The sequence below is a fragment of the Phocoena phocoena genome, chromosome 20 (genome assembly GCF_963924675.1).
Source record: "Phocoena phocoena chromosome 20, mPhoPho1.1, whole genome shotgun sequence".
Lineage (NCBI taxonomy): Eukaryota > Metazoa > Chordata > Mammalia > Artiodactyla > Phocoenidae > Phocoena > Phocoena phocoena.
Window position 1 is genome coordinate 46,970,672 of NC_089238.1, and position 130,054 is coordinate 47,100,725.

The following is a 130,054-nucleotide window of genomic DNA, read 5'->3' on the forward strand; positions in this document are numbered from 1 at the left end:
ATTTACCACACTGTACTGTCACTGCCTCCTTTGATACTTCATATATATATATATATATATATATATATATATATATATGTTACTGCACTGTAATTCATACACCATCAAATTCACCCTTTTAAGTGTATAATTCAGTGGGTTGTTTTTTCTTTTTTGGTATATTTACAAGGTTGTACAACCATCACCATTATCTAATGCCAGAACATTTTCACCACTCCAAAAAGAAACCCAGTAGCAGTCATTCTCCATTCTCACCTCCCTCCAGGCTTTCTTTCTATCTCAATGGATTTGCCTATTCTAGACATTTCATATAAGTGGAATCAGACAATATAAGATCTTCTGTGATTGGCTCCTTTTACTTAGTGTTTTCAAGGTTCATTCATGTTGTAGCATGTATCAGCACTTTATTCTTTTTATGGCTGAATAACAGTCCATCGTATGGATATACCACATTCGGTTTATCCATTCATCAGTTGATGGACATTTAGGTTAGTGTTTCTTCTGAAGCCCTATGAGAACAAGGCTCTATATGTCTTTCTCACTATCGTATCCTAGAACTTAGTGCAGTGCCTGGCACTTACTAGAAATCCATATGTTTGGAATTCCCTGGTGGTCCAGTGGTTAGGACACCGCGCTTTCACTGCCGGAGCCCAGGTTTGATCCCTGGTTGGGGAACTAGATCCCACAAGCTGTGCCACGCAGCAAAAAAAAAAAAAAAAGAAATTCATATTTTGTTCAACATTAAAAGAAAAGTGTTTAATGAATAGGAAAATCAAACGCTAGTTAGATGGTTACAATACTTATTGATTATATATTTATCTCCCCAATAGACATCTGTCAAGGGATCTAGTATCCTCTTTTCTGCATGGTACTGAAATACCCCACTTCTTTCTTCAGGGAGGAAATTGGGTTAAATTTAAACTTTCTTGTTTTTCTTCAGATCATGTATTTGGACCCTAGGTGTATACAAATTCCCCATTTATGCACTTACAGATAACTTCTTGGGTATTAAAACATTCTGTTTTTGCTACATCATTTCTCATACAGAAATCTCAACTTCCTTCGGCAGGGCTTTTTGCTCACTGCCTCCCCTGCCCTCAAAAGCACTCCATGCTTGCACATAGCCTTCCTCCTGTTTCTTTCCAAGCTGGTCACACTGGGACAATCAATACCTGTGACAGATCAACCTTTCTTTTTTTGGTTTTAATATTTCTTTACACCCTGTTTTGGCTCCTTGATTTGGAAGTATCTGGAGGACATTTAGGGCAAGGAAGTCAGGCCAGGGACTGGGTGATGCTCATAGCCAGCACTCAGCACTTGAAAAATAGTTGTTGAACCAATGAATGGAGGAACGAACGATGAATCAGTGAGTGTGAATATGTGAGAGATACATATTGCAGAGTGCAGACTTGGTCAGCAAATATTTATTGAGTACCTACTGTGTCGCAGGCCCTGTGGTGCATGCCAGGATGGTAAACAAAACAGGGGTCTCGCCTTGGACTAGGGAGTTTCTAAAATCACTAGTTCTAGCTGTATTATTCCATTTCTATGTCTATATCTTTTCACTTTTTATCGTACATCTAATGATTTTCAGGATCACATTTTAGCTAAGAAATCTACCCATTTGCTTAAGCCCAAAATAGGAAGTTCTGATCTACTGTCAGAAAAATCTGGAGTCACAAGTGCCCCAGTGAAAAGTACCCCCGAAAAACTAAAAATCCCCCAAATGCTAAGCTTCCTGACTTTAGGGGTTCTAGGATGGGGAACCTCCGATAGAACGGACAGCACGTCCACCAGAGGGCGCTGTGGGGGCAAATTTGTGCCGGGAGGGGAGCTTGACCAGTGACCCTCAAAGCCAGGTAGGCGCCTACAGTAATTTTTATTCTTCCCTGCGTTTCCTTCCCACCCCTCGAACCATGGTCGCCCCTCCCCCCTATAGGTGGTTCCCCTCTGAATCATCAGCTACTTTCAGGGGCTGAAAGAGGGCTTTTTTGGAAAGACGCCTTGCTTCTGTTCCTGACGCCCCATGTCTCAGGCCACTCAGTTTCCAGGCGGGCTGGGTGGGTGGGTGGGACCTCTCGGGCGTCAGAGCCCGGCGCTGCAGGGGCCGCGAAGGGGTTAACCCGGCGGGGGGGGGGGGGGGGGGGGGAGGGGAGGGGGAGGGGGCGCGGGCGGCGCCTGCGCTCTGCTTCTCTCCATTGTCTCCACGGCGGCGAGGAGCGCCGGCGAGCGCAGCCCGGGACCGAGCAGGGCGGTGCGGCTGGCGGGGCAGGCGGCGGCGGCGGCGGCTGCGGCTGGAGCGAGAGCGCTACGCCACGCGACCGCGGCTTCCCGAGCTCCGCCTGGCTGCCCAGCGCCGCAGCCCGCCCGAGGCCTGGAGGGGTCCGGGTCGCCGTCCATGGTCGCAGCGTCCTGAGGCGGGGGACGCACCCGGCGCCCCCAGCCCTCCTCCGCCTCCTGCTGTCGGGCGGGCCGCCTCCTCGGGCTCCTCCCTGCGCCCGCCCGCCCGCTCGCTCGCCCGCCGCCTCCCTCCCTCCTTCCTTGCAGCTCCCCCGGCTTTCGGGGGCCCGGGGGCGGCCTGTGGCGCGCCGAGCCCGCGCCGGACTGCGCCTCTTTGGACCTTGAGGGGAAACATGCGTTTGGCTTGGATCGTTTTAAATTCTTAGTTTGGGATCCCCGCTCGCCTGCCTCTTCCGCCCGCGGGTTTTCTTTTTTTCTTTTTTTCCCTTTTTTCTTTCCCGGTCTCCTTTTTTGACTCCCTCCCCCTTTATGCTCGCCCAACCCTCCCCCCGCTGCTGAGAAGTGGGGGAGGGTCTCGGCCTCCAGGTTCCCGCCCCACCGGGGCCCGGGCGAGCATGGGGGGCAAGCAGAGCACGGCGGCCCGCTCCCGGGGCCCTTTCCCGGGGGTCTCCACCGATGACAGCGCCGTGCCCCCGCCGGGAGGGGCGCCCCACTTCGGGCACTACCGGGCGGGCGGCGGGGCCATGGGGCTGCGCAGCCGCTCGGTCAGTTCGGTGGCGGGCATGGGCATGGACCCCAGCACGGCCGGGGGGGTGCCCTTTGGCCTCTACACCCCCGCCTCCCGGGGGACCGGCGACTCCGAGAGGGCGCCCGGCGGCGGAGGGTCGGCGTCCGACTCCACCTATGCCCACGGCAATGGTTACCAGGAGACGGGCGGCGGTCACCATAGAGACGGGATGCTGTACCTGGGCTCCCGAGCCTCGCTGGCGGATGCTCTACCTCTGCACATCGCACCCAGGTGGTTCAGCTCGCACAGTGGTGAGTCCGCGGTTGGTGGAGGCCTCAGAGGGTGGAGTGCAAGCGAGGGCGCGCCGGGGCGCCCCACACCTTCGCGCGTGTGCGAAGATTTGGAGGTGGAGTGCGCAACCTGGATCTGTCTGCCTTCCCCTTGGTTTCCGAAGCCAAGGGATGAATGGGATACCCACCCTCTAGAAAAGAGGCTTTCTGAGAGGCTGCGGAGCCGGGCGTATTACGGCTTCAGGTGTTGGTTCACTTATGGATGCCTATTGAAGTCTCATTCACTGGCATCCCCATCCTCAGGTCTTGTCTGGCTTATCGCAAGTCGGCCTCGAAGCTTTCTTTCTGCAACTGCTGCATTGTGCTTGCCTCACCGGTAACAGAGAGAGAAGGATCCAATTTGACCAAGAGGTGTCTCCTAAACAAAGGGTGTGAAAAAATTGGGGCCAAGTGGTGTTTGGATTAGGGCTCTTGCTCTTGCTGGGAGAGACGGGTGCCCAGTTTTGCCACCCTGCTGGAAATCTGTTTGAATTGTTTAAAGTGGAGCGGCTGCTGTCATAGACAGGTGTGGCCTGCTGGATGGAGGGCCCAGCTGGGAGCCTCCCTGGGAGGCTTTGCAGGACCAGGGCTCTGGTTACCCGTGCTGCATGCAGTAGCCTTGGCTCAATGACTCTTGCATCCCTCCATCTTTTTTCTCCCCCTCCATGCTAAGTGCTTGGTCTTCTGGGTATTCTGCATCTTTTTTTAACCAAGAGGTGGCATTTTATTGCCTGACTGTTGGCACATGTCAGGGGGAAAGGAGGATTCAAAGAACCTGGATGAATTCATTTTGTGAACTTCTGGTGACAGGTCAGCGAAAAGCTGGAGGAGGATTTCCTAGGCTGTAACAGGCAGGGCAGAAAAGGCACTGCTCGGTGCTTCTGGAGGAAAACAGGTCTGTCTGCTTAGCTAACCTGAGAAGCCAGGTTAGGCTTCTAGAAAATTGGTCAGAAGGGGTGTGGGGCCGCTATTTGCTAATTGACAAGTTGCAGTGAAGAAGTTAACATATTCATACTCCTTTGGGAGACTTCAGAAAATTTAGATATTGTGTAGAAAAAAGATTGCTTTATGGAGGATTTATTTGTTGGATCACTGTTCTAGCTATTGTGAAATAGGGTAGACTTTTTGTATCTCTATTTCTGTAAACAGTCTTAATCTTTTTTTCAGTTCTTTAAAATAATTGTGAAATCATTTTTAGGGAGAATTAGTGACTAATTTAGGGTAACATTTGGAAGTGGCTTTCAATTGCTAGGATGGAATTTTTTTTTTTTTTTTTTTTTGCTAGGATGGAATTTTAATCCCTGAACAGACCTCTAGATATCATTGGAGCTTCTCTGACCTGCATGCATTCAACTCTGCCCTGAATGAGATGCAAGGCATGACTACCTTTGGTACTTTTAGACATTTGATCAGCTTTAGACATCTTTTTTTTTAAACATCTTTATTAGAGTATAATTGCTTTACAATGGTGTGTCAGTTTCTGCTCTATAACAAAGTGAATCAGTTATACATATACATATGTCCCCATATCTCTTCTCTCTTGCATCTCCCTCCCTTAGACATCTTGAACTTAATAATATTTCTTATAAAATTTGATCCAGAAGGAGTCAGGTGTATTTTTGAGATGATTGTAGTTAAGTTTTTGAAAGAACTGTCATTAGTGTCTGATTTTAAGCTGAAGAGTACTGTAAGGAGGTTCTCAAAAAGCACAAGTAGAAATTTTGTGTTGCAAAAATGTAATCTTATAGAGGTTTCTCTGGAGAAGGAGTTCCCTTGCTGAAATTTCTTGTCTGTCTCTTACTAGAAATGTCTTTTTCCTTATTCCACTACCAAGTTCCATGCTGGAGCTATGAGCTTAAAATTGGATTCCAAAACAGACTCCTCAGCTATAAAACCTCAAGTTTTTAAAATCTAGTTGTAGTGAGGTTAGGAAGAGCCACTGAACCAGGGACTACAGGAAAAGTTGGAGCATATTAATCCCTTGAGGGATTAATATTAAAATGGGGGGGCGCTGTTAATATTTTGGGTAATATAGTTGTTATAGGACCATCCTGTCCTATTGCAGGACATTGAACATACCTGGCCCTGCCCACTCAATACTCCCACAAATTTCAAAGTGCTCTTGGTGGGGGCGGGGTATCGCCTGATTGAGAACCACCTCCTTAGGGATTTGTTGTTTTATTCAAATAAAGTAATTAGTTTTTCCTGTGCAGCTCATTTGAGAGGAACTTTGATATTTCCGCTCTTCTGCAATGGTGGTTCTATCTCACCTTCTGCAACAGGCCACAGGCTCTTCCTTCCAGGACATCCCCTTCCTCTCTTGTTTGTTGCTGTAAGAAGAGAAATTTTGGAGCCTTGGGGAAGGTCCCAGCAGTTTTCACTCTTGTGTCTTACGAGTAGAAGAGGATTTCAGTGCACAGTTGACTAGATGCCTGGAAGTCGATGTGATGTCGTTGCTTGTGTTTTCAAGGTGCTTTTGGAACTCTTCATAGGCGCAGAAAACAGCTGTCAGTGAAATAAGTGGGGAAGTTCAGTGAGCTAGAGGCTTCCTCAAAAGGCACGAGCTGATGTTATGTCAAGAGGTAGAATACTGGGGCCTCAGCTTCTCCTTGGAGAAGCTGTGACCTTGGACGAGACACCTCACCTCTCTTGAGCCTTGTCTTTGTTATTTTTTAAATACAAATACAGCCAGCCTGTAAAATTTAAAATACAAATACAGCCAGCCTGTAAAAGTTGCTGCCCAAATGCTGCGAGGATACACATGGTCACATTTGCCTTCTCTGGGCTGTGACCCTTGCACGCCCTATTTCCTTTGCCTGGAATGCTTTTCCTTCCATTCCGCCCAGGGATAGCCTTTTATGATCCCTTAGGGCTCAACTTAAATTTCTCCTTAGAGACCACTCTTAAAAATTGGTTCCCTCCTGTCAGTCTCTCCAGTCACTCGCCTGTTACCTTAATAGCACTTAACACATTGTATTTATCCATTTACTCTTTCTGTTTTAAGTTGACTAAATTTTAAGCTCCATGAGAGGAAGACTGTGCCTCTTGACCACTGTTGTAACTCCTGCACTCCATGTGCCAGGCACATATATTTGTTGAGTGAATGAATTAGAGTGCCGTATGTTCATCGGCTCATTTAATCATCACTATAACTCTAGGAGGTAAAATGTTTTAATTCCCATTTTACAGGTGAAGAAACTGAGGTGTAAAGGGAGGTTAAGGAACCTACACAAGGCCAGATAGCTAATAGGTGGCAGAGTTGGGATTGAAATGCAGCTCTGCCAGCATCAGAATCCACCTGGTCTCTTAGCCATTACCCTCTACTGCCTCTCAACCTAAAACATGAGGAAGCTGGATAGCGTCATGGAAATTGCACTGCTTGCGTGTCAGAGGGCTAGGCTCCTCCCCCGGTTGGGCTGCTAGTTAACTGCCTGTCTTGTGACCTTATGCAAGTGAGTCATTTAGCCTCAGAGTCACCATTTCTCCACCTGTAAGATGGAGATAATACCTGTTCTGCTTACCTTGCCGGGTCGCTGTTGTGGTCTCATGAGATGGTGTTTACAAAAGCCAAATAACATAGAAATGGGAAGTGGTGTTCTTACAGGGACACTTCTAGAGTTCTCTGCCTTCTTTCATCTCTTCAGAAGTTGCTGGACAGAGAGATTTAGGATCGTGTGAACTCTTTCCCCGAAATGGAAGCTAGTGTTCTCTACTGAAATCTGACCTGTATTGTGGGGGCCGTCCATAATAAGAATGCCACTTGAGAAGAGCTGCTTTATAGAATCCGAGTAGAGTCCCTTCTTTTCCACATAAAATGCGTTTTGCTATAAGGTGTTTAACTCCTAATGGTTGGGTGGTATTCTGGAGGTCTGGTCATCCATTTGTAGTCCTGGTTATCTCAGAATACAGATTTCTAGATGTGGGGGAAAAAATATAGAGGCTCCACCGTGTTGGAAGGAAGAGGTTGCCTGTTTCCTGGGCCCTAATATAAAATGGCTGGTCATTGAGGTCTCCCTCCAACTTCTCAGCCAGATGCGTGTGTACACGTGCATGTGCAGAAAACGAAACTGTTCTCTGTTGTTACCAAGCCATCAACAGGGGCTGATAGATGGTGACTTTTTGGTAAGTCTTTGAACGTGCCAGCAGGATATCTCATGGGTTCTACTTTGCTGCCACTCTAGGGTTCTCAAGTGATTTAATTTTCTCTGTTCTTAAATAATTAGGGAGAGTTGCCAATTCCATCGGAGTGGATCAGAAAGCCTCTTTGTGCCTCACTATCGGTGTGCTAGATGTAATGGTTCTTTCCATCGTTTCTGGAAAAGGAAAAGCATTCTGTGGCCTCCAAAGAGCATGATGGGTCCCTGCCCTGCAGAAGTCTTATTCTTAATGAAGACTGGGTTTTCTTGGAAGACTTTTTAAAAAGCAGAGTTTTTTAGCTATTACCATGAGGGCTTATTTTCTATAAAAGAAAAAAACAGTTCCCTTGAGGAGAAGATTGTTTCTTGAAGGTCACAGTTAATTCTCCCTCACTGGGGTTTGAAAGGTGTTGCAAGAAACAGTGGTTTCACTCTTAAAGTGTGTGTTTTATGGGATGTGTACATTTTGCCATTCAACAAAGACACACCCCAACTAGGTCACGAGGAATACTCTCTGAGCCAAGCCACTCTTTACCAGAAATGCAACTCCAGTTCCTTTTGGGGAAAGGAACATGCTTTGTATTTGACAGATGTGAGATTCAATCCAAGCTTATTGGGCACCTACATTTTAGCAAACCCAATTTTAAAACTAAACTTCAATTTTGACAGTTTCAAAATTGGAAAAAAGTCATAGGGAAGTGGGGGTAACTTAAGCTCTTGGTTTTGCTCTTACTAACCCTTAAGTAGGGGGTGTTTTTAATGACTGGGTCACTGAGGCTGAGGTACCAAAATCTTGAAGTTAGTCCAAAACCTAAATGCTATTCCCCATCTTTTAGAATGGTGGATGTGTACACATTTCCATTTGTTTCTTTTCCAAGCTTTGCCACGGCCTTGTCTCAGTCAGATGGTTCCTAGTGATTACGGTGGGTGTAGGCTTGAGTATGAGAATGGACTTCTTACAGGCCTGGCAGTTTTCACCTCTGAATCTTATTTCCTCATAAGAATACAGGTTTATCCTTGAAACCAACAGTCGGGTTCCTGATTTTGATAGGCTAAATGGATGAGGGGTGCATAACCTGAAGACCAACCCTCAAGTGCAAAGCAAATAAAGAACCAGGTTTAATCTGAAAGCTGCAGCTGGGGTACTCTGTAGGCTGATGAGACTGTTTACCTTGAGATCTCCCTCGAGTTGTTGGAATTGAGAGTACAGCCTTCCTCTGTTGGGAGTAAAGAGGAAGGAGGAATTCGCTGTGCCCCGTAAAGTAAGAGGAGGCATGGCAAGAATTTATGGTGCACTCCCGGATCTGTAAGGAGAAGGAGGCAGATGGAGACAAGAGCTGTCCTGATCTCTGTGAATGGTTCAAAGGGTTTTCAAGTTTGACTCTGTCCAGTCTTCTCTAGGGTCTCATTAACAATGCGGAGGACAGGACCCCACTCCCAGAGTTCAGTAGAATCTGAATTTGTAACAAATGATTCTACAAATGTAGTCAGAGTACCGTCTATATCTGAAGTGCACCCCTACCACGGATTTAACTTTTCTCTCCATAAACAGAGAGAAAGAACTCTGGATTCTTTTCTCATGCATTCATTAGCATCACTTTCAGTATCACTAAACTAGTCAGATATTTCCCAGGCAGAATACATACAAATCTTCTTTTCTATTGCTCCCAGAGGGTAGATCCACCCAGCAAGACCATTGTTCATTCTTTGGCTGTTTTCTTTTACATGGTACTAAGCATTTTTCTCCTACAGATAGGCCTGAGCCAATCTGCCTTGGTCCTGAGTTGCTCTGAACAGAAGGTAGTTGTGGCAGTGACCCCGATCCTTGTGCTACAGAAGGGCTTCCTGAGTTACATCCTCTTTCTTATATCCCCAGCTAGACAAGTACAAGATCTCAGGATGAATCCAGACTTTAATGTGGACAAAATACCCTTTTTTTTTTTTTTTTTTAGCTGACTGAAAGTATGAGACTTTGTGTGTGTAGATCTGTTGAGCTAAGATATTCATTTATTCAACTGAGATTGAGTGCTTCCAGTATACCCGGACCTGTGCTAGGTGCTGGGAATGTATATTTATTATGAAGGTGATTGGCATTACTTTGTTCTTTCTAAGAATTTTTGCTTCCCTCCTCCTTTAAGAGAAAGTCTGAATATTGCAGCTTGTGGAAGATTTTACCTTCTTCATCAGTTCCTCTGTTGAATAAACAAATTCAGGCGCTTGTCCACGAGGCTGCTACACGGATGATCTCCTCTACTCTTCACTCACGTTATTCCTTGTTAACTAAATCCTCTATCTGGGCTGGGGCAGGTGATCTTTTCTTTGTGGTTCCAGTCAAGTGCCTGGTAAGAAGAAATTCCTCATATGTGCCAATATTATCTTCTCAATGAAAATATCAAAAGAAAAACTGTTTTTTCATTATCTTTGACTTCAGTATCTTTGTCATCCCTAGAGCCACTTTTCTTTCTGGTCACTGAACACTGTTTTCTAGAAGCCTGATCCACCGCCTTTTAAACCCATCTCTCTAAAATTTATCCCAGGCCAAAATGTACATAAGGAAATGTAAGAGTTTTCCTCCTTGGTCTTGTGTTTGTCTCTGAGCTCCACGACATTGACACTTTAGTGCTGTTTTAAGTAATTTTTAAAGCCTTGTTTATGATAGGCAGCAGTAGTGACTGAAATGTCATTTCCCCCCTGGAATAATTATTAAATCTGCGTTATAGTTGAGTATTTTTTTTTCATTTTAACATCTTTATTGAAGTATAATTGCTTTACAATGGTATGTTAGTTTCAGCTTCACAACAAAATGAATCAGTTATATATATACATATGTTCCCATATCTCTTCCCGCTTGCGTCTCCCTCCCTCCCACCCTCCGTATCCCACCCCTCCAGGCGGTCACAAAGCACCGAGCTGATCTCCCTGTGCTATGCGGCTGCTTCCCACTAGCTATCTACCTTACGTTTGGTAGTGTATATATGTCCATGCCTCTCTCTCGCTTTGTCACAGTTTACCCTTCCCCCTCCCCATAGCCTCAAGTCCATTCTCTAGTAAGTCTGTGTCTTTATTCCTGTTTCACCCCTAGGTTTTTCATGACATTTTTTTTCTTAAATTCCATATATATGTGTTAGCATACGGTATTTGTCTCTCTCTTTCTGACTTACTTCACTCTGTATGACAGACTCTAGGTCTATCCACCTCATTACAAATAGCTCAATTTCGTTTCTTTTTATGGCTGAGTAATATTCCATTGTATATATGTGCCACATCTTCTTTATCCATTCATCCGATGATGGACACTTAGGTTGTTTCCATCTCCGGGCTATTGTAAATAGAGCTGCAATGAACATTTTGGTACATGACTCTTTTTGAATTATGGTTTTCTCAGGGTATATGCCCAGTAGTGGGATTGCTGGGTCATATGGTAGTTCTATTTGTAGTTTTTTAAGGAACCTCCATACTGTTCTCCACAGTGGCTGTATCACTTTACATTCCCACCAACAGTGTAAGAGGGTTCCCTTTTCTCCACACCCTCTCCAGCATTTATTGTTTCTAGATTTTTTGATGATGGCCATTTCTTACTGGTGTGAGATGATATCTCATTGTAGTTTTGATTTGCATTTCTCTAATGATTAGTGATGTTGAGCATTCTTTCATGTGTTTGTTGGCAGTCTGTATATCTTCTTTGGAGAAATGTCTATTTAGGTCTTCTGCCCATTTTTGGATTGGGTTGTTTGTTTTTTTGTTATTAAGCTGCATGAGCTGCTTATAAATTTTGGAGATTAATCCTTTGTCAGTTGCTTCATTTGCAAATATTTTCTGAGGGTTGTCTTTTGGTCTTGTTTATGGTTTCCTTTGTTGCGCAAAAGCTTTTAAGTTTCATTAGGTCCCATTTGTTTATTTTTGTATTTATTTCCATTTCTCTAGGAGGTGGGTCAAAAAGGACCTTGCTGTGATTTATGTCATAGAGTATCCTACCTATGTTTTCTTCTAAGAGTTTGATAGTTTCTGGCCTTACATTTAGGTCTTTAATCCATTTTGAGCTTATTTTTGTGTATGGTGTTAGGGAGTGATCTAATCTCATACTTTTACATGTAGCTGTCCAGTTTTCCCAGCACCACTTATTGAAGAGGCTGTCCTTTCTCCACTGTACATTCCTGCCTCCTTTATCAAAGATAAGGTGACCGTATGTGCGTGGGTTTATCTCTGAGCTTTCTATCGTGTTCCATTGATCTATATTTCTGTTTTTGTGCCAGTACCATACTGTCTTGATTACTGTAGCTTTGTAGTATAGTCTGAAGTCAGGGAGCCTGATTCTTCCAGCTCCATTTTTCTTTCTCAAGATTGCTTTGGCTATTCGGGGTCTTTTGTGTTTCCATACAAATTGTGAAATTTTTTGTTCTAGTTCTGTGAAAAATACCAGTGGTAGTTTGATAGGGATTGCATTGAATCTGTAGATGGCTCTGGGCAGTATAGTCATTGTCACAATGTTGATTCTTCCAATCCAAGAACATGGTATATCTCTCCATCTATTTGTATCATCTTTAATTTCTTTCATCAGTGTCTTATAATTTTCTGCATACAGGTCTTTTGTCTCCTTAGGTAGGTTTATTCCTAGATATTTTATTCTTTTTGTTGCAATGGTAAATGGGAGTGTTTTTTTGATTTCACGTTCAGATTTTTCATCCCTAGTGTATAGGAATGCCAGAGATTTCTGTGCATTAATTTTGTATCCTGCTACTTTACCAAATTCATTGATTAGCTCTAGTAGTTTTCTGGTATCATCTTTAGGATTCTCTATGTATAGTATCATGTCATCTGCAAAGAGTGACAGCTTTACTTCTTCTTTTCCAATTTGGATTCCTTTTATTTCCTTTTCTTCTCTGATTGCTGTGGCTAAAACTTCCAAAGCTATGTTGAATAAGAGTGGTGAGAGTGGGCAACCCTGTCTTGTTCCTGATCTTAGTGGAAATGCTTTCAGTTTTTCACCATTGAGGATGATGTTGGCTGTGGGTTTGTCATATATGGCCTTTATTATGTTGAGGAAAGTTCCCTCTATGCCTACTTTCTGCAGGGTTTTTATCATAAATGGGTGTTGAATTTTGTCAAAAGCTTTCTCTGCATCTATTGAGATGATCATATGGTTTTTCTCCTTCAATTTGTTAATATGGTGTATCATGTTGATTGATTTGCGTATATTGAAGAATAGTTGAGTATTTTTTTGCCCAAAGTACAGAATGTAGGGAAATGTTCCATGCTGAAAGACTTTATGCAGACTTTGGCTGTAAGGTGATACCTTACTCTCTGAAGGATAATCTTGGAGAAACCCCTCGTTACATTTCGGCATATGTGGTCCTTTTGGTCTTGGTGAATTAGACTCGGCATAGCATGGCTCCAGCTTGCTGGTTGGTAGTACTTTCAGCCCTCTACAAAGTGTAATTGAATAAGCCATGCTTCAAAAGGAGTTGTTCTGAAATGAGCCACCTCTGTATTGTACAGTATCTTTTAAGGTCAAAGTTGATTTATTATGTGTGGGAGAAACTTAAATCTAGAGTCAATCCAGATGATCTGAGACAGAGGTAGGAGGAGAATGCAGGACTGAGACTCCAAGACTCCGGCCAGCTTGGTCATTTTGCCCATATTTCTCCAGTCTCTGGAGATCTTTTCATTTGTTTCCCTCTCAAATACCACGCCCCCCGCCCCCCCGCACTGAGAAGGTGCTTTTCCTTAGAGAAAAACTAAGAAATATTAAGACTCTTTTATCTTGATGCCTGCTTAAGTACTCCAGGAATCCTACAGGGATTTGAGGGAGCCCTTGGGATTCCAGCCTAAACCAATGAAGTACTTGGTCTACCATAAGTACAAGTGAGCTTTCTGTAATATTGGTCTTTTCTCTTTAGATCATACACACTTTTTTTTTTTTTTTTTTTTTTTTTTTGCGGTACGCGGGCCTCTCACTGTTGTGGCCTCTCCCGTTGCGGAGCACAAGCTCCGGACGCGCAGGCCCAGTGGCCATGGCTCACGGGCCCAGCCGCTCCGCGGCATGTGGGATCTTCCCGGACCGGGGCACGAACCCATGTCCCCTACACCGGCAGGCAGACTCCCAACCACTGAAGCCCCCATACACACTTTTAATGCCCCCAGAGGCACAGCACCATCTGAGTCAGCTTTTCAAAGAAACTTTGTGGTAACACTGCCCACTACTGTGATAAGCATTATGAAGTACGACACGTATTATTAGATTTCCTCAATCCTGGTCAGAAATGGCTAAAACATTCAAAACCATTGCAGCCAGCCCTGGCGAACTCTGGTAAGTCCAAGGCCTATGCCCAGGGCTGGCTTGCAAGTTAGCTGCCTTCCATCTTAATATCTGATGAGCCCAGTCTTGTTGGCTGAGTTTAATGCATCCATTTCCTACCTCCTCTGAGCCCAGAGGCCAAATGCAATGTAAAAGGATAGTGAATCTAAGCATCTCCAGCATCTTGAGGTATAGGAATCTCCTATGAAGTGACAGACCTTTGAGAAATAGTATTATGAGCTGTTCTGTTTTTGCTGTGACTTTGGAAAACCTTTGGATTCTTCTACTGAACATTTGTTTGAAAAAAAAAATCTTTTTAATGAAACAGTGGAGTCAGAAAGCAGCCGCTCCTTCTCATAATAGCATTTCTCACCAGGGGAATTTTTGGTAGCTTTTGGAGGAGGGTTTTGAGTAGGTTGTGGAAGATAAATCCCTCGGTTGAACATAACCAAAGGCTGCCATATCAGAACTCTGGTGCTTTCCGTGCTGACAGCAAGCCCTGAATTCAAAGTGCAGGACAGCAGAATAGAATAGGGAGGGCTGTGCTCAGTGAACTGTTGCAGTAGCATGACCAACGAGACTGGAGTTTCAGCATTCAAAGTCAGTTCATTAAAACACTATTGTAGTGTAAAAGGATCATGAAATGGAGGCCCTGGGTCAGAGGGCCCAAGGCCATTTACAAGAACAACATCATATTTCTGGATTAAGGGATGGCTGCAGGCCTAAAGATGAGAATATAAGAGCCACGAGTGTGCTTCCTTTTTCCATATTGTGAAATGGTGGCATGGTGCTTGGCACTGACTGTGGGACTACCTCACATAGAGAGGATTCTACAGAGTCTGTGCTCTGAAGAATTTAGGTCTAATAAAGCACTTAGAATGACACCCAAAGTGAACAGTTCACCCAGTGTCTTTATAGGATGGTGAAAAGGGCATGCTGGAGATACTTAGAGTTTAGAACAAGCCAGGATTATAATACCAACATCCAAAATGCCTGTCCCCTGGGTTTCCCTGGTGGCTCAGTGGTTAAGAATCTATCTGCCTGCCAATGCAGGGGAACACGGGTTCGAGCCCTGGCCTGGGAAGATCCCACATGCTGCAGAGCAACTAACCCCGTGAGCCACAGCTCCTGAGCCTGAGTGCCACAACTACTGAAGCCCGCCCGCCTGGAGCCAGTGCTCTGCAACAAGAGAATCCACTGCAGTGAGAAGGCTGCACACTGCAACGAAAAGTAGCCCCCGCTCACCGCAACTAGAGAGAGCCCGCATGCAGCAATGAAGACCCAATGCAGCCAAAAAAAAAGCCTGTCCTCAGCCTCTCTGCCCGCCGGAAACTGAGTTTTCACTGTTTCCAACTTCAGTGACTTAAGTACTTCTTAGGTCCTCATGTCTGAGCCACGTCTTACGTAAGCTACAGACAGAGGAAAGTCTAAAAGGTTATTACAACTGTTGAGATTTGCTTTCCTTTGGAAAGTCATAGTTGTGTCCATTCCGTGTTTTCCTGGCTTTGTACTTTTCTTCAAAGCCTCTTACCAGTTCCAAGTCTCCAGAGCTCAATAAAGGGGAACAGGAAGCCAGCGTTTGATGCCTAAGAGCCAGCAATAACTAAGAGAAAGGGGCAGAAGCATGGAACTGGGAGGGGGAGTTCTGGGCCTTGAAGGTATCCAGGTCTCTAGGATTATAGATACATCCTGCAGAGATGACTTTAACCAACTTCTTCAAACAAGAAAAAAACAGTAGGAACCTCTGTTCTGAGAGGACAAATTTCTCTTAGGTTATATAGTGGAGGCTCAACATTTTTAATTGATGGCATAATTACAAAGTATCTTTTACATAAGGAGCTCAAAACAATTAAGAAAAAAGTGATAAAAAATTATCACTTTTATAAAAGAGCAGGAATAACTTTCCTCTCTTTTCCCTGAGGGTCCCCAGGGTACATCTTGTCATGGGATCCAAGCTGGATCCTGACCTTCCTTTTCCTGTCGATTCACATTTATTAGATGAACTCTATAAAGTTTCAGTCCTGTGACTGTAAGATGGGAGGGTCACAGGGGTTTGTGCTATTTCAATTTTGGTTTCATTTGCACATTTTAGGAAATCACATAATGGTGTGACTCTGAATAGGAGTTCTTGTCTCTTGGAATCTTTTCAAAAAATGAACTATTTCAGGCATGCAAAAGAGATAATGTACTTACCTGCCAAGCAGATTAATAGTGGGTTGGCCAAAAAGTTCATTCGGGTTTTCCCATAACATCTTATAACTAGAACATTGCAGATGTAATTGTATGGAGCTCTCTCAATTCCTACTTTTCTCCTTCCCTTCCCAAAAGTAACCACTGCCCTGACTCTCCTGTTGATCACCCTGTATGTGTTCATACTTTTCACTGCCTGTTTCTATCCAAAACAGTATTTAACTTATGTAAACTTTATAATGTCTCTATCCTTTCATATCTCTGTTTATAGATATAACTCAAAATGGATTTGAGATCTGTAAATCCATTGTACTATATGCTGCTATAACACATTCATTTTTGCTGCTCTACTCTATTGTAAGAATATACCACAGATATCACCATTTATCAATCCATTCTCATCAGTGGATATTAAAGTTATTTTCAGTTACTTTGAGAATGTTTTGCTGTTTCCTTGTATACTTGAATGAGAGTTTTTCTAGAGTACATCCTTAGTCTTGAGATAGCTGGGTCACAGGCTCATATATATACCTTCAACTCTTGATTAAATATTGCCCAGTAGGTTGCCAATGTGCTTGTACCAATTTATACTCCCCAAATAGCATATTTTCACTTGTTACATGTTCTTGCCAAAACATGATATTGTCATACTTGAATTTTTGGCAAGTTCTGGTGAGTGTGAAATGGTATATCGTTGTGATTTTTGTTATTTATATACTTGATATAATATATATTTACATATAATTAATATACTGATGTATATTTAATCATCATTCTTGTTCATGTCTTTTATCCATGTTTATATTGGATGGTTCATCCTTTTCTTACTAGTTTGTATGAATTTGTGTTTTTATTTCATTTTGTTTCCAGATATACATCTGTATATCCCAGTTTGTGGGTTATCTCTTTATTCTCCTTGCGATTTCTTACGGTTAACTTACCTTTAATATAATTGAATATTCCAGTGTTTTCCCTAATGGCTTGTGCATTTTGTGTCCTAAGAAAGATTTTTCTTTCCCTGAGGTCGTAAAGATTATTGTCTTATATTTTCTTCTAAAAGTTTTAAAATTTTGCCTTTCATATTTGAGTCCTTAATCTATGGAGAATTAAATTGTTTGAATGGAGTAAGATAAGGATATATTTTCCTTCTTCCATATGAATAACCAGCTCTCCCAGCAACAAGTGAGGAATGGTAAAGTCTTTTCCTACTGATTTGCAAAGCTGTCTCTATCAAGTTTCAAGATACCTCTATCGGGCTTCCCTGGTGGCGCAGTGGTTGAGAGTCCGCCTGCCTGCCGGTGCAGGGGACGTGGGTTGGTGCTCCGGCCCTGGAGGATCCCACATGACGCGGACCGGCTAGGCCCGTGAGCCATGGCCGCTGGGCCTGCGCATCCGGAACCTGTGCTCCGCAACGGGAGAGGCCATGGCAGTGGGAGGCCCGCATACCGGAAAAAAAAAAAAAAGATACCTCTATCAAAATATTAAGTTTCCTTCCAGGCATAGATTTGTTCCTGGGCTTTTTGTTCTGTCCCATTGGTCAAGTTGTCTATCCTTGTGCTAATACTTTCTTAATTACCATAGTTTTGTCTTGCCGTGTAGAAGGGCAAATCCTTTCATATTGTTATTTATTCTCTTTCAAAGCTGTGTTGTCTAAATAAAGCTTTCTAGGGAAAAATAAGGGAATCCAGATAGAATCAACAAAATGAAGTACAGAGTACCGGGAACTGCTCTGTTTATAGCTGGTTTGTTTGTTTTTTTTTGCGGGCACGCAGGCCTCTCACTGCTGTGGCCTCTTCCATTGCGGAGCACAGGCTCCGGACGCGCAGGCTCAGCAGCCATGGCTCATAGGCCCAGCCGCTCTGCGGCACGAGGGATCCTCCCAGACCGGGGCACGAACCCGTGTCCCCTGCATCGGCAGGCGGACTATCAACCACTGCGCCACCAGGGAAGCCCTATAGCTGTTTTTCTTAATGAGGACATCTGGCAAACCGACCCTAATGGACAGTTTCACATTTTTTCCCCTACTATGTTGCACAAACAGTAACATTTCCCCATGTCTTTGTATTGCAAACAGCAGAATAAACAGTTCCGTATGTTACAGATAACAACAATAAAACAACAGAAACTGCTTAGCTATTTTTGGCGCTTTTTGCTTCCAGATAAATTTAAAAATCAGCTTTGTCAACTTCTATGGGGGAAGAACTGTTAGGATATTTACTGGAGTTTTATGTTGAGTTTAGCAATTACCATCTTATAAAATTGGGTCTACCCGTGAACCTGATGGGAACAGACTTACAGATGTAAGAATAAAATTTTTTTACATTTTTAAAAACTTTGAAATAATTTCAGACTTACAGAAAAGTTGCAAAAAATGCAAAATAAAAACTGCATTTCTGTTAGCCAGAATCTTCAAATGTTACTAAAAAGACAAATAGTTGAATGTCCATTAAGTTCTTAACTCTGCAAAGCAGCTTAAAGTCTTAATAAATAAAACATCTCAAGTCTGAGGAATCTACATTGACCTGTTCTTAGGAATGGGAAAGCCACAAGAACTTAAAGTGACATGGTGTCTGAAGGGTGGCTAGGCCTAATATGGAGATCTACTTTCTTCAGAGTTGGTCTGTATCCTTATGTGATTTGAAGTAGATCAAGTCCCAAGCTCTGCTCCCACCATGTGTGCTGTGATCTCATATGATGGAAGAAGGGCTTCTTGCCCTTCAATTGAGAGTCTCAGACAGCTGGAGCCTGGGTAGTTCAGGTCAAGTCTGCCTCAGTATCACCTGAGAATGTCTTCTGGAGGCTTGGCTTGGCTGAGCCAGAGGTGCCTGCATAGAAGGTGCCAGCAATGAGACACCCCTTCTTGGAAGGCACCTGTGCTCACCAGTATACCACTTACGCACACGAGAAACCGCTTCTTAGGAGGCAGTGTGGGGTAGCGGTTAAGGTTAAGTGAGGCTTATAATAATTATATCTATCATGCAGTACTATTGTATCAATTAAATGAGCTTATAGGCATATCCACATCACTCAAAACATTGCCCAGCAGATAGTAAGTGATCAGTGAAAGCAACCTCTTATTATTTAATGTCTCTGGGTAAAGCTTAGTAATTATCTAAAGATCTTGAATCTTTTTTGTTAGATTTACCCCTGGGTACCTTATAGTTTTTTGGTTTATGCCGTAAATACTATTTTAAAAATTTTTTATAATTATTTCAGGTTTCTGGTATATTCAGCAGACTTGTTGAACTCTTATAGGTCTAATAGTTTTAATGGAAAGCATCTACAGAGAAAACCCAAGAGAATCACGTTGGTAAATAATAACTGTTTTGTTTCTCCTTTTCTAATTCTCTTGTGTGTCACTCCTCTTTCTTACCTTAGGATTGCTGGCAATTTCCTCTGAAAAAAGTTTATTTGACTCTATAACCATGGGCATCCTTGTTTTCCTCCTATTAAAGGAAGTGCTTCTTGCATTGGAAGCATTGTGTATGTTTTCGGTGGCTAGCCTTTATTTCCTTCTATTCTTAATTTGTTAAATTAAATATCACAAATGGTTATTTTATCAAAATTTCCTTTACATTTATTCACATCGTCCTTCTCCTTTAATTCATTACCGAGGTGAATTGTATCAATAGATTTTGTAGTGTTAAACTATCATTATATTCTTTAAATAAACCCTACTTGGTTGTGATGTGTTCTATTTTTATACATTGCTAGATTTAATATGTTAATATTCTACTTGGGATTTCTGCATATGTTATAAAATTTCACTCATAATTTTTATACTATCTTTTTCTTGTTATTAAGATTAATGTAACATTTTATAAGGCAGTTAGGAGTGTATGTTCATTTTTTTCTCAAAAGAGTTTGTATAAAGGTGTAGTAGAGTTCTGGCTGCAAACAGATGGCACACTCAAATTTAATTGAACAGACAGTTTACAAAGGTGTGGGCAGGATTAAAGGAACTAACAGTGGATGGTGAAGCATCTGGAGACTGGCCACAGTGGGAAGTTCTTATAACACCTAGATCTGAAGTGCATGGGGAGGGAGCCATTACCAAACATGATGAGAACTGTAACCCTGGGAGAGGTGTCCCACAGAACTGTGGACTTACATAGGAGAAAGGAACCACTGCCATACCACGGCAAAGCGCAGAGAGCACCAGGTAATAAGTACCCCCAGTCTCTCTATCATTTTGTCCTCAGGTTTCTTGATTCCCATTGGCCAAATGCAACAGAAGTTTGGGAGGCAAGGAAACCATGTCCAGACTTGTTATTCTTCTGGAGAGAAGGCTAACAGAGAGGAAAGTGGATCTGGAAGAAACAGATAAAGGCAAAGGAAATACCTGTATTTTGAATGCTTGGTGGACCTTACATGTAGAATTCTCCTGTAAAACTATCTGGACCTAGGACTTTTTTTGTTGAGTAGGCTTTTATCTAATGATTCAAGTTCTTCAGTGTTACTTGTGTCATATATTTCAAGACAGCCTCTGTGTCTATCTCTATCTCTATCTCTATATTATGTCCCCCTTTTCATTCCTAATATTATTTGTATGTTTTCTTTTTATTCTTGATAAGTCTTGCCAGACCTATTTTTTATTATTTTATTTTCAAAGGAGCATTTTTTGGTTTTGTCCATTGCCTCCCCTCTGCCTGCCACATTTCATTGCTTTATACTCTTAACTGTATTTTATCTTTTCTTCTACTTTCATTGGGCTTACTGTTTATGCTTTTCTAACTTCTTAAGTGTACCCTATGCTCATTTACTTTTTAATCTCCTTTTCTAATATAGTCATTTAAGGCTCTAGATTTTTCCTTTAAGCACTTCTTTAACTGGGTCCCATGATATTTTAAAATATTTATTTATTTATTTTTTGGCTGCATTGGGGATTAGTCGCGGCACACAGGATCTTTCATTGCGGTGTGCAGGCTCTTTGTTGTGGCACATGGGCTCCTTTCTAGTTGTGGCACGTGGGCTTAGTTGCCCTGTGGCATATTGGATCTTAGTTCCCTGGCCAGGGATCGAACTGGTGTCCCTTGCATTGCAGGATGGATTCTTAACCACTGGACCACTAGGGAAGTCCCTGGGTCCCATGATTTTTGATCTGTAGTGTTTCCTTTATCATTCATTTCTAGGTATTTTCTACTTTTTAGTATTTCTTTGATTCGTGAGTTATTTATAAGTATATTTTAAAATTTCCAAAAAATTTTAAGTTGGCCTCTTAACATGATTGCATTATAGTCAGCAGCCTCTATAATCCTGATTGGTTTTTATTGATGCTTGATTTGTGGCACACCGCATGGTCAGTTTTCATAAGTATTTCATTCATGCTTGAGAAGATTGTGTTCTGATTGTTGGGTGAAATTTGATTCTGATATCCTTAGACCAAGCTTATCAGTTGTGTTGTTCAAATCTTCCTTATCTTACTAAATTTTGGTGTTCTTGATTTACCAGTTCCTGAGAGAACTATGTTAAACTCTCTCTGACTATGGCTTCGCCAACTTCACTTTATAATTTTGTCAAATTTTACTGTGTGTAATTTGAACTTTTCTCAAGTATATAGTTGTTTAGAATTGTTTATGTCCTTCTGGAGAATTGCTTTTGTAGAGAACATCTTTATCTCTAGTAATACTTTTTTCTTTGGTCTATTTTCTTTGGTATTAATGCCAGCTTTCCTTTTGTAACTATTTGCTGGTATCTTTTCCTGTCCTTTTATTTTCAGTCCCTGTTTCCTAATGTCTTAGATGTGTCTCCTGTAAATGACAGATAGCTGGGTTTTTTTTCAACCTAATCTGAGACTTTTTTTTTTTTGGTGCGGTACGCGGGCCTCTCACTGTTGTGGCCTCTCCCGTTGCGGAGCACAGGCTCCAGACGCGCAGGCTCAGCGGCCATGGCTCACGAGCCTATCCGCTCCACGGCATGTGGGATCTTCCCAGACCGGGACACGAACCCGTGTCCGCTGAATCGGCAGGCGGACTCTCAACCACTGCGCCACCAGGGAAGCCCCCTTCAACCTAATCTGAGACTTTTAATTTGCAAGTGTAATCCATTTTTTAAAAAAAATATTTATTTATTTAGGCTGTGCTGGGTCTTAGTTGCAGCATGTGGGATCTTTAGTCGTGGCATGCGGGCTCTTAGTTGTGATATGCAAACTCTTAGCCGCGGCATGCGGGATCTAGTCCCCAACCAGGGATCGAACCCAGGCCCCCTGCATTGGGAGAGTGGAGTCTTACCCACTAGACCACCAGAGAAGTCCCAAATCCATTTAAAAAGTATTCTGAATACCACTATATGTTAACTTAATATCTAATTAGTATAAAATATATTATTATTTAATATCTTATTAAATATATTGTTATTTAATATGTTGTTTTGTGTTATGTACCATATGTTTTGTTTGCATTTTTCTCCTTTCCTGCCTTCTGTTAGGTAACTTGGGTTTTCTTTATCACCATCTGGAAGCTTTCAATTCTTTTAGAGGCTGCTCTTAAATTTTTGGCTTGCATACTTAAAAAAAAATCTAATGTTAAATCAGTATCTCTACTCTCTTCCCAAATAAAAAAGAACCCACAGTTTGTCTTACACACTGTTGAGATTCACTATTCATTTTTTTTTTTTTTTTTGTCTGCTTTGGGTTTTCGTTGCTGTGCGCGGGCTTTCTCTAGTTGTGGTGAGCGGGGGCTACTCTTCCTTGCAGTGCGTGGGCTTCTCATTGCAGTGGCTTCTCTTCTTGTGGGCTCTAGATGCATGGACTTCAGTAGTTGCAGCATGCAGGCTCAGTAGTTGCAGCATGTGGGCCCTAGAACGTGCAGGCTTCAATAGTTGTAGCGCATGGGCTCATTAATTGCGGTGTGCAGGCTCTAGGGCATGCAGGCTCAGTAGTTGTGGCTCATGGGCTCAGTAGTTGTGGCTCACGGGCTCTGGAGCACAAGCTCAGTAGTTGTGGCACATGTGCTTCGTTGCTCCGTGGCATGTGGGATCTTCCTGGACCAGGGTTCAAACCCATGTCCCCTGCAGTGGCAGGTGGATTCTTAACCACTGCACCACTAGGGAAGTCCAAGATTCAGTATTCTAATTCCACTTCATTTTTGTACTCTAGAATTAGTTGTTGCTGTTCTTATTTGATAAAGTCTGCTTGTTTGGAGTCACCCACCTGCTTAGCAAATTCTTTGCCTACTGTTCCTTCTTTCATCATACTTCATCCTTCTGAGTTAAATTTCCTTCTTCCAGAGGTAGGTGTTAAGTTTTTTTTCAGTGAGAATTTATTAAGCATAAACACTTTTTTTTGCTTGCAAATTAAAAAAGTGTTTTTATTTGCTGTAACTATTGAATGGTAATTTAGCTGGGTATAAAAATCTGGGTTGGCGGTTATTTTTTTCTCAGCAGTTGGACAGAGTTATTCTATTTCATTATCTTTTGGCATCTGATATTGTAATTAAGAAGTCTGATTCTCAGATCTTACAGTTAATTTGTTTTTTTCTGTTAGCTGCTTTATAATCTTTTGTTCTTCTTTTTTTTAAAAATTATTTATTTTTTATTTGGCTGCGCCAGGTCTTAGTTGCAGCATGTGGGATCTTCATTGCTGAGTGCGGGATCTTTGTTGTGGCTTGTGGGATCTTTAGTTGTGGCATGTGGGATCTTTAGTTGAGGCATGCAGAATCTTTAGTTGCGACATGCAGGCTCTTTATTGTGGCATGAAGGATCTAGTTCCCTGACCAGGGATCTAACGCGGCCCCCTGCATTGGGAGTGTGGAGTCTTAACTGCTGGACCACCAGGGAAGTCCCTATAATCTTTGCTTTGTTCATGGTATTATGCAAATTTACTGTTGTGTTGTGTGTTCAGGGTTTGATTTATTTTTATTTTTCTTGCTTACTATTTGTCCCTGAATCTGAGAGTTCATGTCTTTCAAAGAATCTGAGAAATTCTCAACCATGTATCCCTTCAAATTTTGCCTTTGTTTTATTCTCTCCCATCTTTCCTTTTGGGAATCTTAGAAGTCATGTATGGGACCTTTTTTTTCTATCCTTCATGTTTCTTAAACAGTTCCATATTTTCTAATTCTTTATTTCTGTATGCTGCACTCTTGGTAATTTCCTATCTCTACCTTTCAGTACAGTAATTCTTTCTTCACCTGTTTTTTAACCTGTTCATTGAGTTTTATGTTTCATTGAACTACATTTTAAATTCCTTGTGGGTTGTTTACTTTTTACCTTCAATTGTGTAAAAAGAATTTTAAATGAGTAAGTCACCTTACCTTCATGGTTTGTTTTTCTCTTTGGGACAGTAAGTGCGGTTGGCTAGCTGCTTTCTGTTCTCTTTCTGCTCAGAAATCCCGTAAAGCCCTATCACTGGCATTACACTGTGGAGCAAAGAAGCACTATGAACAGGGAAGCAGGATGCTGTAAGCCCATCGTCATTTTGTTCTCTATTCCCAGAGGAAGAGCAGCTCCTGAGTCATATAGGGAAATCTTTGAGCACTGTACCTCTTGGGGGCTCACAGCTGTGGCAAGGATCTGTTTCTATGGCAACAGAAGACTTAACTCTTCCTCTGTACTCAGGATATGCAGAGGGAAGTTCCAGGATAAACTTTCAGAGCTTTCCATTTTCCAGGGAGCCTGGGTTTATTCTCTTTCTTCTGTCTTGTATAGTAGCACTATGCAGTATAGTAGCCACTGGCCACCTGTGGTTATTTAACTTACAATTAATTAAAATGTAAAACTTCCTTTGAGTCACACTAGCCATATTTCAAGTGCTCAGTAGCCACAAATTGCTAGTGACTTCTGTAATTGGACAGCACAGATACAGAACATTTCCATCATTGCAGAAAGTTCTATCGGACTGTGCTGTTCTGAAGTCTTCCATAGTATTCTCACAGTAGACAGAGAATTGGTAAATGTGTAGTTTCAGAAAATAGATCAAGTGAACCTATTGATAACCAGAAACTAGAAGGCTTTCTTTAGAGTTATCACCATTCTGTACTGTCTATATGTGGGAAGAATTCGGAGAGGGTATTGCATTCTGAGAATGATTTCCGGGATGAAATGGTAAACCCAAGCCTACTTGTCTTACCTGTAGTTTGATACCACGGAAAGAGGGTAAGTAGAGAGGTGAATGAACCTGATGTTGAATAAACTTTGGGGAACATGGAGAAAAATTACTGCATGGGTCTATTGATTTTATGCAATTGTGACTAAACTGAGAATAGGGACGATGGGTTCATGAGTGACTGGAGATAACCAGCCCAAGGTCTTATTACTTGAAATTTGACTCAGGTTGGAAATTCCTTGTAGTGAAATCATCTTTCTCCACCCCCTTAAATTGCCATCTCATTCTCCTTTGAGTTGCAGTAGAACAGTTAAAGATTCTCAAGAGAAGAAAAGAGGTACCTTTTTCCTCCAACCCCCCCTCCCCCAACATATACACACCCACACCTTCTTCAAATTTAGCAACATTTCACAGCGACTGAACTCAAGATAGACCAAAAATAAGAACAATGTGGGTCATACCATCCTGGCCCCAACAGGTTGTGAAGAGAAGGAAGAGCCAGTGACCCCAACCTTGTTCTTTGCCTGTGAGAAACAACTGCTAAAAAAAACGTACTTCACTCTTTATTATGGAGCTCTACACGGACTCAGAATCCTTCTCAACACAGTACTTGGGTCCCCAAGTCAGACTAACTAGCTGAAGTTGGCATGCGAGACTAAACCTGTTTACTGTTCTTTGTTAGGGATTTGAGGTTTGGAGTTTGCTATTCTGAGAAGGGACATTGTTCTCGTTGATTGCAGAGTACCACCATTATGAACCAAATATGGTAGTTGAGGAAGTTTTTTTTTTTTTTTTTCTAATTCTACCTGGAGTATTCATGGCTCATGGTATAGTGTAGGTACCCAAATAAAAGTTGTTCATTGAAGATACACATGAAAAAGGAAGTTAATTCTAGAGGTGAAGATAAAGGTAATTTTTATGAGAAAGTATCCATTACTTATTAGTTCATCCTGGTGGAATTTGTAGGGTTGGCAAAGCTAGGTTGGAGTTGACTTTCTGGAAGAAATTAATCCAAAAGAAAAAGATGGCTTATAAGACAACTGGGAAGGATTTAGAAGGAATTCAGAGGCAACATTTGTAGAAGAAAAAAGAAGAAACTGTGAAAGAGAAAAATGTCCTATAGCAGGTGAAAAGTTGGAAAGGACGAACTAATAGATGCTCTGCAGAAATAGAGAAGTTAACAGACCTTTGTGGTTTCCAGATTAGCAGTTTTTTGTTTTTCAAGCAAATCTGGAAGCATGGATTCTTCCTGGTTTTTTTTTCCTGATCACAGAAATAATCAGAATATTCATTGTAAAGATTCCAAACATTGATATATTGATAGAAAGCAAAAATTCCCCATAATTCCTTTGGTATGTATTTCTCCAGATTTTTGCCCCCGCGGACTAGTAGATATGTTTAAAACAGTAGAAATCACATTCTGCGTATCTCGTTTCACAACCTCTGTCTTTTATTTAATGTTTTCTTCATTGTTCCATGTCATTCCATGTGCATATTTTATTTTGTTTTTGTTTCTGTTGTTATCTCCAGAAATTTGTACCTGTGAGGAGGGACCTATTCAGAGCAAATCCCCCCCGCCCACCTCCCAGCCATTGTGCCTGTTTGGGTGAACTCATGATGTAATAGGTTGATGCCCAAGAAGTTTGCCCCCAAAATGCTTTCACCCTTTTACCTCTTTGGTAGAGAGACCATATCTTTCATTTGGTCACACTTCTCTGTAAGTTGTTATAAGAATGCCGCAGGGAAAGATCACATAGCCCCTTCTGTTAATTTAGTTTGTTCTCAGTAGAGCAATTAAATTATAGAATAGAAAGAGCCCAGAGCTCAGCCCCAAATGCAGAGAATATTTGGTAAATATATAACACCAGGCAATAGGATTCATAGGGCCCCTGTTCTTCTCTCCTTCAGCCTCAATCCTGAGACGATCTGAGTATGTCCAACTCGTTCCAGAGTTCACTGCTTCTTCCCATTTTTACTTCTGATGGGATGATTGCTTCTGCCAACAGCTAGACTTAGAGCATAAGAAAATTTTACCTTGGATCCACAATCTGAGCCGCCCTAAAAGAAAACAACAGGTGGGAGGCAGGGGTGGAGACATTTCAAGCCAGGCCTGTACAAGGCAGCTAATCTTAGGGCTCTGCACTCAATGGGTGCTTTTGCTTCCTCGGGGTGCTTCAAACAGGCAGCATGCTGGTTGGACCTGTAACAATCCACTGGGACCCGGACAATGTCTGGGATTACATCCCACAGAGGAGTCTCTGTCAGGTGACCGGCAGGCGAATGTCTGACTCTCCTCCCTCCTCCAGTGACCTATGGAGTAAGAAAATGACAAGTAACCAAGCAGGCATCTCATTTGAACTGTAAAAGAAGTCTGGTCTGTTTCTAAATGGACATGTGAAATGTTCCTAAATAAGAAAAAGCACCCTTTCCTAAGGTGGTTTTTTCGTGTGTGTGTGTTTTTTTTGTTTTGTTTTAAGATGTTGCTATTCCATGTGGCTATCAAGGCCACCCATGTGGGCAGGAAGTAAAGGAGCTGGCACAGAACCTAGAAATTGAGTTTCGGATGAAGTTGAACCCATTATCCAACAGCAAAGTTAATGTTTGTAGAGTTCCTGTGAGCTCACAGCCCTTTTGAATGGCACGTGTTGTTTCTCCCATGTCCCCAGAAAGTGGAGAAACTTGGAGCAGAGTGGGAAAAGTACTTGGAAGAATTCTGTAATGACTTGAGCCTGAGCCGGGCTTAATACTTGAGTCTTTGAACTCTTCCCTACTGAGACTGTTGCTTTTATAACAGTCTGTTTTTGTTGGTTATTGCAGCTTTTAAAAATAAGAAACATGCACAGTCTTCAACGGTAGTATGTTATAGCAGTATTAGCAATAGCAGACGTTTATTTATTGCTTGCTAAGTGCTGGGCAGAGTTGTAAAAACTTCTCATATATTAACTCTTTCAATCCTCAACCTGTGGAAGTGGTTATGGTTATCATCCCCATTTAACAGATGAGAAAACTGAGCCCCAGCAGTTAGGGAACAAGCCTAATTAGGTAGAAAGTGATGTGACTCTAATACATGGTATCTCATATTGTCATTAGATTGCAGTCAGTTTGGCTATCAGAAATTAAATTATGGGAGGCTTTTTCCACCCTGTGTGCTTCCTACCAAGTACTACCAATGCCTATAGCATTCTTTGTGTTTTCATAAAATGATGGAGAAATAAAACACATTTCTTTACCATGTCAACTGTGAGAGTTGCCACCCGTGACTGCATTTTTCTGCTTTTTGTCATAACATCAGTCCTCTCAACAGGTCCTATAGTCCATTGATCCTATTTCCTTCTCCATCCCTCACCCCCTCATGCCCTTACTCTTCTCCTTAAATAATATTAAGTCCCAAGTCAGTCATTATAATCACTGCCTCTTCTAGTACACTATCAGTCCCCTTGCCCTCTTTTGCTTTGTCACACTTGCTTGGCCAAACCACAACTCCGGTCGAATCCAAATCTCTGCGTGCTCTGTGGGTGTTCTCCTTGGCTGGAGGGAACTCTGAACATGTTCTCTGGCCTCGCTGGTTGTTTTTTTTTTTTGGCTGTGCCGCACAGCTTGTGGGATCCTAGTCCACAACTCGTGATCGAACCTGGGCCCTCAGCAGTGAGAGCGGGGAGTCCCAACCAGTGGACCGCTAGGGAATTCCCTGGCCTCACTGTTGATTCACGATCACTAACCTCAAGGAGACCCTTAGTGCTGCCTGGGAATCCTGCTGTATTTCTACAGTTTATTAATTCTCCTGCCCTCCTAGAGGACTGTTCCAGACCTTCTCCTCTCTTCTCAAAAGTCCCTTCTCAGCCTTTGCTGATGACCTTACTTCCTGTTTAATCGAGAAAACATTATTGGCGCTCACCGCCGTATCTATGCACCTAATTGCCTCTGTGCTATTTCCCCTTTCCTGTATTTAGTAGGTCTTTGCTGTCCATGCTCCCAGCAAAGCCCAAGGCCTCCACTTGCGCACTAGGTTTCGTTCCTCTTTGCTGAGTCAAGAGTGTTGCTCCAGCCTTCCTGCCCTCTCTCTTAAAAGTTACTTCTCTAGTGGCACATTCCTATCAGCATAAAACTGTTGGTGTTTCTTTCATCTTGAAAACAGCAACCATAGATTCTCTTGATTCTACTTTTCCTCCAGATACCAACCTATTTCTCTACTTCCTTCTTGAGCAGACTCCTTAAGAATTCTCTTTTCTTGATTCTCTGATTTTTCTCCTTCCAATCTCCTTGATCCCACTGTAATCAAGTATTTGCCCTCACTTTTCTATCAGAACTGCTCTTCTCGAGGTCACCGAGAACCTTCATGTTGCTAAATCAGTAGTCCCTTCCCAGTTCTCAGTTTGGGGAAGCCAGAATCATTTGACAAGTTGGTCTCCTTGAAACACTTTGTTCACTTGCTTCCGGGATACCACGCTTACCTGGTTTTCTTCCTGCCTCTCTCACTGATGTTATCTCCTTTGCTGATTTCTCCTTATCGTTCTACCTCTAATGCTGAAGGACATAGAGGCTTAGTCCTTGGACCACTTCTCATTCTTTTGTATAGCGCAACCCTGGAGAAGTTTTTGAGGCTAATGTTATAAGTACTGTACATACGCTGATAACTCCAAAATTCATCTCTCCAGCTCGATTTCTCCCTTGACTTTTTTTTTATTTAACTGCTGTATTGAGATGTAATTCATATGCCATACCAATCACCCATTTAAAATGTACAATCCAGTGGTTTTTAGTGTATTAAGAGAGTTGTGCAGTTATCACCACAGTAAATTTTAGAACTTTTTCATTACCCCAGAAAGAAACCCCATAACCATTAGCAGTAACTGTTTCTCTCAATCTTACCCCAGGCCTGGACAACTACTAATCTACTTTCTACCTGTATATATTTGCCTATCCTGCACATTTTATAAAAATGGAACCATGTAATATGTGGTTTTCTTGTTTTTTTGTTTGGTTTTTTATTTGCGATACGCGGGCCTCTCACCGCTGTGGCCTCTCCCGTTGCGGAGCACAGGCTCTGGATGCGCAGGCTCAGCGGCCATGGCTCACGGGCCCAGCCACTCCGCGGCACGTGGGATCTTCCCGGACCGGGGCACGAACCCGTGTCCCTTGCATCGGCAAGCGGACTCTCAACCACTGCGCCACCAGGGAAGCCCAATATGTGGTTTTTTTGTGTCTGATTTCTTTCACTTAGCATAATGTTTTCAAGGTTCATTCATATTGTAGCATATATTAGTAGTTCATTCCTTTTTATGGCTGAATGATATTCCATTGTATATTCCAATGGATTTTATCTATCCATTCATCTGTTGATTTACATTTGCATTGTTTCCACTTTGGGGGCATTAAAAACAATGTTGCTAAGGACATTCAAGTACAAGTTTTTGTGTGGACATATGTTTTCATTTCACCTGTGCATATACCTTGGATTGAAATTGCTGGGTCATATGGTTACTATGTTTGATCTTTTCTGAGAAACTCCAGATTATTTTCCAAAGAAACTCCACCATATTATATTCCTACCCACAGTGCATGAGGATTCTGATTTCTCTGCATCCTTTCCAGTACTTGTTATTATGTGTTTCTTTGATAATTGCCATCCTTGTGGTTGTGAAGTGGTATCGCATTGTGGTTTTGATTTGCATTTCCCTAAGAACGTCAGGCATGTTTTCTCATTTGTTGCCCCTTTTTATATCTTCTTTGGAGAAATGTCTATTCAAGTCCTTGGACAATTTTTTATTTGGATTGTTTGTTTTTTTGTTGTTGAATTGTAAGCTTTCTGTATATATTTTGGATCCTAGTCCCTTATCAGATACATGATTTGCCAAAATTTACCCATTCTGTTGGCTTTTCATTTTCTTGATAGTGTCCTTTGAGGCACAAAAGTTTTAAATTTTGGTGAAGCTTAATTTGTTTTTTTCATTTGTTTCTTGTACTTTTAAGAAATTGTTGTCTAATTTAAGGTCAGAGAGATTCACCTGGGTTTACTTCTAAGAGTTTTATGTGTTTGATCCCTTTTGAGTTAATTTTTGTCTGTAGTGTGCGGTAGGGGTCCATCTTCATTTTTTTGCATGGGGATATCCAGTTGTTCCAGCATCATTTATTGGAAACACTGTTCTTTCTCAGTTGAGTGGTCTTGGTACCCTTGTCAATCAACCATAGATATTTGGGTTTACTTCTATACTCTCAACTCTATTCCTTTGGTCTATGTGTTTATCCTTATGCCAATACTGTTATGATTACTATAGCTTTGTAGTTAATTTTGAAGTCAGGAAGTATGAGTCCTTCAACTTTGTTCTTCTTTTTCAAGATTGTTTTGGCTTTTTGAGGTTGCTTTCAATTTCCTTTGAATTTTAGGATCAGTTTATCCATTTCTGTGAAAAAGGCACTTGGGATTTTGATAGGGATTGCATTGAATCTCTAGATCAATTTGGGGAGTATTGACATCTTAACAACATTAAAGTCTTCTAGTGTATGAACATGGGATGTCTTTCCATTTTTTTAGATTTAGAAATCCTTGATTTCTTTCAGCTGTTTTGTAGTTTTTGTTGTACAAGCCTTGTCTTTGCTTTCATAGTTCATTTTTCCCCCTAGTTGTTTCAGCACCAAATGTTGAAAAGACTATGCTTTCCCCTATTGAATTATGGAACCTTTGTAAAAACTCTATTTACAGATAAAGAAGATGTGGTATATACACAATGGAATACTACTCAACCATAAAACAAGATGAAATCTTGCCATTTGCTACAATATAGATGGACCTTGAGAGTATTATGCTAAGTGAAATGTCAGACAGAGAAAGACAAATACTGTATGATTTCACTCATATGTAGAATATGAAGAATAAACAAACAAAATGAACAAACCAGGGGCTTCCCTGGTGGCGCAGTGGTTGAGAGTCCACCTGCCGATGCAGGGGACACGGGTTCGTGCCCTGGTCTGGGAAGATCCCACGTGCCGCGGAGCAGCTGGGCCCGTGAGCCATGGCCGCTGAGCCTGCGCGTCCGGAGCCTGTGCTTTGCAGCGAGAGAGACCACAACAGTGAGAGGCCTGCGTACCGCAAAAAATAAAAAAAATTAAAAAAAAAAGAACAAACCAAAGGAAGACCAGCACATAGATACAGAGAACAGATTAGTGGTTACCAGAGAAGAAGAGGCAGAGGAGAGGGGAAGGGCAAAATTGGTAAAAGTGATCAACTATATGGTGACAGAGGGCAACTAAATTTTTGGTGGTGAGCATGCTATAGTGTATACAGATGTAGAAATATAAAGTTGTACACATGAAACTTATATATGTTATAAACCAGTGTTACTGAAATAAGAAAGAAAGGAATAAGGAAAAGAAGAGAAACTATTCACCATATATCTGTGGGTCTACTTCTGGACTCTATTCTGTTCTGCTCTATATGTCTGTCCTTATGCCAATTCCACACTCTTTTGATTATTGTGGTGTTATAGTAAGTCTTGAAATCAAATATTGATATTGTAAATCCTCTACCTTATTCTTTGAAATTATTGTTTAGAGTATTCTCAATCCTTTGAATTTCCATATACATTTCAGAATCAGCTTATATGTTTCTAGGAAAAAAGCCTACAGGAATTTTGATTGGGATTGAGTGAAATTTATGAATGAATTTTAATATCGCAACCTCCAATCCATGAAAGTGATTTTCTCTACATTTATTTAAGTGATCTTTAATCTCTCTCAGCAATCTTTTACAGTTTTAGAATAAAGGTCTTGCACACATTTTTAAACATTTATCTCTAAGAATTTCACATTAAAATTATTTTTAAAAATTAATTGTGGTGAACATACACATAAGAAAATTTACCATCTTAACCACTTTTAAGGGTTCAGTTCAGTAGTGGTAAGTATATTCCTATTGTTGTGTGACCAATTTCCAGAACTTTTTCATCTTGAAAAACAGAAACTCTGTGCGCATTAAACAACAACTCCCCATTTCTCCCTCCCCCAGCCCTTGGAAACCACCACTGTACTTCTGTTTCTATACGTTTGACTACTCTTGCTACCTCATGTAAGTGTTTGTCTTTGCTACATCATATGGTGTTTGTCTTTCTGTAACCTGGCTTTTTTCACTTAGCTTGATATCCTCAGAGTTTATCCATTTATAGCAAGTGCCAGAGTTTCTTTCCATTTTAAGGCTGATTAATATTGTTGCACACATATCACATTTTGTTTAACCATTCATTCATCGATGGACACTTGCGTTGCTCCCATCTTTTGACTATTGTGAATAATGCTGCTGTGAACACGGATATGCAAATATCTCTTTGAGACCTTGTTTTCAGTTCTTTTATATGTATACAAGGAAGTGGTATTGCTGGACCATATGGTAATTTTATTTTTAATTTTTTGAGAAACTGCCATACTGTTTTCCACAGTGGCTGTACCAGTTTACATTCCCTCTGACAATGTACGAGGCTTCTCTTTAATCCACATCCTTACTAGCATTTGTTATGTCTTGTCTTTTGGATAATAGACATCCTAACAGGTGTAGGGTGATAGGTCATTGTGGTTTTAATTTGTATTTCCCTAATGATTAGTGATGTTAAGCATATTTTCATGTGCTTGTTGACTATCCGTATATCTTCTCTGGAGAAATTCTGTTCAAGTCTTCTGTCTATTTTTAAATTGGGCTATTTGTTTTTTGTTGAGTTGTAGAAGTTCTTGATATATTCTGGATATTAACCCCTATTAGATATATGATTTGCAAATATTTTCTCCCATTCCGTAGGTTGCTATTTCACTCTGTTGTGTCCTTTGATGCACAGAGGTTTTAAATCTTGATGTGTCTAATTTATCTGTTTTTATTTTTGTTGCCTGTGCTTTTGGTGTCATATCTGTTGAGGGTACTTTTAAAAACTTCATTTTCCGGGACTTCCCTGGTGGCGCAGTGATCAAGAATCTGCCAGCCAGTGCAGGGGACACGGGTTTGAGCCCTGGTTCAGGAAGATCCCACATGCTGCGGAGCAAGTAAGCCTGTGCGCTGAGCCTGTGCTCTAGAGCCTGTGAGCCACAACTACTGAGCCCACATGCCACAACTACTGAAGCCCACGTGCCTGGAGCCCGTGCTCCACAAGAGAAGCCACCGCAAGAGAAGCCCACGCACTGCAACGAAGAGCAGCCCTCTCCCGTTGCAACTAGAGAAAGCCCACGCACAACAACGAAGACCCAACACAGCCATAAATATATAAGGAAAATATTTTTTAAAAAAACTTCATTTTCCTATAGTTTATTGCCATATAAATATGATTGATTTTTGTGTGTTGATTTTGTATCTTATGGCCTTGCTAAGTTAACTTGCTGGTTCTAGTAGCTTTTGTGTAGTCCATAGAACTTTCTACACACATAACTACATAATCTGCGAATCAAGACAGCTTTACTACTTCTTTTCAAATCTGTATGCTTTATTACTTCATTGCAGTGGCTAGGATCTACAGTACAATGTTGAATAGAAGTAGTGAGACAGGCATCTTTGGCTTGTTCCCAGCCTTAGGAGGAAGCATTCAGTCTCCCATCATTAAGTATGATGCTCACTGTTTCATAAAGTTTCCTTCTATTTCTGGTTTGCTGAGAGTTGTTATTTTCAGCGGCTGTTGAGTTTTGTCAAATGCTTGTTCTGCATCTGTTGTGATGATCATAAGATTTTTCTCCTTTATTCTGTTAATATGATGGATAACATTGTTTTCTAAGAGTAAAAGAATCCAATTGGTCATGATATATTATGCTTTTTATATGTTATTCATTTCAATTTGTTAAAATTTTGCTAAGGATTTTTACTTTTATGCTTATAAGGAGTATTTGTAATTTTCTTTTCAAGTAATGTTTTTGTCTTGTTTTGGTACCAGTAATATTGGCCTCATACAGTGATTTGGGAAGTGTTTCTTTTCTATTTCCTGGACGATGTTGTGTAGTATTTTTTTTTTCTTAAATGTTTGATAGAATTCACCAGTAAAGTCTTCTGGGCCTGGAATTTTCTTTTTAGAAAAGTTTAACTAAAAATTTAATTTCTTTAACAGGTATAGGGCTATTCAGTTTATTTGTTTCTTATCAAATAAGCTTTAGTAGTTTGTCTTTTTCATGTAATTTGTCCATTTCATCTAAGTTGTTGAATTTATCAGCAAAAAGTTGTTTGTCATATTTCTTTATACTTTTAGTGGCTGTAAGAATGTTGACCCGTCTTTCATTCCTGACTTTGGAAATTTGTGTCTTCTCTTTTTTCTGATTAGTCTGCCTTGAGATTTATCAATTTTATTAATTGTTTCAGTGAACCAGCTTTTGGTTTCATTGATTCAATCTATTGTTTTTCTCTCTTCTATTTTGTTGATTTCTGCTTTTTATTTCTTCCTTCTTTCAGTTTAATTTGCTCTTCTTTTCCTAGCTTCTAAAGCTTGAAGTTTAAATCACTGATTTTAGACCTTTCTTCTTTTCTAAAATAAGCATTTAAAGCCATGAATTCCCCTATAAACACTATTTTAGGCCCTTGGGCTGCGCCCGGCGGGGCATGGCATCCGAGCAAGGCGGTCGTTGGCTGGCGGCCAGTGCTGGGTACCGGGCGGGGGCCGGGGGATCGGCTGCATACTGGGGCCGAGGGCCGGGGCAGGCGGGGCCGCTTTCTGCCTCTCGCTGGCCGCGGCAGCGACAGTGGCAGGCGCCAGCGAGGCCCCTGGGAAGTGGCGGCGCAGCCTGACGGGTGGGACCATCGGCCGCGCTCAACCGGCGCGATGCTTTTCTTGCTCCGTGAGCTGGTGCAGTGGCTGGGCTTCGCTACCTTCGAGATCTTCGTGCACTGTTGGCCCTGCTGGTGTTCTCCGTGCTGCTGGCCCTGCGTGTGGACGGCCTGGCTCCCGGCCTCTCCTGGTGGAACGTGTTCATGCCCTTCTTAGCCGCTGACGGGCTCAGCACCTACATCACCACTATCATCTCCGTGCGCCTCTTTCAGGATGGAGAGAAGCGGCTGGCTGTGCTCCGCCTTTTCTGGTTCCTCACGGTTCATAGACTGAAGTTCGTCTTCGAGATGTTGTGCCAGAAGCTGGTGGAGGCGACTCGGGAGCTCTGGTTCGGCCTGATCACGTCTCCGGTCTTCATTCTTCTGCAGCTGCTCATGATCCATGCCTGCCGGGTCAACTAGCCTCGCAGAAGATAAGCTAGAATGCGGGACCCCAGGCTGAGGTCCTGCTGCACCAGAGGAGAATTCTGGGTCTGAAAGCCAGCTTGTGCCCTGCTGGGTGCCCAGCTTTCTCTCTATCAGTCATCTCTGAAATTGTTCCCTCAGCAGGGCTAAAAAGAGCAGCCTTGATTCTTAACATGTATCCCCTCTTATTTCATGCTTTGAATAGCTAATCTTGAGTTGAGATCCTGAGAAGGATCCGGAGAAGGCCAGACAGTCCTGAACTCCTCTGACAGTTGGAAACTGCATATAAGTAAAATGTCCTGATGGGCTCTGAGTATCTTCATGGATCCTGGGAAAGTACCCACTGTGCAAAGGCTGCAAAGCTGGACTCGGGATCTCCCCTGGCCAGCAGTGCTCACCTGAGAGCTTACTGCCCCATCCACCCAGAGAAGACTTCCTTAGATGCTTGAGCTCTAAAAAGTGTAAGCCCACTTGTGTCTCCTCCCCAGTGCAACTGGGGAGGATGGCTCTTTCTTCATTCCAGCCCAGGCAGACCGGAGTATGTTGAATAAGCATGATCGGGACTCTATCTGGATATCTGTCGCCTGAGAAAAGAACTTGCTTTCAACGCGCTGCTTGTCTTCCTATGCCATCAGATTGCAGTGTCACGACTTTTCCACTACCTCGTGGCCGGCATAGTGCACCTGAGACCTTTAGGCCGCCCTAAGGGACCAGAGAGTGGAACAGGTTCTCTGACGCGCATAGCCATTGAGACCTACACATGGGAAGTTTGCAGATGGTCTCAGGCCACGCCTTTTGGCCTAAGGGCTTTGGTTTGATGCCGGTCAGGTGCCAAATGAGAATATTTGCTGAGATAAAAATAAAATAAGAGAATGTTTTGCTGAAAACAAACAAAAAAACCCACTATTTTATTTAGCTGTTTAAAAATATTATGAATCCTATAAATTTTGATATATTGTGCTTTTATTTTCATTCATTTCAATATATTTTCTAATTTTTTGTGATTTTTTTCCCCTATAACTTATAGGTTATTAGAAGTATCATATTTAATTGCCAGATATTTAGGGATTTTCCAGATAACTTTCTGGTATTGGTTATTAGTTTAATTCTGTTGTGATCAGAGAACATACTTTGTATGACTTGAATCCTCTTAAATTTTTTTGAGATTTGTTTTGTGGCTCAATATGTTTTAGTTTGCTGAACGTTCAACATGCATTTGAAAAGAATGTGTTTTCTGCTGTTCTTGAGTAGATCTTCTATCAATGTCAGTTAGGTCAATTTGGTTGATGGTGTTTTTCAGGTCTTCTGGAACTATACTGATTTTCTGTCTGCTTGTTTTATCAATGATAGAGGGCCGAGTGTTAAAATCTCCAGCAATAATTGTAGCCACTCCAGCTTTCTTTTGATTAGTGTTCACATGGTTATCTTTTTCTATCCTTTTACTTTTAATCTATCTGTATCTTCTTGTTTAAAATGGGTTTCTTAGAGAAAACATACAATTTTGTGTTGCTTTTATCCAGACTCTCTTTGCCTTTTAACTGGAATGTTTGCATTTAATGCAGTTATCAGTATGATTGGGTTTAAGTTGACCGTCTTGCTTGTTTTCTGTCTCTGTTCTTTGTTTCTTTTTATCCTCTTTGCTTGACTTCATTTGGACTAAGAGGATTTATTCCATTTTATCTCCACTATGAGCTTGTTAGCTTTTTACCTCTTTGGCTTATTTTTTTTTTAGGGGTTGCTATAGGTTTTACATTATACATTTTTAACTTACCATAGTGTATCTTCAGTTAGTCTTATACTACTTCATGGCTAGGCTAAGAACCTTGCAACAGTATTCTTCCATTTATTTGCCTTCAGTAGAAGATTTCTAAGTCCTTCACTGCTGCCTCAAGTTCAACTACTATACCTGAGAGGAGGGTGAGTGAGTAGTCCCTAAATAATAAAATTGAGATTTCACAGTTCATAGAACAGACATTATAAGATTTGAGCAAATCTTATTAAGTTGAGACCTGAAAGCACATATAGTCTTATTTTTCTGGTTCTGTGGTTCAGGTGACTATAAGGGTGAGGAAATTTCAGTATAACAGAGACAGGTGAAGACTGGGCTATAATTAGTAGGAGGCTGCCAGTATCAATTTGATGCCAGTTAGAGAAGATTCAACTTACTACCTCATATAAGAATCAGGGATCATATTGGGAATCTTTGGTCTCCTAAACCCTAGCAGAACTAAGCTCCTCTACCTGTTAGCATCCTTCTGAATATGAAGACTATTTGTCCTGTTTCAACCAAAGCCTTCCTCTCTCTCAAGCCATAAACTCAAGGACTTGTTACTTCCCAGCACTGAAGTGTTCACTAGCCAGCTCTCAGTTTTGAGTTGGGATCATTAAGACTTGCATAGCTGCTTTAGGCTCAGAGCTCATCTCTGCACTTCTCCTTTTAAGGATCTATCTCTAGACAAGGATGGCCTGTTCTCTGGCAGCTAAGTTATCTGCTCTGTCATTTAAAAATTTTTGGACAACCTGTCCACAAATATGGAAGTAACTTCATTAATTTTCTTTCTCAGATGTTGAAATTATAAACCCTTGAAAGGATAGTAATACCTGTATGGTACTTGGATCAGTAAGATTTATTCAGTGTACCTGGATACTTACGTTTAATTCCCCTGAGCACTATGAACTGAGCCATATGTGATTCAGTTTCTTTATCGTGTTTGCTTAGATGTTCAAGAAAATCCTTGGGCTATGCAATACTTTATAGGTTCAGTTGCATTGATTTGGGAGGGAAGAGAGAAGGTAAACATGAACTTGACATTTCTTGAGTGCTCATTCAGTGCCAAACTTCCCATCTTATAGACGGGAAACAACAAAGCCAGAATTTGAATCTGCCTGACTCAGCATCTGCTCGTGCAGCCTTTGTGATGGGTCGCATCTTAGATGTGATTGGGTTTAAATTCTCTTCCCTATTGTAAAATTGACAGGGGTGCTGGTATACAGAGGGAAGAGCAGACTGGATGATACTGTAGAAAGCTATGTCTTTAGGGTCTTTTGTTCCTTCTGTTTCAGTAAACTCTTAATATGAGTGGAATCACATTGATAGGTTGGTGTGCAGTGGCAGTCCTGTGTCTGATTTGGCCTTTAGAAAAACATAAAACATTCATGTAACTTGATTTTTTAATATACAATTTGGGAAGCAACAAAATCTTTTGCCGACAGATGTGAAAAAGTCTATGAAGCAGATTGGGTCTGGCTTATGAACACTTATTTTCTTTCCCCGGTAGCTAGATTTCAGACTCCTCCCACCCCTGAGGTGTATAGAGACCAAGTCCATTCATGTTAACTACAGTCTGCACACCATTTACCTAGAAAAATGTTTGAGAGCAGACTTGAAACCTATTTTTATACTCTATTATTAGGTAACAAAACCTACCCCAAAACTTAATGGCTTTAGAACACAGCCATTTTATATTTGCTCATAATTCTGTGTCTCAGGGATTGAGGCAGGGCTCAGCTGGCTGGTTCGTCTCTGTGTGGCCACAGGGGGGGCATTTCATGAGATTGTAGCTGATGGTGACTGGGGGTGGAACATCTAAGATGGCTTCACTCACACGACAGGGACCTTGGTGGGCGTGGCTAGGAGGCAAGGATCTCTCCCTCTCCAAGTAGCTTTCTCGCCACTTGTTTAGCTTGGGTTTCGTAAAGTGGGAGCTGGATTCCAAGAGCAAGCATTCCAAGCAGTGAAAGCAGAGCTGATGTTCTCTTAGGGTCCAGCCTCAGAAGTTACTTGCTGTCATTTCCTCCACATTCTGTGGGTCTAAACAGGAATCTGGGCTAGGAGAGGGGCCATTGCAGAGAAGCCTGTGGGATGGACATTATTGTTGTGACTGTCTTTAGAAATATAATTTATCATTGAATCCTTCCTCTGGAGAGCTTGAGCCCCACCCCAGGCCATTTCAGTCAGAATCTGAAGAAACGGCGAGGTGAGGTGCTCTTAGGGAAGTCCCGTGTGTGCTCTTCTAAGCACTCAGCCTGGCTCTTTCTGGCTCCTGCAACATGGCATACGATGTGCGAGACCACTCCCTCTCCTTTGAACCAAAGTGATCAGAGAAATTGAAAATAATTTAAGCGCGGTTTCATTTTTTTCTAGAACACAGTCCTACCTCTGTAAAAATTTCCCCCGTCTGTTCCCGCACACGCTGATGTTTAGTACTGTTGTTTTTTACGATACTAAAAAGTATGGTGAATTCCCGGTACGAACTTGGTCTTCTGTGTCTGTCTTCTGTGATAGCAGAGCATTAGACTCCAGTAGTTACTGAGTTGAACCATTAAAAATGGCACCACTGCTGCTGAGGGTTTTCTGTGGTAGTCAGAATTGTGATCCTATGGATCAGACAATTGCACATCCCTGTTAAGAATTCAGAAAGACACGTGATCTTGCATCTGAACAGATTTAAAATTAGATTCAGCCTGAAAAGTGGCCTAAACATTTTTAAAGGAGAAATTTTTTTTTTAAATGTGGAGGCATATTTAGAATGCCTTGAATAAATACAATTTACTTCTCTGCACATTACTTTATTTAGAAAGGCCTAAGGCAGAACCCCTTCTGATTTTGAACCATTTAAAATAGAGGACATTTACTTTATCATTTTCAAAATAGGAACACACAAGTTTTACTCTTGAAACTACTGGAATTAATTGTATATGAGAGTGTTGTAGTTCATGAAGTGCTGAACCGTGAGATTCAGCATGGGATTCTCCCTATACAGTTGGCCCTCTCTGTCCGCAGGCCCCCCAATGCATGGATTCAGCCATGGAAAAAATTCCAGAAAGTTCCAAAAAGCAAAACTGGAGTTTGCCACTCACTGGTAACTATTGAATATTTACATAGTGTTTACATTGTATTAGGTATTGTAAGTAATCTAGAGATGATTTAAAGCGTATGGGAGGATGTATGTAGGTTTTATGCATCTTATGTAAGGGTCTTGAGCATCCATGGATTTTGGTTTCCGTTGCAGGGGTGGGGGGTGAGGGTGTCCTGGAACCAATCCCCTGTGGATGGATACTGGGGGTGACTCTCCCTGTAAGAGGTGTGGATTCCCAGGCCCTCCTCTCCTGAAGAGGCTGTGTAATAGATCTCTGGTGGGACTTTGGAATCTATTTTTACTGAGTATTCTGGGAACTTCTTAGAAATGCAAAGTCATGGACCCCATCCCAGACCTTCTGAATCCATATCTGGGATGGGAGGATATCTGGTGTGTCTGGGTTTTAACAGGTTTTCCAGGTGATTCTTACACTTGCTAAAGTTGGAAGAGCACTGTTATAGAGAAATCCCTTTCTTAGTTCTCTGCCTGAAAACTCCATTTCTACTAGAAAGTATCCCAAAAGATTTTCACTTACAGAGTTGTACAACTATCACTAAAATCCAATTTTGTAACACTTCCATCCCCCCAGAAGTTACATTATATCTGTTTGTAGTCAGTCCCTGCTCAGTCCCACTGATCTGCTGTCCTGGATTTGTGTTTTCTGGGAATTTCTTATAAATGAAATCATACAATATGAAGTCTTTTGCATTTGGCTTCCTTCTTTTAGGTTCCTCCATGTTTTTTAATGCTAAATAGTTTTCCATTGTATGAACTTACTGCATTTTGTCTGTCCATTCACCAGGTGGTAGACAATTAGACTGTTTTTAGTTTAAGGCAAATATGAATTATGCTGCTGTGAACATTCATGTGTAAGTTTTTATGTGGATATGTGTTTCCACATGGCAGGTCTTTGTTTAACCTTTTAAGAAACAGACTTTTCCAAAGTGGTTGTACATTTCAGCAGTGGATAGGGGTTCCAATTTTCTCACATCCTCAAAACACCTGGTATTGTCAGTCTTATGAATTTATAGCTATTCTAGTAGGTGGGTAGTGGTATCTTATTGTGGTTTTTTATTTGCATTTCCCCAATGACTAATGATGTTGAGCCTCTTCTCGTGTGCCTAATAGCAATTCATATATCTTTTTTGGTGAAATGTCTACTCATACCTTTGCCCATTTGTTTTTTACCAGGTTGGCTGTTGTCTTACTGAGTTTTAAAAGTTCCCTATGTATTCTGGATATGTGATTTGAGAATATTTTCTCCCAATATATGGCTTGTCTTTTCATTTTCTTATATGGTGTTTTTTAAAGAGCAAATATTTTAAATTTTGATTGAGTCCAGTTTATCAATGGTTCTCTTTTTTTTTTTAAGATGTTGGGGGTAGGAGTTTATTTATTTATTTTTGCTATGTTGCGTCTTCATTTCTGTGTGAGGGCTTTCTCTAGTTGTGGCAAGCAGGGGCCACTCTTCATCGCGGTGCGTGGGCCTCTCATTGTCGTGGCCTCTCTTGTTTGGAGCACAGGCTCCAGACGCGCAGGCTCAGTAGTTGTGGCTCACGGGCCTAGCCGCTCCGCGGCATGTGGGATCCTCCCAGACCAGGGCTCGAACCCATGTCCCCTGCATTAGCAGGCAGATTCTCAACCACTGCACCACCAGGGAAGCCCCCAATAGTTTTCTTTTATTGATCATGCTTTTGTTGTCATGTGTAAAAAGATCTTTGTCTAATCCAAAGATCACGGAGATTTTCTCCTGTGATTTCATCTAGAAGTTTTATAGTTTTAGTTCTTACATATGTTTCTATTCCATTTTAAGTTAATATTGGGGTACGGTATGAGGTAAGGGTCTCAGCTCCTTTTTTAGCCCCATTTGTTGAAAAGACCATTCTTTCTCCCCACTGAATTCACTTGGCAAAGTCAACTGGCCATAAATGTAAAGGATTATTTCTGGACTCAATTCTGTTCCACTGATTTATATGACTATCATTATCTTGGTTACTTACAGCTTTATAGTTAAGTTTTGAAATCTGGTAGTGTATGTTCTTCGAATTTGTTCTTTTTCAAAATCTTTTTAGCTATACTAGGTCCTTATATTTCCATCTAAATTTTTACAGTCAGCTTGTCAATTTCTACAAAATGGTTATCTGTTTTTGAATCCTGATGTTTTTCATTCAGGAGTCTTTGTGACTTCTCAGAGAGCAACTGAAACTGACTCTGCTCTTTGAGAGGTTATAATAAACGGTTCCTGAGAGACACTTGATGTACCGGCCTCTCTCCAGGTTAGGCATATAGCGGGTTGAACAGCTAATGAGAACACAAGGCAAGGCCAACTCCTGAGTAGCGATGACTGGGGTGTTTCTCTTAACCTCGATGGCTCACCAGTAGTTGGCACTCCATAAATACATAATAGGAGTAAGAGACCATGTACAATAAAGAACGAGTTGAGGATAATGCCTTTATCTTCCCTGTTCTTTTTGAGCCTTCCATATTTTAAAGCCACCTTTGTAGCCATGAGTTGTGAAGCAGCCTGGCCAAGGCTGGTTCCCTCTTCGTTGAGTTACCAGCAGCTTCATGGTTTTATCAGATTTTTTTCACCTGTTCTTGCTTAAGCCTGTAACACATTATCTCTCAAACCAGACATTCTTTTATCTTTTCAGAAGCTTACCAGAGGAAACTCTGGTACTTCCCTTCCTCAGTTTTACTTAGAGGAACATTTTATCTCTGGCCTGCAAAGGATGGCTGTTCATCTTTTAACATTTTAAATGTGTATTTCTTTTGAACAGGCCGCCTTCCAGACTGTAGTTCTTATCTTCCTTCTCTTTCACTAGGCCTCTTTGGGCTGGATTTGCTTAAACCCAGCTACTGTTTATTGAGCATTTGACTATATGCAGGGTATCATTTTAGGCCCTACTAGATGTGCAGAAATGGACAAAACACGGTTCTTGCCCTCATGGAGCTTACGCTTTCAGAATTTAATCCTTGGAAGTCTTTTGCAGTGGTTTAGCTATTAACCTTGCTGGGTAAAGGACAGGCGTCCTCGTCCTGTTGACTCACTTTGCTGCCATTGATTTTACAAGGATCAAATTGTTTAATGGACATTCTGCTTTCCCTTGGAAAAAAAGGTCTGTATATATAACAAATGAACCAATAGTGACACACTTATAAATGGAGTAACATAATATTTTAAGCACCTCATCTGTTATTTAATATTTTATTCTTCCAGGGGAGCTTAACATGGTTCTCTTTCATCCATGGGTCTCTTGAAAGTGGGGTTTTTTTTTTTCTCTCCAACATCGCTTAATACTTCCATCTGAAGGAGGCAGTGGCAGAGGATTTGAGACGGTGATTCTGTTAGCTGCCTCCCCTGTCCCTTTCTGTGTTGTGGGAAACCCTCGTCTTTACCAGGACCTCCTGGCAGGTGTCCTGGTTGGATCAGTGGTCAGTGCTTGTCTGGTGACCTCATGGATTCAGTTAGGGACATGTTCTTTGAGTGCCTGTTGTGAGAGTTTTATTTCTTTGTTTTTAATCTAACCCACACCCATGCAAAATAGATTCCCCATGCCAGAACCAGAATAACTCTGGCCAGGGCTCAAGAAAAACCTGGTAACTGACTAAAATTAAACACATGAACTCTCCCTGCCCTTTGCACTACAGTTTTTTATTAGGTATTCTTGACTGTTTTTTCCCCTTAGGAAAAGGCTGGGAAGTGGAAGCTTGAGTCATTATCCTAGGCATAGAGAGGGGATGGATGAGTGGGGAAGGTTACTGCTAATAAGCATAGGTGGGGCCAGTGCAGGTTTTTACTGGATCTAAGATTTCTTTTTTAACCTAGCAATAAAGATTCCATGACATTATCAATCACTGGCTTTATCCAAGGGATCCCTATCGTGGTCCTAACTTGACTTTGAATGTGAACCGTATTGCACCTGGTGCCTATAATCCTGCGTTGCTCTTTTGACTAGGCTGAATCTTCTCTTTAATGATCTCCCTGATTACTCCCAGGTGGAGGATGTGGTATATTTATCCCTGACACCTTTCAGATTATAGTGGATCACAGCCCTGAGAAAAGGGCACTACCTAAAGTTGGTTTTTATTCTGACTTGAAAATAAATGTCTTGGAAATTAAATCGCTTTCTTTGCTGGTTTTACCTTCCTGCTGGGGTAGTAGTAGTATGGGAGTGAGGTTAAAGTCCCCTGAAAAAGCATGTGTGTACAGATAGTAGAGAACCGTGTTGTGGGACTTTTTAAAACATCATGAGCCCCTTAGAATTTAATGTTTGCATTTTTCTGGACCTCAAGAGGTTTTTATTTTTATCCAAAAAAAAATGAAGCCTTTCAAAAATACAGGATAGTACAGAAAATAATATGGCAAACATCTATGTTCCTATCACCAAGATGAAATGTTTAACATAAACACCCTTGCTGTGGATTTATCTGTTCTGTACTTATATGCATCTCCATGATTTTGTGTGTGTATTAAAAATGAATAGAAAGTATCTGTTTCTTTGTAACTTGGCTTTTTTGGTTTTTAATTCAGACTTGTGTTTTTGAGATGTATTTGTGCAGATCCAGCCCATTTATTTTAATTACTTTGTAGTGTTCCCTTGATATGTGAACAAATATATCTCAACTTTTTCATCTGTCTGCACAGTGAGGGACAGTTAATGAACATACCTGTTTGTTTTCTAATTGTTGTTGGCATATTAAGAGGGGTCCTGTTGACTTTCTTGTGTGTAGATCTCACGTCTGGCAATTTTACTGAGCTTGTATTAGTTCTAGCAGTTTCTAGATTCTCCTGCCTTTCCTAATGCAGATAATCATATCACACTTGCGTTTCTTCCTTTCTGGTCCTTATATCTTTTGCGTCTTTTTCTTGTTGTGTTCGTTTGCTAGGACTGCCATAACAAGATACCACAAACTGAGCGGCTTACACAGCAGAAATTTATTTTCTCACAGTTCTAGAGGCTGGAAATTCAAAATCAAGGTGTCGTCAGGGTCGATTTCTTCTGAACCTCTCTCCTTGGCTTGTAGATGGCTGTCTTCCCTCTGTGTGTGTATCCTAATCTCCACCTCTTATAAGGACACTAGTCATATAGGATTAGGGCCCACCCTAATGACCTAATTTAACCTTAATTACCTCCTTAACTGCCCTATCTCCAAATAGTCACATTCTGGGTTACTGGGTGTCAAGACTTCAACATAGGAATTAGGAGGGACACAGTTCAGCCTGCAATACTACACTGGCTCAGCTGTCTCATACACCCCTAAATGGAAGCAGTTATGGTGGGCATCCTTGATTTGTTCCTGACCGCAGAGGGATTTTAAAGAGAACATTCTTAAAGTTTCACCACCGAAAGTGATTGTTGCTGTGGCTTTGTAGGTGCTTTTCACTGGGTTAGAGAAGGTCCTTTCTGACCCTTCTTTGCCCTCAGGGATGGATGTTGGAGTTCCAACCGCATGAGAGCCTGCTTTCATCCGTTAGAGCTCAGAAAACTTAAATGCCTGGCTTTCCTCACCGCAGGGTCCAGAGAGATGACCTGGGCCCCATCCCAAGGCTAATTTGGAAAGAGCAGTTAACTTGAGGCCATGGAGGCGGCATGCTGACAGGGTCAAATTCTAGCATGTAAATGGCATCGGGGATGGGGGGTGTGATGGTAGCATTTTTCTCAACTGTCCCCGAGATGGGAGGCTCCTCATTGGTCCATTTATGGTACGGTGTTTGGCCTTGTCCTCAGAAGCTTAGCTTCCGTGTTTCTCTGCCACCGTTAACCTTTTCGATGCCTAAACACCATGGTCATTTTCTGCTGGGTGCTGTGTTTTGGGCCAGTTTGTCCTCCCTTTCCCTCTATTTGGGTTTGCTCTGTAGTTCTTTCCTAGGTTTTTGAGTTGGACCCTCTCAATAATGATTTTACGTTATTATCATTTTCTCGTATATTCATTTCCCACAACATTTTAATATAAATTTTTAAATTTTTGGCTGTGTTGGGTCTTCGTTGCTGCGCGTGGGCTTTCTCTAGTTGCGGCGAGCGGGGGCTACTCTTTGTTGCGTGCGCAGGCTTCTCATTGCAGTGGTTTCTCTTGTTGCAGAGCATGGGCTCTAGCCACGCGGGCTTCAGTAGTTGTGAAGTAGTAGTTCTTTTCAGGCTCTAGACCACAGGCTCGGTAGTTGTGGTGCATGGGCTTAGTTGCTCCGCGGCATGTGGGATCTTCCCGGACCAGGACTCAAACCTGTGTCCCCTGCATTGGCAGGCGGATTCTTAACCACTGTGCTACCAGGGAAGTCCAGCATTTTCCACAACTTTATTGAGACACAATTCACATATAATTCATGCATTTAAAGTATACAATTCTTTTTAGTGTATTCAGGGTGTGCAACCATCATCACCATCAATTTATCCCAGAAACAAGCTCTGCACCCTCCACATCTTCTCTCCGCCCCCCCTCCCCCAACCCAAGTCTCCCAGAATTAGGCAGTCTATCAATACTTCCTGTATAGGTTTGCCTGTTCTAGTATATGCATTTTAAATTTCCCATAGGTTCTGCTTTGCTGTCCCACAAGCTCTTTTAATCCACAGATGAATTATTTTTTTATCCCCTTGTATTGTTTTCTTTCTAAAAATCACTTTGACATTAACACAAGAAGTCTTTTGCTAATTTAGTATTCAGGATTCATGGCTGTAGAATATCTAGTGAAAATATTATTCTTAGATCTTTTGGTGTGGTTGGCAATTACATTTCCTTAGATGATCCAATACAAATGCATACTATTATCTGCTCTAAGTAGTATGGAAATTAAATCCCCTGAAATAAATGAACTAACTCTCCCTCAAATGATCTCCTGGGGACTTACTTCTTTCTATAAGTTACTTGGCTTGGAACCATATTAAATCATTCATTAAGTGCCTCCAGTTCTTTCATTCTTTTTTAACCCCCACATTCATTGCCATATTTAATTGTCTTGATAGAGACCTTGGTTTTATGTTTATAAATGTATAAGATATATTTTTTCCTTTCCCCAATTTGTTATTTTGAAAGATTTAAATCCTACAGAAATCTTAAAGAATAGGACAACGAATACCTATATTCCCCTCACCTAGATTTAGCCAACTAACATTTTGTCGTATTTGAACTCTTTTCCCTCTCACTCCCTTATCTCTTTCATGTATAATTTTTTCTGAACAATTTAAAAGTTAAGATGTAGGGACTTTCCTAGTGGCGCAGTGGTTAAGAATCCGCCTGCCAATGCAGGGGACACGGGTTCAGTCCCTGGTCCGGGAAGATCCCACATGCTGTGGAGCAACTAAGCCCGTGGGCCACAACTACTGAGCCTGCGCTCTAGAGCCCACGTGCCACAACTACTGAAGCCCGCGTGCCTAGAGCTCGTGCTCCACAACAAGAGAAGCCACCGCAACGAGAAGCCTGTGCACCACAATGAAGAGTAGCCCCCGCTCACCGCAACTAGAGAAAGCCCGCATGCGGCAACAAAGACCCAACGTAGCCGAAGGAAAAAAAAAAGTTAAGGTGTAGACGTTACTGTATACGTATTTGTAGGATCTGTCAGACTGTACTGTTTTTGGAGTCTTGCCCTTGGTGGATTGTTTCCCTCTGTGTTTTGTAATTTTTGACTGCAACCTCATCATCAGAGTAGGCGGTGCAGGCCTGCAGCTGCAGAGCTCAGGAGAGGCTTTTCTCCCTCTGTAGCACAAGCAGACCAACCTCCCCCTAACCCTCACTTTCTCTTTTCAGTTCTCTTGGTTTCTGGCACTTGGGGATTTCCAGTTCTTTCTTTTGTTTTCCAATAGTATTAGGTAGTTGTAGCAGTAGGGTTTTCTGGTTTTCTAGGCTATCATATTACTGTAACTGGAAGTTCCCCTGGTTTTAATTTTGGGAATTGAGACTTGGCGCTTCAAATAATTTTTAAGTCTTTGGTTTACTCTCCTGTGAACTTTCAGCAAGTGACTCAAGTTGGTATCGTTCTCACGATTTAACAAGTCCCGGATTCTTAGCTCCCAAATCATTATTAATCCTGATTACAAAGATCTTACAGGTTATTTTTTTCTTAATGATTGGGGGTTGGAGAAGGGATGGGGTGGTGAAAAGCAGCAGGGAGGATGGTGAAGTTGTTAAGTTGTAGAAGCCCCAAGGGCCCTGTTTTGCTTATTCTTCCGGTTCTTAAGGGCATCAGCACATCAGCATTTAAATGTGTCAGAATGGTTTCCTTTTCTATATGATCAAGCTAGAGAAAAGTTATTGCATTTTAAAAGATGAAAAGAATCACGGTTCACTCCTCTGCTGAGGTTGTAGTTTGAAGGATTTATGACTTTTTAACATTTTCTTTTTTTAGACAGGATCTTATTTTCAACAACAGATGGAAACAGCTGTGTCTAGAGCATGTCCCCTTCTGCGTCTCATGAAATTTACTAGCAAATAATGGTTTAGAAGCTCTGAAAACTGAGAGAACCTTGTTTTGACAAACCTAGGCTTCGATATGATGGGTGTGAAACACTCAGTTTTTTAAAAACTCTATAATTTTTAGTTTGCAAATTTGCACCTGCTCCAATGTCACTTAGAAAGCATCTCTCTGTCTCTCTGTCTCTCTCTCTCTCTCTTTTTTTTTTCCCTCTCCTCTCCTTTTGGTCCACTTGACCTACCTCTTTTTCCCCCACATTACCCATTTGGATTATCTCAATCCTAATACTTCATGTAATGCCAAGATTACTATCCCAAGGAAGGAAGGGATGATGTCTTTAGGCACAAATGGCTCAGAAATATCAATAAACATTTTTGGTAATTGATTAAGTTTACTTTAGTTTTAGAATTAGAAGATGAAGTTTTTGTGATTAAGAGACCTCTATAGACTTTTGATTTTTCTTCTCTACAGTAAGTGGTTAGACTAAATGAGTAGTTCTTTTTTTTTTTTTTTTTTTTTTTTTTTTTTTATGTGTTACGCGGGCCTCTCACTGTCGTGGCCCCTCCCGCCGCGGAGGACAGGCTCCGGACGCGCAGGCTCAGCGGCCATGGCTCACGGGCCCAGCCGCTCCGCGGCATGCGGGACCCCCCCAGACCGGGGCACGAACCCGCGTCCCCTGCATCGGCAGGCGGACCCCCAACCACTGCGCCACCAGGGAAGCCCCAAATGAGTAGTTCTTAACTAGGGAAGTTTGGAATCGTCTGAGGAACTTTTGTTTAACTTTTTATTTTGAAATAATTATAGATTCACAGGAAGGTGTAAGCATGATGGAGTGGTCCCTTGTACCTTCATGCAGTTCCCTAGCAGTGGTATATCTTATGTAACTGTGGCACAATATCAAAACGAGGACATTGGCATTGGTACCTTTGGGACGATCCACAGACCTTCAGATTTCACCACTTGACATCCACCCGTGTGTGTGTGTGTGTGTGTGTGTGTGTGTGTGTGTGTAGTTTGTGTAGTTTTATCACATGTGTAAGTTGGAGTACCAGCCACCACAATTAAGCTATAGAATGTTCCATCACCACCAAGATCCCCAGTCCTTCCCTTTATTCCCCTGGCAACCACTGATCTATTCTCCATCTCTATAATTTTGTCATTTTGTTAATGCTCTATAAATTGAATCATACAGGTGTATAACCTTCAGGATTGGCTTTTTTCTTTTCTTAAAAAAAATATTTATTTGGCTGCACCGGGTCTTTGTTGCGGCACGCGGGGTCTTTAGTTGTGGCATGCGGGCTCTTAGTTGTGGCATGTGGGATCTAGTTCCCTAACCAGGGATCGAACCTGGGCCCCCTGCATTGGGAGCCCAGAGTCTCAACCACTGGACCACCCTTTCCAAGTTGTTGTGTATATCAAGATTTCATTCCTTTTTTGTTTTGCTTTTTTTTGTTAAGCAGTATTCCACAGTTCGGATGGACCACAGTTTGTTTAACCAACCTGAGGAACTTCTAAAAAATACTTGTTTGCTGGCACAGCCATAACACCACCACTATCACTACCCACCCCAAATACATCTTTTTTACTATACTTATTTTGTCATCATATTTCTTTTCATCTCGCCACTCTTCTATCTATCCATCAATCTTATTTTTTGATGCATTTCAAAGTAAATGCAGACATCTGTGTACTTTCCTCTTAATATTTCAACATGCATACAATTAACTGGTGTTCAGTATTTGTTTATAGTTTCTCTTGATATAAAATTTGCATACAGTAAAATGCACACATTTGAAGTATACATTCACTGAGTTTTGACAGTGTATACGCAAGAACGTTGCAAATCCCCATCGAGATAGAAAAATTACATTACCCTGCCAGCCTCAGCTTGTGGGTCAGGAGAGTTAGAGTGGGGCCCAAGCATGAGTCGTTTGTAAAGGACCCTAATTTTGAGGAAGCTGATTCTGATGTATGCCTTTGTAAAGTACCCTTGCTGACCTGACAAGCCACCTTCAGGCCAGCAAGCATGTATAAGGTGAGGCCAGGTCTTCTGATCTCACAAGTGTGAGTGCCCCCGCTCCTGCAAGGCCACCTCCATCCTCAGGCAGATGGATCCGCCAGAGACAGCGAAATTAAGAGAGTTATACAGTGAACATCCACATAACCACCACCCAGACTCTACAATCAATATTTTCCTGTATTTGCTTTATCACAGACTCTTCGTCTGTGCAGTCCTCCATCGGCCCATCTTATCGTTTCGATGCATTTCACCAAATGCAGTTTTAATCTCTCCATGATCTCCTCTGTGATTCTGCTCCATTATGGCACCAACTTTTAAAATTAAAATAGAGCTGGTGACCCATGTGAAAATGAGGAGAATCTGAGCCCGCAGATGGGAAAAGCATTTTCGTTTGCTGCCATCAGGGATATGACACGTGTGTTCCAGAGGCTAGACATCCTGTGACTTGGCTCCACGAGGCGTCTGTGCTGGAAGTGAGGGAGGAACCTCCTGAGGAAACGGACTTTTCTTTTCCTTAAAGTCCTGCCCCAGGTAGGCCAACTGCCTTCCTGAAGCTCTATTCATAGATCCCAGAGGAAATGTCGGGGATTTTTATCTCACTACCCACCTCACCTTATAAAATTCAGTTAGTTTGGGTGGGTGGCTAGAACCTTAAAGTTAAACACCAAATATCTAAATATATGCGTAAGGTGGGAACAGAGGGTCAGAAAAGAATTATATTCTCCAACTTGAGGACTCCAGCTGGAGAGATGAAAACTGCAGCCATCAAGGGCTACTTGTGGGCGCAGAGGTCTTCCTCTCTTTGCATCTGTAATCCCCATCACAGGTGTGCCTCGTGCTGCAAAACACAGCCCAAGTATTGAATAAGCAGACTTGACTCACAGAAATAGAGTTTTCCTCATGCGCTCAGATGATGTCTTTTCATTTCGTGCATTGGGATGACATGTCACATTTTCAAGAAAATCTAGACTTTAGAAACAATCCTTTAGGGGTTTCCTGATTGCTCTGGGTTCCTGGGCTCCCTGTGTAGGCTGCCTCTGCTGTAGCATCATCCACTGGCTTGTTTGGCTTGTCATGGTAGCTCACTCACGTTCTTCTGTTACATTCCCTTCGGTGGCCAGATCAAAACTTCTCTTTTCATTGAATTAACTTCCTTCAACCCATAGGTTTGCTTCCATTTAAAATCATTTCTTCCCTCCTTGTTGACAGTTCACTTCTTACCCCCTCTCCTCCCAGCAGGACTACTTAGTTCCCTCTGGATTTGGGGTTCCTGTGGAAATGGCAGAGCCCTGTGGAAAATAATCGGCCTGCTGTGTGTTTCAACAGCATAGCGTTTTCATGTACAATTTGTCTTCCAGAGTGTGAAGCGCCTTGTTAACTGTATTGATCCAGAAGTGTGGTTCCTGGTTTGGAGAGGGAAAATAAAACCCAGCAACTGTTGTTGTGAGGGGCAGTGTACTTTCAGGGGTCTGGTTCTGGAAGTCCAGTCATGGCCTGCCAGGGAGAAGCTGATGCCCCTTTGGCTTCCTGATTCCCTGGGTGTTCTGCCGCCGCCTCGCTGGCCTCCGTGGGTTCAGGGATAAGCTAGGCACTAGCTCTTGGTCTCTGGTCTAAGATCCTGGGCAGAGAGAAAGCGTGGGGAGGGCACAGCAGGTAGAGCAGGCACAGAGGAGATCACTGTGGGCTTCTCAGGTCTTGTGCTGGATTTTCAGCCCCTATACTGATCTCTGAATCAGGCACGTCTACTTCAGGGTCTAGAATCATTGCTTTTTACTTTAAGAAGTGATTTAATAATTTACCAGTCAATAATAGCAGCGTTCTGTGCCTCCCTGACCATCTCCTCCATGCCCATCCTGGGATGGCATTGCTGCATTGTGCCGTGGTTCCTCTCCTGCTATTAATTCCACTGGGGGATTGGCCTCACCTATTCACGTGGAGCGTTGCCTCTTCTGGAGTGTGAGACCAGTTCTGTGGCGATGGTGCCTTGGCTTTCACTGCCCCCATCAGCTGGACAGTCTTAGCCCCTCCTTGTCTCTCACACCTGGCCTTTCATACTGGTCAAGTCCAAACAAGAGGGCCTGACTCTCTTCCTGGTCGGTTCTCCTGTGTAGCTCTCTTGTTTTAGAACAGTAATTAAAGGAGCAGGGTGTCTGGATGAACCTATTATTGTGATCTTATCAGCTTCCCAGAGCAAATGCAGAAAGAAGGCTTTCTAAGTGGCAGAGCAGGTGGGCCGATGTCCTTGTTCATTTGTAGAGCTGGCTTCCCTCTCCCAGCAGGCAGGGCCAGGTGTTGTCCTGTGCAGCATTGATGGGAGAAGAGAGCTGAGAAGTGTGGGAACGTCATTTGGGTTTTGCCCCTTGCTTCCATTGTAGTGATTTCTAAAGGAACTATTTCTCTGGTTTGAATAACGTGGTAGTGCTGGCCAACTAGAACTAAGTACCACCCCTCCCTTTGTGCATATTCACTCCACTTTCCCAGTCCCCGACATGGGATTTAGAATCTCTCCCTTCTTGTGCGGAACCAGGGTCCTGATTTAAGGTCCTGGGTGTCTCTTGTTGGGAAGAACTTGGTCCCCAGCACTTGCCATGCTGCAGGTCCTGTTCTGTCCTCAGACAGTGAGGTCTTCTTGGAAAGGCTGCAGGCTTGATGATGGCACAGCTGCCCCCTCTGGGAGAGAGCCTTTTCCTCTGCCCACAAAGCCAGAGGCATCGTGGACACACCAGCTCCGTCTGGAGCAAGAAACCCCTTCCTCCAGGTCTGTGGAGAGTCACTTCTGCTAGACAGGCACGGGAATGTTGCTCATGACCGCTTCAGGTGAGCTTGGAGACAAAGGATCTTGATTTTACAGAAGAGAAACAGCATAAACACATAGTCTGTAGGGGGTGATTATTGCCTTTCCTACTGAACTGAGCTTGCCCTGGGCAAGTCAGCCTCGCCTCTCACTGGACATACCCTCAAAGGACCGAGACCGTGTCATTCGCATCGCAAGCTTTGGGGAAAACAAGTAGTGATTCTGCTCCGGTATTTCCTCAATGAAGACATTTGCTAGCCAGTGACCCAAAGCCATCCCGGAGCTGCTTAGAATCTGGATCCATTCCTTTGCTGAGCTGGCAGGTTATATTTATACGTAATGAGGACTATTTGCTGCTTCAGAAAATTTTGAGGGCTGCAGCCATTTTAGCTATTAGTAGCTGCTGGTTATTTCTATAGGTCCCCCTCCCCATTTCACTTCAGAAGTCTTTTTTTTTTTTTTTTTTTTTTAACATTTGAAATAGAAGGATCCGTAAAGATGAATTAGAATCTTCCTCTTCAGAGGTCAGGGCTTGAGGAAGTTGACTGTGAAAGGATTTGTCTCCTTCCATAGGTCCCAGTGGCTGTAATGTTAGTTCATGTGTCTATCTGGTGGCTCTGGTCAGAGACCCTGGAAATAAGGTGCTGGGCTGAGGGTTCCACCATTTTCGATGACAATACTGCTCGTAAGTTCTAGTGGTCGTGGCCGGAACAGGTTTGAAAGTCAGGTATATAGTTCTGTCTGATGTCAGTGTTTACCTTTCTTGGTTAAAGAATGAACGTGGCATTAGCACTCTTTAAAAAGAGTGGGAGCTGTATCCTTGTACAGACTTAAAGGGACTGAAGTTCACAAGTAGTGCGTGGGAGGAGAAATTGCCACATACGTGTCTCATGGAAGAGACTTTTAATACCAGTAAGTTCAACTGTCCCGCTTTGGTAAGTCCCTTGAGAAGCAACTAGAAAACCCAGTGTTCTCCGGCTCTGGCCATTTTATTGTCAGAAAAAGAAAGCCAACGGGATTGCAGCGCACAGACGTCCTTCATTCGGTAGCTAGACAAAGTGAGAGTGCGTCAGGGTGTCTCCTGGTTTACTGCTTTGAGAATCAGTTTGTGTCCTCCCGTTCATTCAGAGGTAAAACTTCCCGGCAGGCGTGCCTCTGGTTCTTGGAGTGACACCCCAGTAAGTGTGTGAAGTGTTCAGCCTTTGAAGGGCAGGTGAGACTCCCCTCATGAACCCGTGGACTAAGCTTGCTGGAGGACGGTCGTGGCTCCACCTGTTAGACCCCTGGCTTTCGTTTAAACTTTTCCCTTGTCTCAGGAAAACTTTTCTCCCCCAGCACATTTATTCAGTCCCGTGGCATCTTCCCGTTCAGTTACTTGGCTTGTTGGAACTCAAGACTTAGGGTCCTTGTCATGATGGCATTTCTCCGTACAGAGTCCTGATCTGTGTTTTCTTTCCGATTTGGTTAGAATCTCCTGGGGTTTTCCTTCCTTCAGAATCCGATGGCTCCAGGGCCTCTTTGCAAAACCTCCTCCCTGTCAGCCACCTCCACTGCCCTGCTCCTCTGACTCCTGTGTAACTCGAAGGCTTGTTTTGTGCTTATTCATGCCAAGCAGATTTTTGATCTAAAGAGAAATTTAGTGGGTTATTCCAGTACAAATATAGATGGCGACAGAGTTTTGTTTTATTGTTTGCTCAGCAAGAATCACCAGGTTTGATCAATACCTGGAGATTTTTTTTGGGTGGGGGCAGGTTTTATTTTTGTTTTTTGGCTGTACCACGCAGTTTGTGGGATCTTAGTTCCCCGAGCAGGGACTGAACCCGGGTCCTCAGCAGTGAAAACACGGAGTCCTAACCACTGGACCACCAGGGAAGTCCGTTTTTAATGATTTTAAATGATTTAATTTGGTCCTTGATTGAGAGGGGCTTGAGGAAGACAAGCCCCTTCAGCCCCAAGACTAAAGAGCCTTCCCTTAGCCGGGAGGTTGGCCGGTTCAGGGCAGCAGGATGGCCCAGTTTCTTCTGTTCTTTCCTCTGCTTCCTCTGGGTCTCTGTCAGTTTTGAACCTTCTTCTAGTTCAAGTTCCATAGTCAAAAGCGTTAGGAAGTAGGATTGAAAATAACTTTACAGGAGAAAATGAAAACTTCATAGACAGGATTCATCACCACAGGCCTCGGGATGGTCATCCACAGCTGCTTTGCGAGGAAGTTGGTGGAGTTGGTGCTGTCTGTCTGTCTTGGGAAGCGCTGTTGTAGCCCTGAGCTGAGTATGGAGGGGGTGGAGGCCACTGTAAACCCCTCAGCCAATGTGGGGTCTGAGGGAGAAGAACCTCTTGTTCTGCCTCTCTCGGCCTATAGGTACTCTGATACTTGACCTGCCCCCTTCCCTCTCCTTTCCCTGCAGGAGTGTATAGATCTGATGATAGCCTGGGGCTGTCCTGTTAGGTGGGCTGTTCTCATCAGAGGTATGCAGCTTTTTCCTTTTTTGGCTTTCAGTAGCAGTGTAGCAAGGGGCACTGTGAGAATAACGCCACAGTGGCAGTTAAGTCCAAGGATTATTTCCCCATAGCAGAGGCTGAGGAAGAAAAGCTGCCAAAGGCCTCGCAGAAGAGTGAGAGAAATGGTTAAAGTTGCGGGCAACCTGAAGGGGAATTGGAGCCCTCCTGGACAGTGGGGGTCCCAGCCCTTCGTGTTGCACTTGGGCACAAAACAAGCAGCAGCTCTCATCACGCCGCTTCGGACAGAAGTGTTTGGATTGAGTTTGATAACCGGTAAGACGTTAGATAGCAGTAACTAGTAGGACTTACGCTTGCTTTGGGTGCAGCTTTGGCTGGTTGGAGCCAGGAGAATTGTCCCCTTTCCTTTTCTCCTTTAAATAAATCAAGTCTCTTCACCCAGAAGCTGCACCAGGCTTTCTGCACACCTCTGTTGAGGTTTTCGACCATACTGGTTTTCCCTTGTTCTGGTTCTGAGCTGCTGCATCCCAGGGGCTGCTGCCTGCTAGGCTTTTCACGTTTAAATGTAAATGATTAGATACTGGCCTTGATCTCCAGCCTGCGTAGCATGTAGGAGCTGTGAAGGAAGCCCTCAAAATGTCCCAGACCTGCTGCTGCAGGAAGAGCCCGCTCTCAGCTGTCTTCAGGTTAAACACTGGGACTCATTACAGACCCTTGGCGGTTACCTTCCCCGTTGCAGACTTGGCATCAAATATCCGTGGGATTTGAAAAGGAACAGCGTAATAAATCAAGACGAATTATAATATATAAATCTCTGGTACTGTGAGGGTATCAGAAAAAACTAGAGTCTTTTTATTTTGTTTGTGGTGAAATGGCTTCGATCACCTAGGAACCAGTTTTTGTGCCATCAAAAGACTCTGGTTCAGGGCTTCCCTGGTGAGGCAGTGGTTGAGAATCCGCCTGCCGATGCAGGGGACACGGGTTCATGCCCCGGTCCAGGAAGATCCCACATGCCGCGGAGCGGCTGGGCCCGTGAGCCATGGCCGCTGAGCCTGCGCGTCCGGAGCCTGTGCTCCGCAACGGAAGAGGCCACAGCAGTGAGAGGCCCGCATACCGCAAAAAAAAAAAAAAAAAAAAAAAAAAAGACTCTGGTTCTTGAAGTTTGTTCTTAGATCTCATTTGATCCTCTCAGTTCTCCATGTGAGTAGAGAAGTATTTGGAGCTCAAAGCTTGAGTTTTTTACTTTCCCTGTAATGACTGGAAGTTGCATAAATCAGCTTCTTTGTTTTGTTTTCGCAGCTTGAAGGATCTTAGTTTTCCCACCAGGGATCAAACCCGTGCCCCCTTGCAATGGAAGCGTGGAGTCCTAACCACTGGACCGCCAGGGAATTCCCATAAATCATTTTTTAAATTTTATTTATTTATTTATTTTTTTTTTTTTTTCTAGTGATTTCTTTATCTCTTTATTTTTTTTATTTTTTTTTTTTTTAACATCTTTATTGGGGTATTTTTATTTATTTATTTATTTATTTATGGCTGTGTTGGGTCTTCGTTGCTGCAAGTGGGTTTTTCTCTAGTTGCAGCGAGCGGGGGGCTACTCTTCATTGCGGTGCATGTGCTTCTCATTGCAGTGGCTTCTCTTGTTGTGGAGCACGGGCTCTAGGCACGTGGGCTTCAGTAGTTGTGGTTTGCAGGCTCTAGAGCACAGGCTCAGTAGTTGTGGTGCACGGGCTTAATTGCTCCGCGGCATGTGGAATCTTCCCAGATGAGGGCTTGAACCTGTATCCCCTGCATTGGCAGGCGGATTCTTAACCACTGCGCCACCAGGGAAGTTCCTGTAAATCAGTTTTAAAATGGACTAAAGATCTTAGGCTGATAGATTTGACTGCTCTCCCCTCTCCTTCAGGCTGGCTTTGGTTCATCTGACCCTTGGAAGTCATATTGTTTACGTTCCTTCGTCTCTCCTGTCATTTCTCCTATCTCTCCTTTGCACTTACAAAATCTAGTGACGTAGAGTTGGATCAGGGTTATATGACTAGATAGCCTGGGTAAGTTAGGCTGATCCAACCTTACCTGGGCCAGGAATAGGGGGATAAATTCTGTCTACACATTTGAGCACCAGGACCATGAAATCCACACTTAGCACACCAGCCTCAAAGGAGGTTTAGGAGTCCAGACACTGGGATATTAGTCTCAGCTGTACCCTTGATTTGGGGGAAGACTTCTGAGATTATCTCTTAATTTCTCCTCTGTACTATGAGGGGGCTGGAGTTTCTTAACTACACAAGGAGGAGGCTGAGAAAATGAGGCAAGAAGATCTCAGGAAGGCTGCCCAAGGGTGACCTCCTTTCAGGGGACACAGTGAATTCAGACGTGCAGTGACACTCTGGTGTTCCCGCTGCAGGTTTTGTGATGCCTTAGTCAGAAGTGACCGAAGGAGGAGGACATGAAAAGTATGGGAACTTTGCAATTGATCCCTGTACCCAAGTATAACTTCCACTTCACCAGCTTTCTTAACAGAATTAATCATCTTGCCATCATCTTGGTTTAAAGTGTTAATTCAAAGAATCAGCTTTGTCATGGCTTCTGACCTGACCTTTTAATGAAAATTGGCCTAAGTTCAGTATTACGGTGAGAAGCTCCCCTTCTGAAGAGCCTACCTGCTGAGACAGTGGAAGACACTGGTTTGTATTGTATTTCCCTCAAATTAACCTGTGAAACATAAAATTAGGTTATACTTTTGACTTGACAAAGTATCAGTGTTCTCGCTATTACACTGCTTAGAAGGATCTAAGCAAATGTCTGTTCAGTGACTTCAAAAGAATTGAGACAGTTTAAAGAAACTGCTTTGACAGACCTGCTATATCTCATTTACAATAACATGCTTAGAACCTTATTTGTTTAAGAGCATCTCAGAAGAAGGTAATGCCTTGTAGTTGTTCCATTAGAAAGCAGTTGGGAGTTTAGGGTATCAGAGGCAGACACCCCATGTCTCTTCGGAATATGCGTTTCTTAGTCTTGTGGGAAATACTGCTCCCTCCATAGAACCTCTCTAGGCCTCTCTGAAGGCCTCTGGAGAAGTTCCCTCCTACAGCAGCTCAAGGTTAATGCTTTGACCTTTTACTAAAATTGACAGTTGCTGAAGTGAGACGAATTATTTATCAGAAAGGGTTGATTAAAAGAGCTAAGTAAAAAGGAGTGCAAATATGGACTATGTCTTTACCTTTTCATAGCAGCTTTGGCTGCATGCACCTGAGTTCTTTGTGAGACCATCTCTCCTTCAGGTGACTGTAGGTGATGGAGTCTTCGTGAGGGGGGCTTGGGGGAAGGATGATGCATGTTGGTCCATGGAGAGGTTTAACAGTCAGCGTGTGAATAGCAAATACCTCCTTGCCTTTTCTAATAGGGACAATTTTTCCATTTTTTTTTTTTTAAGCAGAGGTATCAATTCTGAAAATATTTTAGAATATTTACCATGTGTGAGGCCTGGGGCTACCCAACTCCTTTAGTTTACCTGGGAGTAGCCTTCAGGGGCAGAAGAAACCAAGGGCCTTCCTGAACTGAAGGGGACCCACAGTCATCGCTAACTTTAAATCCATAAGCCTTAGAATTAGAAGGAATCTTGATGCATAAGCCAGTCTCCTCACTTTACAGGTGAAAAAGTAGAGACTCAGAAATGTCAAGATTTAGGGCTTCCCTGGTGGCGCAGTGGTTGAGAGTCCGCCTGCAGGTGCAGGGGACATGGGTTCGTGCCCCGGTCCGAGAAGATCCCACGTGCCGTGGAGCGGCTGGGCCCGTGAGCCGCGGCCGCTGAGCCTGCGCGTCCAGAGCCTGTGCTCCGCAACGGGAGAGGCCACAACAGTGAGAGGCCCGCTTACCGCAAAAAAAAAAAAAAAAAGAAATGTCAAGATTTACCCCTTGATGAGAATGCTCATATTTTAGCTTCCTGCTCAGTCCCTTTCCCACCACACAGGCTGCAAGCTGGGCACTTGGAGCCAGGAGATACACAAGGAGTGCCTGCAGGGAGGTCGGGAAGGAGTCTCCAGCCTGGCGGTGGTGAGGGTATTCACATTTCTGGAGGCCAGGGGTACGTTCCAGCCTAGATTGGGGTGGGTGTTGACAGCCAGGCTCTACTTGGTTTTACTTTTACCTTATCCCCCTTCATCTCCGACTCCCCTCCCACCCCCACCCTGCTGGGTTCATCTTTTCCTTGGATCGGTGTTCATGTTATGTTACTTTAAAAAATATATGGTGGCATTTCATGTGTATGTTTTAAATTTCAGCCCAAAGATCTTGATCTATACTTGTAAATGTTTGAATTAATAAATGAATGGAGACAGTGCACTGGTGGCTTTGAGAGTGGATGATGAAGTCTGGGAGGTCACTTTGTGAGCCCTGAAGTTCTGCAGCTGTCAGAGAGGTGGGGTTGTCCCCCTGCCACTCGGCTCATCTGGTTAGGGAGGGACCCTTTCCTATCAGAATGAGGGGAGGAAACTTTGGGCCCAAAGATTCACCTGAGGCTTTTGTCCTCAGGGTAAAGGTGGGAACAAGGTGGCTGTGACCTGCCTGTGTGTGTCTGCCTCCTGCCAGGTGGACTAGAGGAGGAGTGGAGGTTGTCTCCCAGCTCAGGATTTTTGTTAAAACGTTATCCTTATAGCAGCGGCCATGGCTCACGGGCCTGGCCGCTCCGCAGCATGTGGGATCCTCCCGGACCGGGGCACGAACCTGTGTCACCTGCCTCGGCAGGCAGACTCTCAACCACTGCGCCACCAGGGAAGCCCACTTAAGGGCCTGATTTTCAACCAAAACTCAGTTGCTCTGTCCTTAATTGGAAAGGAGGAACCAGTCAGAGCTTTGGTCGACTTGTTTTATTCCTTCCTCCCTCCCCATCCTACTTCTCCATCTGGTTCTCCATGTTGTTCTGAGGTCAGTCTGCCTGGGCTGCGATTCGGCTCCAGTCACTTGAAACTGTCTGACCTTCATCTCCCTGAGCCTCGATTTCCTCACCTGTAAAGTAGGAATAATCATGGTGCCCCGCACAGAGGTTCAAGGGCTTACATGCAGTAGTGCAAATAAAGCGCCCTGTACCCGTGCCAGGCATGGCTCCGGAAATGCGGGCCACTGCTCTCATTTTCCTTTCCTCCTCCTCCCCCAACGACCTCCTGGGTGGATGGAAGCCCTGCATGAGGAGCAGGTTCAGAGCTGCTGTGGTAAGAGCCCTGAGCCCTTTCCTCGCTGCTCTTGGCCATTCTTGCAGCGCTTGGCACTGGCGTGTCTTGCATCAGTGAGAGCCAGAGTGGCTCTTTGGAAGGACCGACTGCGCCTCCCTGCCCTGGGCTCACCGTGCGTCCTCCCTCGCACCACATGTGCCTTTCCCGTGCCCCGCGGAGGGCCCTGGGAAAGGCGCTGGGAAAACCAGCTGGTGTGCGGGGCTCGGAGCTGGTCACTCGGGAATGTGGTGTTCAGTGAATTCAGATGATGCAGCTGCTCTTCCTGGAGGCACGGGGTGTTTCTCACCTTATCTTAGCGAGGGATGGGCCTTGCTGCCATGGCCCTTGCCCAGTAGCTCTTGTGCCTTCAAATAAGGGAGAAGGGAATGCACTTTCATGGAGCGAGAAGCTATACCAATCCCATTGCTTTGGTAATTATAGTATAACACATGCTAAAGGCAGGCAACCAGGGCTGAAAATGGGCAAGAGGGAAGCAGAAATGATACGAAAGCCTGGAGAAGCTCTGCGCTGCTCCTGCCCGTGCTTGTTGCAGAGCTGGTTGTGCCAAGCAGCAACCTTGTGCCCACGCCCCCAGGTTTTTGCAGCTGGAGTCGTTCGTCTGGGCCCAGACCGCTGGTTTTGCCTTCTTAGTAAGTAGCAGTTTCAACCACTATGATTTTCACTGAGATCCAGGGATAATTGGGGTGGGGGTTAGGGAGCGGGAGGACGTAACAAAAAAATCTTCTTTGGTTCTTGTAATTATGAAAGTAATCTGAGTTCATTATCACAAAATCAAATAATACAGTGTTGAAAGTAAAAGCTTGTGTCTCTTCTCCCGTCACAGTCTCTTGGTCTTTGGGTGACCAGGTAGCCGCTGTGAAACGTGGGTGTGTCTGCAGACATGTGTCCGTGCTTATGCTTCTGCAAGCATGTGTGAGTTGCTTGTGGGTTTCTTTCTTTTTTAAGGGCGTCACACTCTACATATTGTTCTGCAACTTGCTTTTTTTTTTTTTAAATTCAATTTGTGGACAAATTAGTATACAGAAGTTTTACCTTTTTATTTTGGCTGTCTAATAGTCCATCATATGGACATTATACAAATTATCAACCAGACCTCCATTAACCTGAAAATAAGGAGATAGTGTGAAAGTCTGAATAAGGAGAGTGTGAAAGTCTGAAGTCTGATCTCCTCCGTCAGGTGACGCTACTTTCCCAGCTCTGCAACAGTTGGGAGGTGTCGTCTCTAGAGAAACTGAGCGGGGGTTTATGGACTTGGCCAGACACCAAGGAAGGGAAGATGGGAGTGAGGTACCAAACCAGAGGCAGGAAGATTGGATGAGGATCCAAACCGTACCAAGAGGCTCCAAACTTCCCGTCCTGTTCAATTCCAGAACTCCTAGAGCAGAGGCAAGAGTTCGAAGGATCTGTGTTTGAAGAAACTGAACTTACTACAGAGGAAAGATCTGTAGATACTAATGTCTGGTCACAAATGAAAAAGCTGCCTGGCACTTCTGTTAACAAAATCCCCAAATAAATTATCAGCTAACCAATTCAATAGTGTATTGGGAACATGTACAAACAAGTACTGTTTTCCCCCAAATTACTAGGATAGTTCAGCATCAGAAAACCTGTCATATCAATAGACAAAAGGAGGGAAAACATGATCTCAGTTGATACAGAAAAATAAATTGATAAATTCAGTAGCATTTTATGTTTTAAATACTCAATAAAATAATGATAAAAGGAACTTCCTTAGTTTTACAGAAGTTATATAACAGAAATCTATAGCAAACATTATATTTAATTGAAGAAACTTTGTTTCATTTACTGGAGGTCCTGATCAACAGATTAAGGAAGGAAAAAGAAATTAAATGTAGGAGTTGGAAGGGAAGAGGTAACACTTTATTTTCACATGATATAATCAGATACAAGATGAAGCTATCAAATTAAATTGTATTTCCCTGTGCTACAATAATCAACTCAAAATTTAAGAAATAATAACAGAAGAAACCATAAAGTTTCTGGTACTTAACAGAAACACGAATATATAGAACCTCTATGGGAAAGTCAAATAAATAGAAAGATATTCTGTATTCCTGCATGAGATCTAATATTATACAGATCATAATCTTCCTTTCACATTGATTTATAAACTCAGTGCTATCCCAGTAACTATGGAGTAACAAATGACTCCAAAACATAATAGCTTAAAACAAGAATAATCATTCTCTCTCACAACTTTTGGTAGTCAGCTCTCCCAGGCATTTTTGTCTTTTGGGCCTCCCATGAGGTTGCAATCAGATGATGGCTGTGGATGGGACCATTGCAAAGGCTTTTCACTCACATGCCAGTGCCTGGTCTGGGAAGACTCAAGCAGTTGGGGCTTGAACAGCTGGGGATCCGTGGGCATCTCTGTTTATGTGCAAGCTTTCTGCTTGATCTCCCCAGCATGGTGCCTTCAGGGTAGCTGGACTTCTTACACGTTGGCTCAGGGCCCCCACATCCCTTGTCCTAAGAGAGAACCAGGGGGAAGCCTTTTTGGATGCAGCCTTGGAAGTCACGTAGCATCACCTCTGCACATTATTGATTCAGGCAGGTTGTGAAGGTCACTCTAGGTAGAAGGGAAGGGAACATAGACTCCATATATCAATAGAAGAATGTTAATATCATTGTAAAAAGAGCATGTGGGATGAAACATGTACTGGTGCAAACGTCTTTGGAAAACAGTCTGCCCCAATTGCAGTTCCATTCAGAATTATAACTGGATTTTTGGGGGAAGAACTTTTATTCTTAAATGCATTTGAAATAACAAAGCCAACTTTTGTAAGGAAAAAGGGGACTTTTGCACCAGATACTGTAAGCTACCAAGCCATCGTACTAAAAGCAGTATGGTATCTATGCAAGAACAGGTAATAGACAAAAACGGAATAGGATAAAGATCTCAGAAATAGACCCATATATAAGAACTTAATATACTATAAAAAAAGGTACCACAAATCAATGAGGAAAGGATGGATTGCTCAGTAGATAGTGTTGGGAAAATTGACTTACTAGATGGAAAAACATAAACCAGATCACCACGTAATATCCCATACAATGGTAGATTCTGGAAGAATTAAAGGCCTAAATGAAAGTGGTAACACCACAAAATTAATAGCGGCCCAGTATCCCTTATCCACAAATGTGAAATGCAGAAAGCTCTGAAAACCAAAAGCTCTTTGATAACCCACATGGCAGCAAAAGTTGAGTTGAGGTGAGGCTCTTTAGAATCATTTATTTATCCTGCCTAATGTGAATGTCACATATTTCACTGCAGTGTTTTTTCAAACTGTTGTTATGAAAACTTTCAAACATTCAGAAAAGTTAAAAGGATAGTCCAGTGGGCACCTGTATGTCTACTACCTGAACTCAATGCTTATCAATTTTCTGTATTTGCTTTATCTATATATGTGTATATGTATATATTTTTTCTTTTTTTGCTGAACCATTTGAAACATTGCAAACATTGTGATACTTTATCTGTATATACTGCTAAGAATAGGTATTTCCTAAGGAAAAGGACATTTTCCTACAGAATCATAATAGTCACATTTTAAAAAGTTAACAATAATTCCATAGTATCATCTAATACCCATATTCAGACTTCCCCAATTATCCCCAAAATGTTTTTCCCCACTCAACACGTTTCTTGAGCATTTGAACATTATTTGTTTACTGTTCATTGACTAATGTTTAGTGAACATTATTGAACACCTACTGTTGTAAGTCACTATGAAAAATACAAAAATAGATGTGTTCGCTGTCCTTGGGAACAATCTAGTGTGGGAGAAACAAACATACACAAAAAAATATGACGCAGGACAGGCTGCAGTAAGTGCCATAATACGGGCAGAAACAATACTATACGGACATGAAGCAAGGAATCATCGATTCCTTCTGAAGGGAGCCTTCTTCCTGCTATAGCATGTTGGGAAAACAACTGAATCCTCTTCCTGGTCCTAACTCATTCTCTCTCTTTTCGGACCTTAGAGTGATTCTAATTTGAGGGATATTTGGCCTTAAAGAGACCCAAAATATACATTTTTATATAGTTTTATTGAACTAAGATCCAGCCAAGGTTCATACATTGTATTTGGTTGGTATGTCTCTTTCATTTCTCTTGATCCAGAACTGTGTGTGTGTGTGTGTGTGTGTGTGTGTGTGTGTGTGTGAGAGAGAGAGACATTGACTTCTTGTGACGACCAGAACCAACCGACTTATAGAATGTCCCTCATTCTGGATTTGTCTGATTGTTTTCTCATGGTGTCATTTAACCTGTTTCTCTAGATACTATCCTTTGTATTTCTTTGTCAGCTGGAGGCGAGGTCTGGATTAGTTTCAGTTTAAACATTTTTGACAAGAATATAGGTGTTGTTGCTATGTACTTCATATTGTATGACATAAGGAAGCACGTAATGAATGTCAGGTTTTTCCACCATAGTTCTGTTAAGTTTGGTAATTTGGTTAAGATGGTGACTGCCAGATCTTTGCCTTGTAAAAGTACTTTTTTTTTCTCTTTGCAGTTAGCAGGTTACTTACAGGGAGATTCATTGGTGACTTGCAAATATCCTGTTCTCCAACAACCAAATTATTTTAGTGTTCTGATGATAATATCTAATGGTTTTATTATCCATTGGTGATCCTTACCTTAATCAATTATTTCCTTGGTGGGTCACTTCAAAACTATTAATGTGTATAATATGTGCTGTCCTAGACGTTACTTAGGAGTATTACATGACATCACCTTTCTTAAGTCTGGAACCATCTGAATTCCAAAACTCCTCTAGCCCTGAGGTTTGCGGATAAGGGATTATAAAAAAGTAGGGAAAAGTGCAGAGTATCTTTGTGTCACAGGAGCAAGGAGGAACTTTGTAAAGCACAAATAAGGCAAAAAAACACAGATGGTGTTTAAAGCTTTGAGACTCAGAAGGGAGAGGATGTAGAAAGAGAATAATGGGGTGTCAGGACTGAGCCTTGAAGCATAGACCAATATTATTGGTTGGGAGGAAGAGGAAGAAACAGAAAAGGAGACAGAGCAACCAGTGGGGTGAGAGGACAACCAAAGGAGCACAGTTTAGAAGCCAAGTGAAGACAATGAGTCACCGAGAAGGGAGAGATGACCTGGCCCTGCTCCTGTGAGAGCTCAGGTAGACGAGGACCGAAAGGTGACTGTTAGGTGTGGCAGCGTGGGTGCCAGTGGTGCCCTTGACAAAGCAGTTTTGATGGAGTGGTAAAGGGAAAAACATCTGATTGGAGTGGGTTTAGGGTGAGATGGAAGAAAGGCGTTATCGAGTATAGACAACCTTTTGGAGAAGTTTTTGATACAAAGCCATGCAGAGAAACGGCGAGATAGCTGTCAGGTGAAGCGGAGTTAAGAGAAGTCATTTTTCCAAAATTAGAGAAATATTAGCGTATTTGTTTGCTGATGGGAAGGATAAAGAGGAAAAAAAAAATAAGAAAGTCACATAGGCCAGAATAACCACCCACATTTTGCAAGCACACCTATAAACCAGAGGATGCACGTAAAGTAGATTTAAATGGTCGCTCCCAGGGGAGAAGGTCTGCAGGGAGGAGGATGGAGTGACCCCTGGGGATGAAAGGACGCAAGAGAAAGGCCTCGCTCAGACCAGTGTGCCGTAAACTGTGCAGCGTGATCCAATCAGCCGGCGCACCGGAAGATTGAAACAGAGGTCTCGGAGGAGCAGCCTGATGTCTTGCAGTGAAACCAGTCAGCCAGCCTCCGCTCACAGACACGTGAGGGTAGAATAAAGCCATCTGCAAGGTGTCAAAATGTAAGATAATTATCAATAATTACCTCTGGGGAGTTGAAGTGGGGACCTGTCCTTTTCCCCTTTTGTACTGGTGGTGGTTGTAAAGTATCTGTGCCTTAACTAAGCAGTTTTACTTTGTGAAATTCACCCAAGGATGAAACTGGACAAGTGCCCAAGATGCTCAGGTGCTGCCAAGACGCAGCGTGGTTTCTGTTACTGAAAAACTGAGGACACTGCTAAATGTCTAGCTGTAGGAAATTAGCTAAATAAATTCTGGCTCCATACAGTAGGGTCCTACATAACCGTTTCTTAAAAGAAATGAGGGAGATTATATCATTTCCATGGAAGAAAATGTATTTTAAAATGAAAAAGTAGATCTCAAAATAGTGTAGATGTAAAGAAAAAAAAGCCTTAAGATATAAATATTTTAATCCAGAAATATATTTTAAAAATAAAACCCTTTTCTGTCACATAAAACTGGCCTCAGAGTTTAGAGTTCAGTGCCAGCTTTCCCCGAGAGGGCAGCACACTGGGAAAGCCTTCAGCTGGAGGAAGGTGGCAGTTAGAATTGGCGAACATTTTGTAATATGCTTAAGTGATTGGGGAAGAAAATCCACAAGCATTACGCCATCCCCAGCAGTGGAAAGAAAGAAGGTGGCTTGCCAGGCCAGGGCGGGGGTCTCAGTCTGTGTGGAGAGCAGGCAGTGGGGCAGCCGCACTCCTGTGACGAATTCCTTTCTCAGGAGGCCAAGTTGGGTTCTAATCCATACCCTCTGTTCCTTTTTTATGGTTGATCTGGTTGATTGATTTTGCCTATTAAAGCCAAACTCAAACATTTGTCAGCCCAAAAAGCTAAAGACCCAGTGATCTAGTTCTGGAGTGTGACCTCTGGAGGAAGAGAGCCCCAGGTGTGTGCGAGGGTCTCCAATACCAGCCGAGGCCGTGAATGGAGGCCCAGGATTGTTCTAGGGTCTGGAGTCTGTACAGCAAGGTCCACATCTCCAGCCCTGTATCCTGCCTCCCTCCAGGGCTTGAAATGTAATCTCCCTCATCCAAGTTTAGGAGTTGGCCCTGGTAGCTAAGGCTGTAAGAACACACTTCCCTTTTCACCTTGTATCTATTTCCTTACTTGTCTGACCCTTTTTCCTCTTCTGTGAAACGGACCTGAAGCTCCCTTACCAAGTTATTTTGAGTGCACTCAAGAAACGTGGGGGTCCACTCCCTCCTCCCTGGTTTCATTCAGCAAGTGTATGGAATCAAGCTGATGCCTGAGGAGGACCAATGGGGCCAGAGAAAGGGGGGGAAATAAAAAAGAAAGAAGGCAAGAAGAGTTGCTTTACAGATAGATGTCTACAGTCGGAGAACTTAATTTGTGTTTTTATTTTTTGTTCTGGACCCCAGGGATATGTACTCTAAATATTCTTAGCTGCTCCCTTTTACTTCTCGTATCCACCATATCTGCACACGTGTTTAGGTGCAGTCCCTTAAGTGTTATTTTCCCTCAAGGCTCAGGCTTGGATCCTCATACATTCTCCTGGACTGGGCTTATCTGTTCCCATGGCTTTTTTTGCCTTTTTTTAAAAAAACTGTTTCTAGGCTAATCCATATCTCCAGTCCAAATCTTCTCTCTGGGCCTCAGTTCCTTACAGCAGATACACCAGATAGCTCTATTTCCATTTCCCTCACATTCCCCAAACGTGATATGTCCCAAACTGAACCATCATCTTTATCCCTGCGCTCCCTTTCTATGAGCCATCCTCCTTCAAGGATTCGTATGTCCATGAGAACCACTATCTACTCAATTTCTGAAGCCAGAAACTTGATCATCATTGTTAAGTACTTTTGCACTCATTCCTCTCACTTCTAGGATAAAAAAATCCAAGAGAATTAATCCATTAGCAATCTTTCTCTTTCTTTTTTGGGCCACACCACACGGCATGTGGGATCTTAGTTCCCAACCAGGGATCAGACCTGTGCCCTCTGCCCTGGAAGTGCGGAGTCTTAACCACTGGACCACCAGGGAGGTCCCCGAGATGTTTTGTTTTGTTTTTTATTTATTTATTGTTTGTTTGTTTGTTTCTGGTTGCATTGGGTCTTTGTTGCTGTGCGCAGGCTTTCTCTAGTTGCAGCGAGCTGGGGCTACTCTTCATTGCGGTGCGCGGGCTTCTCACTGCAGTGGCTTCTCTTGTGGAGCACGGGCTCTAGGTGCACAGGCTTCAGTAGTTGTGGCACATGGGCTCAGTAGTTGTGGCACACAGGCTCAGTAGTTGTGGCTTGTGGGCTCTAGAGCTCAGGCTCAGTAGTTGTGGTGCACGGGCTTAGTTGCTCCGCGGCACGTGGGATCTTCCCTGACCAGGGCTCGAACCTGTGTCCCCTGCATTGGCAGGCGGATTCTTAACCACTACGCCACCAGGGAAGTCCCCCGAGATGTTTTTAATCCATATACTTTTCCACCAGGATTGGGCACAACGTGTAAGGAGACACCAATAAAATAGGTAATCAAGATAAATAATTGTTCAGAGTTGAGTCGACCAGAGGTCCTTTCTGGATTCTGAATCCACCAGATGGCCCATTGGGCAGCCAGCCCAGAGGTCCCAGTAGCACAGGGGACCTTAATGTTTACCAGGGGTTGGCAGCATAGCCTGGCCCAGGCCTGCTTCTCTCCATTCACATCACTTCTGGCCTGAATGACTGAGCAGCCCCCTAACTGTAGAAAATAGATTCATCCTCCAATGTCCACCCACTAGAGACAGTGGCCTATTGAGCATCAACAGTTTAACACATAGGATTAGCTATGTTGTCACACATGCACTCACACAAAAGCACCAAGTAGAGCAGAGAGCAGTTTTAGCTTTAGATTGTCCTATCAACTCCCCATCCTTTTGCAGGTAAAAAATGTAAACAGAGCTCTGGCATGAGTCATCCAACTGGAAGCTGATGCCTTTGGGACCAGCAGTCCCAGGCCCACACTGAGAGGAGGCATTGCAGTGGATGGAACTTCTGCCTTCACCTCTGAGATGCAGGGACCTTGTTGGCCCAGTGATGAAGCCCAGGTGCTGCCATACTTCATACCCTTCCCGTGTGCCAGCAGCGAGGAGTGAGGCCTCCTTTTACAGTCCCTCTGCTCTCTCCCTCCCCAATCCTGGACCATTTGTCAACCAGTTATCTAGTGGGTGAAAGATGGCATTTTAAAAATTGAGACCAGAGGACTTCCCTGGTGGCGCAGTGGTTGAGAATCCGCCTGCCAGTGCAGGGAACACGGGTTCGAGCCCTGGTCTGGGAAGATCCCACATGCCACAGAGCAACTAAGCCCGTGAGCCACAACTACTGAGTCCATGTGCCACAACTACTGAAGCCCATGTGCCTAGAGCCCGTGCTCCGCAACAAGAGCAGCCACTGCAACGAGAAGCCTGTGCACCACAATGAAGAGTAGACCCTGCTCGCCGCAACTAGAGAAAGCCCACACGCAGCAACAAAGACCCAACACAGCCAAAAATTAATTAATTAATTTTTAAAAAATTGGGACCAGGCTTCCTTTCACAAGTTGATCATTTGCTGGCTTTTGCAATAATGAGCTTTCTTTTCCCTTTCCTTTCCTTTTTTTTCTTTATTTTTAAACCTCCCTCTGGTGCAGAGGGTTGAGTTAACGCTGTTGCTCAATTTGTGGCATATTGTCCTTGGTCTGGGTAAGGCTGTTCTCTTGGTTTTAGTCACCTCTACATTGATTTCCTCGCATTTCTTCGTCTTCTCCATTCCCCTCCCCTCTGTAGCCAACCATGCAAATGTGCTCGATATATATTCTCTTATTGGTGTATTAGGAATTGTTGCTTTGTGTGCATATGTGGAGTTTTTGGATTTGAATTTTTGTTGATCACGTACACACATCTTTAACTTACCTGGCTTGGTGCTCCAGATCCTTTGTGTATCTTTACTTGGCACTGTGTTCATATCTCTCCTGTGTGCGTGTTTAGTCCATTGCTGGTGTCTGCTGCGCACCACTTCACAGTGTACAGGCTCCACGTGGCACTTACCCATTCCCGTTCCTCATCCGGGCTGCCTGCAGCTCACTGCTACCCCGCTCTGTGCTGCAGTGAACTTCCTCTGCTGCTTTCTGATTGGCCTGTGGGAGGATTTCTCAGGGAAGCATACCAGAAGTGGGCTTGCGGGATCATAGACCAGTGAACTTTCTACGATCATTTCTTCTGGGGATTCAAAAGAGGTGATTGTATCCCATTTCTCTCCATTTTCTCCTAAGTGCTGGGAAGGTATGTTGCTTAGGCTGCTGTAGCTTTTAGCCTAGCTCTGGAGTCTTGCAGTGATACCGTCCAGAGAAGAGACAAAGGTTGGGGCTTAGTCTCTTGTGGGTCAGTTTGAAGTTTGAGTTTCTTCACTCTGAATAGTTCAGACTCACTCTGCTCCTTTCGTGTCCACATACAAAATGATCTGCGACTGCTGACGGTTGTTCTGGCGTCCTGTTGTCCATGGCTGTTTCTAGACCTCTTGTATGGAGGCAGCATGGCGTAGTGGAAGGAGGCCGTACAACGGAGTTGGGCCGGCATAAGCACACGTTTGACTTTTCCATGTGCTTGGCAGCCCAGTCCATGAGCTGCAGTCATGCCGTCAGGCCACAAAGTGGGTGTGGAGGGCCCAAGTACAAGGGCATACAGCACAGAGCCTTTCGGGGGGCCCATACCTCTTCCCCCTTCTCGGCTCGCCGCTTGTGAGACACGAAAGCCTCCAGCAAGAGTGTTGAGAGGAGAGAGCACAGTGGTCCGTGAGTTGGTGTCTAAAGAGTACTGAGCTGTATTAAAACCTTTCACATGGTGAAATATTTATGGATAAACTTATTGTCTGTAATTGGCTTCAGAATGATCCAGGTGTTGGGGGTAGTGGGTGAGGTAAAGATCAGGTGACCATATGATTTGTTGTCCAATCCCAGGCATGTTTGAGACTGAAAGAGGGGGCTTTTTTTGAATTTTATTTTATTTTTTTTTATACAGACATTCTTATTAGTTATCCATTTTATACATATTAGTGTCTACATGTCAGTCCCAATCTCCCGATTCATCCCACCCCACCCCCGCAGCTTTCCCCCCTTGGTGTCCATATGTTTGTTCTCCACATCTGTGTCTCAATTTCTGCCCAGCAAACCGGTTCATCCTGAAAGAGGGGGCTTTTAATTACACCAGGGCAAGTTTAAACCATGATTGTCCCCGCAAACCAAGACAAGGACATCTCAGGGGAAAATGAGACAGAATTGACCCTGAGTTGATCACTGTTAAACCTGGGTGATGAGTACCTGGGAGCTCATTATATCCTATTTTTTGTATGTCTGAAATTTTCCATAATAAAAAGACTTTATAAAAGGCAGTGTAGGGCTTCCCTGGTGGCACACTGGTTGAGAGTCCGCCTGCCGATGCAGGGGACGCGGGTTCGTGCCCTGGTCCGGGAGGATCCCACGTGCCGCGGAGCGGCTGGGCCCGTGAGCCATGGCCACTGAGCCTGCGCATCCGGAGCCTGTGCTCCGCAACGGGAGAGGCCGCAGCGGTGAGAGGCCCACGTACCGCAAAAAAGGCAGTGTATCTGTCAGACTGCTGAAGCATTCAGAAGCCCTCCTATACAGGAAATGGCTATTGGGTTCCTAGGCAGCCCCTACCTGGGGTAGAAAGCCCAGGTCACCCCGTGCTGCTCTTCCACCACCTCTGGGCACTGCCCTTCGGGGGCAGGATGGGGAGGTGGGGCCCTGCCTGCTGTTGTTGGTAGGAGGAATGAGAAACTTGAGGGTATTCTAGCTCAACATGACTTGGTTTGGGGCCAGGAAAAAAGGTCAGCCCTTTTTCCTGTCCCCAGAACTTTCAAGGCCTGCCCAGGTGGCAACCGAAGCACCACATCCGCTCCACACCCCAGTGCTGGTGGCAGGGGTGCCTGCAGTCTGTGCACATGCACGTGTGATTATTTTCCACGCTCTCATCAGGACCACGGGGTTGGGCAGGAAGCAGCATGACTGCAGTGGTGTTTTAACCGACATGATCCCACTTAACCCTCACTGTGGTATAGCAGTTGCTGGAGCCTTGAGTGGTAGAGGGTAACCTCTGCTGGGAATGGACTCAAACAAACAGTCTGACATCCCCTTAATTTGTTCTCTCTTTCCGGTTATACAGCTAGACCTTTTTCACACAGTTCCACAAAGTGCGGTATTTATTCATCCAACAGATGTTTTCGAGAGCCAGCCTATCATCTGCCACACTCTAGGGACACAGCAGTGAAAGAAAAAGACTGCCTTCAGGGGGCTTATATTGTAGTGGGAGTGCCAGCAGGTGCAGCGGTGGTGAGTGCTAAGAAGAAAAAGTGAACTGAAGGGGGAGTGGGTTAAGAGTGGTGGCTGTTTTAGGTGGTTGTCTAGGAAGGTGAGCAGGAATGGGCAGATGTCAGAGAGTCTTTATGGGGGGCCAAAAAGCAAGCGCAGCAACATGGGGGGAGCCAGGAGAGGAGGAGGGTCACCCTTCTCAGATGCTGCTGATTACTGGAGAATTGACTTTCAGATACCAGCATGTGGAAGTCATTGGTAACCTTGGTAAGAACAATTTGGGGGATTGGCGTAGTTCAAGAGGGAATGGAAGGAGAGGGAGTGAAGAAGGCCATTGCAGACAGCTCTTCGAAGGTGCTTTTCATTGTAAATGGGACAGTTGTTAAAAGTGGGGGTGGGATTGAGAGTATTGTGTAAGACGGGGACCACTGCATGTATGCTGACTCAGTAGAGAGGGAAAATGCATCTAATGGAACTTGTTGTAAATGGTCCTCTGGTATGCTTTAGCAAATATTAAGTGACCCTGATCATGAGGGAGAGGAGGCCCTGGTTCAGTTTCCTGTTTCCCTTGGAGTTCCCTCTTCTCCAGGCTAAAAGTAAGTCACAAATGTTCGGACTGTCCTCAAATATCTGTTTTAACATGCTTTCATCTTCTATTTACAATCTTTCTCGTTTTCCAAATGGTTCTGAACTTTTGGGTTTTAAATCTGAATCTACAGATTTATTCCTGAGAAAAACACAGCTATCAGCAGAACCTGGCATGTTATTTCAGGAGGCTGATGGATCCTCTGACGTCTGTTCCAGGAGCGTCCAGTCATGAGGCTGCGTGTCGGATACATTCCCTACACCGTCAGTCACTTAAGGCTCTGAAAATGGCGGAAAAAATGAGAGCCCTGAGGCCTTATCTTCTCTCTTCTTCTCTAGATCATCAGTTCCTTGAGGGGAGAAATTATATTTAATGTCTTGGCTTGTTTCCTTACCACTTAATAATAACTGGAATAAAAATGAGTGAACAGGCAGACTGACTCACTTAGTTGCTCATCCAACTTGAGTGTGGCACATACCTAGCTGTACACTTGTCAGTGATGCACCAAGAGAGGATGCCATGCTTTGGTAATTTTCGGTAGAGCCAGGAACCCCAGTAACTTCCGCCTTTAAAAAGTTGATCCTTGGGGCTTCCCTGGAGGTGCAGTGGTTAAGGATCCGCCTGCCTTATGCAGGGGACATGGGTTCGAGCCCTGGTCCAGGAAGATCCCACATGCCACGGAACAGCTATGCCCGTGCACCACAACTACTGAGCCTGTGCTCTTAAACCTGCGAGCCACAACTATTGAGCCCACGTGCCACAACTACTGAAGCCTGCACACCTAGAGCCCGTTCCCCGCAACAAGAGAAGCCACCGCAATGAGAAGCCCGTGCACCGCAACGAAGAGTAGCCCCCACTCGCAGCAACGAAGACCCAGTACAGCCAACAACAACAAAAAAAGTCTATCCTTTAGGAAAATAACCACATCTCCTATTATATTTTGCATTGGTTTCCTGTTACTGGTGTAACAAATTATCACAACACAAATTTATTCTCTTAAGTTTCTGGAGGTGAAATTCTGAAATGGTCAAGGTGTTGCCAGGATTGCATTTCTTGTGGAGGTTCCAGAGGAGGACCCACTCCCTTGCCTTTTCCAGCTCCTAGAGGCCGCCGGCTTTCCTTGGTTCATGGCCCCTTCATCCGTCTTCAAAGCCGGCAGCCAGCATTTTCAAATCTCTCTCTGGCATCTGCTTCCCTGGCTCTGTCTCCTTTCCCTTATAAAGAGCCTTGTGATTCCACTGGGCCCACCTCAGTGATCCAGGATAGTCTCCCATTTTAAAATCCGTAATTTATCACATCTGCAAAGCCCTTTTCACCATACAAGATAGCATTTGCAGCTTCCAGGGATACGGATGTGGGCACCTTTGGGGGACCATTATTCTGCTAACCAGACATTTCTATACCTCTTTACACATATGTTCTCATTTAGTGGCTAGGTTGGTAAAATGATTCCTGTTTTACAGGGAAAAGTGCAAGGTCAGAGAGGTTAGGCCAATTCCCCTTGGCCCCAGAATTCATGGCTTGAATACTGGACTTCTGACTACTGTCCACCTCGTTCCATTCTGTTTGGCTGCTTGTGTTTTAGTTCTCCTGTCTTCCATAGATTTCAGTTAGTGATACTTGTCAATATTTAGGTTCTTAATGCCAATATTTGGGGAAGTCGATGTGCTGACTTGACGAAATAAGGGAATGTCAAAACCTATGTAAACATAGTCATCGAGGCAAAATAGCAAAGTAAAGAAAGAATTTAATTCCCAGTTGGCATGGCCTTCCCATTCCCCATAAACATACATGTGTAAGGTCCAGGACAGAGACTGCTTAGTGGCTTACTATTTTGTCCACTAACATGTACTTGGTTTTCATGTTAACAGCATATTACTAATATTTTGCTTGCCAGCCAGCCAGACTATGTACCATTAGGAGATCCCAGACTTTTTTTAACCTTGGAACTATTAGGAGTAAAGATTTAGGAGGTAGTGCCGCGTTCTTGCTACCACGTTGGAATCTCTTCCTCTGCCCTCCTTGCTCCCCCGCTCCCATTTTTGTCTCCCAGGCTCCCAAGTAGTCTGAACCAGTCTAGTATAATAGCGCACTTTCCATGTCTTGATAGAAGTCATTACTGTTTCAGGGAGCTTAGAATCGATGACCCTTCTTGCCCATGCTTTGTGTCTGGAGGGTCCACGGGAAATACTTTTTAAACTCACTGGTCAGTACCTCATAGCTCTCTAGGGTCTCCCCGTCTCTTTCTCTGTGGTACTCAAAGCTGTGGTTGACAGAAAAGCAAACACTGAAGCGTGAAGGTCTTCTCTTACCCTGACAGTTCTCTTTCATAGGATTGATCACTCCACTGCTCTTGAGCCCTCAGAACAAGCCCATTCTGTTCTCTTGGCTTCTGCCTCTTCAGGTGTCTTTTTTTTTTTTTTTTTTTTTGCGGTACGCGGGCCTCTCACTGTTGCGGCCTCTCCCGTTGCAGAGCGCTCTGGACACGCAGGCTCAGCGGCCATGGCTCACGGGCCCAGCCGCTCCGTGTCACGTGGGATCTTCCCGGACCGGGGCACGAACCCGTGTCCCCTGCATCGGCAGGCGGACTCTCAACCACTGTGCCACCAGGGAAGCCCTAGGTGCCATTTCAAAGCACAGTTGTGGCCGACAGGACCGTATCCTCTGAGTTTCTTCCTCCAGAGGATGCCCTGCTGAGAAGGGACCAGGTCTAGGTCCAGGCAAGAAGCCAGCCAGTGTTCATTTTGCTAAATAACATAACCAAGCTCAGCCTGCAGTGTTGCTGCATGCCAGGGCCCAAGCCAGAGCTGATAGTTTTTATGGAGTGAATACAGCAGCACGTGTTCTGCATCCTGAGATTATATTGGGAGCTGTGGTGGAGCCTTCTAGCAGACCTCCGGTGACACGAAGGCCAGGGCTGTCGGCATGAACAGGTGCAAGTTCTGCAGTGCTAGGAAAATGGCATTTTTTAGTATGAGCAGTCACTTAGATGTGTGTCATGTCCATGCACCTGGTGAGTTAGATACTGGCTGAACATGATCTAATAGTGTGTTCAAGTGTCTTCCTTCTTGTCAGTGAAGAATCTCTATCAGGCGTATATATGGGCATGGGGATGGACAATGCCTTCAGGAACCCAGAAATAAACTCTTGGTCCTGTATGGATTATGTGTGAAACTTTCCTTTTTTGTCCTTTTCCCTTTCCTAAATCTCCTTTTCTCCTCCACCTCCACCTCCAAACAAACACACCATAAAAAAAAAAAAGTTACTTGAAGGTTGGAAAATTTAAGTATATCAACAAAGACCCCACGACTTATAGCACAGGGAACTCTACCTGGTATTCTGTGATAACCTATATGAGAAAAGAATCTTCTTTTTTTTTTAATTCTTAATGTAGCCTTTTTTTTTTTTTTGGGCTATGTTTGGTCTTCGTTGCTGTGCATGGCTTTCTCTAGTTGCGGCGAGCGGGGGTGCTCTTTGTTGCAGTGTGTGGGCTTCTCATTGCAGTGGCTTCTCTTGTTGTGGAGCACGGGCTCTAGGCACGTGGGCTTCAGTAGTTGTGGCGCGCGGGCTCAGTAGCTTTGGCGCGTGGGCTTAGTTGCTCTGTGGCATGTGGGATCATCCCGGACCAGGGGTCGAACCCATGTCCCCTGCAGTGGCAGACAGATTCTTAACCACTGCGCCACCAGGGAAATCCTGAGAAAAGAATCTGAAAAAGAATGAATATATGTATATGTATAACAATCATTTTGCTGTACACCTGAAACTAACCCAACATTGTAAATCAACTATATTTCAATAAAATTAAAATGTTAAAAAAAAAAAGGCCCCAGGACTTGGAAAAGATATAGGCCAGCAATAGGGCAATTCCCAGCATAGGCCTGTTTCTCTGGGAAAGTCTGCTGAGGGCAACTATTGTGAGTGAGGCTAGACCTGCATGACTGGTGTCTTGCGCAGACCGCATGCCCCTCTAGAATTGGGAGAAGTGAGACTCCTTTTCTGTGGTTAACGTGGAGGCAGTCCACCTCCGCTGGGGGAGATAACTGCCTTCTTTGCCTAAAACCCAGGTGTTTACATTCCCTTTGTCTTTTTTGAGGGAAGGTGGTCCTTGGCCCCACTCAGTGCTGTTGAGTTTGTGAAGAAAAGGCTAGGGAATTCTGCCTACTCCTAAGATGTGCTCTGGCATTGCCCAAACACCAGAAAGCCCCCTCCAGCAGCGGCTGTGGGTGTTGGATCCAGGGGGCATGGGTGTGTTGGGGATTGGAATGAAGGAGGGTTGGCCATTGAGAGGAAGGCATGGTATCCAGCTAAGTAACTAGACATTTCCTGGCCAGACTTGTCTATCCTATTGCCTGGCTTTAGGTAATCCCTAATATTTAAGCATTTGAAGAAATTCTTGCTTGCCCTTTGGATACTAGACCATCTTCCTCTTTTAACATACAGTCTATCCTTTAATTAAGACATCTCTAAAATAAAAGCCAGATGTTCATCTGGAAACCACATCCAGACTTTTTGAGTCATGATTGGATGCCCCTAAACTTGCCCAAGCATGGTAGGCCATGTGACAAGGGATTATCGTTTGACATTCATGTTTCCTGTTCAGTAGCTGGGAACTTGATCACTCTCACACTGAGACTTTCCATCTTTTTTGTGTTTGTACCTGCTCAGGCTCAGATCATCAGACTATCAAGTCCCTACTTGCCCCCCTCCCCATAATCCCCATCCTAAACAGTCCTTCCTGGGCCTCTCTCTGGAAGAAATGGGTTAGAGGGTCAAAGGGAACAAGACCAATTAGTAGCTGTAGTTCCTGCTCCTGGCAAACGCTTTGCCCATTCTTCTCTTGGCTGGAATGCTGGTGTCGGGCTCCACCTGGCAGGAGTGCAGCCCAGACTTGCCGTGGCAGCAGGTGGGTTTGAAGTCACCAGGCACACGTCCATGTGCACAGCCTGCAGCTCTTCCCTTTGTTCCCACTGTAGATACGTCATTGAGCCTGTTCTCCTTTGTAGTAAATGAACAGGATAGACGTATTGAGTATGTGACTGGGATTCAGTCTGTATATTTTTAAAATATTTACATATGTGTTTTTCATATATTCATTGATTCTAAGGCATGTCCATGTCACAGTTTAACAACTAAACACAATTTAACTTTAAAATCAGGATGTGTCATATAATCACATGTTCAAATTATAATTGACAGCTTTTTTCTCTCTCTCGGAGTGTCATACTGGTGCCTGTTAAAATTGATGGCATCTTAGAGTCCACAAAATACATTGTGTAGTGTCAGCTCATTTTGTAGTTCTTTGCCTGAAGAATTTGTGAATTTCCTCAAATAGCCAGATTTACCAGCAAGCCTCAGTATATTCAAGTTGCACTGGATGCAGCCAAGTAAAATGGCCACATCACATTTCACATGGCTTTGCTCTGCACAGAGCACTCACACATCCACCTTTGGTTGGGTTTTAGAACTATATTGGACAGTAGGCAGGACACTATGCAAATATTGCTGAGGAGCTTGTACAAGGCCACCTGACTTAGTGACTGGGAGAGCCTGTTTCTTCTGACTCCTAATATAATTTTCTTTCTTCCAAACCAGTCAGCCTACAATTCAGAAACAGCAAAAATATGTTGGGAGTGGAATCTACCATGCTTAGAGTAGAGAATAGAGATCACTACTGAGAGAATCTTGTTGGGAGTGGAATCTACCATGCTTAGAGTAGAGAATAGAGATCACTACTGAGAGAATCTTTATAGTAGGCAAAAATTGGGAATCTAAACACCCACAGAATAGCTAAGCACAATGTATTATCACTATAGAATGCATAGACATTGAAAATGACAGGTATGTGGATTGTTGCTGATACAAAGAGAATGTGTATTTAAAAGGGGGAAGTATGGATATCCAGGCAGAGAGGATTCTGGGAAGGTGTGACCAGAATGCATGTCTCATCTCTTTGATTCTGATGCCAACCATTGACCTCTTTCAGCAAGCAGAGGCAGGTGGGGCTCAGAGGAGTCAGAAAGGCTGAGTTTCTGAGCAAATGCTAAGACAGAGAAGTTATGGAAGAGGAGGCAAGAGACCCAGAAGATGGAACCAAGACACTTGACATACCAGTAATAGGAGTGCTAAAAGGAGAAAAAGGTAAAGGAAGGGCATATCAGTCAGGACAGGCTAGGACTAGGTTAAAATGTAATAGCAAACAGTCCATAACCTCAGTAGTTTAACTCAACAAGTTTATTTTTCCCCCATAATGCAGTAGCCAGTATAGGTCTGGGAGAAGGGGGCTCTGCTCATTGTTGTTATTCATGAACAAAAGGTGATAGAGGCTTCGTCTCAACATGGTAAATCATGAACTAGTACTTAAAAGTTGGCTTGGAAGTGCACAGATCACTTCTGCTCCTATTTCATTGGCCAACGCAAATCACAACTCCACTTTTAACTTCAAAAGGAAGCAAGTATGGTCCTCCCCTATAGATGGAAGGAGGAAAGCTAGAAATATTTGGTGAACGGCACTCCTGACTTACCACTAGGGGAAATAAGTAAAATACATCTAAGTGTGTCCTCTTAAAATTTCTTAACTCTTAGGATGCAAAGAAAAGTCTTCCAAGCTTTCAGGCCAAAGAAACACATTATTTACAAAGGAAAAAGAACCACACTGGCATCAGATTTTCTATTTGCAACACCAAGAAGCTGAAGGGTGGTAGAATTTTATCTACAGACCTGAGGAAAAAAGGAAGGCAACTCAAGAATCCTATACCCAGACAAACTTTTATCTAACATAGTACTGGAAGTCCTAGCCATAGCAATTAGGCAAGAAAAGAAATAAAACACATCCAAAATGAGAAAGGAAAAAGTAAATTATCAAATGACACCTTTTCTAGTGTTTTATTATGAAAATTTCAAACATACAGAAAAGTGGAAAGAAGTTTAACTTATGCATCTTACTTTTTGATGCATTTTGTTCTAATGCAGACATTAGTACACCTCCCTCTAAATGCTTCATTCAGCCTGTCATTAACTATAGTTCAGTATTTGTTTACACTTTTTTTCTCCTTGAGGTAAAATTTACAAGCAATGAAATCTCAAATCTTAAGTGTACATTCACTGAATTTTGACAAATGCATGCATGTGTGTAACCCAAACCCTCCTCATGACACAGAACGTTTTCATCCCACCAAAAGGTTCTCTGAATGCTTTTTCAATCCATCTCTGCCCCAACTGCTACCCCGTAGAGACAGCCACTGGTCTGATTTGTTCCACCAGAGGTTAGCTTTCCCTGTTCTAGAACTTTGTACAATTCCAGTTGTATGTGCTCTTTCATGCCCTTCACTCAGCATGTTTTTAGTATTCATCCGTGTTCCGTGTATCAGTAGTTCATGCTTTTCATTGCTGAGTAGTGTTCTATTGCATTCCATGATTATACCACAGTTTATTTATCCATTCCGTTGATGATCAATTGGGTTGTTCCTGGGTTTTCTTGTTAAGAATAAGGCTGTGATGAACATTCTGATAAATATCCATTTGCGGACATATGTTTTCATATCTTTTAGGTAATATTTAGATGGGAATTCTTGGGTTAGGCTAGGTGTGTGTTTCGTCTTACAAGGAAGTACCAGGCCTTTTCCCAAAGTGCTTGTGTCTTTTTACACTCCCTCCAACAATATGAGAGTTCCAGTTGGTCCACACCCTCACCAACATTGTTGTTGTCAATCTTTTAAATTTTAATGTTTGGCATTTTAATAAACAAATGTATTAAAGTTCTCCAGAGAAACAGAACCAATAGGAGATATAGATAAAGAGATTTATTGGTATTATAAGGAATTGACTCAGGCAGTTACGGTAGCAAGAAGTCCTGTGATCTGCTGTCTGCAAGCAGAAGACCCAGGAAAGCCCACCAGCTTTAGTTCCAGCCCGAGTCTGAAGGCCTGAGAACCAGGAGAAAACCTATGGTGTACCGCCCAGTCCAAGGGCAGGAGAATACCAGTGTCCCCAAACAAACAGGCAGAGAGCTCAAAATCTCCCTTCCTCTGCCTTTTTATTCTCTTCAGGTCTTCCACAGATTGGATGATGCCATTACTAGGGAGGGCAATCTGCTTTACACAGTCTACTGATTCAAATGTTAATCTCATCCAGAAACACCCTGACAGACACACCCAGATATAATGTTTAACCAAGTATCTGCACACACCATGACCCAGTCAAGTTGACACATAAAGTTGACCAACACAACAGATAAGTTAAATACACACACAGACACACACACACTAATGTATTAAATTGATTTTAAGTATCAGTGTGGCTCTCTCTTCATACCTGCTTATGAGAATTTTATTGGCTTCTGGGGCAACAGGTGAGCCCCAGACCCTAGAATGGAATCTAGAGGCTGAGTCCAGAAGAGAGGTGTTGAAAGAAGCAACAGTCAGAACTGGTGGGCCTGTCCCTAGTCCAGAATGTTTTCCAGGAGAGACTGAACCAGACATCAGCAACTGATAAATTGTGCATTGGTTTCCAGTTATTTCTTTGATAGAGGGAGAGAGAGAGAGAGAGTGTGTGTGTGTGTGTGTGTGTGTGTGTGTGTGTGTGTGTAGAATGTGATACAGCCTCTGCTCTTGGGGACACATTCGGTACAGAATTGTAAAAGAAAGCCATCCGGTATTACCCCTTGACCTTTTATTTGTAATAAATCCCATTTAATAAAATTCATTTAGTCAAGTCTCAAAGCACAACAAGGATGTGAGAGGGAAAAATCTACACTGGAAACTAGGAACTGGATGGTAGGGATGGAGTATGGGGGTGGGACTCCCTGCGCCCCTAGGTGAGAGAAGTTACATCAGCCCCTCACCCAGACATAGGGCCTGCCTGCATAGCGTGGCTTCCTTTACCCTGGTTGCTTCTTTTGATTCTTCTCCCTTTAGGTGATCCCAGAGACAGGCAGAACTGGGGCAGGGCTAAAATAGCGCATCAGCATAGGAGGGAGGGTCTGAGAGGGAACTGGGGCAACGTGTAGAGCACATGTCCTGCCTGCCCAAGAATCAGGTCTTAAAGGAGAAGGTTGCCGTTTTGGAAAATGAGAAAAACTTTGTATTGCATGATAAATTCTGTAGAGGCTTGAGAGAATTGTTGTAACTTGAGCTGCTTGCCCCCGGCCTTTCCTCAGTTGCTCTCTCAGTCAAATGGAAGCACCTGGGTGAAGTCCAAGGTGCCCAATTAACCTGACCCAGGAAGACGCTTGATGCACATGGCCATGTGTGCATTCCTGGGTCACTCTTGGTTCACTTGCCTGACACCACCTCCCTTTGGCCCGGTGGTAACAGGGTTAAGGCCCTGCACCAGGTGCAGGCTTGTCTTTTCTCGGGAGATTCGGTTTCTGGTCCAGCCGGTCGAATGGCAAGGATTCCCTCACTTAAGCCAGACGCTTGTTGAAAGACAGGAAGCAACTGGGCTCTGGCTGATCACCTCTCTACATAACCTTGGGCTGATCTGATGACGAGAGGAAGAAAGAAGATGAGGTCTACATTAGGATCTCTCTCTCTCATTGATTGGGGGTGGGGGGATCCTGCAGTAGCATTTGCTTGGTAGAGCCCACCCAGCACAGAATTGGGAGATTGTAGACAAATTCCCCCTCGGTGCTCTGTCATTCATTCCTCCCTCATTTTGAGAGGCTGGCAGAAAAGGACTAGGAACCGGGTGAGTTCCCTGTCTCTGCCACAGCCTGGTGGGAGCAAAGGCTTAGGGGAACCAGTGTCAGACTTGGCTGGCAAGCCTGAGCTAGCCGACACCTCCCTTCACGCTGTCAGATGTTAAAGACAGAATGCGGGCAGGGCTGCCTCTGAAAAAGTGATTAGGCGGGAGAGAGGAAGGCAGCTGGGCGCACGTGCTGTCTGCTCGCCTGGCTTCCAGGGCATGATGGGTAGAGTCTAGTCTCAGCGCAGTTGGGGAGTGTCCTGAGAACTCCACCTGTAGCTTGCTTTCTCACGAAGCATCTCTTACCCGTGTTTTCTGAGCGCTGATGAGGTCTCATGAAAATTGACAGAAATGATGTTGATTGGATGACTCTGTGGACCATTGTTTGATCTTTGTTTGCGGGGCTGATTTTAATTCAGTTGGGACTTTTTTCCAAAATGGTATCAAAGTTTCCTAGAATTTTTTTAACCTTCAGATGGCTCGTAAACATCATAGTATTTATTATTACATAGGGCTATTGATGCTGAATCGTGACTGGACAGTTATGAGAAAAGATTGGGGTGGGAGAGTGGTAACATCCATTTTGATCATTGGATGACCTCTTGGGAAAGAAGGTGGGGACACTAGTTTCCCCACCCCCCCGCCCCGAGGCTCTCCATATTTTTCCATCCCTCTTACCTTTTGCCCTTTATTTTCCATTTAAAAGGTAATTTGCAAACTCACTGTCTTAGAACCAATGCTATAGGCTCAGTGCCCGAGTGGAAAGCAGAGCTCTGTCCTTCCATATTAACAGAATTCCTGGGAAAAAATTATCAGTTTTGTTACAGGTTATGAGTTTATCCAGGACCATGGGTGCTTCAGGAGAAATTGCTGGGATGATGTGGAAGGTTTGAGGTGAATATTTGGTGCTACTTTGTGTCTTTGCAGCATTTCGCATTCTTTTTTTTTTTTTTGTAATTTATTTATAAAAATAAATTTTTATAAATTTATAAAAATTTGTGTTGTGGCTTCGTTGCTGTGCAGGGGCTTTCTCTAGTTGCGGCGAGCGGGGGCTACTCTTCGTTGCGGTGTGCAGGCTTCTCATTGCGGTGACCTCTCTTGTTGCGGAGCACAAGCTCTAGGCTCGTGGGCTTCAGTAGTTGTGGCTCATGGGCTCAGTAGTTGTGGCTCGTGGGCTCTAGAGCGCAGGCTCAGTCGCTATGGCGCACGGGCTTAGTTGCTCCACGGCATGTGGGATCTTCCTGGACCAGGGATTGAACCCGTGTCCCCTGCATTGTCAGGCGGATCCTTGACCACTGAGCCACCAGAGAAGCCCTCCCATCCTTTTTGCCATGTGTCTCCTCCTTCTGTACCAGTCAGCCTGTCCCACAGCCCAGAGAACATGGTGCACACTGGGTGGTCAGACTTCCTGGTTGTGTGCCAGCTCTGGCGCTCTGGCTGCGTTACCTTGGGCAAGTGACCTACCTTGGTGTCCTCTTCTGCAAAATAGAGTTAACGTTAGTACCTACCTCATATTCAGGCGAACGAGAAGACACGTAAAGCCCAGTGGCTGCCCATAGCAACATAAAGGCAAGCTGTTATTTATCATCGTGTGCACAAGTGGGTGCCATCGAGGTTAGACAGGGACCTCAGTGTGTACAGTGCCACGTCGGCTATACAGAAAGTGCCACAACAGTGCTCCAAAGTTCTGTGCTCTGAAGAGATGCGACCAGCAGTGATGGCCGCTGGCCACCCCCAGCACACTTTTGCATGACCTGTGGCCAATGTGCCCTGCTGGTCCGTCACCCCCATCTCTCAGCCCACCCCCCAGATCCCTGCTCCAGCCTGTTCCTCCCTCCTTGTCAAGCACTGCCGGGCTTGATGATGATGACACCACGGTTCATTTGTTTAGCTTCTTTATAGTGTGCTTTCAGGTTTCTTATCTCATTTCATCCTCAAAAGGGAGGTAAACGTCTCTATTTTTCAGATGAAAAACTGAGGTCCAGGGAGAGTAGATAACTTGCCAAGGTCTTGAGGCTGGAAAAGCCAGGTTATCTTGGTCTTTCCCACTCACGACAGACCCTGAGTTATTTTTTTGAGCCTTACACACACACACACACACACACACACACACACACACACACACACACACATATGCAGAGTTAGGTGATGCAAGTGGTAATGACCCTGCTTTCATTAGAATATAGGTCTCTCCCTACTATAGTGGTGCTTCCTGCAAGACATAATATTTCCCAGCCCACCTCTTTTTTAAAACCCTGTTCCGAGATGTGTTTCTCAACACCACCAAGCAATTAGCTTAATTCTGATAGCATCTACCTGGAGATAGCATCAGATCCCACAGGTCAAGGGCTCAGTTCCACAAGACTGCCCCCACTTCAGATGCCAATCACAAGTCCGGGTTGTTACCTCTGCTTCTGCCCAGCTGTCTATTGATTGGAGGTTCCCATGCCCCGCCCCACATTCGTTTAATATGCTAGAGTGGCTCCCAGAACTCAGAGAAACATTTTACTTACCAGATCAATGGTTTATTATAAAAGGATGTAACTGAGAAACAGCCCAAGGGGAGAGAAGCACAGGGCAAGGTGTGGGGAAAGGGCACAGGGCCAACACTGTCTCCAGGCACACCACTCTCCTCAAATCTCCATGTGTGCACCGGCCCGGGAGCTCTCCAGACCCTGTCCTTTTGGAGTTTTATGGGGGCTCCGTTACATAGGCATGATTGATTCAATCATTGGCCATTGGTGATTGATCCAACCTCCAGGTCGAGGGTGGGGCTGAAAGTTCCAGTCCTCTAATCACATGGTTGTTTCCCTTGGCAACCAGCCCCCATCCTTAGGTTAACTAGGGCTTTCCAGAAGTCACCTCATTAACATAAACTCTGGTGTGGTTGAAAGGGGCTGGTTATGAATAACAAGACACTCCTTTTCATCCTTTCACCTTTGACTCTGGAGCTATTTCAGGAAGTGATGACAGAAAACCAAATATAATTGGTCTTAGGGAATTCCAAGGGTTTTAGGAGCTCTATGCCAGAAACCGGACAAAGACCAAATATATACTTCTGACTATAAATCACAATATCACACCTGCGGTCAGCTTTTCCCTAATGGCAAGGACTTTAGATAGGGAGCTAAGAAATCTGATTGTGGTCTCAGCTCCGCCCCTAAATTGTTTGACTGATGGCCTCACTGGGGTCTCTTTATTTATCTGTACAGTGAGAGGACTGGTCTAAACCTGTGAGTCTCAACTTGTTTTTTCCTAGGACATAAACATCGGGTGACATTCCTTCCTAGACCTTCTTGTGGGGTGGCCTTCTTCCCAGCACCGTAGCCGTAACTCGACCCCTCTCCTGTACTCAAGGAATCACGTTGGGATGTGAGGGTTTGAATGATGCTATTGTAGCAACAACAATGACTCTGTTCTGAGTTATCAGAAAAGTGACTAATGTACGAGGTGAAGGGCTTTTCTTTAGTAAGAAATCACTTTACCACCTCCCAGTGGCTGCATCAGGACATCGTGTTAGAGGACCTGTCAGGAGCACGTCCATCCTGGCCTGCCTGCAGCCCTGAGCCCTCAGCCCGCAGACAGCGTGCTAACTTAGCAAGTTTAAAGTGGAAGCATCCTGTAGTCAAAGCATTGCAAAACCTTGGTCTTTTTAAAACATTTTTTTAACAAATTTTTTATTTTTATTTTTTTGGCCACACCACGCAGCATGTTGGGATCTCAGTTCCCCGACCAGGGATCGAACCCGTGCCCCTTGCATTGGAAGCGTGGAGTCTTAACCACTGGACCGCCAGGGAAGACCCAACCTTGGTCTTTTGAGTCAGAAAAAAGGGTGAACAAATCTCCCAATGGCCGGTCATTCTATGGAATGTTATTTAAGTATTGGTTTATTTGCAGGGCACAGCCATGAGGGTAGATTCAAGGGTACAGAGGGACTTAGGTTAGATGTGAAGAGCAGCCTCATTCTACCAGACTCGAGTTCATTACTCACCTGTGCCAGGAAACTGGGGATGGACCCTCCCCCATCACGTTTCTTTTCTGTCTTCTGGTTTCGTCATTAATGGATTCAAAAGCATCCAGAGATCAGAAAATACAGCCCTTTCTCAAAGCTTGGCCAGAGTCCTTGGGATGGTAGCACTTCCAAGAATTTTTAGCCAAGACACTTAGATGCTAAAGCTCTTTGAGGAAAGGGGTTGGAGGAATGGGAACGGTGCCACAGAGTCTGAGGTCCACATTGCCTGGAGTGAACCAGACTGTGGATTTTCTGTCTGGTCCTGTAGCTCAGACAGAGCATTGTCACTGAAGAGAGGAGGGTTTGGAGAAGACTTCAAGCAAAGTGCTTGTGCCCTACACGGGAACGTGGGAGCCAGCTTGCTTCCTGTCTGAGCACCACCAGCTGCCAGAGTGGAGGGCTTTCCATACAGAATGAGCGACTCCCCTCGGGAAGGACACTGGTGAAGGCGTGAACTCCTCTTCTCCTGGAGCAGCTAACAGTCAACATGAACCCTCGCCTCATAGTAAATATTGCTGATAGATATTACCAGCATCCAGTGAAACTGTGCGTGGGACATTTTGACTGCAAATTAATACAAGAGTCTGATCTCCACAACAATATTTTAGTGTGCTGTATTTGACCTAGGAATTCCAGACTGAGAAAGTAGGGATTATGGTCACAAAAGGGAGCAGCTGTGATGTTTAAAATTCAATGTGGACAAGTAAATAGATAACTTTTCAATCTTTTTGGTAGAATGGAAAAGAAGTAATCCATTTTAAAGTAATTTTTATTTTATTTTTTATTTCTTGGCTGCAACGTGCGGCTTGTGGGATCTTAGTTCCCCGAGCAGGGGTCAAACCCAGGCCCTCGGCATTGAAAGCACACAGTCCTAACCACTGGACCGCCAGGGAATTCCCCATTTGAAAGCAATTTTTTTTTTTTTTTTTTTTTTTTTTTGGCGGTACGCAGGCCTCTCACTGCTGTGGCCTCTCCCGTTGCAGAGCACAGGCTCCGGATGTGCAGGCTCAGCGGCCATGGCTCATGGGCCCAGCCGCTCCGCGGCATGTGGGATCGTCCCGGACCGGGGCACAAACCCGTGTCCCCTGCATCGGCAGGCGGACTCCCAACCACTGCGGCACCAGGGAAGCCCTGAAAGCAATTTTAATAAAAGTAAAATGGGGGGAATTGAAAATAGTGGATCTGTATTTATCTATAAAAATAGATCAAAAAATAATTTATTAAAAAATAGATCAAAGGACTAGGTTTACTTAATGGAGTTCAGCTCAGAAGATTCTCAACCAAAGTCTCCAATACTGATACAATTCCGATGAAACTCCCTGGGTGTATAAGCAAACTTCCTCGGGAATAAAACAGCAGGGTCTGTCGCCTATCGTTGTGAAACAGCTGTTACTCCTGGTGGCATATGGCCAAGGCATGTGTGGCATCTGGGAGCGCTCTGGAGGGCCGCCTGGGGCTCGCACACTCTCGGAGGACAGCTGCCTGAGCCACGGGAGGAAAGGTGCTCTGGATGAGGGATGGAGGCGCCCAGGACTATAGGGATTCCTTCCACAGGTGACCCAGCCAAGTGGTTTGAGGGCTGGGAGGCACAAGGGTGTTAAATTAAACTCTTATTATTCAAAGACAGATTATTTGGTTGCCTTGATTCGATCGATGCCTCCCTGTCCCCGTTGCCCACTGGACCCCCTTGGGAAAGGGGAAAGGGTCTGAAAGAAAATAAAACTCAAATCAGCTGTCAGTGACTTCTGATAAACTTCAGCAAGGGGCATGACAAGGGTGAGCCCCAGTGAAAAAATGGGAATTGGAGGCTGTAATCAGAAAACAACATGTTGCCTGCCTTTAATGAAGAAGTAGGCGGTAGGATGTATCTAGACTGACCCCACAATGGCCAGAGTCACCTAAGAGTTTCCACATTTATGATGGATATGTTTGGTTTGGAAAGAACCATTTCATTCTATTTCCTCTTTTTCAGGTTTCAAGTGCCCCATTTGCTCTAAGTCTGTGGCTTCCGACGAGATGGAAATGCACTTTATAATGTGTCTGAGCAAACCTCGCCTCTCCTACAACGGTAAGAGCTTAGCTGGGGCGGGAGGTGTGGGGGGAACTCTGAGCAAGGGTCTTTGCAGCCTCCGTGGCTCTGGGCAGCATGTCCACCCCGCCTTCCGGCAAGAGGAGTGGAGCAGGGAGGAAGGCATAGGGACGGGGTCTGGAAGTCCCTTGGGTGGCCAGTTAGCCCTGGCCTTTCTTCCACCCACTTAGTTCCTTGCCCCTCCGGTCGGGAGACAGGCCTTGGTCACACAGCTGACAGCAGAGGGCCCAGCAGGAGCGCCAGCCCGCTGTGGGGAAGGGAGTCTGGGCTGTGCCTTGCACACAGTGCTTCAGCCTGACTCTCCACAGTAGAGTAGGTGTGATTTGTGGACCCCTTTGGGGATTGAGAATGCTGACCTGCCACCTCATCGCTGCCCCGAGGCTGTGCTGCTTCCTGCCTTGGAGGCGGCCACGGGGCTGAGCAGTGAGTACAACGGGGGACTCAGTGAAACCCCCCTGCCACGGCACCTCTGTGGACAGAACGAGGGTCAGCACCTGCCTGGTTTACTTTGGGGGAGGCTTGGAGCCCAACTGTTCTGGGTTCAGAGCCTGCCTTGGCCACTTACTGGCTGTGCGGTCTTGAACAAGTGCTCAGTTTACAGAGCCTTGGTTTTCTGGTCCCTAAAATGGGGATTTCAGTACAGGGTTCATAGGATTTTTGTCAGAATAAAGTGAGATATTACACATAAAAGCTTTCAGTCCGGAGCCTGACACATGGTCAGTGTAGGAAGTTACAGCCGCCCCGAGAGATGCAAGGCCATCCCTGGGTTCTTTTCATCCTTGTCTGAAGTGGACCGTCTGCTCTTGAGTTCCTTGCACCCTGTACTGCCAGTGACTCTTGGGCTTTCCATCCTTATGCGCTTAGTTTGGTCTTCAAACCATGTTCCTCAGAGAACTGTGTCTTCTACGAGAATGGGCACTGGATCTGAGAGGGGTGTGCCCGACCTGACCCCAACCCCGGCCTGCCTTGTAGGTTAGAGTCACGGCGATGCTTAGGAAAACAGCGCTGAGATTTCTCAGGGCCCCAGGACTGGGCAGGAGGTGGGCCCACATCACCTGACCCCCATCCTGTCCATGAAAGTTTCCCAGGTTGACTCTCCTTACAGACCTTCCTTGGGCTCCTGCCTCCTCAGACCCACCTGTGTAGGCCAGATAATTCCAGATTGTTCCTGTGAAATTAATCTGACGAATCTGATCTACTTGATTCTCCTGAAGACACGTCCTGCTATTCTCTGATCTCTTTTCTTGCACTGCCAACAGATTCTGGACGTGAGCTGGCTGGCCGGTTACCCTTTGTCTCAGATACACGTGGTCTGGTGACCTTTGGCATCTCTGAGCCCAGGTGTCCTTCCCTTTCCTCTCCTCCCTGGTTGTCCAGGGAGCCCCCGTTCTCCCCAGGGGACAGCCTGTCCCATCCCTGGGGACTGACTGATGCTGAGTCTCTGAGTCTCGTCCCTCGAGCTCTGGGCTCCCCGTCAGGCTCGTTGAAGATGCTCAGCTCCACTTTGTTCCTTGTCTCTGCCTGGGACCAGGGAGGGAGATGACTGAGTCTTCTCCCGCGGCTGACAGCCCTCCCCCGCCGTGGCCTCAGAAACCGTGTTCACTTATTTCCCACGTGCGCAGCACCCCCGTGAAGGCTGCTTTTTGTCCCGTGGGGCGCTGGGCAGAGTTCTCTGTGGACACTGCCTTGTTGTCATGAGAACACAAAGCAGCCTCAGAGTGGGCTCACCCGACAGGCCTGGGCTCTTGGCGTCATGAGAGAGAACTTTGCAGGGCAGCTGTGGAGAGCAGAGCGCTCTTGGGGCCACTCTGTAAGGAGGACCCACATGCCCGGCTTGGACAGTGGGGGAGGTGAGGGCATGAGCTTCTCTCCCGGAGAACTGCCCGGGATACCTGCAGCGCCTCTTCCATGTGAGCACATATGTGCCAGTGCCGCCATAGGTGTCCTCCTTGCCTTTCCTCTTTGCCTCCAAAGAGAGACAGCCCTGGAGAGCAGTCCTGACAGCCCAGCCCGAGCACAGGTCGCCTGCAGAAGCCACACTCAGAGTCGGAGTCCCCTTAGAGGAAGCAGAGGTTGGCCAACCAGTCTGAGGCATAACCATGGCTGTTCTTGGTCTCTTCTCACTTCTTCCTTCCTCTCATTGAAAAGCTACCTCTTTGAGGGTGTGTGTGTGTGTGTGTGTGTGTGTGTGTGTGTGTGTGTGAGAGAGAGAGAGAGAGAGAGAGAGAGAGAGAGAGAGAGAGAGAGTGTGTGAGTGTAAAGTAGAAGCTTTAAACTGGACGGTCTCTTTTGCAAAAACCAGTCCTTTACCACCTGAGGCAAAGAAAGGCATGTTGTTCCTGGTCCCATCCGTGGAATTTGTCTTAAGGTAAGGAAAGTGCTTCAGAAACAGTGGCCTGGCCCCTCTGTCACAGCTGGATTCCTCACATTCAGTCTTTGTCTTTTCTAAAGACACCTAACCTTTCCAGATAAGAGAAAGGCATTTGTCACTTGGGGTTTGTATATGGAGTGTGAGTCTCCGGGCTGGTCTAGGGCCTGTTTTAGTTCAGATAAGGCACAGGCCTTTCGGGGCCTTAGGCCGAAGTCCCAGGTCGGACCTCTAGGTATTTATTTTGGTTTTGCCAGTAACGTATTTTACCAATGATTTCTTATCCTGAGCTCCCCAGCTTTGCTTTCTCTCTTCTACCAAAAAAGAAAAAAGTGAAGAGACTTAAAGCATTTGTGAGGTGTAGAACTCCCAGAATCTTTCTGGAAAGGGGAGAATCTGAGACTTTCTTAGTGGATTAAAAAGTGCTATATTCTTGTGAAGATTCACTGGAATTCCTGGTCACTCCCATCTACACACACACATACACACACACACACACACACACACACCCTTCCTGTAGCTGCTGGCACCAATTGGGGAAATTTTTAGGAAATTTATAGCGGTTATATAAGATGAAATTTAGTTAACCACCAAATGGGGGGGGGGAGTAGAAACCTCCAAAATGAGACAGATAGAAAGTAGTATTTTTCTTATTATGAGGGTTAGTCTGAGCCGTGGGTTGGAAGGCCTCCAGTAGCCACCTGACAGATTAAAAAAAAAAAAAAAAAAAGCCAGTTTTGGAAAGGCAAGACTAGTTTAACTGGTTTACCCAGTGCTCAAGAGAAATGTGAAGGCCAGTAACTGGTGCTTCTTGGCAGGCACCTGGTTTGTGAGTCCTGGTGACCCATTCGGAGGGGTAGGGAAGGGAGCTGTACTGCAGAGCGCAGAATCTTCTATCCTCTGTTCTCTTCAGTGGGCAGCTCTGAACCCAGGACCCCTCAAAGGTGAGAGAGAGCTGGGGGGACCGGGACCCCTTTCTGCAGGTAAATGTGGTCAGCTTGATTGGGCCTTGTAATTTCTCTTTCTTTCCAGTATCTGTTTGTGGTTCTGAGACTGGGGGAACTTGCATTCTCAAGAACATGCACTCAGGTTTTGACCATCATACTGGTCAGCCAGCAAAACGAGCCTCAAGATGAGGGGCCTGATTCTGCTATGAACAGAAGAGAGTCACAGTACTGGAGTGGAGGGGGGTCGTGACAGATGACTGATTGTCCATTGAAAGCCGAGGAGACCCTGGTTCCAGGACCAGCCAGGGGTCCTTGGCTCTGGGAGAGTCTGGCGTGTGGCAGGTCCATTTTCCAGCAGTATTAAGAGAGCTTGATGGCTGTCAAAGCAGCTTCAAAAGTTCCTCTCCCCCTCACTTTCTTCTGGGGCGCAGACCCATGCCCTGCTTCTTAGGTCCTGACCATCCATCCCTCCTCTCTACTGACAGTCATTGCCCCCAACTTCAGGGCTCTTGAAATGATAAATGTCACGCAAGATTTCTTTAAAGGAAAGGGAATCTGGCTCCCCCCAAAGCAGAAATGCCTCCTGCTAGTTTAGCCCCAGCCAGCAGACCTGTGTAAATAGTGCTTGTCTGGCCTGTGTCTCTGCTCTCAGCGATCCTGTGGTTGGGATGGCAGTGCCTTTTCTTGGGCCTTGGGGAGCCAGGTTCTGGCCGGGGAGTGTGCCCAGCCCAGTGGGGCACTGCCAGGAGCTATTGTTCGATGCCTAGCAGCAGCTGAGTCTGGCTGCGAGGTGTCTGTCTGGAGGTGTCTGTCTGGGCGCTCTTCCTGCAGGAGGGAAGGGAGGAGGACTCCCGGCAGGCCGCTGGGTGAATGAGGAGTGGGTGGAAGGGAGACCGGAGGAGAGGGGACTGAATGGGGTCACAGGGCAGCCTCTGTAAACATGAAGCCCTGCGGAGCCGCTCCGCTTGTCGTGATCGCAGCCCATCTCGTCAGAACAATTGGATCCAGAACAATCGGGTCGTGCCTCACAGTCTGTGGGTTGCGGTGGAGACGACACTGCTGGTAGGGGAACTCTCTACTCAAAGTCTCCCCTTTGCCTGGAGATTTCCCAAGAAGGGGGCTGGCGACGCCTGGCAGTGGTAGCACTGCCCCTTCCTGTCCCCCAGGAGGCTGGGCCAGCAGCTCTGCGCATGCCGAAGGGTCTACAAGCCTGGGCTCTTCCACACCTAGGCTGGAAATGAGGCTGGCGGTGGAGCCTTTGTTTCTGAGTCATTTGCTGGGGACTCTCCCTCTGGCTCCCGCCTTCCTTCCTCCCAGGACCGTGACTGCCATCAGGCAGCAGGGGAGGTGGGTTCTGTGCGGCCCTGCTCGGCTGCACCACACCAGCCTTCCCTCCATGCCGCCCAGCTCTGCGGGTCCCCTTGGGGGACGTCAAGCCTGTGCTCCGCAGGGCAGCAGTGCAGCTCCCTCAGCCTGGCCTGTTCATGCCGAGCACCCAGGTTCCTCCACCAAAGAGAAAGATCTGAAGCTGTCTGTGAGATGGGTGGTGGTTTCCAGCTGCAAGGAAGAGACTTTACCGCCTGGTCTTTTAAGGAAAGGAGGCAGGGTGGCCAAGTGGAAGGAACTTGGCGTGGGAGTCATGGCCCCTTACCAGCTGCCTGAGCTGAAGCCCAGACCCCCCCACCCCCAGGGTCTTTAGGATTCACTGAGATGTGTGTGCGACATTCGTGGCATACAGCTGGCCCCAAAGTAGTGAGGGCTCCTTTTTCTCCTCCTGCTCGATCACTTTTCTCAGATAAACAGCAGCTGTCAGGGAGGGGGCAGAAGTGTGCCATCACCTCCCACCGCAGTGCTGTCACAGAGAGCATCGCCCGCCACTCTGGGCTGGCTAGAGGGCCAGGCATTGGCACCGTCAGCACCATCCCTCAGGCCAGGCACACTTCCGCACTCCCCCGTGGGCAGGGCCGTTGGCTTTGCACACGGTGTCGGGCAGCTGGCGGCTGTGGGTGCTTGAGAGGCAGTAAGAAAAAGGAAGAAAGCACAGCTTGGTTCCGTGTTCTCATCAGCCAGCATCGGTTGAGCCCCCCTCCTCTAGGGACCTCGGGTGCCCGGGGGCGTTTGGGTCCATCTGCAGAGTGGCCTTAACTTGTGACCCAGCTTCAGACTTCAAGGTCCTCCGACAGCAGACAGCAGGCTCCCATCACAAGAGTGCGGAAGCCTCGTAGGATCTGGGTGATAGCCAGGCTTCAGCTTCAGCCGTTTCCCCTCGCCTGCTAGGCGCCCAGGGACACCTGGGGGCTGCTCACTCCTAGAGCCCAGGGATTGGGACGGGAAGTTTTACCCAACCCACTCAGGCCTGTGGCTGGATTTGGGCTCCTGCCTTCCGGTGTTGGGAGATGTCGCTCCCCGGGCACTGCGCTGGGTGTGAGCACTCCCTGCTGACCCGTGCTCTCAGGGTCCCAGCCCTGGCTCCCTTTCATCCCAGGACCCCTCAGGCAGCCTTTTGCAGCCAGGGCTCTGGGTGCTGGTGAAATGTGCTCCCCACTGTGCCAGCCTGGCAGGCAGCTGTGCGGTTTAGTTCTTCCCATCCGTGCTGCAGACCCAGGCTGGCTGCTAAGCACTGTGCATGAAGATGCTCTGTAATGGGTTGTGTGGTGGCGATCGACTGTTCGTAAGAAAAGTCTAGTGTCTAGCCTCCATGTGCTCAGGTCTGAGTCCTTGATAAGAAGATGAACCGCCCTCGTGCCTCTTTCTCCTTCCCCTTCCCCTAGTGATACCTAGCGAGAAAAGAGAGGAGAGTCCAGTCCAGTCCTGCTGAAGAAGCAAGCCCCAGGTCTCATCCCCTTGCGTGGCTCCCGCCCCCTATCCCAGCCTGGACCTGACAGGACAGACAGAGCGCAGCTCATGCAGAAAACTGTTTGGGACTGAGGGAATTCTGACTTGCCCCTGGGCTCCCAGCTGACTCACCAATCAGAAGGGGACGCTGATTCGGAATCAGTAATATTGCTGTGTTCCCAAGGAAATCATCCATAAGTGAGGAGGGAAGCACGGAAAAGGGGCTGTATCCCAGATCCTCACTTTACAGATGAGATGCCGGAGACAAAGAGAGTAGGAATAAATGCCCAAGAAGGTCTGCAGTGACTGCCTTCTCAGAGCTGGTCTGTTTTTCCTCCCGTCTTTATTGGAGTTTTTTCCTCCTAGTATTTTATTATGAAAAATGTCAAACGTACAGCAAAGTTGAGAGTTTTGCAGTAAAAACCAAAATACCCCCCACCTAGAGTGTGCATTATACTGTACTTGCTCTATCACATGTCTCTCCACCCACCAATCCGTATTATCCTTTTGATACATTTCAGAGTGAAATGAAAACACTAGTCTGTTTCTTTATTGGGGGTTGTTAATTATAAAAGTAATGCCTGTTCAAACAATTCAAAAATATATAAAAATATTTTTCTTCTAATCCTCCTTTCCTCCACTACTATTAAAGTGTGTGTTTCCCTCCAGACTTTTTCCTGTGCTTCCACACACACAAATATTGAAATGTGTATGGTATCTAGTGCTTTTTTAAAAATGGGATCATACCCTTTTACAGATGTGCCACTTGCCACGTTTGGAGTCTGAGGTTACACTCCAGTGGCAGACCGACTGTGTGCTGTCTGCTTTTCCCTCCACGTCTCCCTTTCAGGTGGGCTTTGGGGCTTTGGGTTAGGCACATCTTAACAGAGAACATGACCACAGGCTGTCCTGGTGGCCTGGAAGCTGAAAGTGACTTCTCTCCCAGCTCTTGTGCATAAGGACTTAAGTATTGAGTTGACTCTATCTTAGTTGTTTTCCTTGGGGTTCCTGATGGGGGGCTCTGAGTCACCATATCCTTCTAGGCCATGAAGAATCCTCGTTTTATGGGCCCCAGATGTTTCCGCTTCCACTAAAGTTATCAGAGGGCACAAAGGAACCACAGTGGTGGAGGGCAGCCCCACAGAGGGTCCCTGGCCCTGCCCCATTCATGAGCCCTCTGACTTTGGCAAGGTGTCTGATTCTCTGGCTGCAGTGTCCCCTTTTGCAAAACAGGAATAACACCGTGTACCCTGCCCGGCTTGTAAGATCCTGAGGCTCACTGAACACACATGAAATCTCAGTGTGTATCATTTGGCAGTGTTCACGATCAGTTAAAATCTTTCAGAAGTGGGGAGTTGCCCTGTTCAGGCTTTGCTTTCTTTACATCCAGAACCTGTTCTCAGGGTATTTCTCCTATGGTTTTGAGAACTTCTGGGTAACCTTTTGCTGACTTCACCTCTCTCACCTGCCTTTCAAATATTAGAATTCACCTGGGTTCAGTCGTCTGCCTTCTTGAGATTTGTCTAAGCTCTTTATCCCACATCTACCCCTGTTGCCCACATCTCTCCTCTAAACCCCAGATCTGGACTTGAATGGACTCCAGCAGGTTTCCATTAGCGCGTCCTGGGGGAGACGCCCGGTCAGCGCCTGCCACCCAGCTCTGAGCTCATCATTACTTCCCAAGCTGGGCCTCCTCCTGGCTCCCTCTCGCTCTGACAAGTGTGCGCTCCCCTCCCCTGCCCCCCGTTTGCCCAGCTGCCCCAATTCATGCCATCCACCTCCCCCATTGCTGGTGCTGGCCTTGAGTTCATCTCTCGCACCACGGCATTAGCCTCCATAGCAGGCTCCCCATCTGTGGGCTCTTCCAGTCATTTCCAGTAGTTTCAGGAGACTAGATGTGATCGGTGCGTCTCCAAGGCCCTTCAGTGATCCAGATAAAGGCCAGGTAGCACAGCAGAACACAAGTCCATCCTCAGGAAGTGGGTCTCACCTACCCCCCCTCCACGGCCCCAGGACTCTGAACCTACCACAGCAAACATCCTGCCTTGCCAGGTGCACAGATGCTGTCCCCTTTGCCTGGAATAGCCCTCCCTGAACAGTCCCCACCCCGATTGGGCATCTCCCGTACTTCTCACATCTGGATCTGTGTGTGTCGTTAAGACTTCCAGGAATTCCTGTGCTGTTCATTTCCGTCTTCTTGTTCAACCGCCCCTGCTAAGCTATGAGTTTCTTGAATCCTGAAACCGTGGCTTATTCACTGAGTCGCCAGTGCCCAGAATGTCATAGAAATGTCGTAGGGGATGCTGGCTCGGCGCCCTGTTGTGCTCGGGCTGTCCTGGTCACGGCTTCGCTTGGGGCTGTGGTGGGCAGCAGCTTCCTTCCATTCATTCTTTTCTGGTGGGGTGTGGGGTGTCTTTTTTAAATATTTAACTGAGTTAAAATGTGTATAACACACAAGTAACCATTTTTATGTGTACAGCGTAGTGGCATTTGGGACATTTACAATGTTGTGCAACCACCATCTCTGTCTAGTTCCAAACATTTCATCATCCCAGAAGGAACTCCTTGCATGATTCCACTTACACGAAGGATCTAAAGCAGTCAACCCCATAGAACCAGAGAGTAGAAGTGTTGACAGGGGAGAGGGAAACAGGCAATTGCTATTCAACTGGCAGAAAGTTTCAGGTATGGGGCTTCCATACAACAGTAGACTGTACTCTTAACATTTTTATGAACAGGGTAGATCTCATGTTAAGAGATCTCACGTTACCACAAGAAAAACAAAGGAAAATCGCTTACTCATTAAGCAGTCACTCCCTAGTGCCCCCTGCCCCCAGCCCCGACCTACTTTTTTGTCTCTGAATTGGCCTCCTCTGGACATTTCACATAAACGGGATCAGAAAGCAGGTGGCCTTTTGCATCTGGCTCCTTCCACTTGGCACCATGTTTTCGAGGTGCACCCACGTTGCAGCAGGCATCAGCTCTCCACCCCTTTCCTGGCTGAGGGGATACGCCGTTGTGTGGGTCCACGCGGTTCATTTCTCCATTCATCCGCTGGCGGACCTTTGGGTTGTCCCCACCTTTGGCTCTTGTGAATAATGCTGCCGTGGGCACACATGTACGCGTATTTGCTGGGGTACCCGTTTCTTCCCTTCACCCTTGCCTCGTACCACTCTCCTCATCACCAGTTTTTCCAAACCAGAAATCCAGTGCACCTGGTCTGTGTGTATGTTTAGGGGGAAAGTCTGTTCAGGGAACCATTCTGTCTCGTGCTGCCTCTGCAGCATGTGTCCTCCTCTCCAAGCCTTTTTCATCCTTCATTGCCTGGGCCGCTTACTTGGTGATTAATCCCATCTTGTCTTCAGGTAGTTAGCGTGTGGTTTGCATGTCTTGTGTCCACAGTGAGGACCTTTACGTCAAGGTCTCTCTTGGGCTTTCGCTGACCCAGGTGACCCACGCAGTCCCAAGCAGCTCCTAGATCCCTGCCTGCTGGTGACTGACCCCCCGCTCTCCTCTGTCCCCCCTTTGCAGATGACGTGCTGACTAAAGATGCGGGTGAGTGTGTGATCTGCCTGGAGGAGCTGCTTCAGGGGGACACGATAGCCAGGCTGCCCTGCCTGTGCATTTATCACAAAAGGTACGAGAGGGCCGGCAGGGCCAGCTTAGCTGCACCCCAGACCCCAGAGGGCCCCTTCCCTGTGGGTGGGGGGAGAGAAGGGCAGACTGTCACTAGCCACCCCGTCCCCCAGCACTCTGAGTGGAGTCGAGGCAGAGGTCAGCAGGTGGGGAGTTCTGGACGTGCGGAGCGCAGAGCCTGGGTGGCGGGCCCGACGGGGAGGCCTGTGGAGTCCCTGCCCCCTGGAAGGTTGAGCCCCCGTCCATCTCTGTGAGCCCCTCTGCTCCCGTGTGCAGACCCTGGTCTGGTGTTGGGGGGGTGGTCAGCACGGAGGGGTGTGCTGGCTGCCCTGGCCCCGCCCCTCCTCCCCAGAGGCCCAGCAGGCAGGAATAGCCACTACCTGTGGGCCCCAGTGCTGCAAGCGGCTATAATTAGCAGGACTGAGATTCGCCCTCAGGCTCCAGCATGAGCCTCATTCTTGTTTCCAACTGGAAAGAAGATACCTCCTTACCCAGGATAGGAGGACGCTCTGTGCTGCCCGTGGCCTCCACCTGTTCTCAGCCCCTGGAGCCCCAGAGCTGCTTCCGGACACACAGGCTTTTCCAAAGCCTGACTCACGGGGCCACTGGCCACGGGGCAGCACGTGGATGTGGCTGGTGTCAGAAAGGCGCAAGTGAGGCCTAAGGGGAGGGGGTCTTGGCCTGGGCGCAGCACCCAGCGCTCCAGTGTCCCAGGGAAGCATTGACCAGAGCCAGAAGAAGGGAATCTTCAGCTCTGGGAGAGACTTATGCAAATGATCTGTCTGGTTCCTGTTTTGAAAATACCCAGATGTTTTACAGAAAGCTGTCTTGGGCCAATTTCTGTTCCCTCTCTGTTCAGACAGTGCTTTCTGTAAACACTAGAGACCAGGATTTCCCTGCTGGCCTCTTGTCTGGCTCTCCAGAGCAATGTCACCAAGCCACAGGGCCAGTCCTCCCCTGGCCCACCTTCTCCAGGAAGGAGGACTAGATGCTGGCTGCCCACCACAGCCAGCCAAGCCAGGTAGAGCTTGGGGGCCTCCTGAGAGGGAGACCAGGGAGGGAGCCTCCGGCAGCTCCTGTGGCTCTGGAGAGGGCTTGCTCAGGGCGGTGACCAGCCTGCCAGGGCTTTGTTCCCACTTCTTTCCCCTTTAAGCCTTGGAGATAGTTGACTGGCTGCCCTGTGCAGCCCCCCACTCTCACCCTCTGACCCGTAGCTGTTGCCGTCCTCCTGGGCTCCATGCCCCTGAGGCCTTGTCCCTCTCGAGGGCACACTTCCTGCATCCTGCAGCGCCTAGGTCCACCCCAAGTCCATACGCACTGCACCGGGGCTCCGGCTGCACCAGATCCCCCCTGGGTGTCCTCCCTTCTGCTAGCAGACAGTGGGTACGTGGGGTCCCCGCAGGTGAGCGTCAGGCATTCCCCGCCCAGAGACCCGACCCTTGGAGCTAGCCCCCAGGGAGCGGCCTGGCCAGCCAGTGACGTGTCTCCCTTGCCGTCTCCCCTCAGTTGCATAGACTCATGGTTTGAAGTGAACAGATCTTGTCCAGAACACCCCGCGGACTGACCCTGCTGGGCTCGCTTGCTGACTCCTCTCAAAGGTGAGCCCGTGGTTGGGGTCGCGTCGCTCTGGGGCCTGGAGGCGGAGAGGGGGGCTGAGCTGCCCTCACGGCTCCCCGTGCCCCGCCCCCCCCTGCCAAGAGGGGTCGGGGGTGAGGGGAGCATCTCAGCAGCAGGGGTTCCGTGAGGTGGGGAGGGTTCCTGGGAAGGATGAGAGTCCAGACTCGCACGTTGCGAGGAAGAACCTGCTAGGTAGAGGAAGGTGAGGTGGGGGAAGGCCCCTCATGTTCCCCGTGTCTGGGGCGAATCTCCCCGAGGAAGGTTCAGGAAGGTCCCTTGGAAAGTGCTGGGCAGGAGAAGCAGCACAAGCCCTGGGATAGGATGCTGCTTTGCACCCCAGCTGTGCCTCGTGCTTGCTGGGGGGCCAGGGCAGGTCCTTGCCCCTCGGCGGCGTGGGTGTCTCTGCTGCTTCTTTGGGGATGGGAGAATCTCGCTTGCATCCCCACGTGGACAGCACACTCATTGGACAAGACCGAGTGTGGGACGGCGCCTCGTTCCCTGCAGCGCTTGTCGGCAGTCAGCTCTTGGCTGGTTCTTCCTGCCTGCACCCACCGCCCTCACCCCCTTCCAGATGAATCTGAGGCCTCCAGGCCAGACCTGGGGCCCCGCCACCCAAGCCCCTGTTTGCACAGCAGACAAGCACAACCAGCTTCCTCCCGAGATGCGCACATGTGCTCCCCCGTCACCGTCGTCCAACCCCAGTTTCTCCCGCAGGCGCCCTGCTTTACTGCTGACCATTCTCTCCTGTCCCCATCCTAGCTGTCCCTCCCAAGTTCTGGGCTGGCACTCTTCTGTTTTCTGCCAAATGAGAAACCAAAACCCACCTCATCTCACGTGAATCCAAGGGTTTGGGGGCCTCTTCTGCGCTCTCTCTCCTCTCTCTCTCCCTCTCCCTCTTTCTCTCGTTTTTTGTTTTCTTTTGTTCTTTGTTAGGTTTATTTTATTTATCCCAAGTAAACTCCCAGAACAGCTGATGATGTCAAACTATTCAGGGACATTTGCCCTTTTTACCTTCACCTCAAAAACTGAGGACGTGGGGTGAAGAAAAGGCGAGGGGAAGAGTGAGGCAGAGGGAATGGAGCTTGGTGCTGGCTGCAAGTCCAAATTCCCGGCATGATGTTTGGCTTCGGGGCCCCCAGACCGGAACCACAGGTGCCCCTGCCCGGCCTCAGCGGGATGCACGCGGCTGGCCTCGGGCCTGATGGAGCACGACTTACATCTTACGGTCCCCACAGGGACAGCCAGGCCCCCGTTCCTGAGAGGAGGCTTCGGACACTGGGGCAGAGCTGAGCTGGGGACACCAGTGGGAACAGGGCACCCCTCCTGCACTGACTTCCAGAGAATGGTTCTCCCTTTCTCCCTGAGGACACCAGATTGAATGAGAGCGAGTTTGAGAGAAGAAAGAATCACCCAATATCCTTCCCCTCATCCTCATCTCAGGAGGGAAAGGGCATTTTCTTTTTCACCTTTGAAAGGCGTTGTGGGTCTGTCTCTAAAGTGTTTACAAAAAAAAAAAAAAAAAAAAATTATAAAAAAAATGTCTAGTGTCGACTGGTGTTTTCCCTCGTGATGTTTACAGATTGCCGTCTGCTGCCCGGCCAGAACCCGCTCAGTGACAAAACGACCAGAGCCGGGTTCTCGCCACTCGCAGAGCAGAGCTCACAGCCCTCCCGTGCCCGGCACCCGGCGGTCTCTCCATCAACCGCTCTGCCTTGGTTTTTTTTGTTGTTGTTGTTTGGTTGGTTTTTTTCCCCAATTTTCTGGCTTGGTTTTGCACTTTTCTCCCCTTGGGACCCTGATATCTTGACTTCATTGCCAAAAACCAACCCCCTGAGGACCTTCTCCCCCCATCCTTTCCATTTCTCCTCCCCTCTTCCCTCCTGGTTCTGGTCAGTTCAGAGGATTTAACAATCACAAGTGTCCTGCAAAAATGCCTGAACGTTTTTCTTAGACCCTTGTGGATTTTTTTTTTTTTCCAGAAAACCTAGACAAACAAAAGACTTGTTAAAGGGATATGTACAGCTACCCCTGTTTTCAGGCATTCTGTTTGAGAACATTCTAGCCATTGATGTTCACATGTGACATCAGCCCCTGCAAGATAGGTTTCTGTATTTATATTTTAAAATACAAAAAAAAAACCTTATAAAATGTTTAAAAATACGTTCAAAGCTGGGGAAAAGGCTTTCTTCATTAGTCAAGGTGTTTTGATATGGTATTAAAATAATGTCTAATAAAAGATGCACTGTGTGACTTCATTTTAATCAAGTATTGTTACACAATCAAGAAATGGGCGTTGACGGTCTGTCCCCTGCTCCCTTGCCTACCTCCTTAGCCTTCCTTCAAGGCTAGCATCGGGGCTACAGGTGTGTGATGTGGTTCTCAGCAGTCACACCCGGGTGAGGGAACGTGGCAGGTCAGGCCGGAGTCCTGCAGCTTTATGACCCATTCAAGCTTCGTGGAATCAATCTGCCATCAGCTGTGGAGTGGTCGTGACAGAACTCCTCTGGAAAGATCTGCAGGGCAAAGACCTTGCAGCGGATGGAGGCTGCAAGGATGCGGGTTCTTCCAGGCACTGGCCCAGACCGCCCCCCGCCCAATCCCTGGCTCCCCATTCCACACCCTGCCCTTCCTGTTGCTCCGGCCACATCTCAGTGCTGACTCATGGGCATCCTTCATTGAGGCCCAGAATGAGGCCCTGGTTTGGGGCTGAGCCAGCTCAGAGCCCTTGAACTAGAACCAGCCACTCAGGGCTCACACGAGTTGGCACACCTTGGCCTGGGTGGGAAGCTCAGGGCAGCAGGTAGCAGTGCCCACCTGGCGCCTCTGTCCCTGTGCCAGACCGGCTCCCGGAGCGGCATTCCAGAGCCTCCTGCAGAGCCTGTGAAGAAAGCTGTGGAGGAAGACGCCTGCTCCGCCCCTTCTCGGGCCTCCTGTGTGCTGCTGCCTCTATGGGCTCTGACCCCACCAGGCCCAGGCTCTGCAGTTGTCTTCTGTCAGACGCTTGCTGAAGCACCTGCTCTGTACAAGGGCATTGCAGGCTGGTGGGCAAATCTGAGCCAAGGCACTGGCACACTCAGCATTTCAGAGAAATACTCAAGAGGAGTTTGTGGGTCTGAGCTCGTGGGGTAGTGACCCCGGGGACCCGCAGTCACCATGGTGGCGAAAACCTGGGCTCTAAACTGTCTGTATGGGGCTTCTCTGTCTGGCAGAACCGCGCTGGGGAAAGGGCTTCATCTGAACTTCAGATGCCCCACACGTGAAGTGGGAACAAAGTCACGCAGCTCAGAGGCCACCGTGAGGGTCAGAGGATCTGCCCAGAAGCCCCTGGCACGTGCATAGCAGGCTCGCTCGTGGCTTTGTCACCGCAAAGAGCACTGTTCTATTCACAGCACCTCCTGCTTCTGCCTGGCAACTATGTCTGCCTGTTCTATATTTAATTCCTCCAGCAAAGCTGGCCCTGAGGATCTCCTTGCCTGACCCCTGGGCCTGCAGGCAGAGGAGGCCTCTGTGCCCACCTCGGTGGCTTAGGCCCGGCAGCCTTGGCAGCGCCCTGGGTGAGCTGAGGGGTCGAGCTGGGTTGGGGCAGGGCTGGAGCCCACGCCGGCTGCTATTCCAGGCTCCTGGGGCTGGTGCCTATCCCACCCCCAGCGACTTCACTCCCACCTGGCACACTGCAGCCCTCTGCTGGTTGCCGTCTCCTCCAAATTCAGACCCAGACTGCCAGCTCCTGGGCGGGGGTAGGACCGGGGTTGTCCGGGCTTTCCAGATGGACTGGTGTCTGTCATCCTCCATCCCAACAGCTCTCCTCAACTCTGCCTTTCCGGGAGGGGAGGGAATTGGCAGGCACTGGGAGGTGGGTTCCACCCACTCCCTCTGCTAAGGGCCCAGCACACGTGAAGGGGAGGGGGCTTCCTGGAAAGGGGCACCTCACTAAAACCAGTCATCTAGGAGCCATTTAATGGTGTCGAGGTTTTTAGGTCCTTATTCCTAGGGAATAGATGCTGAATTATGTAGGTGAATGATGTCAACAAATTTGTAACTCAATTCCAAATGGTTCCCCAAAAGATACATGCACGAAGCAAGTAAGGCAAAAATATTCCTTGTTGAATCTTCAGTGGCTAGTGTTTCCGTGAACAGCGTACTTGTTCTTCCAACTGTCCTGCATGTTTGGAGTTTTTCCTAGTAAAGAATTGTGGGGAAGTGGCCATTTGCTGAACACCTACTAGTTGCCAGGCACTGAGGGGCACATCAGAGACAAGCCCTGCCCTGTGGGGGAGGAGCCTGCCCCTGCAGAATGCTGCCCCGGGGGTCTGCTGGTGGCGGGCTGCCTGCGTGGAGGGGAGGGCACTGGTGGCTGATGGTTAGATGGTTCGAGTCCGCTTTATTGGGTGCTTGTGGGGGAAGGCCCATGGGACTTGCCCCACACCACCCCCTGGCACATCCAAGGGACAGAAATGTCACAGAGGAGCGAACTCAGGGCTCAGCCCCAAGTTAGCAGAAAGGAGGGGTTCCAAGAACCGAGCTGGTCTCAGGAGCCGGAGGGGCTGCCTGAACAGCTGAGGGGAGAGGTGGGGAGGGGTGGAGGGAGTGGAGGCAGGGAAGGAGCTCAGAGGTGGCTTGGGAGAATGGGAGTGAGGCGAGATGGAGTGTGCCCCTGGCTCCCCTCGCCCAGCCCTTTTCCTAAGGGCCAAGTCCTTGGGGTGAGGGAGATGGGCCTGCACTAGAGGCTCCTGGGACCTGCAGGGGCGTGGAGAGCTTAGAGACTTGTTTCCAGGACTCCAGACACCTGCTAGACCCTGGGAAGTGGGGGGCCCAGAGCTGAGAGCTGCAGGTCCCTGCAGAGGTGAGTGTTGGGCACCACTGCCCCGAGCAGATACTGGTGTCTAAGCTCTGAGGTGTCGGGCGCCCTCTCGTGGGCTTAGGGGGAACAACTGCCAGGTACCCCGGACAAGGTCCTCTGATCAGGAATCCTGAGGGAGGCAGGGGCAGGCCCCAGGGTGGACAGAGCCTGAGGTTGAGGCAAAAAAGCTGGTAGTATAATACATCACACTGTGGAGAGGTGTGGTACCAGGAAAATCACTTCCATTTGCAATGGTTGGTAGCAGCCACTTGAAGGACATGTTCAGAATGTTCTAGAGTACAGTTGGGTCTCAGTGGGGCAGTCTGTGGTAAGTGATGATGGACATGGGCAAGTCCTTAGGCCCTGGGGCTCTGAGAGGCAGAGCAGCTGCCCCTCCTCAGGCTGCAGCAAGTCAGAGGGCAGGCCCGGGATGAGGGACGACGACATCACCAGCCAAAGGACAAAGAACTTGGAGGAGTTGGGGCGGGCAGGCACAGGGGTTCATTCACAGGTGCTGCCTGCTTATCTCCAGACAACTGCATGTGGGGTTCAGGTTTATTTTGGGGGTCTATGAGTGTGGAGCGGAAGGTCCCTTCCCCCACCAGCAAAGGAGCATTCCTGTCACCAGGCAGATGGAGTTGGGCTATGGGTGCTGGGGCCCCCAGCCTTTGTTCTCCTGCCCTGGCAGTGGGGAGGCTAAGCTGGAGGGGGGTCGTCCTAGTCTTTGGGGTGACTGACCCACACCACCTTACAGGATGCGTAAGCGAGCAGAGAGGAAGCAGCTTCACCAGGAATGACCCTGAGCCATTTACTGGACCAAAGGCTCCTGAGGCCAGCAAGAGGGCCAGGGAGAAGACGGCCGACCAGGCTTCTTCCTCCTCTCTCTGGCCTCGGCTTGGATGAAAGGGCTAGCGGGCTGGCGAAGACCCCTGCAGGGTCTAGGCAAAGACAGAGCTGTTCCATGGCAGGAAAACAGTTTCCGGAACGGGAGGTGCCACTCTCTGAGGGCTTGTGGGCCAGGTGCTCCGAGCCCCTCACAGCACCTTGCCTGGGTTCATGAGGCCTCGGGGGTCCAGCGTGGCTTTGAGCTGCCGCATGGTCTCAATGCCCACCATGCCCACCTCCTCCTGCAGCAGCTGCCGCTTGCCCAGACCGATGCCATGTTCCCCTGTGCACGTGCCACGGAGTGCCAGTGCTCGCCTGGGAAGCAGCAGGAAGAGGTCCTCAGCAGGTGCCCCCTCCTACTTCCCTCAGCTCTCCCCCACCCTGCTTCCCGCTTTGCCCTTACCTGACCAGCTGTTCTGCAAAGGCCTTGACCCTGAGGAGCTCCTCGTGGTCCTCCGGGTCTACCACCAGGATGCAGTGGAAATTGCCGTCACCCACGTGCCCAACGATGGTTCCTGGGGGCCCAGAGGACATAGCTGCTGCCCCAGCCCCGCCTCCACCCTCCCACTGCGCCCCGCATGGGGCAGGCAGAACCTGTGAGTCCCGAGGCCTGCAGGTCCTCCTTGGTCTGCACCAGGATCTCCGGCAGCCGGGAGATGGGCACACACACGTCGGTGGAATAGCCCTGAGTCGAGGCAGGCCGGTGAGCTTCCCTCCCTCACCCAGCCTGCCCGGGAGGTAAGGGGTCAAGGGTATGAATGGGCTCAGGGGGCTCGGCCTCTCACATGAACGTGCCTGCTGTCTCTAAGCCTCAGTTTCCCTGTGCAACAAGGCGACTGGCCCGGCTAGGCTCCCAGGGCTCTCACCCTGCTCCCCACCCCCGCTACCGTGCAGGCCCCCCAGCACCTGGAGCCCAGCCTCCCCTTCCTGTTGGCTACCACCTTCCGCTTCACCACCTCTTCCTCCCTGAAGCCTGCCTTCTGTGTCCACACTGCCCCTCCTTGGTCTCTGCACCCAGGGCCTGGCTTGGGGCAGGGGCTCCCTCCCGAGGATTTGGCAGTCCTGCCTGCCGGGGCCTCTGCCTGCTGCCCTGGACAATAGGGCAGTAGGCTGAGGAAAGGCTCCCGTGTCCACCCCAGCCCGCTCACCTTGCAGCCCGGCCGCAGCGCCAGGGCAGCGTACCAGGCGTTGTGCCGCGCTGCCCAGAGCCGGCTGCGGTCCTCCGCCTCCTTGGCCCAGGAGAAGTGAGAGCCTCCGTTGTGCCGGATGATCTCCTCTGTCGGGGGCGGGGGGTTGACACCAGGCCCTACTCTGGGGCAGCCCGGGCCCCGCCCCGCCCCGCCCACAGCACCCCAGCACACCTGTGCACTGCACCTGCTCTGCCAGCGCCTGCTCGGAGCCGTGGAACTCAAGGAAGAGCGTGGGCGCCACGCAGCAGTTCAGCTTGCTATGCCTGTTGCAGGCATCCATCATGACGTCATCCAGGAACTCTGGGACCAAGGAGAGGCCACGTGAGGTGACGCGTGGCCTTCAAAGGGGGCCTCCTCCGGGGAGCCCACCTGGAGGGTCCAATCCCAGGCTCACCAATGCGGGCCACGGGCACTGCAGCCTGGAGGATGTGTACGGTGCTGTCCACGGCCGCCTGGACGCTGGGGAAGGCACAGGTGGCGGCCACCGTGGCCTCAGGGGCAGGGTGCAGGCGCAGTGTGGCGGCCGTGATGAGGCCCAGCGTCCCCTCGGAGCCCACAAACAGCCCAGTGAGGTTGTAGCCAGCTGCGCTCTTCCTGGGTCCCCGGGGACATGAGGTAGGTGAGTGCCCAGGCCACGTGACGACGGATTTCTGGCCAGAAGCCAGGTGGGGAGCTAAGCCTGAGGTCTGGGCTGACCCGCCTCTGTGCAGACTGCCACCCAGGCAGCCGTTTCCTGGCACAGCCCAAATCGGCCTCCGGATCACCAGCTTTGGCCCACAGGGCAGTTTCATGACCCGCCTCTCCAGGAGGCCCCCGTCGCCACCGATAGAGGGCGCTCACCGGAAGTGACGTCCCGGGCCCGCGGTGTGAAGCAGCCGCCCTCCCGGCAGCACCACTTCCAGGTTCACCACGTTGTCGCGCATGGTGCCGTAGCGCACAGCGTTGGTGCCCGAGGCGCCGGTGGCCACCATGCCGCAGAGAGAGGCGTCTGCACCTGGGTCTGGACGGCAGAGGGCAGGCAGAAGGAAGCCTGGGGCGGGTGCCCGTGGGCAGAGGGGTCCCGCCAAGCCCCAGAAACACCCCTGCCACCAGGGAGCTCTCCAGGCCCAGGAAAGTCCTGGAGCCCCAGCCTACCCACAGGGAACCAGAGGCCGCTGTCGCGCAGGTGGGAGTTGAGGGCTTTGCGGGTGACGCCGGGCTCCACCACCACAGAGAAGTCTTCCGGATTCAGCTCCAGGATTCGGTCCATGTGGGTCAGGTTGACACAGACGCCGCCCTGGCGGAGGGCGTTCAAGCGGTCACTGACCTACATCTTTCGCCAGGACCCCAGCTCGAGGCCGACCTCCCAGCAGCCAGACCAGAGCCCCGGGATGGCAGGTAAGGAGGGCTGGACCTGGCCAGCCAGGCTGGTGTGGTGGAGGAGGCAGCTGCCGGTGTGACAATTGTGTTGGGACTAGAGCCTGGCCAGGGGAGTTGGCCACCCACCATACATACCTGCACGGCACAGACTCCACCCTCAAGCCCGGTGCCGGAGCCGAATGGGATGATGGGCACGCCTTGGCCATAGCACAGGGCTGCCAGCCGGCTGACCTGCTCCACATTCTGGGGCCACACCACGGCGTCCGGAGGTTGGCACCTGGAACCAGACCCTCAGCAATGTAGGGGTGTGTGGTACCCTCTGGTCCTAATCAAGTTTGAAGGTATGGCAGGGCCTGAGGCTGCACAGCGGTCGAGGGGCAGAGAACACCCTTCTGGGGGCATAGAGGAGAGGTGGAGGATGCCAGAGCACCCAAAAACAGATGGCGGGGGTTGAGGGGCAGAAGATAACCCAGGACCCTCACTCCCAGCCAGGGGTTGTGATGCAGGGGTGTGGCAGAGCCCACCTGTGCATTGACTCATCGTGCCCGTGCTGCTCTCGGACCACAGCAGCAGTAGTCACATGGGGGCTCCCCACAACTGCCTTCAAAGCCTCCACAAAGCCCTCGCTGAGTTCACCCTGCAGGGGAGAAACACATTGGCAGGGTCACTCAAAGATACCTGGGGCCACCTGGCCAGTGGGAGGGGTGGAAGTGGGGGTTCCATTGCCTGTGAACAGAGGCACCCACACCCCTACCCCGCTTCGGCCGGGGGCTCGGAGGGCTCTTGGAGCCCTTCTGGGGATTTCTTCCCATTTTACAGATGAGGAAAAGAGGCCAGCAAGTCCAGGACAGGGCCTGGCCTAGAACCCAGCTCCTTGCCTCCCAGACATTCTTTCAAAATGTGTGTGTATTCCGGGGCCTCAAAGGGGTGCCCTAGAGTCCACAAATTTTTCAGTTGACACCCCCCAGCCCCACTCATGGCAGCTCTGAGGGCTTCGGCCCAGCGCACTGGACACCCACATTTGACCTGGGGTGAGGCCAGCGAGCCTCTGCTCAAGGTCTCCTGGTGCTGGGGCAGCACAGAGTCTGGCCGGAACTCGGCATCGGGGGCCCCCCACCCTCTAAGGGGCTCCTCTCCTCCCACCTACCTGCGTCCCCCTGGAGCAGTAGCCCCTCCAGGGGCACATCCCCCAAGTTGCAGCCCGGAGCAGGCTGGCCATAGCTGGGCAACAGCCGGTGACCACCCCAGCCTATTGGTTGTGCTGGGGGCAGGGCTGCTTAAGGTGGCACGGCCTTAAGGTGGCCCTGCCAGCCCTCGCTGAGTCAGTACTTCTTAAAGGAGAGGTGAGGCTTACTGAGCGCAAAGGGAAACAGAACAGCCGCCACTTCCTGGCTTAAGACTATGCAGTGGCTTCTTGTGGTCCGAATACCCAGAGCTCCAGCAAGGCTCAGGGGCTTGGGACACACCCTTGATCTTTCTCACCCTGCAAATCCCAGCTCCGGTGTCACAGTTAGGGTAGGCCTTGATTGGGACTATGAGGAGGAAAGCACAGGGAGGCTCTTGGGGGTTAGGATTGGGTAGGGCAGTAAGGCAAGCCAGGAAGACTTCCTGGAAGAGGAGTGCTAAGGATGAGCAGCAGTTTGCCAGATAAGCGAAGGAAAAGACTGTCGCATCCCTTTGTCTCCACTCTCCCACTGGGCATATCCCAGGATCGAGGGGAGTGATGTGGCTGCTGCTCTTGAAAGCATTCCAAGCTCTGTTTTCCTCCCACAGCAAATTTGAAGAAGCGTGTTGCTAACATTACTGAGATAAAGCTATTTCTGGCTTTGTTTTTCTTCCCAGTCAAACCAGGAATACAAACTCCTACTTGGGTCCTTCTCCCCAACCACATTTGAATGAGCCCACATTTCCATTCTCAGTGTGTTGCTTAACTGGCTTATCTCGAAAAACATCTCTTTTACAGTTGGTTAGTTCAAATCAAGATCCAGGGAAAGTCCACACAATGTATTTGGTTAATGTGTCTCATAAGCGTCTTAATCTAGAACAGTTTCCCCCTCCCCCATTCTTCCATGACATTTATTTGTTAAAGAAACTGGGTCACTTGTTCTGTAGAATTTTCCACATTCTGTTTTTGGATGATTGTATCCTTGTGAGATTCTGTACTTCTTGTAAACTGTTACATCTAGCTGTGGTACTAATACACTTGCTGAACTGATAGCAATGTTCTGTATCTGTGCTTTCCAATATGGTAGCCGTTAGCCACATGTAGCTGTTGGTACTAGAGGTATCTATGGATGGAGGAGAGATGCCAGGTAGAGTTTTGTGGCAAACCCTAAAAAGAAGAGCCATGATAGAGATTCCTAAGGTTCTGGAGCAGGGTCATGACATCTGCAACAGAGACCTACACACTATACAAAAAAACTGCCCCGGCCTACTGCTGGGTCCTGGTTAAGATGGTGAGTGTGACCACAAGATACCATTGAGTGATCATGTGGCCAGAGCTGGCTGTCATGACCTGTCTTCTATCAGACCAAGTCATAAAGTCAGGCAGGTCCAAAACAAAAAGGGGGACAAGAAAATTGGGCACAAGCAGAGCCAGAGGACAAAGTCAGCTGCATGAATAGGTGGCGCAGACCCCCATGTCACCCACCATTGCTTGGCCAGTACCTTTCCCTCAGCTCACACCTACAGCTGTATGGGGGAACTCTTATGACCAGCTGATGGAGGAGGAAAAAGTTCAAGCTTGATTCGTGAATGGATTGGCTCAATATGAGGGTTTGAGCTGAAGACGGACTGCTGTACTACAGCCCCACCTGGGAGTAACCCTGAGATCCTCCCGATTGGCAGACCTCCAGGTCATGCACCTAGTCATCCCCTTTTGTAGAAAGAAAAGGGGTCCGATAGAAGAATATATATGGGCCCATGGGCAATGGTGAATGGCTTGGCCGGTTGGTCAGGGGCCTATGAGGAGATTGGAACATCAGGGTCAAGGAGGTTTGGAGAAGAGGCACATAGATGGATCTTGAGGACCAGACACAAAGTGAGGTCTTTATAGCACATGTATCATATGTTAACGCCCACCAGAGAGCATCTACCATGGAAGAGACTAAACCAAGTAAACAGCGTGATTCAGCCAGCAGTCATCAGCCAGCCACTGTGAAAGACCCCCCCAGCGCTGGCACAATGGCAGTAGGGGAGAGGCCAGTAACAGGTCCACCGGCATGGACACCCACTCACTAAGGCTGACCTAGCTACTGCCACTGCTGAGTGTTCCCCCTACAGCGACACTGAATCTGCCACATGGCACCATTCCTCAGGGAGACCAGCCAGCCACTTGGTGACAAGTTGACCACGTCAGACCCTTGCCACTCTGGAAAGGGAGCAATTTATCTTGACTGAAATCAGTGCAGTACACATTATGCGTATGGGTTAGCCTCTCCCGCCTGCATGGCCTCAGCCAGCACCAGCATCTGAAGGCTCACACAGTGTTTGACCCACCGACCTGGTATATCACATACCATCCCCTCAGGCCAAGTGACCCACTTTTTAGCAAAGGCGGGCGCAGTAATGGGCAGATGACCATGGGATCCACTAATCCTAATGTCTACCTCCCCATCCTGAGGCCACCGATCTGACAGAGCAATAGAAGGAATGGCCTTTGGAAGGAACAGCTAACATTCCAGCTCGGAGACACATCAACTCAACCAGAGTGCCCAAAGAGGAAGATATTTTCATATGATTAACAGATAAAGGGTGAGTATCCAAATTATTTTTACCTTTTTATTTCAAAATCATTTCATTTATTTATTTATTTTTGTTAAAAATATTTATTTATTTTATTTTATTTATTTGACTGCACCAGGTCTTAATTGTGGCATGTGGGATCTGTAGTTGAGGCAAACTCATAGTTGCGGCGTGTGAGATCTAGTTCCCTGACCAGGGATCGAACCCAGGTCCCCTGCATTGGGAGCACGAAGTCTTAGTCACTGGACCACCAGGGAGGTCCCTCGAAATAATTTTAGACTTACAGAAAAGCTGCAAAAATAGTACAGAAAGTTTCTGTATACCCTTCACTTAGTTTTCACTAATGTTTACATTATACATAACCACAGTACAATTATCAAAACTAATTAGTAAAATACTAATTGATACAATTAGAGAATTGGTACATTACTAAACTGCAAATTTGATTTCACCCGTTCTTCCACTAATGTCCTCTGGTTTTCTGGGGTGTTAATTGTCTTGTCTCCTTCATCTCCCACAGTCTGTGACAGTTCCTCAGTCTCTCCTTGTCTTTCTGACCTTGACATTTTGAGGAGTATGGATCAGTTACTGTACTGAACGTTCCTCAGTGTGGGTTGTCTGATGTTCTCTCACGAGTAGATGGAGGCCATGCAGTTTTGGCAAGAATACTACAGAAGTGATGTTCCCTTCTCAGTATATCACATCAGCAGTGTAAGGGGTCAGTATGTCTTATTACTGATGGCAATAGCCTGGATCATTTAGTTTAGTTCACGTCTGTGGTGTTTCTGCGCTGTGCAGTTAATGAATATACCAGGGTAGAAAGTTTAAGGCTGCAAATATCCTGTTTCACCTCACTTTCACTCATGATTTGTAGCATCCATTGGTGGATCTTGCCTGCCTTCATTGTTGTCATGGCATTCTAACAGTGATTTTCTATGTCTCTTATTTCTTCGATATTATTTAGTTAGAATTATTCTCTAAGGAAGAGCCATCCCTTCTGCTTCATTTATTTACTTACTGAATCATTTGTACATTACCAATATAGACTCATGGATTTTTTTTTATTCCCTAGGTTATAATCTAATACAATCATTATTTATTTTGTTGTTCAGATTATCCCAGCTTTGGTCACTGGGGGCCTCTGTCATATAGGCTTGTCTGCCCTTTAGACTGGCCCTTACCTTTTTATGAGCACCGTCTTACATTGTAGTACCGTAAGATGCTCCAGGCTCATCTTGTCTTTTCCCTGCCCAGATCAGTAATCAACTGCTTTTCCAAGGAGTTCTGTTCCTTTTAGTCAGGAATAGTTTTTAGAAACCAAGATTTGGATGCTAGATGTGCTCTTAAAACCCAAAAGGAGGAGTCAAGATGGTGGTGTGGGAAGACGTGGACTTAGCGTCTCCCCACAACTAGGGCGCCTGCCGGCTGCTGGTGGGGACTCTAACCCCCAAGGAGACAGGAGGAACCCCAGAGTGAACTGGTAGGATGTAGGGGGACCGAGGGGGGAGGAGAACTGGAGGTCAGACCAGATCGGCACCCCTGAGGCCAGGGAGATCAGGAGAGGCAGGTGGTAGGGACTCTCCAGGAGGCACGGGAGAGGAGCGGAGGGCGATTGCCCTGCTCACTGGGGCCCGGGGAGCCTGCTGAGCTCCCAAGCTGGTCCCCTGCAATCCAAAGCCCCCTCCAGGCCGTGTGGGTCCTGGGGGCATAGAAGGGAGTCCAGGGAGATCAGGAAAGACAGGTGGGAGAGGAGTGGAGGGCGATTGCCCCGCCCACTGGGTCACGGAGAGCCTGCTGAGCTCCCAGGCCAATCCCCTGCCCTCCAAGGCCCATCCAGGCTGCGTGGGTCCTTGGGAGCATAGGAGGGAGGCCGGGGGGGATCAGGAGAGGCAGGCAGGAGGGACCCTCTGGGAGGAGCAGAAGAGGAGTGGAGGACGATTGCCCTGCCCACTCAAGCCCAGGAAGCCTGCTGGGCTCCCTGGTGAGGTGCCCTGCCCTCTGAGACCAGGGGTGTGGGGCATGCCTGGGCCCCTACTGTTCCTGGAGCCTAAGCCCCACCACTGACAGCCCCCAGGGTTTTCCAGCCCTGTAGGTCCTGAGCATTGGCCCCGCCCACCACCCAAACCTCGCCCTTTCTTAGGCCCCACTCTCCACAGCCAAGGCCTTTCCCCCCTCCTTTTTTTTTTCTTTTCCCTCCTCCTCTTTTTTACTATTATGGTACTGACATACCTTGTGGTTATTGATTCATCTATATTTTTACATTCTTTCTAACATATCTGTCAGTTTCCTAGTCTAATTTTATTTTTTACTTTGTTATTGTTCTCTCTTTTTTTCTTGGGGGGCCACCCCACACAGCTTGTGGGATCTTGATTTGCCAACACGGAGTCGGGGGGAAGCTACTGCAGTGGGAGCTCCGAGTCCAAACCATTGCACTAACAGAGAACCTCAGACCCCTGTGAATATTCATTGGAGTGAGGTCTCACAGAGTTCCTCATCTCAGCACCAAGACCCAGCTCTACCCAATAGCCTACAAACTCCAGTGTTGGAAGCCTCAGGCCAAACAACCCATAAAACAGGAACACAATCCCCCTCATAAAAAAAAAAAAAAAAAAAAATGAGACTGCAAAAAAATACGTCACAGATGAAGGAACAAGGTAAAAACCTAGAAGGCCAAATAAATGAAGAGGAAATAGGCAATCTACCTGAAAAAGAATTCAGAGTAATGATAGTAAAGATGATCCAGAATCTCGGAAATAGAATGGAAGCATGGATTGAGAAAATACAAGAAATGTTTAACAAAGATCTAGAAGAACTAAAGAACAAACAAACAGAGATGAACAACACAATAACTGAAATGAAAGCTACACTGGGTGGAATCAATAACAGAATAATGAAGGCAGAAGAATGAATACGTGAGATGGAAGACGAAATGGTGGAAATAACTGCCGAGGAGCAGAATAAAGAAAAAAGAATGGAAGACAGTCTCAGAGACCTCTGGGACAACACTAAATGCACCAACATTCGAATTATAGGGGTCCCAGAAGAAGAAGAGAAAAAGAAAGGGTCTGAGAAAATATTTGAAGAGATTATAGTGGAAAACTTCCCTAACATGGGAAAGGAAATAGTCACCCAAGTACAGGAAGCACAGAGAGTCCCATACAGGATAAACCCTAGGAAAAACACACCAAGACACATATATATCAAACTAACAAAAATTAAATACCAAGAAAAAATATTAAAAGCAGCAAGGGAAAAACAAAAAATAGCATACAAAGGAATCCCCATAAGGTTATCAGCTGATGTTTCAGTGGAAGCTCTGCAAGCCAGAAGGGAGTGGCAGGATATACTTAAAGTGCTGAAAGAGAAAAACCTACAACCAAGATTACTCTACCCAGCAAGGATCTCATTCAGATTCAATAGAGAAGTCAAAAGCTTTTCAGACAAACAAAAGCTAAGAGAATTCAGCACCACCAAACCAGCTTTATAACAAATGCTAAAGAAACTTCTCTAGGCAGGAAACACAAGAGAAGAAAAAGACCCACAAAAACAAACCCAAAACAATTAAGAAAATGGTAATAGGAACATACATATCGATAATAACCTTGAATGTAAATGGATTAAATGCCCCAAGCAAAACACACAGACTGGCTGAATACATACAAAAACAAGACTCATATATATGCTGTCTACAAGAGACCCACTTCAGACCTAGGGACACATACAGACTGAAAGTGAAGGGATGGAAAAAGATATTCCATGCAAATGGAAATCAAAAGAAAGCTGGAGTAGCAATACTCGTCTCAGATAAAAGAGACGTTAAAATAAAGACTGTTGCAAGAGATAAAGAGGGACACTACATAATGATCAAAGGATCAATCCAAGAAGAAGAGGTAACAATTATGAATGTTTATGCACCCAACAGAGGAGCACCTCAATACATAAAGCAACTGCTAACAACCATGAAAGGAGAAATCGACAGCAACACAATGATAGTAGGGGACTTTAACACCCCACTTACACCAATGGACAGATCATCCAAACAGAAAATAAATAAGAAAACACAGCTTTAAATGACATGATAGACCAGATAGATCTAGTTGATATTTATGGAACATTCCACCCAAAAGTGGCAGAATACACTTTCTTCTCAAGTGCACATGGAACATTCTCCAGGATAGATCACATCTTGGATCACAAATCAAGCCTCGGAAAATTTAAGAAAATTGAAATTGTATCAAGCATCTTTTCTGACCACTACACTATGAAATTGGAAATCAATTACAGGAAAAAAAACCTGTAAAAAACACACATACATGGAAGCTAAACAATGCACTACTAAATAATCAAGAAATCACTGATGAAATCAAAGAAGAAAAAAAATACATAGAAACAAATGACAATGAAAACACAATGACGTAAAACCTATGGGACACAGCAAAAGCAGTTCTAAGAGGGAAGTTTATAGCAATTCAATCTCACCTCAAGAAACAAGAAAAATCTCAAATAAACAATCTAACCCTACACTTAAAACAACTAGAGAAAGAAGAACAAAGAAACCCCGAAGTCAGTAAAAGGAAAGAAATCATAAAGATCAGAGCAGAAATAAATAGAAACGAAGAAATCAATAGCAAAGAACAATAAAACTAAAAGCTGGTTCTTTGAGAAGATAAACAAAATTGATAAACCCTTAGCCAGACTCATCAAGAAAAAAAGGGAGAGGACGCAAATCAGTAAAATTAGAAATGAAAAAGTAGAAATCACAACCAACACTGCAGAAATACAAAGGATTATAAGAGACTATTACGAACAGCTATATGCCAATAAAATGGACAACCACAAAGAAATGGACAAATTCTTGTACAATTTTCCAGACTGAACCAGGAAGAATTAGAAAATATAAACAGACCTATCACAAGTAATGAAATTGAAACCGTAATTAAACATTCTCCAACAAACAAAAGTCCAGGACCAGATGGCTTCACAGGCGAATTCTATCAAACATTTAGAGAAGAGCTAACACGAATCCTTCTCAAACTCTTCCAAAATATTGCCGAGGGAGAAATACTCCCATATTCATTCTACAAAGCCACCATCACCCTGACACCTAAACCAGAAAAAAAATCACAAAAAAAGAAAATTATAGACCAATATCACTGATGAACAGAGATGCAAAATCCTGAACAAAATACTAGCAACAGAATCCAACAGCACACTAAAAGGATCATACACCGTGATCAAGTGGTATTTATCCCAGGGATTCAAGAATTCTTCAGTATACGCAAATCAATCAATGTGATACACCACATTAACAAATTAAGGATAAAAACCATATGATCATCTCAATAGTTGCAGAAAAAGCTTTGGACAAAATTCAACACCCATCTATGATAAAACCTCTCCAGAAAATGGGCATAGTGGGAACCTACCTCAACATAATAAAAGCCATATATGACAAACCCACAGCAAGCATCATACTCAATGGTGAAAAACTGAAAGCATTTCCACTAGGATCAGGAACAAGACAAGGATGTCCACTCTTGCCACTCTTATTCAACATAGTTTTGGAAGTCCTAACCACAGCAGTCAGAGAAAAAGAAATAAAAGGAATACAAATTGGAAAAGAAGAAGTAAAACTGTCACTCTTTGCCGATGACATGATACTATACATAGAAAATCCTAAAGTTGCCACCAGAAAACTAGAATTAATCAATGAATTTGGTAAGGTTGCAGTATACAAAATTAATGCACAGAAATCTCTGGCATTCCTATACACCAACAACGAAAATCAGAAAGAGAAATTAAGGAAACACTCCCATTTACCATTGCAACAAAAAGAATAAAATACCTAGGAGTAAACCTGCCTAAGGAGGTGAAAGACTTGTATTCAGAAAACTATAAAACACTGAGGAAAGAAATCAAAGATGACATAAACAGATGGAGAAATATACCATGTTCTTGGATTGGAAGAATCAATATTGTGAAAATGACTATACTGCCCAAAGCAATCTACAGATTCAATGCAATCCCCATCAAACTACCAATGGCATTCTTCACAGAATTAGAACAGAAAAATCTTACAATTCATATGGAAAGACCCGAATAGCCAAAGCAATCTTGAGAACGAAAAATGGAGTTGGAGGAATCAGGCTCCCTGACTTCAAACTATACCACAAAGCTACAGTAATCAAGACAGTATGGTACTGGCACAAAAACAGAAATATAGAACAATGGAACAGGATAAAATGCCCAGAGATAAACCCATGCACAAATGGGCACCTAATTTATGACAAAGGGGGCAAGAATATACAATGGAGAAAAGACAGCCTCTTCAATAAGTGATGCTGGGAAAACTGGACAGCTACATGTAAAAGAATGAAATTAGAACACTCCCTAACACCATACACAAAAATAAACTCCAAATGGATTAAAGACCTAAATGTAAGACCAGACACTATAAAACTTTTAGGGAAAAACACTCTTTGACATAAACCACAGCAAGATCTTTTTTGACCCACCTCCTAGAGTAACAGAAATAAAAACAAAAATAAAGAAATGGGACTTAATTAAGCTTTTGCACAGCAAAGGTAACTATAAACAAGACAAAAAGACAACCCTCAGAATGGGAGAAAATATTTGCAAACGAAACAACAGACAAAGGATTAATCTCCAAAATATACAAACAGCTCATGGAGCTCAATATCATAAAAACAAACAATCCAGTTAAAAAATGGGCAGAAGACCTAAATAGACATTTCACCAAAGAAGACATACAGTTGGCCAAGAGGCACATGAAAAGATACTCAACATCACTAATTATTAGAGAAATACAAATCAAAACTACAATGAGGTATAACCTCACACTGGTCATAATGGCCATTATCAAAAGAGCTAGAAACAATAAATGCTGGAAAGGGTGTGATGAAAAGGGAACCCTCCTACACTGTTGGTAGGAATGTAAACTGATACAACCACTAGGGAAAACAGTATGGGGGTTCCTTAAAAAACTAAAAATAGAACTACAATATGACCCAGCAATCTCACTACTGGGCATATACCCTGAGAAAACCATAATTTAAAAAGAGACATGCACCACAATGTTCATTGCAGCACTATTTACATTAGCCAGGACATGGAACCAACCTAAATGTCCATCGACAGATAAATGGATAAATAAGATGTGGCACATATATGCAATGGAATATTACTCAGCCATAAAAAGAAATGAAATTGAGTTATTTGTAGTAAGGTGAATGGACCTAGAGTCTGTCATACCGAATGAAGTAAGTCAGAAAGAGAAAAACAAATACCGTATGCTAACGCATATATATGGAATCTAAAAAAAAAGAAAAAAAATCGTACTGATGAACCTAGTTGCAGGGCAGGAATAAAGAGGTAGACATAGAGAATGGACTTGATGACATGGGGTGGGAGGGCGAAGCTGGGGCGAAGTGAGAGTAGCATCGACATATATACACTACCGAATGTAAAATAGTTGGCTGGTGAGAAGCAGCTGCATAGCACAGGGAGATCGGCTCAGTGCTTTGCGATGACCAAGAGGGGTGGGATAGGGAGGATGGGAGGGAGGCTCAAGAGAGAGGGGATATGAGGACATGTATATGCATATGACTGATTCGCTTTGTTGTGCAACAGAAACTAACACGGTTTTGTGAAGCAATTATACTCCAATAAAGATCTATTAAAAAAAAGAAACTCAACAATAAGAAAACAAACAACCTGATTTAAAAACGGGCAAAGGGTCTGGGCTTCTCTGGTGGCGCAGTGGTTGAGAGTCCGCCTGCCGATGCAGGGGACATGGGTTCGTGCCCCGGTCCGGGAAGATCTCACGTGCCGCAGAGCGGCTGGGCCCGTGAGCCATGGCTGCTGAGCCTGCGGGTCTGGAGCCTGTGCTCCGCAACGGGAGAGGCCACAACAGTGAGAGGCCCACATACCGCAAAAAAATAAATAAATAAAAATAAAAACGGGCAAAAGGTCTGAACAGGCATTTCTCCAAAGAAGATATACTGATAGCAAATAAGCATATGAAAAGGTGCTCAATATCATATGTCATCACAGAATTGCAAATTAAAACAAAACAAGATGACACTACACATCTATTAGGATGACTAAAATTTTAAAAACTGACATCGAGTACTGATGAAGACACAGAGCAACAGGAATTCTCATTCATTGCTGGTGAGAGTACAAAATGGTACAATCACGTTGGAAGACAGTTTGGCAGTTTCTTACAAAGCTAAACATAATCCTACCACATGATCCAGCAATCATCTTTCTAGGTACTTACCCAATTGAGTTGAAAGCTTCTGTCCATACAAAAGCCTGCGCACAAATATTTATAGCAGCTTTCATAATCTCCAAAAACTAAAATGTCAACAACCAAACAACGAAAATGTCCATCCAAAGGTGGATGGGTAAAGCAACGGCAGTCCATTCATACAATGGAATATTTGTCACCTAAAAGCAGAAATAAACTGTCAAGTCACAAAAAGACATGGAGGAACCTTAAATATACATTGCTAAGTGAAAGAAGTCATTCTGAAAAAACTACACCCTGATTCCAACCATGTCACATTCTGAAAAGACAAAACTAGGGAGGCAGTAAAAAGACCAGTGGTTGCCAGGGATTTGAGACCAGGGGGCTGGTGATGAATAAATGAAGTACAAGGGATTTTTAGGGTGGTAAAGCTATTCTGTATGATACTGTAATGATGGATACATGACATTATGCATTTTTCACAACCTATAGAACTTTACAACACCAAAAGTGAACCTTAGTGCAGGCAAATTTCTTTCTTTCTTTAAATATTTATTTATTTTGGCTGTGCCAGGTCTTAGTTGCAGCAGGCAGGATCTTCGTTGTGGCATGCGGGATCTTTAGTTGCGGCATGCAGGCTTGTTAGTTGCGGCATGCGAACTCTTAGTTGTGGCATGCATGTGGGATCTAGTTCCCCCACCAGGGATCAAACCTGGGCCCCACTGGGAACACAGAGTCTTACCCACTGGACCACCAGGGAAGTCCCCAGGCAAATTTCTAAAAAAATCATTTAGGAGATTGGCGGATCCCAGGAAAGAATGCAGACTGTGACAAGATAGTCTAACTCTATCTTTCTAAATGTATGAAATGACCTCACTGAAGAGGGTGGGGGAAACAGGTGCTGACCTAAATGAATGGAGTTTATTAGACTAAAGGCAAAAGGAATGGCTCATGAGCACTGTACCCTAATCAGTTAAGTTGTTTCCCACAGGGGTACGAGTTAACACTTCTGATGCAGCTTTACGTGTAACTGGATTGATTGAATAAAGTAGTAAATGGGGAAAAGAGACAAGTCTCCCATTCAGAAGAATTCCAAATAAATTATGTAGCTACACCACCCTCAAGGGAGGAAGCATAACTTCCCACTCCCTAAATGTGGGCTTTTCCAAGTGACTTCCTTCCAAAGTACAGTATGGAAAGGGGGAAAGAAAAAGGGTCACATTATAGTGGAGAGACCTGGCAAATGCTACTTCAGCCAGATGACCAAAGTCAACATCAACAGTCAAAAACCACATTGATGGTATGTACCGGTACCGAGTTGAATAGCATCCTCCCAAAATTCATGTCCTTCTCAGGACCTCAGAATGGACTTTATTTGAAAATTGGGTCTTTGCAGATGTAATTAGTTAAGACAGGGTCCTGCTAGAGTAGGGTTGGCCATTAGTCCAATGTGACTGGTGTCCGTATAAGAAGAGGCGAAGAGACACAGACACGTGAGGAGAGAAACGTCACGTGACCATGGAGGCAGCAGTTGAGGTGCTGCAGCTCAAGTGAGTCAAGGAAGCTGGGACGAAGCAAGGAAGGATTCCCCACTATGGGTTTCGGATGCTGCATGTCCTTGCCAACACCTTGATTTCAGACTTCTAGCCTCCAGAACTGTGAAAAAACAAATTTATGTTGTTTTAAGTCACTTGGTTTGTGATGCTTCGTTACAACAGCCCTAGGAAACTAATATAATACCCTTGATATGGTACGATAAAAATGGTCCTTTTTACCTCTGATGTCTTCCTCCCCAAAGCCCATAACCTCAGTCTAACCATGACAGAAACACCAGACATGTACCAATAGAGGAGCATCCTACAAAATGCCTGACTAGTACTCCTCAAAACTGTCAAAGTCATCGAAAACAAGGGAAGTCTGAAAAAACCACAGCCAAGGAGAGCCCACCTTAGTCCATTCAGGCTGCTGAATGGACTTCAGCAACCCATGAACAATATTTATTGGCTTAAATAATATTTATTTCTCACAGTTCTGGAAGCCAGGACGTCCAAGATTAAGGCTTCGGCAGATCTGGTGTCTGATAAGAACTGCTTCCTGGTTCCTAGACAGCTGTCTTCTTGCTAAGTCCTCACATGGTGGAAGGGGCAAGAGAGATTTCTGGGGTCCGTTTTATAACACTAATCACATTCATGAGGGATCTGGCCTCCTGACCTGATCACCTCCCAAAGGCCCTACCTCCAAATATCATCACATTGGAGATTAGGTTTCAACATATGAATTTTATGGGGACACAAACATTCAGTCTGTAGCAGAGCCTAAGGGGACATGAAGATTAAATGTAATGTAGCATCCTGGATGGAATCCGGGAACAGAAAAAGGACATTCAGTAAAATTAAGAAAATCTGAGAAAACTATGGACCTTAGTTAATAATATACTAATGTTGGCTCATTAATTATAACAAATGAACCATACTAATTAATATAAGATGTTAATTAATAATAGATGGAGGGACTTCCCTGGAGGTGCAGTGGCTAAGACTTTGCCTTCCAGTGCAGGGGGTGTGGGTTTGATCCCTGGTCAGGGAGCTAAGGTCCCACATGCCTCACGGCCAAAAAACCACAACATAACAGAAGCAATATTGTAACAAATTCAATAAAGACTTTAAAAATGGTCCATATCAAAAAAATCTTAAAAAAAAAAATAGGGACTTCCCTGGTGGTGAAGTGGTTAAGAATCTGCCTGCCAATTTGGGGGACACGGATTCAATCCCTGGTCCAGGAAGATCCCACATGCTGTGGAGCAACTAAGCCCGTGCACCACAACTGCTGAGCCTGTGAGCCACAACTACTGAGCCCATGCACCTAGAGCCAATGCTCTACAACAAGAGAAGCCACCGCAATGAGAAGCCTGCACAATGCAACAAGGAATAGCTCCTGCTTGCCACAACTAGAGAAAGCCTGCGCAGCAGTGAAGACCCAACGCAGCCAAAAAAAAAAAAAAAAAAAGTAGATGGAAACTGTGCACTCTTGTGGGGGCATATTTGGAACTCTGCTATCTGCTCAGTATTTGGTAAATATAAAACTTTTCTGAAAAAATTAGATCTATTAATAAAAATATAAATAAAAAAGGGGATTAATGAGGGGGGATTGGATCCTAGTAGATAACTAAACGTACCAAAAGACACAATAATGAAAAGTGTGGTATTGTTGCATGAATAGACAGAAAGACTAATGGAACAGAATAGAAAGTTCAGAAATATAACCAAATACACGCAAATATTTTATGTATGACGAAAGTGGCACCTTAAGTCCGTGTAGTAAAAATGGACTTACTAACACATGTTATCAGGGAGAAAAATAAAATTGGATCCGTATCCAAGGTAAATACCAAAGAGATAAAATATTTAAATGTAAATAAATGAAATCATAAAAGTATTAGAAGAAAACGGCATTTTTTGAATTAATGTGTTGATCCAGTAGATTGCTAATCACAGGTATAAAATTTCTGTTACGTGAAATGAATAAATTCTAGAAATCTACTGTACAGCACTGTGCTTGTGTATAAGTACACAGTGCACTTAAAAATCTGTTAAGTGGGTAGATCTCATTTTAAGTGTTCTTACACTCAAAACAATTTTTTTAATAAAAAAATTTTAAAGATCTAGTAGACAAGTAAAATGATGAAAGACCCCCTTTTTTTTTTTTAACTAAAGAACAAGTATTGCTGAGGCTTCATTGCCACGTTCCTTAGAACCAGAAATGTTTGGTCGACAGTTCTCTGATTTATGTTAATACACTTTTATTTCAAAAGGTACTTTTGTTCCTCCATTTACTACCCCACTGTATCAGTTAGCTATTGCTGTAGTTTAACAAGCACCTAAAACTCCGTGGCATAAAACAATAAACATTTATTCTTTTTTTTATCTCTTTTTTTAAAATTGAAGTATAGTTGATTTACAATGTTGCATTAATTACTGCTATACAGCAAAGTGATTCAGTTATACATATATATATACATTCTATTTTTAAACTCTTTTTTGGCTGCATTGGGTCTTCGTTGCTGGATGTGGGCTTTCTCTAGTTGCGGTGAGTGGGGGCTACTCTTTGTTGTGGTGTGCGGGCTTCTCATTGCGGTGGCTTGTCTTGTTGCGGAGCATGGGCTCTAGGCACGCGGGCTCAGTAGTTGTGGCTCGCGGGCTCAGTAGTTGTGGCTCGCGGGCTCAGTAGTTGTGGCACACGGGCTTAGTTGCTCCATGGCATGTGGGATCTTCCCGAACCAGGGCTCGAACCTGTGTCCTCTGCATTGGCAGGTGGATTCTTAACCACTGTACCACCAGGGAAGCCCTCTATTTTTAAAACATTCATTTCCATTATGGTTTATCACAGGATATTGAATATAGTTCTCTGTGCTATGCAGTAGGACCTTGTTATTTATCCATTCTATATATAAAAGTTCACATCTGCTAACCCCAACCTCCCACTCCATCCTTCCCCCAGCCCCCTTTTCCCTTGGCAACCACGTCTGTTCTCTATGTTTTGTGATTCTGTTTCTGTTTCATAGATAGTTTCATTTGTGTCATATTTTAGATTCCACATATAAGTGACATCATATGGTATTTGTCTTTCTCTTTCTGACTTACTTCAGTTAGTATAATAGTCTCTAGGTAAGTCCATCCATGTTACTGCAAATAGAATTATTTCATTCTTTTTTATGGCTGAGTAGTATTCCATTCTAAATATGTACCACATCTTTTTTTTCTTTAGATTTTTTAATTTTAATTTTAATTTTTCGCTGTGTTGGGTCTTCATTGCTGTGTGTGGCCTTCTCTAGTTGCGGCAAGCTGGGCTACTCTTTGTTGAGGTGCACAGGCTTCTCACTGCAGTGGCTTCTCTTGTTATGGAGCACGGGCTCTAGGTGTGTGGGCTTCAGTAGTTGTGGCAAGCGAGCTCTAGAGCACAGGCTCAGTAGTTGCGGTGCACGGGCTTAGTTGCTCTACGGTGTGTGGGATCTTCCCGGACCAGGGCTCGAACCCGTGTCCCCTGCAATGGCAGGCGGATTCTTCACCACTGAGCCACCAGGGAAGTCCCCCACATCTTCTTTATCCATCCATCTGTCAATGGACATTTAGGTTGTTTCCATGTCTTGGCTATTGTGAATAGTGCTGCTATGAACATAGTGGTGTGTGCATCTTTTTGAATTATAGTTTTGTCTGGATATATGCCCAGGAGTGGGATTGCTGGATCATATGGCAACTCTATTTTTAGTTTTCTGAGGAATGTCCATACTGTTTTCCACAGTGGCTGCACCAATTTACGTTCCCACCAACAGTGTAGGAGGGTTCCCTTTTCTCTATATCCTCTCCAGCATTTATTGTTTGTAGATATTTTAATGATGGCCATGCTGACTGGTGTGAGGTGATACCTCATTGTAGTTTTAATTTGCATTTCTCTGATAATTAGTGATGTTGAGCATCTTTTCATGTGCTTTTTGGCCATCTGTATGTCTTCTTTGGAGAAATGTCTATTTAGATCTGCCCATTCTCTGATAGGGTTGTTTGTTTTTTTGATATAGAGCTGCATGAGCTGTTCATATATTTTGGAAAGTAATCCCACGGATAAAGAAGATGTGGTACATGTATACAACGGAATATTACTCAGCCGTAAAAAGGAACGAAATTGGGTCATTTGTAGAGATGTGGATGGGCCTAGAGACTGTCATACAGAGTGAAGTAAGTCAGAAAGAGAAAAACAGATATCGTATATTAACACATATATGTGGAATCTAGAAAAATGGTATAGATGAACCAGTTTCCAAGGCAGAAATAGAGACACAGTTGTAGTGAACAAATGTATGGACACCAAGGGGGGAAAGAAGGGGCAGGGGGTGGTGGTGGTGGGATGAACTGGGAGACTGGGATTGACATATATACACTAATATGCATAAAATAGATAACTAATAAGAACCTGCTGTATAAAAAGATAAAATTAAAAAGAATTATAATAATTTTAAAAAGGAGAAAAGAAAGTAGTCCCTTGTCATGTCTGTCTCTTCCTTTGCAAATATTTTCTCCCATTCTGTAGGTTGTCTTTTTGTTTTGTTTAAGGTTTCCTTTGTTTTGCAAAAGCTTGTAAGTTTGATTAGGTCCCATTTGTTTATTTTTGTATTTATTTCTATTGCCTTGGGAGACTGACCTAAGAAAACATTGATATTATTCATGTCATTTATTCTTTTTGTTGTTTTTTCTTTGGCCGCATGTGGAATTCCCCCAACCAGGGATCAAACCTGGAAGCATAGTCTTAACCCCCGGAAAACCAGCGAAGTCCAGTAAGCATTTATTCTTGTTCATGAGTCTATAGGTCAGCTGGGTGATTCTTCTGGTCTTGGCTGGTCTCACTTGTGCATTTTTGGTTAATTTGGGGGGTTGGGTAGGCAGCTCTGCTGATCTCAGTTGGAATTTCTCATATATCTGGGCGTCAGCTGGCTGTAGGCTGGTCTAGAAGGGACTCAGAAGGACAACTTGCTCCCTTCCACGTGGTTTCTCATGTTCCAACAGCATTCTAAGAGAAAGCAGGAATCTGTGAGGGCCAATATATCATTTTCATAGCTTTGTAGCCAAGCAAGTCACAAAGCCAGCCTCAATTCAAGAGGCAGGGAAGTAGACTGCACCTCCTGATAAGAAGACCTGCAAAGTCAAGTGGTAATTGAGGCCACTCCTTTTCCATAATGACCTGTAAATCCCACTGAGATATCAACTACTTCTGATACAGAAATAAACTTCCTTCAAGCTATTTAGCAAAATGTGACCCACGGCTGGACACAAAGAAATGATAGCTTGTGTATGAAGAACACCTCAGTGTTCTTCAGGATTGCTTTCCTGGAAAAACAAAATACAAAACCAATTTCCCATGGCATAAAAAAAGCAGTGTAGGGCCTTATGCAGTAAAGGGTTAACTTAGCAAATGTGGGTTGTCTAAACCTTGTACCTTCCAAAGGAAGGCTTGACTGTTGCCCAGCCCTTGGGAGGTAACTTCTAACCTCTAAGCTGGTAGAATATCCTGTCTGATAAGAGTGTTTTTCTTTACCTGGAGACCTTGAACCAGCCAGATGCTTTACGCTGGGGCCCTCGGTCCACATGGTATCAGCTCGACCTGGGGAGGGGCTGGAGACTAAGGTCAGCTGTGTGGGCAGTCAGACATGCCCATAGCACCAATCTGCAATAAAGACCCTGGACACCAAGGCTTGGCTGAGCTTCTGGTTAGCAATACTCCATGTGTGATGTCACATACCATTGCTGGGAGAATCAAGTGCTGTACGTATGACACCACTGAGGGAGGACAGATGGAATCTTGTGCCTGGTATCTCGAGGACCTTGGCCTTTGTGCGTTTTTCCATTGCTGATTTTAATCTGTGTCCTTTCACTGCAGCAAACTGTAACCATGAGTGCAGCAGCTTGCTGAGTTCTGAGTCCTTCTAAGGAAAAATTGAACCTGAGCATGGTCTGTGGGACCCCCGAAAACAGTCATATTATCATTTTGAAGCCATAGACAGATTATCTTTTTCAGAATTAAAACTTGTTAGCTTCTCCAGGCTTTTGTTTTTCCGTTTGTAAACAGGTATTTGGACCAATAGACTCCCGATCTATTCTATTTATGGATCTACTCATAAAATAGGGGAAGCTTTGATGCAGTTGCTTTATTTTGTAATAATACTTTGTCCAATAATACTCAAACCCACATCTTTCTGACTTGTATGAAATTATCTCTAAATTCTCTATAAAAAACAATGCACCCAGTAATAAACCTGATTCCAAATGACTATGATTTTTTTTTTCCCCAAGGTGGGATAAATAGGATATTCTTTAGGTGTCTCTCCACAAGGACGAGATATAGCAAGGAACTAGCTGGAGTTCTTTGCAGTCCCAAGATCCGGCTAGTAGGAAAGAAGAACTGAAGGAGCAGCAACCTACCCTGGTGTTATGCGGGGCCACC

General features: G+C 45.5%; 2 protein-coding genes and 1 pseudogene across 2 annotated transcripts; 2 read left to right on the forward strand and 1 right to left on the reverse strand.

Moving 5' to 3' along the window:
* Window positions 1-2,197: 2,197 nt before the first annotated feature.
* On the forward strand, window positions 2,198-103,288 carry ZNRF1 (zinc and ring finger 1). The gene is made up of 5 exons (XM_065899280.1): window positions 2,198-3,279; window positions 90,256-90,351; window positions 100,054-100,159; window positions 101,665-101,756; window positions 103,011-103,288. The coding sequence occupies exons 1-4, from the start codon at window positions 2,856-2,858 to the stop codon at window positions 101,720-101,722; spliced, it is 684 nt and encodes a 227-aa protein (XP_065755352.1). The 5' UTR covers window positions 2,198-2,855; the 3' UTR covers window positions 101,723-101,756; window positions 103,011-103,288.
* Window positions 35,734-36,140, forward strand: LOC136141440 (transmembrane protein 203-like; annotated as a pseudogene).
* A 3,863-nt stretch (window positions 103,289-107,151) lies between the features above and the next one.
* LDHD (lactate dehydrogenase D) lies at window positions 107,152-111,295 on the reverse strand. The gene is made up of 11 exons (XM_065898957.1): window positions 111,197-111,295; window positions 110,574-110,686; window positions 110,185-110,326; window positions 109,825-109,966; window positions 109,531-109,690; window positions 109,085-109,284; window positions 108,862-108,990; window positions 108,649-108,776; window positions 108,095-108,185; window positions 107,904-108,015; window positions 107,152-107,815 (listed from the first exon to the last, which is right to left on the reverse strand). Exons 1-11 carry the CDS (start codon window positions 111,266-111,268, stop codon window positions 107,650-107,652), a joined length of 1,455 nt encoding a protein of 484 aa, XP_065755029.1. The 5' UTR covers window positions 111,269-111,295; the 3' UTR covers window positions 107,152-107,649.
* Window positions 111,296-130,054: the final 18,759 nt, after the last annotated feature.

Bases quoted from the DNA above. Each gene is read 5' to 3' on its own strand.
- ZNRF1 (XM_065899280.1), top strand. From the start codon at position 2,856: ATGGGGGGCAAGCAGAGCACGGCGGCCCGCTCCCGGGGCCCTTTCCCG. The intron at 3,280-90,255 runs GTGAGTCCGCGG...CCTCTTTTTCAG, and splicing joins GTGGTTCAGCTCGCACAGTG to GTTTCAAGTGCCCCATTTGC. The intron at 100,160-101,664 runs GTACGAGAGGGC...GTCTCCCCTCAG, and splicing joins CTGTGCATTTATCACAAAAG to TTGCATAGACTCATGGTTTG.
- LDHD (XM_065898957.1), bottom strand. From the start codon at position 111,268: ATGGCCAGCCTGCTCCGGGCTGCAACTTGGGGGATGTGCCCCTGGAGG. The intron at 110,687-111,196 runs GTAGGTGGGAGG...TCTCCCCTGCAG, and splicing joins ACTGCTCCAGGGGGACGCAG to GGTGAACTCAGCGAGGGCTT. The intron at 108,777-108,861 runs GTGTGCTGGGGT...CGCCCCCGACAG, and splicing joins AGAGCAGGTGCAGTGCACAG to AGGAGATCATCCGGCACAAC.